Source organism: Acomys minous, assembly GCF_964271855.1.
Source record: "Acomys minous genome assembly, chromosome: 8".
Lineage (NCBI taxonomy): Eukaryota > Metazoa > Chordata > Mammalia > Rodentia > Muridae > Acomys > Acomys minous.
This window is the reverse complement of record NC_140489.1, coordinates 76,918,178-77,062,356: the sequence shown is the minus strand read 5'-3', so window position 1 is coordinate 77,062,356 and position 144,179 is coordinate 76,918,178. Positions and strand designations below refer to the sequence as shown.

Here is a 144,179-nt window from a genome sequence, read left to right as displayed (position 1 = left end):
ATGTGGTGACTCACAACCATTTATCATGAGATCTGGTGCCCTCTTCTGGCATGCAGGTGTTAAATGCATGTGCAATACTGTATACATAATAAATAAGTAAGTAAGTAAATAAATACATACATACATACATACATAAATAGCCCTTTTAAAAAGAGCATAAAATGAGATCTAGCCTCTTCAATCCTACACTGCATGATGTTGTGTGGTTGACTCTAGGCATTGTGCTGAACAGAAAATCTCTAGACTTTATTCACCAAACAGAGCTGAAACTTTATGCTCAGTGAACAACAACACACTCCTCTCTACCACTCCTGGCAATAGGCCCTGAAGCTTTTGCTTTATGAGTTTGCCTACTGGTGATCTCTCATAGGAACAGTCTGTTTGACTTAGCATAATACTCTACATCTTCACCCATGGTGTCCCAAGTAAAGGGTTTCTTTTTTTTTATTTTTAACTAACCACTAAATGTGGGACATCTTTATCCACTTGTTGGCCAGAAAACTCAAGTTTCTGTCTTGGGTGTTGTGGATGATTCTGTAGTAGGTATGTTTAGGCTGCTCTCAGTGTTTCTCATTAACATTCTTTTGGATATACACTAGCCAGAAGTAAGAAAAAATGCTTTTCTCCTATGGATAATGTAATGGTATAAGGATATTTGTATTGGTATTTTAAAGCTATACCTGCTTCTTAACTCCTGTCCCAAAATCAACTGTCCTCCTCATTACCCTCAAGAATCAGGGATACAGAGACAAACACATGAGCACACATGTGCACACACACACACACACAAGCACAGGTACACAAGTGCACACACGTACATATACATTTACACACATGAAAGCACAGGTACACATGTACACATACACACACACACACACACAGAGAGAAACCAGAAAAAAACAGGTAATACACAACTCAATCTCCAAGCTAATAATGAATGAGCAGAATACATAATTTATCTCCATATTGACCATATTTATATTAATATCTTTTGGGGGCAACTTCAAAAATTTAATATTTGATTTTCTAAAGCTTGAGAGTGAAACCATATGGCATAAGATGAGATATATCTGCAAAATTTGTATAGTGAACTGACACTTTAAACTGTGCACCTTTGCTCTGTTTTTATCCCATAGATTTTATGTCATTTCTGTAAATCTACCCTATGATTTCACTGAACACCTTGCTACACCCTCTTAGCATAACCTTCAGAATAGTTATCATGCATGTAAGTAATTAAAACAGCCACCATTTGTCTTTGTCCCGCATTGCAGAAAATGTGTAGCACGTGCTGTATAGATATCATGCTTATGGTTTGATTTGTGTTTTTCTTATTTGTGTGTGCATGTGCATGTGCACGTGTGCATGTGTGTGCATGCACGTTTGTGTGTGTGTGTGTGCATGAGAAGCCAGTACTGGGTATCATATCCCCAAATCTAAAGTATGAGTGGTTATGAATCATTCAACATGAGTGTTTGAAAACAAACTCAAGTCCTCTAAAAGAGCCTCAAGAGCTCTCAACTGCTGAGCTACCTTTCTAAGCCATCATCACACGTTAGAGAGAACTAAGACACCCTGTCCAAAGTCAAGGACAATTGTTAGAGCATCTGTGGAGCCCCAGGGGCTACAGTGGACCTGGAACTCCTGCCCTTGGATGCTGTGATCACGATGATGCCAGACATCAATGGGACATGAGTAAGAAGCATGGTTCTAATGCATTGTAAACTGAGAAGGGAAACATATTGGTACACAGAAAGTAAAGGAAAAAACTGTTAATATATGCAAAGCCAAAGCTTCTTATGTGGTTTGGACATTTGTTGTTGCAGATGAAAATGATTACATTTAGAAATCCCAATCAAGTGTTCACAAAATGACTTTTATTCTGGAATCAGTTTTCATACTACAACCACTTTTATGACTCTCTTAAGCAATACATTTGGCTTGACCACCCCTTGATTGAAACCATTTCACTAGGGTCATTTTTAGACTTTGCTTCCCTCAAAGCTACCCTCCCTGCTTCTGTGATTTCTGTTGGTTCTCCTTTGACTTTGAACACGGACCAGCTCCAACCTCCCATCCTTGTGCCCCACCTAGCCTATCAGCCAGGATTAGCCCCTGAAGACAAATATCTGATTTGCCTTTCATTACCTGGCAGGCAGTCCACTTACTATGGGTGGGAGACAAGCTGGTGGTTTCTAATTTCTTCCCATTCAAAGCCTCAGAGTATTTCCAGTTTTATTATTCAACGACGCAGTCTCGCTCATGGGCCACCAATTACTAGATGAGAGAAAGCAAGCTATTTACAGAAGCATTTGGGAGATCCCAGCTTGGCCGTGCTTTGGGATCTTGTCTGTATGCAGACTGCTACAACACCAAGGCCACTTTGTTTTGACAAAACCCAGGCTGATGTAGGTGTTCAAATGACAGCTGCAGATATGGTCTGCAAACCACATCAAAACAGACACCCAAAGTGCGCAGAGAAAAGCTGGGGGATCCACACCCACTCGGTGATAACCATCGCCTTGCCTTATTTCTGCAGGGCAGAAGCCTTAGCACTTGACTCACCAGGAAGAACAGTAGAGACCTGAGACTTATGATCAAAGCAAGCTGCGGTTCCCTGAAGGAATCAGGATATTTATCGGTGCACATACTTTGAGAATGAGGACACCCTCGGATCATGTATCTATAACCCCGAGATACTGCTGCCTGGCACCCTCATCTAGGCCCCACCCTCTGTGCTCCACAAGAATGCATCGAAATAAGTCAGGCATTGCCAACTCACTTGTTTATGGTTTTAAGGTTGGAAACCTTGAAATTCCTCAGATTTCTTCCAAATCAGGATATTTAGATCTCAAAACCTTTTCATCTCACTTTAAAGTTTGGAATGCCTGAGTGCCCATCCAGGTTTTCAATTAGGACTGTGGACTGAGGAATTTTCTGGCATCTGTCACTAAGGGACTAAACTGAAAGTAGATAAAATAAACTTTTAAGAAATACAGTGCATTTTAATTAACTTCCGGTGAGATTTTAAAGACAGTCTAAACCACAAAGCACCAGTTTCCGAAACATCACTCGTTTTCATTTTTGCCAGACAGGGTGACTCCACCACCACTAGCCAATAAATGTCAATTTTAAACATTTTATAGTTGTTTTACAAAAGTGATGGATTCATAAACAGGAATAGGACTGTGAAAAAAAAAAGAAATGATTCTCAGAAGCAGTAAATCTTGGCAGCTCGGAATTGTTTTGAATTCATTGGTGAAAATTAAAATATGAACATGCTATACTATGGGGTATCTTTAAAAACTAGGTCAAGGCTCTAGTATATCTGTTTCCCTAAACAGTTGGTGGATATCCACTGGCCCTTTCAAGAAGGGGTAATTTGTCTGTAACACTTCTGTCCCTATTTGCCTCAGCCATGCCTCCATCTTTACCCTTGCACAACATGTCAATACACCAATAACAGAGAGCCTGATAGAACAAATGACACTGCTGGGATCTGGAGAAAATCTGCCTTTATATCCTTACCCATCACTTTAACTTTTTTCTTATATTTTCATTTACTTTTACTATCAATATCATTTAGACCTTAATTATACTAAACTCTTTCCACACTATAAAAGACAGAATTGTACATTGGAGATATTTTATTTATGCTGAAATCTTGCCTAGAAAATGTCTTATTCACATAAAAAAATCGATTCTTCACAAATAAAAGCAGTTCAATGAAATGACAAAGAGTTAGAGCATGTTAATTTAGAGCTTATATTTAGCAAAGTTGCCAAAAATGAGACTCACAAATGTTTTGGCAAAAGAAAATTGACTCAATCTGCCAATTAACTCAGTTTCTTAAATCCACCTTGAACTATTACCTTAGCCAAACATACGCCATCATTTTGAAGATGATATCACACTTTCACTACTTTACTATCTGAAGAATTAGCAAGGGCCATTATATTTTGTTTGCTATACGATGAAGAGTTTGCCCAATACAGTTGTTATATTAGTTTACTTTTCACTGCTATAATAAATTTTCTGGGGTGCATTAACATAGTAAAGAAAAATGATTTATTTAGCTCACAGTTCTGGAGAGTCTAGGGTAGTATGTCAGGATCAACTTGACTCACTCTGGAGAGGACCTCATGACAAAATAGTGTGAATCATGTAAGAGGGAAAGGACACTTCACACAGCAACCAGAGAGCGGTTCTGAGTCAGCTTTATTCTTTTAACAGTGGTCTCTGAGAGCTCAGGTGCCATGTGAGACTGGCTCTGGTCTCTTCCAAAGGCAGGCATCTCTAGTAGCCTTAGGACATCCATCTAAGGCTCAACCTTCACCCTGCCTCGGTGACGATCCAGTCTGCAACACACAGCAAGCCATAGCAATTGTCATATACGAGTGAGACTCTAGCAACTTTAAAAGGAGTGTGTTTGAGAATGAGGCACCATACAATCTGAAGCCATTTCAGGGAACAAGTAGCTCTGGGTCTGATGCATCCCGTGGGAACCTAGTGATGCGGTTCTTTACCTACTGCAATTGTCTGTGATTCTCTGAAATGCTTCACATACCTCTAAGGGGTCATACTAGAGGCAAGCAACAGACACTGGGATTTCCCACTCATTCTTTCTGAAACTTGAGATACTATTCTTTCCCTAGGGCGTAGCACATCTTCAGAAGTTCTATATTTTTGTGCGCTTTGGAAAAACTGACAAGACTAATTACTTTTGACGAGTGAAACTTCCCTTCCTACATGACAATTAAGATCAGTAATCGCCTCTACTCTTTTCTCTCCTTCAGTCATCATGACTGGATGGGTATGAGGTGGACACAATACATCAGCCCTCCAGACTGGCCTCCTGTGCTGCCTTAGATGGAGTCTCTCTTCAAAATTGTTCAGCCCAAGGACACGTCAGTGTGAATATAACCTCCCTGGGACCCATGCCTCTTCTTCTACAGAGTCAGGCAGAATGAGAACTGACTTCCACAGAGCATCCCTTGCCATCTGACAGGCATACAGGGGTAGAAGGTGACTTACCCTGTTGATATACAGGACATGGGTGGAATGAGACAAAGAAGAAAGCAGGATAAAAGACCCAAAATGAAAAATGAATCCCCTTAATTTTGCCCCTATTACTGGAAAACTAGAAATCTAGTAGCAGAAGTCATCATCGTCATTGTCATCATCATAGTAAATAATATAACCTGTCTCCTACTTAGCTCCAGCTATCAACTTGATGTAGCTCAGAATTACCTGAGGGCGTATCAGTTAGAAGGTTGCCTCCATCAGCCTGGCCTATGAACATGTCTGTAGAATGCTTTTTAATTGCTTGTTGTTCAGGATGGTCCAGTCCACTGAGGTGGTACCATCCCTATCCTGTTGCTTCTAGGCTGGTAACTGAGCCAAAGCTAAGGGAGCAAGCCAGAAAGCAGCCTTTCTCCATGGTTCCTGCCTCTAGATTCTTGCTTGAATTCCTTCCCTGAAATCTCTTGGTGGTGGAATGTGACCTGGAAGTCAATTAAACCTTATCCTCACCAAGTTGCATTTGGCCATAGTATTTAACGCAGCAACCAAAAAGCAAACAGGAACAACCTCCTACGAAAAGATAGGCCTAACACAAATGTGGCCAAACCCAAACGCTGGGTGCTCCACTCAGAACTGCTCCCCAGGCAACGCCTCAGAGGAACTGTCCTCTTTCTTCCTCACCTACTCCAATGTCTTCTGTTGATGGACTCAAGCTCACCATTAACCTCCGTGGCCACCTTGACTGGGCTGCCTGTTACCTAGGGGATTAGTAAGGTAAATCTGTGAGTGTGTCTGTGAGAGTGCTTCTGAAGACAGCAAATGGAGAAGACACTCACCCTAACCCTATTGGATAGTAGCATCCAATAGACAGGGGCCCCTGGTGGAATAAAAAGTGGGGAAGAAAAGTTACACACGAATGCAGGCATAGTCCTCTTTGCCTCCTGGCTGCCAGGATGCAGCTACTTTGATCCTCCTCACCCTCAGCACCATGGTGATATGAAACCTCTGATATTGTAAGCCTGAAAAAAAAATCTCCCCTCCCTTAACTCTTTTCTCAGGAGTTCTCATGGGGACAAAAATAAAACATACTTTCCCCTTCTTCTAGCCAGCTACGTCACGTCCTTTCTGCCTTCCCTGGCCTACATCATGAAGCAACAGCAGCGAGCCATCTGTGGTTCCCTTGGCATGTCTATAGGCCTTCTCTTCGGCTTCACCAATTTAGAGTTCTCCACTTCTCCATTTTACTAAGAACTTTTTAAAGGTAAAGAACAGAAACTTGGGCTAGGGTTATTTGTCTCCAGTAGAAAAGCTGGGAAGAAAATTCCATCCTGCTATGTTTGTTATACCTACTTTGAATTGTGAAAAAAAAATATTGAGCTCTTCTTAGCAGCAATGGTAGTACATAGCTGTGAAGGGCAAAGACAAAGAAATTGAGGAAGTGCTGCAGAACCATAAAACACCAATGAGTAAAATGAGTGGCTACCTTACAAATATGCACAGAAATACTAAAAACTAACACATACTTCAAAGCCTTGAAAACTACCATATCAGCAAGAATAGTGAGCAACAAAAGGTCTCTCTGCACTTCCATTGCGAGCATGAATCAAGACTATATTATTTTAGAAGCTGAAATGTATTACAATATAGGAGAATAAAATGAGGATATTTGAAAGAAAGTCAGTCTGATTTCTTCATCTGCACGGAGCATACAGATGAAAAGAAAAGCACCACATTTTAAATATGTCACCATAGCTCCATTATGCTAATGTTGTGTCTCATAATACTGAAATGTGCATAAATCTTTCATGTGGTGTGAACCAACTGAAAATACACTCTAAAGACTTCAAAGCAATATCAGAACACTGATACTAAATTGACACTAAAAAATAATTCAAACTCACAAAACCCTTTTATATTCTCACTTGATAATCATAATCTAACCTTTCCTCTCTTGTGAATTCCATTCACTTTTTAACTTTTACTGACTTTGTTCTTCTACAACATGTATAAAGTAGATTCTCATTGCTTTAATCCTTACCCTTCTTAACATTTCTCCTACTCCTATTATTCCCCACACAAGTCTGGTGTGTGTGTGTGTGTGTGTGTGTGTGTGTGTGTGTGTGTGTGTGTGTCTGGAGACATGGTGTTTAGCCAGGATCATCTATGTTACTCTGGGTTGGAGGGTTGGAAATGTCCTCTGGGCCATGTTAGATTCCTCAGTAGCTCCACACCAAAGACAATAGATAACGACTGTCCCTCCAGCTAAGTATATCAGTACCTAATATTTAATAAGTATGGAGAGAAGGTCTTATGAGATCCTCTCAGATCCATGGTTGACCATTGATAGGCACAGTCTTGTGCAGGTCTGTTACAGGCAGCCACACTACTATACAGTCGTGACTGCACTAGCTGTGCCATTCTCAAATGACTGCATTTCACAGCTCTTCTCCCTATGATCTACAGCTCATGCTCTTTCCATTCTTTCTAGTTGATCCCTGAGCCTTAGAGGGGATGGCATAAATATTATGTTATGGCTAAGCCATTTGCGATCTCTTTTCTTCAATATTTTGAGCAGTTAGAATCTTTACATTCACTGTCTTGCAAAGAGAGGCCTTTCTTATTAATCCTGAGCAATAGCTTTGGTCTGTGGGTGAAAATTCTAGCTCTGCCAGTCCCACTCCACTCCTAGCCCTGCACTCAAACATGTTCCAGCCTTGATACCCATACGTCATTCCCAGTTCCATCCTTGGACATAGGTGGGATCCAATTTAAACTTCAAAGCACTTGTTTGCCCTTTCCTCATAATGGAACAATTCATGAGTAGGGGAAAATAAACTGGGGATGTAAACAAGTTTCCAGAGACAGGATACTTTCCTCATTTTTCTCTTTCTGGAAAAATAAGTAGGGAAACTAGAATATAATGAAGTCCACAGCAGCAGCAGCCCGCAGCTCACGAGACACCCACCACAAGTCAACAATGACCATACTCAAATGTAGGAAGCCATACTAAAGATATTGATGTGTCTGCCCTGTTTCTACCTGCTCTCTGATAAATAAATTATTTATTATAATTATAAATTAAATAACTTAATCAAATAAATGAAGTTCTTTATGCCCTTCCCCCCTCATACACACACACACACACACACACACACACACACACACACACACAAATCCTTCTTATTCTTAGCCTAACCCATTGTTCAAAGGAGGAAGCATGGTGCCTCTAACGGCCTGAAAGGACAAACTGCAAAGAGAAGTTGTTATTCTTTTTCAAACTTATTATTATTTTCCTGGCCAAGCCAAAAACAAGAATCAAAATTTGGTCCTGGGAACTGAACTCATAGCTTCACACATGCTAGACTAGTGATCCACCACTAACTCTCCAAGACGCCAAGGGGACAAAGGAAATTTTCATTAAAACAATTTAACATAAAATAAATCACAAGTAATTAAATTTATAAAATTAAATGAAAATGTGGTATATTTACACAGTGGAAGATTGCTCAGCCATTAAGAACAATGAGATTATGAGATTTACAGGTTAATGGATGGAGCTGGAAGCAATCATGCTGAGTGAGGTAACCCAGACCCAAAAAGATAGATATCATGTTTTATCTCATCTGTGGGTGTGAACTTTGAATCTTCACATGTGTATTTTTCATTTGGAATATCCATAGAGGTCAGGAGATTACTAAGAAGCTATGCAGGAGGCAGGGGAGCATTCAAGGAAGGAAAGAGAAGATGCAGTGGTATAAAGGGTTAAAGGTGGATAGTGGGACAGGAACACTTTAACTAGAGTGCTGGAGTGGAAGACTGGAAGGGGTAAATGATACTAAAGACTATTCAAAAATCCTCCTGTAGAAGCTTTACATATATGTTTAGAAATACAAACACACACATATATTTTTTTAAAAAAAACTAAACAGGAGTTATCTTATAACACAGCAATAATGCCTCTATCTCACACTAGGGGCATGTTATTAGATTAACAAAGAAAACCCCAGTTGTCAGGAATGGCTTACTTCTTTTGAGGTTGTTGCCCACTAAGTTCCCGTAGACTTGACCGTGATCCAGTGGAAGGCCGCACAACACAAACTGGTCTTGAAGAGGTTTACAAGTATATGCCAAGTTTGTTTTGTAGGCAAAGGGTGGGTGTGGATCTAGGAAGACGTGGGGAGGGGAGACTAATATGACCAAATGAACATCTGAATGTCTAAGTTAGAATATAAACAAAAAGGCCATGTTTTCTACCCAGATGCTCACAAGGTCTCAAGGTTAATCACACTTCAGGTATGTTACAGAAAAGTCTTTGTGGTTTCAATACCTTTCCATACATGCGTATAACTAATACACTGTGATCATGTCCCCTATATCTTACTCTTTCTTCTCTTCTCTTCTCTTCTCTTCTCTTCTCTTCTCTTCTCTTCTTTTCTCTTCTCTTCTCTTTTCCCCTTTTGTGTATCTAATAGGGGCCTTTTAGTTTCATGTCTTTCCTTTTCTCTTAGGTTTCATTAAAGTCTTCACTAAAAGTCCTATTATAAAGAATGAAGTCATCTGAAATGAGTAATGACTATTTCTACAAAGCTTTAGTAAACACTTAGGTAAGTCAAAACTGGACTTTAGAGATGCAATTTAAGTTCCCTTAGACCAATATTATAACTGTATTTTCCTATTTTCCATCCCTGTATCTTCTATTTTGAAATTCTATTGTATTTTTTTACTCTCCTATTTCCAAATGGTCAGCACATTAAGGTGGAAAGCTGCACTGAAGGGCAGGAGGCAGTTTTATGCACTCTTTTGGGATTTCAGAAATGAATGCTGCTACTGGTGACTATATTCCAGACTTGACTTAATTCATACAATGCTAGAACAAAGCACTACCTGCCTCTATTCATTTTTGCTTATTCTATTCAGTCAGACATCTACAAAATATGAGTTATGAAATATTTTTATTTGATACGGCTTTAGAGAAGTATTTCCCCCTTTTTAGTTTCAGGATACTGGTCTTGGATAACTTAAGACTGTGCTCCCAAATGTACCAGCTAATCTGCCAGGCACTGGGGACTTCAAAATAGATTATAATCTCCATTCTGTGTGATCTTATCCTGTGAGTGCTTTTGATACAGGAAGTCATTCAAAGCAGTGAAAATAGCACCCCAGCTGTTCAAGTATCAATTTAACAAACATGTACTGAGGGCTTTGTGTAATTTTTTATATGAAAGTAAAAGAATGGTTCTCTGTTTAACTAATAGCAAACTTTCTGCATCTGCTATAAATCAATTTCCTTAGCTCCCTCCTTAAGGACGGTTGCAGGGGGGCACAGTACAGGGAAAGGAGCTCATCTGTCTGCTCAGTGCCTGGTAGAGGACAAATCCTTGTGAGTGTTCTTCTGAAAGTCCAGATGAGTAGATTGGTCATATTTGTGTGGTTTCATGCTAAAAACAAGTAACGAAGATCATATCTTCCTTATTTTGTAGAAAAGAAAATAGTCAATATTTTAAATCCCATCTTCATTATTTATCCAGCTTTCAATTTTCCTCAGATAGATACCATTAATAAAGGCTCCCACCAATGAAGTTTAAAGCATAGTTTGAGTTTAATTTCCATTTAGACTATTGCATATGTTCACACAATAAATACTGTAAAGGAACACACACACACACACACACATGCTTCCTTTCACTGTATTTAGCCTGAAATAGAGAAGTGGAGACCTGTCCACACAAGTTTCCAGACCAGTCAGAAGTAACAGAAGAAACATCAGGGGGGAAGTACTAGTAATTCCTCTTTAGTAAACTGAGGTGAATTACAGAGAGATGGGACTTACAGGTAAAAGAGCAGCATATGGATATTATGTGCTCCAGAAAACAGGAAGAATGCATCATTACATGTGGGGAAGGTGTAAAGAGAAAGAGGAAAGACTATATTCCTTAGTATTGTGCAGTAAAAAGAGGAAGTCCAATTATCCAATTATGCCATGCAAACCTTAAGGAAGAACGAAAATACACAGGAAAAGTTTCATGTCCTTTGGAAAAAATGCATTATAACACCAAAAACACAATCCACAAAATAAATGATAAGTAGGTTCTAGTTTATCAAAATGAAGACTTTGGGTGCCTGGCACATTCTAGAAAGAAAAGGAGGGGAGACAAAAGATTTACAAACCATATAGAGAGAGGACTTTTATTCAGAACATATGAAAATTTTCCAATATTCGTGAATTCATCAACAGAGAAGTCCATTCATTAGGAATGATGTAACAGGTAGGCAGTGACCAAACTGTAACTAGAAATGCCACCACAGAAACATGTAGAGGAATGCTTTGCTAATTCCCAGCCATTTTTTTTTCATCCAAAGAATTTGACAATCAAAATCAGTAATTATAAAACCTAATAGTGAACAACAGCTCTTGGCAATTCCTGAATCTGGAATGGACACTATACACTGATACTGTTGCTCCTGCTATTATTGTACTGACAAGAACAAAAGGCATTTTGGTAGAACTTTCTATGTGTACCTCATAGTCACTGTTCTTTAATATGTAAGCAGCACTATGGTTTTGTTGTAAATTATTCTCAGAGGTTGGCGATGTATGCTGAGATATTTAGATATACATTTTGCCATGTGAACTAGTTGACTTCATTTGGCACATCAGAAATGCACAAATATGTGCAGATCTGTGTGTAGCCCTGGTGAGGATAGACAACTAGAAACTCCTCATTTCACTGTCTTTGTACACTTTTACACTTGAACATTTTTAAGGGGAAAATCTTAGGGGGGTAAATTACCATTTTGAGAGAGAACAGAAAAGCCTCCTTATAGTAGAAGCATACGTGATGCGTTTCTGATTTTTTTTTTTTTAACTTCTGGATGCCTTTGTGATTTTGTGTTTATGTTTACAAAGATGGCCGACCATGTCAGATGAGGCATCTGCTCTTTTGTAGGGAGGCATACATTGATGAAGAGCATGCACTAAGGAGAGCACCCAGCATTAGAAGACATGGATCCAGGAAGCACAGATCTCCAGGGTGATGGTGAACGAATGCGCACCTCAGGAAGACACACCATTACGACACATGCACAGCTCGGTGGGGACGGGGGGGGGGGGGGCGGGGAGGTTGGAGTTGGGCTAGTGTCTACACTGGGAAGCCATTTGTACCATTGACGGGGATCTAAATCAGTGACAGTGATTGACAGGCAAGGGAAAAATCAGCCGGCCAGGGATGGAATGGAAAAGTTGAGAAGCGCGATGTAAGGACTTGGACTAGTCATGGGGGAGAACACCGAAGCAGCACAAAAGAGCAGGAGTTGTCATTGGCACTGGATAGGTCTGACCGATGGGCTTTTACGTACATGAGAAACTTAATTAAAATAATTTTAAGTGATGCTTTGCGGCTGTTGATGTAGCTTGATGGTAGAGTGCTTACCTGGCCTTGGGTTTGAGCGATGGCAAAGAGATCGAAACTTTCTGAGGCTATGATTTCCCATTTAAAATAAAGACACTTCTGGGGATTATGCAGATAGATTTAGTTCACCACTCTGTCTTGTGCCTGGGGAGTTCTTTCGCTAAAGAATTAGAATCGAACATATTTCCCAAGCTCTTCATAGACTTGGGCCATGTGAGCCCTAGAAATGTAAGGTGTGCTCGAGACCATCAGCTCCACTTCTGTGGATTCCCCGCAGGCAGAAATGACCCACCGAAAGTTAGCGTCACTTGTGGAAAAGCTCCACAGCAGGAAGCCTAGCTCACAGACATGTACGGATGAAGCAACTGTGCTCCTCAAGTGGAAAGGAGATGTGAGGAAAGCCTGCTTGCCACCGCTGCTTCCTCTCCAGCACAGTGTGAGTAAGAGGAAATAATTGATGCACTTGCATTGTCTAGCTGGGTCACACTCATTTCTAGGAATCCCCCTGCCTCACAAGCTGAGTTGACTTTTGTGGTTAGGTAGTTAAATGAAAGCAAACACACTGAGGAGGAAGGAAATGGTGGCAGACATCACACGTCTCAGCAAACACCAGTGTTTCCACAGTAACTGGGTCCTGTGGACCAGGGTACGCACTTGGGTGAACTTTTCATTCAGTTTCCCTTCTGAGATATGTGATGGTATCGTCTATGCAACCAGTTCTCTTACCAGCCAGTTCAGAGAAGACAAACATAAATAAGATAAAACAAACACCTCAAACAGCTGAACTTCCTCTGGTTTCACAGAATGCAGATGCAGTCATCAGATGAGAAAATCTCTCTCTCTCTCTCTCTCTCTCTCTCTCTCTCTCTCTCTCTCTCTCTTTCCTTTCTCCTAATACTATGACTTTAAAACAGTTTTATGGGGGTTTTATTGTTGCTGTTTGTTTGTTTGCTTGCTTTATTTTATTTTTTTTGTTTTGTTTTGTTTTGTTTTTTACCCATAGTGCTACCCAGTAAGACTGATGCAAAGGTAATGATTTACAGAAAGTGCTTAAAATTCTCACCGTTTGGTAATCTAAGAGCTGCTAGCTGCTGTTGTTACTGGACTGAGAAAAAGCGCGTGAGCCAAATGAGATGGCTCTAACTCTATTAACAGCATCAGTGCTGGAGGAGAGGAGAGGGGAGACTCATTGTCCCTGGGCCTCCATAGGGCCTGGCCCAGCTTTCCTGAAACCTTCCCTAATTAGACTTGACACCTGGAGACAGAGCGGGAGTGTGTTACAATGAAATGGCAGTCACCTCTTGCTGAACCCCTCCTATCGGCCAGGTGTTTTTTCAAGATTTTCTTGCATACATGATTCCTTACTTCTGACAGTCATGAGTTTGTTTTTGGAAAAACTCTCTTTGCACATTTGAAACAACAGGCAAACCACTCAGCTAAGCTGTCTCCAGCCACACTCATGGGAAGTAGTGAAGGTGGCTCAGTGCCCTAGCCCTACATCCAGAAAACCCGCGTTCAAGTCTGCCTCCATTCCTAGGAATGAAGGGGGTGCGGGCCAGTCATCTTCCCATTGCTATTCTGAAGAGTCCCATTGGTGTCTCTAAAGACTGTCCCTAGTGTCCCCTCACACCAGATCCAGATCCAAGATATTTCCTGGGCTCTTGCGTGATTTGGCTCTTCGGCTACCAGCTTCATTACCAGTAGTCGTGCTAATGTTACCTGTTTGCCTTTGTACTGTCCCAGAACCACTTATCACTCATGGAGAGTGAATGAAAAGCTCAAAATTATGAGAATTGTTGCAACCTCATAAGTAAGAATGTAGACACTGCAAGGTCAAACCATCCAGACCAAATCTTCAGCTCTGCCACTCAATAGAAAGCCTCTAAGCTTCGTTGATCTTGTCTATAGAGTGGGAGTAAATACGGCAGATGTGATGATACCAGTAATATATATAAAGTGTTTATGAATCACGTTAAAATAATAGATTATTTCCCTCATTAAAATTCTCGTTTCCTTGTAGGTTCTTGCTAGAGTGGCCCCTTCTAACATCTACCTTTACTGTAACTATCTACTATCTTGTTTATATATAACAAGTCCCCTGAACTAAACCTTTTCCAATACTAAATAATACTCAATTGATTTAGAATTAAGTATATTAGCTTCCCAAAGAACTCAGCCTTACCTCACATATGGCAATAAGAACAGATTGCTTAACACTGGAGAGGCCGCAGCAGCAGGAGTTCAATAATCTCAGCCAAGGCGAGACTCTGCTGTTTTCTCCAACTCTGTGAGTCTCCTCTCTCCTTCTTGTCTACTTGGTAGCATCCTCGTCTGTCTTCTCCCTCTGTCTTCAGTCATCTGGGCTTCTGTTTATTCACGCATTCTGCCATTCTTCTGCATCCATCGCAGTCTGATTTTGACCATTTCTGCTGACCTAGTTAAGCTACCACTGCTAATTGATAACTATCTTGCTTCCTGAGTTCAAATTGTTCACGGAGGATGCTGAATGACCCAGATCCTCTTTTCATACCAGAACATGTCAATCACAGCCTGTATACTGATGGCACCTGGGTGCCTTTCCTACTTTTAGTTCAGTTAGTAGCCAAATAATTCAGCCTTCTATTGTTCTGTCATCAAGGTCCTCTATGGGACAATGATCCTGTCAGTCCCTGTGAATATGGTAAGGCTCAAAACCTACATGGACTTAAAGCATCAGAACTGTACTATCATACCAGATAGTTCATAGAAAATTAAGACTATTTATAATCCATTGTCAAGCTTTTTAATGAATGTTTTATTAAACTGTAAGAAGCCTCATCCTCACCATCCAAAATAGCAAGTAAATAGATGGTGCTAGAAAAAAAATCATTCTGTGTGAGACAGCAAAGGCCAAGAGAGAGAGAGAGAGAGAGAGAGAGAGAGAGAGAGAGAGAGAGGGACAGAGACAGAGACAGAGAGACAGAGAGATTTTGTGTGTTGTCTCTTATATATGGACATTAGCTTTTAAATTTTCAAAATGTGTACTACAGTCAAAATAACTACAGAGGTTAGGTAGCTAGTAACAGAACATGGGAGAGTATTCAATATCCTCATTGAATGGGGAATAGACTACAATGTTATCAAGAGACAAAGAGAGTAGTAAAATAGGAGAAATAAATAGGGAGGGAAGTGGGAAAGAATTATAAAGGAAGAAATATTGAAAAATTTACTAATATTAAAAACCATTTGAAAAAACTATATGAAAAACTCCTACTATATACACAAATATTACATGAATCCAAATGAAGTCACCAAATAATAGGGGAGACAATTCCCAAATTAGACACCTTATTCCACCAAGGGAAACCTCTAACGCCAGGAATGGGTTACATATTGTTATGCTGTTGACAAAAGAGGCCCATGGAAACCCCCAAATGTCATAGGCTATATCTGATCAGGGGCTCTAGGTTTACTGATGCACTGTCCTTGGTTGGTGCAACAGTTTGTGCAGGTCCCCTGGGTCCAGATCCACCAGTCTTGATGGTCCCCTTGTGGGTCTCCTGAACTCTCTGGGAACTTCCATCTCCCCATTCTTACCACTCTCAGCACTCCCCTCAAGGTTCTGCTGTGAGTCCCAGCATCTGTCCTGTTCCTTTGCTGGGTGGAGTCTCTCAGAGGACATGTATGTTGGGATAATACTCCAACTGTAAGTGAGTATACGCCATGTATATCTTTCTGAGTCTGTGTTACTTCACTCAGGATGATCATTTCTAGTTTGTTCCATTTTTCTTGTTTACAATAGCTGAGTACTATTCCATTGTGTAAATGTAATCCACCATATAAACAAACTGAAAGAAAAAAGAAAAACACAATCATCTCTTTAGATTCAAAAACAACAAAAAAAAAAAAATTTGACAAAATCCAACACCCAATCATGTTTAAAGTCTTGGACAGATCACGGATACAAGACACATACTTAAATGTAATAAAGACTATATACAACAGTTAGATAGCTGACATCAAACTAAATGGAGAGAAACTCAAAGAAATTCCACTAAAATCGGGGACTAGACAAAGCTGCCCACTCTCTCCATATCTCTTCAGTATGTTACTTGAAGTCCTAGCTAGAGCAATAGGACAACCAAAGAAGATCATGGGGATCCACATCTGAAAGGAGGAAAAATCAGTAGCTCTCCTGTATACAAACGACAACCAACCTGAGAAAGACACCCTTCACAATAGACACAAATAATATAAAGTATCTTGGTGTAACTCTAACAAAGCAAGTGAAAGACTTACATGAAAAAACTTCAAGTCTCTGTAGAAAGAAACTGAAGAACATATCAGAAGATGGAGAGATCTCCCATGCTCCTGGATCAGGAGGACCAACATAGTAAAACTGGCCACCTTACCAAAAGCAATCTACAGATTCAATGCAATCCCTATCAAAATACCTACACAATTCTCAACAGACCCGGAAAGATCAATTCTCAACTTCGTATGGAAAAAAACCAAAACAGAATAGCTAAAGAAACAGTGTACAATAAGAGATCTTCCGGAAGAATCTCCCTCTCTGGTCTCAAGCTGTACTATAGGGCAATGGTAATAAAATTGGCAAGGTATTGGCATAGAAATGGCCTGGTTCATCTGTGGAATTGAATCAAAGACCCATAAATAGCCCCACACACATATGGAGACTTGATTTTTGACAAAGATGCCTAATCCATACAATGGTTAAAAACTTTTTAGGATTCAGAGAGATGGATGGCTCCAAGGAAACAGTGTTGTCCAGATACAAGAGGACTGATGCCCATATGAATTCACAGAAACTATTACAACATGAATACAAGACTACACAGGTTCAAGCCATATGGGGTCTCAAAACTGAGAGGGGCAAGTAGGCATGGGTCCCCTCCGCCAAGAAGCAAAAAGCTGTCTATAATTGATACCTGCTGACAGAGGGAAAATCTATTTTCTCCAGTGGAGTCTCACTGGATAGATCAGCCACATGCCAAGGCAAGCCCTTTGGCTGGGAATAGTTGCCAACACAAAACAATCCCAATGGTAATTTTGTGAACTTTTTGCCTCCTTGTGCTTTGTTTGGGCATTTTTAAAAATCTTACTGGTCATTTGTTCATTTGGGTTTGGGTTTTTTGTTGTTGTTGTTGCTGTTGTTGTTGTTGTTGTTATTGTTGTTGGGAGTGCTTCTTGGTTTTATTTTTGTTTCCTGTTTATTTGTACAAGAGAAAAATGAACAGATTTGAGTGGGTAGGGAGGCTTGAGGCGACCTGTCATACATACACCACTCTTGTTTCTGGGAAAGTCTTGTCTCCTGGGAGGTTCCCCGTCTTCTCTATCATCACTAGGTCCAAGAGAGTACAACTGGGCATGGGATAGGAGACCTCTGCAGTCTGCGTCCAGCTAAGACTCGAGGACTGTTCCCAACACCTTTCCGCAAATATGTGTAGGCTTCTGATGCACTTGCCTCAGATTGACGAGGTAGATAAAAAAAAATCTAACTTAAAAACAAAAAGTCACAATAAATGAAAAGGAAGAAAAATGTCTATAAACAAATAAGTAAGAACTTGTCTACATTTTCAGCCTAGCAATCCTCATTTTTTTTTAAAAAGGAGAGAGATTTATATTAATTACTTTTAAATGATGTGTGCATGGATGTCTGTGTGTGGATACTGTATGTAAGCACAGGTGCCTGTGGCGTCCAGAGAATCACATTGTTTCTCCAGGAACTGGACTTCTTGGAAACCTCCCAGCATTAGAGATGGGAATCAAACTTGAGTCCTGAGTAGAGCAATACAGTCTTGACCACTGAGCTGTCTCTCTAGCCTCACACCTCTTACCTTTGGCTTATTGTCATTTTGTGTGTGTGCTTTCATTTCATATCAAATGATTTTTATTAATTAATTTATACAGATTACAACTCAATTGTTATCCCATCACTTGGATCCTCTCTTTCCTCCCTCCCTCCCTCCCACACCCACCCCATTCCCCTCCCCTAGGTCCATGACAGAGGGGAATCTCCTCCCCCACTTTATGGTCACAGGCTATCAAATCTCATCTTGGTAGCCTGCCTATTCTTTCTTTGAGTGCTCCCTGTGCTCCCCACCAAAGGAAGGTCATCAAATATGGGGCACCAGAGTTCATGTCAGAGTTAGTCCCTGCTCTCCAGAAAATGTTCCATCACACAACATGGACATATGCTCAACCATGTTCACAGCAGCCTTATTCATAATAGCCAGAACCTGGAAACAGCCTAGGTGTCCCTTAGTTGAAGAATGGATAAAGAAATTGTGGTACATTTACACTATGGAATACTACTCAGCTATAAACAAACAAACAAACAAACAAACCAAGGAAATCCAGAAATTTATGGAAAAATGGATGGAACTAGAAATGATTATATTGAGTGAGTTAACCCAGAAGCAGAAAGACTCACATGGTATATACTCACTTATAATTGGGCACTAGCACAAAAGGCATGTCCCATGAAAGTCTTCACTTACCAGGAGATTGGAATAGATGTAAGGACATCCTACTGGGCTTATTATCTTTTTTAAGTTGACATTGCTCTCAAATAAATGAGGAACACTTGGACACCACTTTATAAAATAGCCTTGTGTGTGAAAATGACCTCATATTCTTTGATCTGCTACCCTCTGTGTACACGGAGTGCTTACTCTGAGCTCTATACACAGTGCCATCACCAGCTAAAGGAGACCTCTCTGCCCCTGTCTGTGTCACTTGATATCACTTGAGCTGTCAGAAAAGAGTTCTTTCTCACACGTCAGTACCTCAAAGGCCAAAAGTCACAGACTTTGTACATCAGGCTGCTTATGTAAAGCAGAAAATAGGTGTTCCTGCGGATAGGTGGCCTACTGCCACCTGAGCTCATCTCCTGCCTCTGTGGCGTTTCATTGAACAATGCAGACAACAGCACCCACCATCATTCTGAAGATCCTCATTGTCTCCACTCTGTGGGTCTTCTTCCAAAGAGTTACAAACAACAAGGTTTCCACACATTTTCCTATCCCATAATAGGAGACAGCAATAGTTAAATCCTCATTACAAGAACACCCATGGCCTTGGAGATGACAATCTATTTTTAGTTCTATTTCTGCCTCCTATCTTTGGTACAGAACATCGCATGTATTAGAATTCCATTTGGTTATGCATCAGTGAAATGTCCTGATATAACACTCTTAAACAAGAAAAAGGGTTGTTTTTCTATCACATAAAAAATTAATCCAGGAGGCGACTATCCCCAGGAGACAGAGGAAGCAGAACAAAGCAAATCTCAGCCACACACTGAGGCTGCTGATTTGCAGTGCACGCGTGGGTGCTCTTATTTGCCTACAATTGAGCATTTTTAGCTACTTAACTGGAAGCGGATATCCACAACAACAGCTCACCACTCTAAGGGAAGTGACACAATAGAAAAGGATTTTTTTTAATGGATTTTGAGACATTAAACTGAAGAAACTTGTTTTCTCTTGCCTCTTTGTCTAATGTCCATTGGCAACTCTTCCAAGATACATTAAACTTTTTTATGAAACTGAGTGTGCATGCACATCTGTTTGTGTGTGTGTGATAACGGTGATGGGCGTGGATGTGTGAATGGCCAGGCAGCACGAATGAGACAAGCAAGCATAGGTAACTCTTCTAAGGGTTTTGAAAGAGAAGGACTCCTGCTTACATATGTCTAAATCTGCCCAAGGGAAGCCCTGAATTAATAGTAAGTAAATTTTTTTAAATGAAAGAAGTATGAGCTTACAGTGATATTAATACTTAAATTATTATTGTTTGATTTTCATCTGTCCAACATTAGGCCTTATAAAGCAGGCTACCATTTGAGAAGGAGAAAGTGAAGATATCTCCTTAACAATTTAGTGAGTTTTCAATTCATTCATTTGTTTTTAATTCTACAAGTGTCCAAATCACTATGCAGAATTAGCTCACATTCTGGCTAAACTTAATGTTGACCATGATAAGCTTGTTGGCACTCGCTCTCTATCTAGAATATATAACTATTTTTTTAAAAAACTACTTCTCTTTGTGAGTTGAAACATTTTTTTTCTTAATAGCAAACCCAATTTGAATTGTTTTACAGAATATGTGCCAAGTAAACCCAGTTAAAAAATGATATGGTATATTTAAATGCAGTCTTATAGCTAATGTTGCCCAATTATGCCTGTGAGTGGATATTCTTACTGTTTGTAGTCTTTAAGTGCTTGAGTGTTGTTATTTTCCAAAACATGGGCTCCTGCGATTGTCTCCTTTTGTGCTGATTTCTCTTCCTCTTGGCCTATTACTAAGTTGGAAATAAATGCTTGCTAAAGCCTTTGGTGTTTTAAAATTAATTCTAAGAATTTGAAAGTGAATACAACCTTCCTTCTTCCCTCTGAGTGCTACTAGCACAATCTATTTAATCCTTCGGGAAAGACAGGAAATAATTGCTTGTGGAGAAGGACCACACAAGAAGTTAGGTATGAAGTGAAAACCGAACCTCAGAGCTTCAAACTCAATCCTAAACTCAAAACAAAACGCCTTCTGGCCTCCTATGCAATTCGATTAAGAAATCATCCAGAAGAGCAGAGAGGCCCTTGTCTTAAGGAAAGTCTGTGTGAGTTTTTTGTAAAAAAATAAAATAAAAAAAATAAAAGGTCCCCAGGCTTGGGGACTGGGTACTGCAGTATAAACATCCCTGGAGGCGACCTGGACTTTGTAGTCTGGAGAGAAATCCTGTCTGCCATACCATGGACACGGGACTCCCGCCACTCTGCTGGGTGGGTTGTTCTGTTGTGTGTGGACAGCTGAGAGTCATTTCCTCATTTTGATTCTAAACGAAGCTGGACACTCCCTTTTCATTTCTGGAAACTAATCCCTGTGAGAAAGGTTGCTGGCATGTTTGCCCAGTGGGCTTGGAGCCAGTCAGACGACACCTACTTTGCTTGGTCCTTCCCCTCTCTGTTTCCCAGCCTCCCCTGCTCTAAGATGGCCAGATAGAAAAAGTTGCCAGTCAGGATGTCAGAACTTCAAAGGGCTGCCACGAGTGTACACAAAGGCTCATCTGTTCAGCTCTTGGATGGAGACACCAGTGGCTTCCAGACACAGAGGACCCACGCTTTCTTTCCCTCCTCTTAACTTTTCACTTGCACCATCTGGCTGAGTGGAGAGGAAGCCTTTATTTCGTTCCATAGTTTCTCCAAAGTAAGGCTGACTGACTAAAAGCACCATTTTGGCCTTATAATCTACCTCTGCCTTTAAATTGTCCCTGCCACTTTAAGGTCATGTCTGCTTTTGGAACTAATTAAGTGATGGGATTTCTCAAATAAGCTCTATTTGCCTTCCAATGTGCTGGACCCTAGATTTTAGAGATAAATATGGCAGGTAACTGCCTAATCTTGTACACTTCGTGTCATGAAGATATTTATCAGCATTCCATTAAACAGAGATGTTAAAGAAAGCGTAACGCACATTCAATTTTATTGTCTCAAGATCTATTTTAACCGGGAAATATTTTTTTTCTTCTAGACTATGGAATGTGAACCAAGACATATTTCTAACATTGTATGAGGTAAAACACAAGCCTAGAGTAAAGCGCTTGCTGTTATAGACACAGATTTTCTGATGAATATGTGTCCTAAAGGTCATCTCACAGGGAGGGATGTAGCTACTTAAAAACAAGAGATATAGACCTTGTGAAATGATGTCTGTCATTCCATCTTCAAATAAGATTGTATTGTATTTACATGAGAAGTCAAATTCAAGACAGAAGTATCTACATCATACTACGTCACCTGTAGCTAATTAATTCTACAGACCTCTGTAGTGCTACCAAAGAGCCATCTAGTACCGTCTGATGCTTCTCTTGATACTGTCCTTTCTTAATGCTGTAGATGGGAAACTAGCTCACTAGGATAAAAGCAATAAGAATTTTTTCTAACTTCAAAGTCAAGATAGGCCAACTGCTAGATTTATTTCCTCTCTTCCATGTAGTAACTTAAAGATAAGCAATATGTAGAAAACCATGACTTAGACAGCGCATGTCAAGTGACAGTGACTGAGAGAGGAGAAACAAAGAATTGACTGCTGTGGTAACCCCAGCTTGGCTCCATGGAGAGTTTTCAGGCAAACAGTAGTCAAGTAAAAACCTCGTGGGAACCCAGAAGGGCCCTGAATGGAGCTGACAGAGCTGGGTGTCCATGGAGGTCAGACAGTTAGAGCTAAGTGGCAAATCCTCAAAAGAAGACAGCTGGGAGGAAGAGCTACATGATGTCTCTGTAGCCTTTAGCTGAATCTAAACCAGCACATGAGTAGGGAAAAAATAACAAAAGTCTCGGGAAAAGAACCATCTGAGAAGTTGGTCCTGAGATCACATGAGAATGAAGTAGTTGGGGTACCCACCAGACGAGGTGGAGCATCGGGATAATTCATGGAACGTCAGACAGCATGCTAAGGATGCTGTGTCAGAGTGAGACTAAGGACTAGCTCAGGTCCACTAAGAACCCAGAACGTGTGTCATAGCAACCTGATGACTTCTTGCCTTTGGGAACAGTTGTTGGAGGAACATCTGATCTCTCCACAAATACTCATTTTTTTATTATTCTTTATGTGTGTAGAATCTTGACTAGAAATTATAACTTTGTCCTGACTGTAGCATCTGATTTCCCAGTTAAAAAAAAAAAGCGGGGGGGGACTCAAAAGGAAGCATGAAGTTGAAAACTCAGATAGCTATTGTATCTTACACCTTGACAGTTGCACTCAGCAAAGGATGAGTCCAATTCTCTGGGTAATATTGTGAAACTTGATGGTCCCATAAGCCAGTAACCTGTGAGGAACTTGTAATGGCAGCTGCAGAACCTGTCTCCTTCCTTATTGTGAACAGTGTGTTCATTGTTCAGCCACATTGCTGCAGCCTTGTTATGCAGTTACCCACACAATGCAATGAAACTGTGCACCTCCCAACATGATGCTCACCTGTGGCATGGCTCGCAGCTCACGTTTGCTGTTAACAGAACACTCACTCATGCCAGCTAGTAGAATTTATCCTTCTAAGGTTTGTCTTACAAGTCTTTTGCTGAAAAGAGAGTTTTCTTCTTCTTTGGTTTGTTTCTTTGCCTTGTAAGGTTGGAGAATCCCAACGATTAAAGAACCAAAGTTGTAGTTTCATTGCCTATTTCCAGGAGTCAAGATAAGAATCTCATGTTTTGGGGGATGGGGCAATATGACTCTGGACTAAGTAACTATGACTTGCCGTCTCAACTAGGGAAGAATCCAAGATTCCATTAGCACTTCGTGGTGTCCTGTGATTTCTTAACTCAGCTGCTGTGACCTGAAAGTGACTGCTGACTACTCTGATGGTTGATTCTATTTGGGGAAATTTGTCTGGGACTCAGGTGCCTGCAATATCTCTGAGGCTTCCAGAATCCTATCTGGGCCCAAGACTTTTCATCCCTGCCTTTATCCCTATTGGTGATTGTTTGTTGCTTTCTACGAGTCTACACAGATGAGACGGAAGCACATTTCTTTTAGCCAATATTTAACACACAGTTATCTTTTGATAAAAAGTCAACACATTAATATTATTTTATAGTGAGAAAAATTACATTTCTTGGCTCCTTCATGAATTTAGCCACACAAAGATAAGCTGTGTGGCATGGCCAAGTATATCACCCTTCTCTGGTTTTCACTCACTTCAGCCCTCACTGGCTGTCTACTATTTTGAGAGGCAACCAAGGAAAAGAAAAAAGAATCAGACTTTGTTGTCTCTTATCTACTAGGGGTAGGAAAATGGTGCCCATGCCTAGTCAGTGTAACACTGAGAGCTCTTCATCCCACTGTAGTGGTGAGAAAGTATAGGCCCTATATCTCATGGTGGTTTCATTAGCAAAGCATGAACGAAAAGGGCACCCTGAGACCATTTCTCATACTCAGGGCTTAAAATAAATTACCAACCTGATAGGATTTCTTCCAGGTTTTTTATTTTAATGTCTTAGAAAAACATGTCCAAGATTCATTAGAACCCAGTACAAACTCTCATGAGAAATGCAGCAGTTTTTACAGTCCTACTGTTTCAGTTTGTTTGTTAGGTTAAATTAATATAATGTAAACCTGTTATTTTAGAATTAAATTACCCTGTGATGTTATTTTTATAATGATGTCTCTATCCACTTACCAAGCCAGCATATGTGTCTATATATATTTTACAGAAAGAGAATCCAGGAGAGGGAGGAAGCAAGAGAAGGGAAAGGGGCTTGGGCCGAGGGAGGGGAAGGGAAGGGGAGGGGAGGGGAGGGGAGGGGAAGGGGAGGGGAAGGGGAGGGGAGGGGAGGGGAGGGGAGGGGAGGGGAGGGAAGGGGAGGGGAAGGGGAGGGGAGGGGAGGGGAGGGGAAGGGGAGGGGAGGGGAAGGGAAGGGGAGGGGAAGGGAAGGGGAGGGGAAGGGAAGGGGAGGGGAGGGGAGGGGAGGGAAGGGGAGGGGAAGGGGAGGGGAAGGGGAGGGGAGGGGAGGGGAAGGGAAGGGGAGGGGAGGGGAGGGGAAGGGAAGGGGAGGGGAGGGGAGGGGAGGGAAGAGGAAGGGAAGGGGAGGGGAAGGGGAGGGGAGGGGAGGGGAGGGGAAGGGGAGGGGAGGGGAGGGGAGGGGAAGGGAAGGGGAGGGGAGGGGAGGGGAGGGAAGGGGAGGGGAAGGGGAGGGGAAGGGAAGGGGAGGGGAGGGGAGGGGAGGGGAAGGGAAGGGGAGGGGAAGGGAAGGGGAGGGGAAGGGAAGGGGAGGGGAGGGGAGGGGAGGGAAGGGGAGGGGAAGGGGAGGGGAAGGGAAGGGGAGGGGAAGGGGAGGGGAGGGGAGGGGAAGGGAAGGGGAGGGGAGGGGAGGGGAAGGGAAGGGGAGGGGAGGGGAGGGGAGGGAAGAGGAAGGGAAGGGGAGGGGAAGGGGAGGGGAGGGGAGGGGAGGGGAAGGGGAGGGGAGGGGAGGGGAGGGGAAGGGAAGGGGAGGGGAGGGGAGGGGAGGGAAGGGGAGGGGAAGGGGAGGGGAAGGGAAGGGGAGGGGAGGGGAGGGGAGGGGAGGGAAGAGGAAGGGAAGGGGAGGGGAAGGGGAGGGGAGGGGAGGGAGGGGAGGGGAGGGGAGGGGAGGGGAGGGGAGGGGAGGGGAGGGGAGGGGAGGAGAGGACAGGAGAGAAAAGGAGAAATGTTTGCCTGGTGTAATAATGGTGGTTTGACAGTGGTGGGTTCTGGTGAACATCTTCATTTACTTACCTATATCCTATGTTTCCCAATGCCTCTTGAACAAGATGTGGATCATCTTTTGGTTTTATTATTCAGGATAATTGTTTACATCATAATATTTCACTGTTTCCAAACTTCTATTAGTAGTATAGCTGTTTGATTTGTGAAAAGAAAAAAAATAATTTTTAAAAAATTCTTACAAAGTCATTCAAGTCTTTGGGGACCCCTTGGAAAATGTGTCTCCAAATGTCTAGCTAAAGGATAAAGTATAAAATGTAGGTCTGTGAGAAGCAGCTGCCTTGCCTTCTGATGACCATGACATGCCAGGCTAAAATATGAGTGCTCTTAGGCCACACTCTCCAATAAACTCAAACAACATTTGGATGTACATCCTAGTCTGTGTCCCTCGCCTTCATTTTGCTCTTAAGGCAACCTCCAGAAACAGAAACAGAAAAGGCTTTGTCCATCAACTACTTCCTAATTTCTTTTTACTTGTTAAAAAAAAATTTGACACCCTACAGGTGTGATGACATAATCTCAAAGAAAACTGTTTATCTGCATCAAACCTATTGCTATGGCACCCAGAAGGCAAAGACTCTCGAGGCTGTGGTAGAAATAGATATGTTGGCTAATATAAATGTCTTTACTATTATACTGAGGCGTTGAGATAAGCAATAAAAAAAATCAAGCTAAGGGGCTGAAGAGACAGCTCAGCAGTTAAAAGAGCATATTGTCCTCGCAGAGGACCAAAGTTCGGTTCCCAGCACCTATCAGGTGGCTCACCACCCCCTATAATGCCAGTTCCAGGAAATCTTATGACTCTGGCCTCCCAGAGCACTTGTGTTTATGTGCATATAACCAGACAGAGACACGTATTCATACTCATAATTAAAAGTGATAAAAATAAGTCTTCTAAAAGAAAGAGAAAACTAGGGATTCAAGGAAAATAGAAATGGAAACCTGCATGAGGGAACAAAGGAAGATGCCCCAGGAGAAGTGGGAGGAAAGACAGCTGCTATAATTGCATGAGAGGATTTTAATAATCCTAGAATATATTTTATTAATGTCCCTAACGAAAAGGGGAACAGGGAAACTTAAGTTGAGATCTACATTTGATTAATTCTAAATATTTTAAATTTTGTGCAGCTTTCCAGAATTCAAAGAGAATAATAATGAGGAAAGTATACAAGTTGCAATGGAAAGTAGGGAAGAAAAACACACATGTGTACTTTATTAGTTAATATTATAAAGATTTGCAAAGAGAAGCAAACACCTGTCTTGATTCTGTGCTGATGAAATGACGTCTTCGGTTATGGTAGCATGGACCAAACTCTACACAGAGGAAACAGGAAACACCGGGTGAGATCTCAACAGAATCTTCTCTATCTCTCTTTGTGTCTGTCTATCTATCTATCTATCTATCTATCTATCTATCTATCTATCTATCTCTCTCTCCCTACCTCCTTCCCTCCCTCTCCCTCCCTCCCTCTCTCTCCCTACCTCCTTCCCTCCCTCTCCCTCCCTACCTCCTTCCCTCCCTCTCCCTCCCTCCCTCCCTCTCTCCACCTCTCCATCTCATCTGCTTTCAATAGTGTAAAGATTTAAATTGAAAATTACAATAATAATTGACCCTCTAAACAGCTCTTTAAGTGCTATAAAAGAATACTCAATGTATATGAATGAACTATTCCTTTCAGAAGAAACAGCTGCCAAATTCTGTTAGAGGCATGGCTCTCCACATATGCATGGGATCACATTTTAATTTTTTTAAAAGAAAATTTGGGTACCTGTCTACTTTGAGTTCACTACAAGAAAACCATGTGCTGACACAATTATTCTGCAGCAATGTCCAATTTGTTTTAGAGTGGTTGAGTAGGCTAGCGTGCATTTGTGCTGTTAAATTTTTAACTCCAGGTGATTCTGGAGTGTGTGAGGGTGCCTCTCTTTTCTCTGTTCTCAACAAGTAACTGGGATTTGGTTCTGTTTAGGAAAGGAGCTTCCTTTGCCCCTCATAAATTCCCAGAACTCTAACTTGGGAGCAGCAGGTCTCTAAGGAGAAGGTATCCATTTGTCAGGACCATGCTGCATGTGTGTCTCCAATAAAAAGCCAAATTGGCTCCATTTCTCATTGAATGTTTTGTTTATCACCTAATTGTCTTGGGAAAGCCAACATGTTTACCAAGTTAAGAATAAACAATTATACATACATTAGAACCTACCAGTAAAGCAGGCACAAGCCGAGAAGTCACAGCTCTGCTGCGGACTGAGTAGAATTTGTCTTCTTTTGGTAGAGTATCCTGTTCCGGAGTAGGGAGCTGAGGAAGTATTGCTTTTTACAGAGGAAAGGGGACCTCACTGACCAAGCTGTTAAAATGATTTGTTTTATGAGCCATGTGATCCTGTCAGGTTCGTGTAAATCACTGTAATTAAATTCCAGTAAGCACTCGTGTGTGTAACAACATTTATGAGCTCATTTTAATTTCTCTTTGAGCTCAATCACCACTTTGTCTTTTCAGGTGCTTGATAGCCAAACTTGCTGCAGCATAGTGCCCTCTTGTGGTCACTTTGAGATACTGCATTACAAGAAAAGACTAGCTGAAAAGGCAGAGGGGAAAGGAGGAAAATGAAGGTTAAAAAGTGAGAATGCATAAGTTTATCCGGAAGATAGGTTTGGCCACTGGCTTTGTCAAAGATTAGACCTAAAGTGAGATTTAGTAAACTGAGACTGTTGACTGTAAAACAAATTTTTTTTAAAGGTTTGAAACACTAACTGTATTCCTGAAATTATTCCATGGCATTTTAAGTTAATATAATTTTCAAAGAGAAGCAACTAGTCTTCCTCTCATCTCAAAGGAGCCAAAAGGGCCCTGAAGACAAAAGTCTCACGTTCTAGTGGAGATCAAGAGCACCCTTGGAAACATGACCTGAGCACCATGTTACGATTCTGATTCACTAGGATCCCAGATTTAAGAATCTCAAGTTTCAAATCTATCTTTGAGAACAATGATGCAGCTTTTCTATTCACTAAGTCAGGACACAATGGCCACTGGGCACCTGGACCAGCCACTGTGCATGCCTACCAGCCACTATGCACCCCTATCAGCCACTGTACACCCTACCTAGATACTGAATACCCAGACCAGCCACTGTACACCCCAAGTAGACACCTTCACCCTACTAGATACTGTGTACCATGACTAGTCACTGTGTATCCTGAACACTACAACTAGACACTGTGTATCCACACTACATACTGTGCAGGCCAACTAAGTGCTGGGTATGTAAAGCAGCCACTGTGTACCCAGACTAGACCCTGTGCACCCAGGCCCAGCCTCTCTGCTCTCTGACCAGCTACTATGCATCCAGACTAGACTCTGTGCACCCTGCCAAGCCATTGCACACACCCTGACGAGCCTCAGTCCTCTGCAAGTGCTTCCCTGAGCAGGCATGTGAACAGCATTATCAACAACAGCCACTGTTACTGTTTGTCCCTGACTATTTCTCATACAACGGGAACTTGGTTCCATTTTCCTTATATCTCCCTAGTTCTTAGAGAGTTGTTGCTTTGGAAATACACCTCTTCTTTCTTTATTACAAATTCTTTGTAAGGTAAAAACAGAACAGAACATATATATACACCTACCACATAGTTACCCATAACAAGTGGCAAGAGTAAAAGGTCTCTTTCTCCACTCCTGTGCCATGTAAATAAATTAAGAATTAATTGTAGACTAATTACATCAGGGCTGTTACTAATCTTGGAGAACTTGTTGCCTTCCGGAGTTGTTCAAAGATCAAGTTCTGTAGGATTGAGACATCACTAACTCATGTTAGCTTCCTTCCAAACACTATAAACATGACCATCCCTGACAATGCTCTGAGACTAATTCTCCTGTTCCCTCTCTCTGAACAGCAGTCACGTTCTGATCCATCATCTCTGTGTTGTTTACGGTCTGAGATAAGAAGAATGAGGAAAGAACGGTCGAGCTCAGCTCTCCTGGAGCCTAGTCCTTTCCTGTGATGTCCACTCAGGTGCCAGTCCTTTTCAACGGCAGCAGTAAGCAGACACTGACATGATTCGCTGGAGAATGGTTTCGCCCCACCTGCTACTTATAACTCATCTGCCACCTGTCACGTCATCCACCCCTATCCTCCCTCCTGCTGTATGTGGGGGGATGTGGGAGATAGCTCCTCAGAAAGATCCGTAACACTCCTGGTAACAGTCTCAGAAAAACAAAACAACAACACGAAAACCCTGGTTAGGTCATTTGCTGTCCTGGAAGGCACAGTGGAGAGGAGATGAAAACAGAAGAGGTGCACCGGAGTCACCTACACAACCCTTAGAGAAGAAAAGGGAAAGGCCCAGGCAAATCGCATGGCTTGGGAACAGGACAAGGATCTACAGGAAAGAAAACCGCTTCCTCAAAGCTCCCTCTTGAAAACTTACAGAAGAAGATTTTTTTCAAGAAGAAAAAGATTCATAACCGTATGACTCAACAATCTGGAAGTGAGTGTGACTCACCCAGGTTTCAAGCCAGAGAAAACGCTGTTCTGGTTGAGTAACTAGCAATCTCCAGAGAGGAACAGGGAGAGGAGGAAGCTGAAGAATCCACACTGTGGACACACAGACACAGGAACGAAAGATCCACAAACAGAAAAGCAGGCTGGCGAGGCTGATTTCCAGATGAAACGTCTCTACCCTTTTGTGGTCAGTGGAGGGGCCTCATTGATAATTTCTGCAGCAAAACCAAGGGTCAAAAACAGGAGCCTTGCTTCTTAGGGCAAACACAAGCCTGAAGGACATAAGGGAAGAACGCCTGTGGGCTGGGGCTGTAGCTCAGTGAGGAGAATGTTTGCCTGGAATGCACAACACCCTGGATTTGATCCTCTGTAATCCCAGCACTTGAGAGGCAAAGGCAAGAGGATCAAAAGTCCAAGATCATCTTTGGCAACATGAAAAGTTGAAGGCCAGTTTGAGCTATGTGAGACCTTCTCTTAAAAGAGAAAGAGGGAGATGAAAGGAAAGGAGGGGACAATGTGAGGACACATAAGGGGAGGACACGAGGAGAGGGGCGAATGCAAGAACTCCTACTACGCGTCTTTGGGGTCACAGCAGAGATGGGGTCTGTGTCACCAGGTGGCTGTTCGTAAATAATGGAAATTGACTTCCCTGAGGTGAAAGGGAAGCCGCTCAGATACAGTATGCTCTTTTCTCTCTTACGGCCGTCTGGTGAAGTTATAGACAAAGTGGATAAAGAAAGCTGTTTCCAGGGCAAATAAATGCTTTGTTCCTTCTTAGAAGATGGAATCTGTGGACACAGCCAACAGCTCCATGCACCTTGTTACTGGAAGCCAAATACTAAGATACTAAGGAACACAAAGACAGCCATTGACTCTTTCTACTCTGGAACTTGTTTGCCTCAGGTGGTAAAAAGATATGTTTCATGACATATAACCAATTTAACAGCATTGAGAAATGCTGAACTAACTTCAAATCAACTTATCTTGAACCATTTCTTCCATACAGGCAAATGTCTGTGCAGTAGGACTTGGCTGGGTCTGGGGTACAGAGCAGCCCCACCTTCAAGGGACTCTAATGATCACCAAATGGCTTCACATGAACCACATTTCCTCGTAGGGAAAGTCCACTTTGGGCAGCCAGGAGCTCTCAAAATGGGACATGATGATAGTTTGGTAGGGATGGAAAAGGAAAAGATGGGAGAATTGTGGTTTGGTGTTCTTTGGTTTGGTTTTCTTTTTTTTCTCAATGTCAGGATCTCCTTTAGAAATGGTGAGTTTGTGGGGCAGGACATGTGATTGGAGGGCGACTTCTAAAACTGGATAAATTTGGGGTAAGCAGCTGGGTGCCTTGGAGATTTTCAGTTATACAGAATTGTTTTCACTTTTTGCTTTAATAAAATAGGTTTTCTGTGGATTTTCCATAAAAAGTCTTATCAATATGGCTCATATACTCTTTTAAAATAAAAAAACAGGTACAATCAGTTTGGTGGTTTTATAACAAGGTAAAATGTAAGTGGTTGGGTAGCCATGAGACATTCCAGTTAAAAGGTAGACATTAAAAGTGTAATATCTAGGGGCAATTTGAAGGATCTCTCATTCATGTCTTTTTTGGCCATTTATGCTTTGATGAAGCTACAGAAGACCCGTTGACAAAGCATCAAGGTAGTGTAAAGTCAAAAGGAAGAGTGGATACATTATATACCCAGAAATTGCTCCTTTCAAGAAGATAGAATATAACATGGATAAGCACCATTTGTTGTCAAGACATCCAAAACACCTACCACGTAAATGTAAAATGGTCAGAAGGGAATTAGTACTTAAAACTTGAAAACTGTACATCACAATCTCGTTATGACATATCTTATGGCTGCACACACTCGAGTGAATTCGTTGTTTAGGTTCTAATTTCAAACAGAATAACAAGGAGAGCAGTGGTAAGACCTTAGATCTGAACAACTCACGTTATGGGAACTGGAGACAGAGTAGGATGAGAGAATAGATTCTCGAACCGGTAGTGAGAACATAGCAGTGGACCAGAAAGACATGGGCATGGACACCCTGCCCAGAGCTCTCCTGCAAAGGCTCAAAGTAGAAGTGCACATGGGCTGTCACAGATACTAGCCACAAAAGAAGAGAAAAATATTGGTTCAACAAGAAAAGGAATTTCTGTCAGACCTGTCTAAATGCAACAGGGGCTACCTCAGAAGCAGTGAGTCCCCTGGTCTAGGAGGATCCAAGCAGAGAACATCTGTGCATAGACAGAAGAAACAACTTTTTGCTCTTCCCTAACAGTGAGGGTCTATGCTACTTGGTTCTGTAATATTTATATTAAATACAATTTGAGTTTAAATTTATAAAAACCCTATTTCCATGAAACCATTAAACCCTGAGATGATACTGCAGTCCCTGATGAAGGCAGTCAGACTTATCTGAACGTCCTGCTTGTGTGACTAACCATCACCAATGCAGGGATGGAGCCTGCAGAATGGCTCTTCACACTCTTCAGAGACCTGCCTTGAAGTCTATGATGCCAAGAAATTTCATGGAAAGAAGCAAATGAAAACAGACAACCCCCGTGTGGCCAGCATGAGCTGAGTACACTGTGGAAAACTAGATGAACCTTAAAGCAACCAGGACTTTTAATGGTTCAGGGGCATAAGTAGCCACAGCCCAGGGAGTGATCACAAAATTAGAGGGACCCTCCAAAGCAATGGTAAGGTAACAGATGGTGGCAACAGCTAAGACTTATCGAGTGGGCAAATGGCAAGCACAGCCCAAGTGGCGTGGGAGGCTAGTGACGTAGGGCACTCAGTGCCAGTCAACCTTACTTAAATCCACGTGTACCGGCCTCCCTCCTTCCTCTTCTTTGAGTTTCTGAGAAGCTGACACAGTCACTACTCATTTATCCACACAATTCCATTTTGTGACCTCCTGAACCAACTTGTTCCTTTGGATTTTCTCCATAGCATGCAGTAGAGAGAGATAAGAAGAGGGGACAACATGGATGTCACTTGGTCCCTGGACTGACTCGGCTTTTTCCATGGAAAATAAAGATAATAATAATTTTGTAAGTAAGGAGACTCTGAGCTATAAAGTCAAGCAAGTCTACTTTCCACACTTTTATAAAAGAAAGAGAAGTTGAGATGAGCAGATGGTAAGGGAGAAATGCCCTCTTTCTGAGGCCCTGTAGTTCAGATCAAAGCTACCAGCCTTCTCGGCGTCATGAGAGCACACACCCCAGGCTCCAAAAGCAGCCAGAAAGCTGAGTCACTGCAGATTAAATAAACACACCAAGTTGGATCAAAAAGTAAATAGAAGGCCTCTTCTGAAAAAGTTTGTATTTACAGAAATCCTGTGACTAAAAGCAACTTAAATTTGGACCATTTTAGAAACAACACAAAACAAGTTTCCTGAGTTTACATTAATTGCACAACAGATCCAGGGGCCCAGAACTTCACTGGCCTTGTGGTGAAAGTCTTAAAAAGCGGTTGACTCATCAAAAGTATTTTTAGCAAAGGAAAACAATCTTTTAGACAGCAGTAAATCTATTCTCAGACTAATTCTGGCCGCTTATTGAAAAAATGTATATCCTTGTCCCCTGGTGCTGTTGATTGTGATAAGGTCAGTGGGAAGCCACGGATGCTGGCCACCGTGCCTCACAGTGCCATCCAAACATATGCGATTACTCTGGAATCAAAATATGTAGTAAAATTAAATAAGTTACACTTCTAAACAAAGTTAATCTGTGATATATCCCAATGTTTAAAGAACAAGGTGATCTGACTCAATCTTCAACTACCTTTTTTTTTTTCAGCCTCATTAAAACAATAATACAAAGGAAACGAAAGCACCAACAAGCCCCATCCAGAGTCACTGGCCTCCCAACTCAGTCAGCCTGCTTTTGACTCTGCAGCATCTCAGATCAGGCAGCCTGCCCTCGATGGGTCCTGGCGAAGACCTGCTGCACCTTATATGTGCAAATGTGGGGAACAAGGTGAGGTTTGGCCATGGAGATGGCTTACACTGGGTAAAGCGCTTGTCACACAAGCTTGATGACCCAGATTTGATCCCTGGGTCCTATCGTGGAAGGAGAGATCAGACTCCAAAAACATTGTCCTCCAACCTCCACATGCATGCTGTGGCATACACACACACACACACACACACACACACACACACACACACACACACACGTGCGCGCGCGCGCACACACAATCTCCCTATCATCTATCTATCTATCTATCTATCTATCTATCTATCTGTCATCTATCTATCTATTGTATATCTATCATCTACCTATCATCTATCTATCCGTTTATCATCTACCTATCTCTTTTTATAGTGAGGTTGATTCTGAAGTAGACAATTAGAAGTCAGTTCTGAGTGCAACCAAGAGGCCAGCGGAGCTGTGGAAACACAGGAAACCTATCATACCCAGTCGGGGACTGGAGGGAGTCTAGGAGATGCTTTCTAGAAACTTTCTGTCTTAGCTCATCCATGTGTGGATCTCACAGAAATCTTGAACAGATCTGTAACAGTGGGTTCCAGGGACACTGTGGGAAGAGAAGTGTGGTCTGTAGGGAGCAGATGAAGTCCTGGGCGAATGTGTATTGTTAGCATGGGCACGGCCACATCAAGGACCTCAGTGCCTCAGTGCCATGAGACTGGCAAAGCCTTCCCCAGGTGAGGCTCAGAGGGACAGCAAAGGCTTCCTCAGGTCTGAGTGCAAATTCTGACAGTGTGTGCAGAAATACCCACCTTTGCTTTTTCCCCCCAGGATGTTTACCTCCTGCAGACAGCTCCCCACAGAGCCTGCTCCTACTGAGATTAACTCCACCTTCCTCCTTGCTTATCTGTGTAGTAACCTCACTGCCCTTTTCAACCAGCCCTTTTCAACATGCTGAGTGCCAGGGTACTGCAGCTTCTCCATCTAAGAACCCAGGCTGCCGAATCTCAGGTTTGTTTATACATTCCCCTGTCTTTGTACATTCTCTGATAACCCTTAGTCAAGGCTCAGAAAGTCAATCTGTACAAAGATGTAGCATGAGCCAGTGAGAGAACAGCAGGAGTTCTGCTCTGGGTACCACTGCACTGTGGGGTGCTGGTCTCAAAGTGCTGGAAGAAAGGACTGTGACTGTTCTCACCATAAAAATGTGTGCTAACACATTAGAGAAGACGGACTTAACCTGATTTCACGGTGCCGCCGTAAACGGAAGCAGCATACGGCTCCTCATCACTACATACAATACTTGTGATTATATAAATCCATTAAAAATAATAAAACAAGGTAAGAAAATGTTTTTTAGAGAAAAAAAAGATAAGTTTCAAAAGTACCGGAAGTTACCAAACATAGAAGCAAAACATGATAAGCGAAAGGGAATGTCAGCTGACAGCACAGTCCTGGGACAGGACACGTAAGCAGGACACAGTCTTCTGAGGCTCTCTGGTAATTCAGGGCCATGGGCAGCAGCTGGGGGGCAGGGGAGGCAGAAAATCAGGCAGAGCCAGGTCTCCCGGTACTCACAGTACCACAGGAAGAAGTATGACCCCTCCTCCAGATGCTGGGAACTGCCAGAGGGAGGTGTGTGTCACTGTGGTTTCCCTTCAGAAGCAGCATCTAGACTGGGTGTCCTAAGGCCATTGCAACAAATGTGGTGGTAAAACAGAGTGGAATCAGGAAGACTGGGCCTAAGAGATTGTTGATAATAATGCAAGTGTCCAATGTCGAGAGCCTGGTACGTGCAGTGCAAGTATGTAGAGAAAGAAGAAAGGTGGAAACGAAACTTTAAAAAATTGTGGTCCACCAGGTTGCTGCAGTGCAGAGAGTGGGAGAGGGCATCTCTACTGACATAGTCCTCTGCACCTCAGAATCCGGAGGGCAACGTCTCCTAGAGTGTAGCTGGATAGGAACTCACTGATGCTTTATCTTGGGCAAGTGACTGTGTCGGCCGTGTTAGATATGATACAGGGAGACAACATGAAGCATATAAGGAAAGGACAGTAGACATAGAAAAAGAAGAAATAAATTCAGGAGAAACACATGGAAGAGTCCAGATTGTGGCTTTGGTGCTGTAATAGACCAGAAACAATCAGACTAGCTGTCTCTTCATTTCCTCAGAGTACCTGTATCAAGCCACTCACTCAGTCCTTAGAAGTATCAACGCAGATGTTTATTTTTTTGTCAGTCTCCAGTACTGACAATTGTCCCAGAAGCACAATAAGGAGAAGGTGAATATTTACACATATGTCTGCACACAAACACTGGGTAAAAATAGCATTAACACTAAACTGAATGCATTCATATGTAATTGCGTGTGCTTGCTAGTCTACACACTAATTCTGAAAGCTGTGAAGACTGCAAGCCTCTGGCACAATTAGAAGACCGAGTGTAAATGCTAGAGAAAATGTTTTAATTTTATTATCTTTGAAGATTTGTTTTATGTCGTGTGTATGAGTCTTTTGCCTGCATGTATCAAGCATTGTGTGTGTGTGTGTGTGTGTGTGTGTTGTGTTGTGTGTGTGTGTGTGTGTGTGTGTGCAGTGCCTGCAGAGTCCAGAAAGGGGCACTGGATTCCCTGAAGCTGGAGGTGCAGATGCTTGTCATCCATTAGTTGGTTTCTAGGAACCAAACCCAGGCCCTCGGCAAGAACAGCCTGTACTCTTAAACACTGAGCCATATCTCTAGCTCCACAGCCATGTTTTCTAATTAAAACAATTTAGACAATAATAATGGCAAAACCTTTTAACTTACATATAACTGTAAGGAGTATTTTATGTCCACAGGATAAGTAAATGAAATTTTCATAAGCAGCATTCCAGAATAGTTCTTAAGTTCTTTACTTGTTTGACACTGTGGAAATCAAGCATTTAAGATGATCAATTACAGGTAGAGAACAGTTAGAAAGGGTACTTTTTTTTTTTTTTGGTGTGTAGGCTTAAGACTGCCTAATGGTTATTATTTTTATGAAATGGAGCATCCACTGCTATTGGTACTGTTGGGGACAACTGATAAAGTTGTAAGCAGCCTAGAAAAGAAGGGAAGTCTTCCTTTAATCCTCCTTTTAGGATAGACAGCCCTTCCCCTGAGCCTGAAGAAAAGGAGCCCCTTCACACTCCCTTTATTCTTTTAGGAGTAACAGTTGGCCTGTAGACTGCTTTACTTCATGGATATTCCACAGCTGTCTTGTTAAATATAGTTACTCACTATTTGTCCACACTTGAGCAGAAAGTTTTCTGCCTTCTCTTTCTGGAAGCTTAGCACTAGTAAATAAAGTCCACTTATTTTTGCATATTTGTATGATAGCATATACCTCATCAAACTCTTACATTAACACTATAAAGTTTTAAAACAGAATATCTTGGATTTTTTAAAATTTCCACAAGAGAGCTTTTTATTAATTTCTTATCCTTGTTTTGTTTTTCTAATATTTTAAACTAATAAAGAAACTTTGCACTTTTATCACTTAAAAAAGTCAAGTAATATGAAAAAAAATTTTTTAACTTAACAAAAGAATTCAGAGGTAAGACTTTCTGGCCATGGTAGAACTTTAAACAATATATTTAGTCCTCTTTCCTCATCTTCTAGTAATTGCTTTAAGATTTGTATCCTTTTCTTGAATAAAATTTTTGATAACTTGTATTTTTATAGAAATTATCTGTTAAATTCAACCTTTCAAAGTTGTGCCTACTAAACTTGAATGTTGTAGAAGGAATCTCTTGTGTCTGTATGGAAGCATCACCTGTCAATAAAAAGCTAGTGGCCTCTTAGCTGAGGAGTAAATAAGAAGGTGGCAGTTCCAGAGAAAGAAAGAAATTTGGCCACAAAGAGGAAAGAGAAAAGGACACCAAGATGGGGCAGCTGGACCATAGAAGAAATAAATGCGGGTATTATGGGGACTTTAGCTGGGATTTGGCTAGCTAGATTAGCTTAGAATAATAATGTCCGGTTATTGTGCATTTAAGCTAATTAAATAAATAATAGTCTCTCTGTGTCAATTATTTGGGAATTAATTAGCTGAGTTAAAGAAAAACTGCTGCTTTATTAATTACATGTTACAGAATGCATTCCCTTAGGCTATTTAGACTATTTCACCCATATCAAATTATTTACAAGATGAACATAGATTTATTAGCTGCCAAAAGTGATAAAAATGGTCAGAATAGATGAACCACAGAGGACTCCATGCTCCTGGTGAAACTAACCAAAGCCAGTTACTCTTTTTCTATATTTTCAATTGTTTTTAGAAATGCCTATATAGTAAAACAGAGACATGGAGATGAGCTCTGCTGCCTGTGGTACTCGGCCACCACCTGAACTTCTGCATGTCATGTCCAATATTCTTAAGCTACCGTCAGTATAGAAACCACAAGTAAATGCTCTGCTGGTGGCCTTCCATTACGAAGGCTGAGACCATCAGGAGACGTAGACAGCCTAGTGTGCACAAACCCCGGGGCTCAATTCCCAGCTCTGCACACACAGGGCCTGGCATCACATATCTAGAGTCCCAGCACTCGGCAGATGAGAGCAGGAGAACTAAACATTTGAGGTCCTCATTAGCTATGTAGTGAGTATGAAGCCAGCCTGGGCCGTAGGAGACCCTGTCCTGAGGAGCAGGAGGAGGAGGAGGGAAAACAGGGAGGAAGTGGAAGGAGGAGAAGAAAACTCTGAATACTCCCTCTCAAAGAATTCTCTTTGCTTTCAGATTTAGAATTTAAAGGAGACACTCTCTTTTCCCAAACGTAGACACTTGGATATTACCCCACCCTACTCACACCCACAAAAAGATCATCTGTTTGCTCTTCCAGGATTTTATTTGTCTTCTATACATTTCACCAATCTTCAAGGGGGTTAAGCTGATTTGGCTTTGTTAAATCAAAAGGGAGAGTTTGAATGTCTCCTTTATCAAACAAAGAAGGCATCAGGATATCAAGTTGAGATGACTGGCATCTGTTGGCTTCCCAGTAGCAACATTTGAGCAGTGTTTCTCGGGAATGGTGGGGACTATGAGGCTGTCCACAGTGTGCTCTTTTACAACTCTGGGTAAGAGATCACCTGCACAGGGCAAGTGTGCTGTTCTATACTCAATGGTCCATATCTTTCTTTTTTAGGACCAAATTGTGCCTTGGAACTTGTCGCAGGTTAATAATAAGCTTGCTCAGTGTCTTTTTTTTTTTTCTGATACAAACTATACCTTTGGGTGGCCCAATTATAATTTTTAACCATACACGTTTGTGTTCTGAGTATAAATAAAACAGTTTCTCTTTCAGAGGTTGGGGGAAGGGAAAATCAGAATGATCCAGCGATTCCAGAAGCAAGCCTGCTCTGATACATAGAAATGATTCAGGTTCTGTCCCTTGCTCAGAGGGAACAGTGGTAATGGACCATTCATCCATCCTGTTTAGGGATGCAAATACAAGAACGTCCTGCCTTGTACGAAATGAGCATGGTCAGTCCTACATAACTGAAATGAGAGGGGTTAGAGAGCAGATGCCAAGACATCAACTGCAAATGGAGATGGATGCTTTAATATTGAAATAACCTCAGAAAAGATCATGCTAGACCTTAAATTTGTCATATGTTTTCTATAGAAAATATTATGCTTTCAATAGATAAATTTCAAAAACAATACTAGTTAAATCTAATGCTTATTTTTCTTTAATTCTTAATTTTATTTTATGTGTATGGATGTTTTGCCTGTATGTATATCTGCATACCACCACATACACATGCCTGGTGCCAACAAAGGTGAGGAGAGGGCATCAGGTCCCCCTGGAACTGGAGTTAGCCAGATGTGAGTGCTGGAAATTGAGCCATGTCCTCTTGGAAAAGCAAGGAACATTCTTAATCACTGAGCCATCTTTCCAGGCCCAGCTTCAGTTTTGCTAGTGAGAGTCATTTATGTGAGCTTCTTGTGTGTTATTCACAATGACTCAAAACACTATTAACGTTAGGACAGCATTGAGTCTAATCTTCCACTAATCTCTGTTTGCCCTTGTTCCTCTACAGTATAACAAGTGTCTCTGTTAAAGCACTAGGTCAAGCTTACTTGGTCATCCTACATGAGATACTTGGTTTTCCAATTCCTCCAGCTTTGTTCCTTCTCTGCTCTCTGTTTCTTTCCCATCCCTGCTGGCTCTTCTTCAAGGTTCGGCCTCCCCAACTCTGACCACCTATCCCCTCAGGTGAATTACACACCCTTATGATTAGGAGGCAGAGTGAGACCAAAAGGATAGCATGCAAAGCACGAACAGAAAGAAAACTACGTGCTGACAGTAACATCAGACAAAGTAGATTTAAGTATAAGAAATGATGCTAACGAGAAATTCATTACATGGTGGGAAAATCTCATTTAATGGGATAACACAACAAATTTATCTATCAGTACCTATTAAGAAAGTTTCCAGTCTATAAGGAGATAGAGAAAGCAAGAGAGAATTAGCAGAACTAAAGAACTTGAAATCAGTGGTAGGCACAGCATACTCTCTGATGACTAAGTAACTGAAAGAAGCATCAGAGAGAACTTGTCTGAACAACACGAGGAGCAAATCACCTGACTGACACTTACGGAGCACTGCACTTGACTTTCAAAATACATATTCTTTTCCACTGTAATGGAACATTTACCAAAATAGAAAATACTCTAGGCCATAAAGCAAGTCTCAGCAAATTTCAAAGGACTGAAGTAATACCAAGAATGTTCTCTGGCTTCAGCGGGATTAAGTTAAATCAATAACAGAAAGAAAGCTAGAAGACTTCAAAATTTGTTAAAATTAAGTAATACATTCTGAAAGACGCATGGGTCAAATTACAAAAGATATGTTTCACAGCCATACTACTGAGAGAAGGAGCCAGGCATGCCAGGATACAGCCTGGTGATTCCAATTATGGAGCGTTCCTATGTGCTTTGGCTCCATCACTCTACCTTGTTTTCTATTGGATAAGTCGTTTGTAATCCTGGTGGTAACTGCTTTAAATTTCATTTCTGGTCCAACTAGTATTCTGCCTTCCCAAAGCTCTCCACGTGCCCAGTTACACAGCCTCACCATAATATACCATATCTAAAGTCTCTTTATGTGCTTATGTCATATCATGAAGAGCTGAAGATTTTCTTTTTAATTTATGTATTTATTCACTTTAAGTCCTAATCGTAGCCCACTCCCTCCTCACCTCCCAATCCCACCATCCCTCCCTTTCCCCCCCATCCTCCCTCTCCTGTCCCTCAGAAAAGGGGACTCCCTCCAACCCACCTCCAGAACATCAAGTCACATCAAGACTGAGTGCGTCCTCTTCCTCGGTGGCCTGGCAAGGCAGCCCTACCAAGGGAAGTGATCGGAAAAGCAGGCATCAGAGTCCCTTGTCAGAGACAGTACCCACTCCCCTTACTAGAGGACCCACATGAAAACCAAGCTGCCCGTTGAGTACGTATGTGTAGGCAGCTAGGTCCAGTCCATGAAGATTTCCTTTTAAATGATCTCTCGCCTGCCTCCTTCACTACCATCACCCCGATCTGATGGAGGACCCATGTCCATGGATGGAGAGCTCCAGTCATCTGAGGCCACGTGTCTGTGAACTCCTGCTACTCCTCCTTCTAAACCACCGTTTCATCATGCTACCTGAGGGTTCTTAAAAACACACTGTGGCGCATATGTTGAGCTGGAGAGATGGCTCAGTGGCTAAGAGTGTGTGGTGCCCTTGCGGAGGATCTAAAGTTACTTCCCAGAACTCATATTAAGCAGTTTACAACCACATGTAACCCCAGCTCCAGGGACCTCTAGTGTCCACAGATACCTGTACTCACATGCACACACGCGCGCACACGCGCACACACACACACACACACACACACACACACACACACACATTTATAAAAGCAAAAAACAAGGTAAAATTTTTAAATCCTTGATTACTTTTTATCAAGAAAATACTAGTGAAGTCCTAAGACTATTATAGTTTAGCATATGGGTCCCACATGGTTTCTTTAGATTTTCTTTATCACTACACAGCTAAGGCACCCTCCTGTTTATCCCTCTGTGAGCTTCCTCACGCTCACTCTCCTGTTGACCTATGCTTGTCAGTTTTCTTCAAACATGTGGCTCCTGTAGAGCATTGTAACACAAGAGACTCGAAGCTGGGCAAGTACAAAGACAGAAATACATAACCTTGGAATCGTGGTACTTTAGTTAGTTTTTAATTTTTAATACATTTATTTATTTATTTATTTATTTATTTATTTATTTGTGTGTGTGTGCATGTGTGTGTACATGCATGCATAGCATTCATATGGAGATCAGAAGGTAATTTGTAGAAATTGGCTCTCCTTCTGCCATGTGGGGCCTACAGCTCAAACTCAGGTCATTAGACCTAGACGCAAGCTCCTTTGTCCCTTGAGCCATTTCTTTAGCCCTTCTGTGTCTCAATTCTAATCCACAAATAATTATTAGTAATTTCAAGATGCTAAACTCTGTCAAGAAAAAAGTAACAAAAGAAAAAGAAAAACTGATGCCATTCCCATAGATTTTTCTAGGCTAGCAAATGATAAACACTAATAAATTGTATGATACTAACTCCACAGGATCACAAACTAGAAGCCACGGCCATGTGCCCTGAAATTTTTGTTGTTGCTGCTGCTGTTGTTGTTGTTTTGTTTGTTTGTTTGTTGAGATAGTTTCTCTGTGTAGTCCTGGCTGTACTAGAACTTCCTATGCAGACCAGGCTGATCTTGAACTCAGAGAGATCCTTCTGCCTCTGCCTCTGCCTCTGCCTCTGCCTCTGCCTCTGCCTCTCTGCCTCTGCCTCTGCCTCTGCCTCTGCCTCTGCCTCTCTGCCTCTGCCTCTGCCTCTGCCTCTGCCTTTGCCTCTGCCTCTGCCTCTCTGCCTCTGCCTCTGCCTCTGCCTCTGCCTCTGCCTCTCTGCCTCTGCCTCTGCCTCTCTGCCTCTGCCTCTGCCTCTGCCTCTGCCTCTGCCTCTGCCTCTGCCTCTGCCTCTGCCTCTGCCTCTGCCTCTGCCTCTGCCTCTGCCTCCTAAGTACCGGGATTAAAGGTGAGCACCACCACTGCTCAGCTGAGAATCTTAATTATAGAAAAAAATAATAATAACTCAATTGCTGAAGGAAAAGGAACTTTGTAAATACACAAAGAGGGAGAACGGGTACCCTGAAAGTGCAGAGAAAGACAGGCAATTCTTCTGTAGGAAGCAAGCTGAACTCAGGCTTCTCACAGAGCTCTCTGGCAGGATTCAGGGGCTGGCGTGGGCAAAAGCTGCTTTCAAAGCATGAGCACAATGAAAGACAGGAGGTAACCTGAAGGAATCCCACAGCCTTCTCGAGCCTGGATACCTCCAGTGGATGGGCCAGACGTGGGGCAAACTATCTCACCATGCTATACTACACAACGGCCAGTGGGTATGTGCCAATTAGAGGAAGTCCATTGTTAAAAACTGAGCTGTTGTGGAGCCTTGTCAGGTCACAGGGGCTCAATTTGGTCTGTGGCAGGTCTTTCATAAAGGAAATGTGGCAGTGGTGAAGTTCAGAAGGGTCAAGGCACTGATGAGCAGAAGGCTGCAGGCAGATGACGGTTTCACTCAGTCATATCCCCACCCTTAGTGTAGGAGGACTTCATCAGTTGAGAATAACCACGGGGTTTTGACATTTCAAAGCCTGAATGCATTAGGGAGCTCAAACTCTGAAGCCACTCTGCCATTTCCTGCTGTAGAACACAAGGGTTGTCAAGTTCTGGCTATGTGGTTGGTTCCATAGTGGCATCTCTCTGGCAGAACAGTGACTACTCAGGAGCTCTTGGAAGTATGATACAGTTCTTCCGCCTGTACAGATCTCAGTGCTGTGGTGTTCCTTGCACTACAAACACATCTAGGTGGCTCCTGCCAGCTGAAACATAAGCCACTCCAGGGACCAATCTGGGGAGTCTTGGGAGAGAAAGTCTCCAACCCACAGACTGAAGATGCAAGGTGCCTGAAAAGGGCCCTGTGTGTGAAGACAGGAAACCACCAAAGCATAACCACTGTGTTAGACAAAAGACATGTGCCCAATTATCTTAGGGTTTCTGACCAATAGCAATTTGTGGATGAAAGGGCTTATTTTGTTTACATTTCTGTATCACAGCCCATCATCCAAGATATTCAGAGCAGGAACCTTGACATAGGGACTGAAGCAGAAGATAGATAGATAGATAAATAGATAGATAGATAGATAGACAGACAGATGGATGATAGCATCTGCATAGCAAATGAAATAATCACCAGAGTAAAGAGACACCCAAAGAATGGGGGAAAACTTTACCAACTGCACATCAGACAGAGGATTGATACCTAGACTACGTCAAGAACTAAAAATAAGCAAATAAGTAAATAAACTCCAAAAATAAATCATCCATCATCAGATAAGCAAGGGAGCTGAAAAGACTTCCCAAATGAAGAAATATAAATGGCCAACAGACATTGAAAAAGAGTCAATGTCCCTAGCAGTCAGGGACATGAAAATTAAACATTCTTTGAGAATCCATCCCATTCCAGGCTGATTAACTATCATCAAGAGTGCACATGCAACAAATGTTGGTAAGGACATAGAAAAAGAAGGACTGCTGTACCCTGTTGATGAGATAGAGCTTGGTACATCCACTGTGGGGGGTTTGTGTGGAAGTTAAAAAAAACAACAAAAACAATAAATGCAGCCAGACCACTCCTGAAGCACCCTCAGTCAATGACGTAGCACAGAAAGGCTTACACATCATGCTTATCATTACACTGTTCACAATAACTATGAAAATGAAGCAGCAGAGACATCTGTCCATAGATGGATAGACAGACAGGCAGGCAGATAGGATAAGTGTGTTTACACAATGGTATTTTATACAGATGTAAAGGAAAATGAAATCATGTCATTTGCAGAGAAGTGGGTAGAACTAGCACTCATCATGCTAAGCAAAATTAGCCAGCCTCAAAAAGATAGATGCCATGTTTTTTTTTCATATTCAAAAGGTAGATTTCATCTTTATCATATGTATTTTTAAATCGTATGGTACCCACTTTTCCCAGAGTTGGACTTAAAGTAAATATTGCATTGCACGTAACACAATGTTGAGGATACCGTGGTCAGACAAATCACAATAGTTATTATTGCCAGGAACAGTGGCACTTCCCTATAATCCTAGTACTCAGGGGGCTGAGACAGGTGTGCGTGAAGTTCAAGATCAGACTGGGCTACACAATACACACACACACACACACACACACACACACACACACACACACACACATTTCCATTGATAGTATTGTCATAATATTCATGATGTAGTCAAATATCCACTGAGTGTGGTACATCCCTACTTACTTCTGAGAAGTCTCAAAGTGTATCTTCCTTGTGAGGCTCCCACAAAACTCTCTTTTTCTCAAAACTCTCCTCATACATCCGAGAACTAACTGTTGAACTTTAGAGTTATTTTTATATGTAATACCACCAATAGCCACTGTAAGTGTTGTGTCTCCAAGGCTGAATCAAGCATATAAAGAGTACAGCTTGTGCTATTAAAGTTCTCCATAGACCATGTCTCCAGCACGTGCGACATATTTGCTGATTTAATGTACCCAACCCCTGAGTCCAGTTCTTTGAATTTCTGTGGAGTGTTTGAAACAATTCCAGCATATTCTCCTCCCACACAGAAAACAGATCTGGCCAAGAATATGGGGAAATGGAAACATCATTTCTCACTTACCCTTTTTGTGAGTTTCTCCCACCCATTTTCCTCTTAAGCTTGCCAAAATCTTTCAAGTCCTTAGGAGCCCAGGAAAAAGCTGGCTTGGGATGCTGACAAGAAAGGAATGTAACATTTATTGAAAAGGGGCGGCGAAGGGGTGAGGGGCGCAGTTTGAGAACTGGAGCCAGAATCCCTAAAAAAAAAATTATTTAAAATTGAATTTCTAAAAAGGAGCCTTGATTCTTGGAGTATGTTTATTTCCCTTGAAGCTTGGGAGATTTTCCAAAAGACGCCAAAGCCAAAATACTTCCAATTAGGAGCGGTATACCTCTGCCAGCCAAGAATCTGATAACTCACTTGGAAACAGCCACAAAGAATACTGTCACCCCCTTCCCTTGGGAGATCACTTCCATTTCCAAAGCCTTAAAGTGTTTTATGATGTTTTCTCAAGTAATAACTTATAAGTGCTAATATTAATGAGTAAAGACACAAGAGTTTTATATTCTGTCAATAAGATTATTTGCTAAGAATTTTACATCCTGTCAAAGAAAAAAGAGGATGTGACATTAAATTTGGTTTATTTAAAGTTCATGTATGTGTTATGATGTATGTATGTGTGTATTGTGCATGTGCCACGGAGCACGAGTAGAGGGTCTTTCCTTCCATTGTGTCATTTCCAGGGATTGACCTCAAGTTGTCACTCTTGATGGCAAACCTCTTCACCCCACCGAGCCATCTCTGTAGCTCACGGCATTAAATTTTAAAACTTCAAACCAGTGCTACACGCAGTAGTATTTTTAGTGAGCTGCTCGTCTATGGTCCTCCTAAAAATATTTGAAACCAACGTTGTAAGTATAGTTTTAAAATAGTCTATTATACCTAACATTCTAACCATATGGTGAACGTCTGTAATAATAACCATCATTTTTGACTGATTAAGAGGTAGGCATGGTAGCATATACTTATAATTCAAACATTTGAAAGACAGAGGCCAAACACTTGCCAGTTCAAGAAAAAACAATACAAACAAAAATAGTGGTTGAAATTAATAAATGGGACCTCATGAGGCTGAGAAGCTTCTGTAAGGCAGGAGACACTGTCAAGAGAACAAAGCGACAGCCTACAGACTGGGAAAAGATCTTCACCAACCCTACATCTGACAAAGGTCTAATATCCAAAATATATAAAGAACTCAAGAAATTAAACGCCACCAAACCAAATAACCCATTTGAGAAATGGGGCTTGGAACTAAACAGAGAATTCTCAACAGAGGAATATCAAATGGCTGAGAAACGCTTAAAGAAATGCTCAACCTCCTTAATCATCAGGGAAACGCAAATCAAAACAATTCTGAGATTCCATCTTACACCCATCAGAATGGCTAAGATCAAAAATTCAAGCGACACCACACGCTGGCGAGGATGTGGGGAGAGAGGAACACTCCTTCATTGCTGGTGGGAATGCAAACTAGTACAGCCACTTTGGAAATCTATCTGGTGCTATCTCAGAAAACTGGGAATAGGGCTTCCTCAAGACCCAGCTATTCCACTCCTTGGAATATACCCAGAAGATGCTCTAGCACACAACAAGAAAATTTGCTCAACCATGTTCATAGCAGCCTTATTCATAATAGCCAGAACATGGAAACAGCCTAAGTGTCCATCAATAGAAGAATGGATAAAGAAACTGTGGTACATATACACTATGGAATACTATTCAGTTATTAAAAACAAGGAGTTCCTGAAATTTGTGGATAAATGGATTGAGCTAGAAATGATCATAATGAGTGAGTTAACCCAGAAGCAGAAAGACTCAAATGGTATATACTCACTTATATCTGCATATTAGCCCAAGGGGCATGTCCCATGAAAGCCTTCACTTACCAGGAAACTGGGACAGAGGGGAGGACATCCTATTGGGACTCTAGATGAGAGAAGCATGGGAGAATAGCAAAGTAGAAGGATCCAGAGGGTCCTAGAAACCTACAAGTAGAACATTATGATAGGCAGATTTGGGCCCAGGGGTCCCGCTCAAACTAAGGCACCAGCCAAGGACAATACAGGCAGTAAACTTTAAACCCCTACCCAGATCTAGCCAATGGTCAGAACATTCTCCACAGTAGAGTGGAGAGTGGGATATGACTTTCTCACGTACTCTGGTGCCTCACATTTGACCATGTCCCCTGGAGGGGGAGACATGGTGGCACTCAGAGGAAGGACAGCAGGTTACCAAGAAGAGACTTCATACCCTATCAGCATATTCAGGGGGAGGTAATGCCCCTCAGGAACAGTCATAGGGGAGGGGAATAAGGGGAAAATGGGAGGGAGGGAAGAATGGGAGGATACAAGGGATGGGATAACCATTGAGATGTAACAAGAATAAATTAATAAAAAAAATAGTGGTTGATTTGCCATATCTTATTGCCAGTTTCTTTTAAATCCAGAGACTTGCAAGGGCCTAGGTTAGGTTCTTTGAGAATACACAAGGGAGCAAGAGAGCCCTAGTCCTTCAGAACCGGAACTTGGTGTAGTCAGACACCTGCAGCCACTAATAGCAAAGAGAATATAGCACAAAGCAACATTTCCAAACCGTGGGACTAGAGGTCTATGCACTATTCTGAGAGCAAGTGAGTAGAAGGGAAACACAAAGGTTGAAATTCATCTGAAGGAATTACAGGAGGTTCCATGCAGAAAGAATTTGAAAAAAACAAAACAAAAAACATGGGCAGGGCTAGAGATGATTCAGCCACTAAAAGCACAGACTGCTTTTGCAGAGGCCAGGCAGCTCACAGTCACCTGTAACTCCATTTCCAGGGAAGCTCTCGCCTTCTTCCAGCCTCCATGGGCACTGGCACATATGTGCACACACATATACACTTAGATAATAAATAATGTTTTTTTAAGTTTGAAGTTTTTTAATGTGTCCATCTGCAGGTTGTTGGTGCTGGGACACAGAGGAGCATGTGGGAGAAGCCTGCTTGTCCGAAGAGTGTGGTGATCAAGAGCTCCACATCAGGGCCATCTATGTGCCTGTGGACTCAGGCTTAATGTGGTTCTAATTACAGAATCTCAGAAGGCAAGCACAGACTTGCTCAAGGAAGTCAGCGGTGAAAGTTACCATACTATTCTGGGTTTTTTGTTTTTCCATATGAAGTTCAGAATTGAACTTTCAATGTCTTTAAAAAATTGTGTAGACCTGGTGGCAATCAAAGGAAGGACAGCAGGTTACCAAGAAGAGACTTCATACCCTATGAGCATATACAGGGGGAGGTAATCCCCCTCAGGAACAGTCATAGGGGAGGGGAATAAGGGGAAATTGGGAGGGAGGGAAGAATGGGAGGATACAAGGGATGGGATAACCATTGAGATGTAACAAGAATAAATTAATAAAGGAGAAAAAAAAAAGAAGGAAATCTTAAAATTTGCAGGAAAAAAAAAAAAGAAAGTTACCATACTAGGCAGACAATGCTACAGGAAACAGGGAAGAAGAACCTCAGAACCCAGGGGACCAGAGACAAGTGTGGCAGCCAGCCAGCCAATATCAAACCTATGGCCCTGAAGCCTCCAACAGTAGCCGTGACTCCTGCAGCAGGTGACTGTGGGGTAAGAGAGCTGACATAGTGACCACGGAGCCAAAATGCAAAAGCCTCAGTTACAAAAGCTGATTTGGGGCAACCATTTGATTATCATTATCTACTCAATGCAAAGTAACTGGCCGCCTTAATTTGGGGGCTTTGTGTGATTAATTCTCTCAAAAATGTATCGAGCCAGTCTTCTTTTCAGGGACACTTGGGAATGGCACAAGGCGTGTCATCGCAGACGTAGTCTTGATGGAACAGAATGCTTTCCTCATAGTGATGCTTCCAAACGTCTCCCTTGCAAGTCATATCTGAAGCATTTTTATGTTTACAGTAGGAAAACAAGGAATACAGCCCATAAATACTATTGTTAAGAAGCCATTTGATGGGGCTGGAGAGATGGTTCAGCAGTTAAGATAACTGGCTGCTTCTTCAGAGGGATTCTTGGGTTTAATTGCCAGCATGCACGTGGTAGCTCACAACTGTCTGTAACTGCAGATGCAGGGGAATCTGGCACTTTCACAGACGTGTATGCAGGCAAAGCACCAATCCACATAAAATAAAAATAAATCTTTTAAAGGAAAAAAAAGAAGCCACTTAATTATCATTTTATGTACTCAAAAGAAATTAGATATCTTAAATATATTAGGAAACTAAAAGTAGAAAAAAAAGGAAAAATAACATGTTGACCTTGATCAATCCAATCTCCTTCTAAATCTATTCTGTACATTTGTGTGTGTGTGAGCTATGTGGAGTGCACATATAAGTACATACATGCTCGTGTGTGTGTGTGTGTGTATGTGTGTGTGTGTGTGTATGTGTGTGTATGTGTGTGTGTGTGTGTGTGTGTGTGTGTGTGTGTAGGCTAGAGAACAAATTTGAGGGTATCTCTGGTGGTATCCACTTTATTTATTTATCTACATATTTATTTATTATCTATTTATAATTTTACATATTTATTTTTTTGGAGGCAGGGTCTGTCACTGGCCTGACACTTATCGTGTAGTCTAGGCTAGCTGCCCAGTGAGCCCCAAGGATCATCTTGTCTGTTTCCCCAGCACTAAAGTCACAAACACATGTAGAAATTTGTTTTTAACATGGGCTCTAGGCAGGAACTTCAGTGTTTCGTGCTTGCAAGGCAGGCACCTTACCAGCCGAGTTATTGTCTCAGCTCTTATATCTATCTTCTTTTCTTTGGTAGCTCATTCAAGAATCATTGACGCAAACTTTGGACTATGAACCTAACTTCCTAGCATTTTTGTGCCCACATTCTAGCTGTCTTTTTTCTTTTATTTATTCATATCACATCTCAATGGTTATCCGATCCCTTGTATCCTCCCATTCTTCCCTCCCTCCCATTTTCCCCTTATTCCCCTCCCCTATGACTGTTCCTGAGGGGGATTACCTCCCCCTGTATATGCTGATAGGGTATGAAGTCTCTTCTTGGTAACCTGCTGTCCTTCCTCTGAGTGCCACCATGTCTCCCCCTCCAGGGGACATGGTCAAATGTGAGGCACCAGGGTACGTGAGAAAGTCATATCCCACTCTCCACTCTACTGTGGAGAATGTTCTGACCATTGGCTAGATCTGGGTAGGGGTTTAAAGTTTACTGCCTGTATTGTCCTTGGCTGGTGCCTTAGTTTGAGCGGGACCCCTGGGCCCAAATCTGCCTATCATAATGTTCTACTTGTAGGTTTCTAGGACCCTCTGGATCCTTCTACTTTGCTATTCTCCCATGCTTCTCTCATCTAGAGTCCCCAAGGGGCATGTCCCACGAAAGCCTTCTAGCTGTCTTTCACCCTGCTCAACCCTTTAATTTATATCCCCTTTCTTTTTTATTCTTATGCATCATTTCACAATGTAATGGCAATGTAACTACTGCATACAGGCAAGTGCCTGAATCGACTTTCCAGTGGAGAAAAGTGGCAAGGCTATTTTTGGAAGGGTGGTCTACTTTCCTCTAAAATCAGCTCCAAACTCACATTTTATTTCCTCTACAAGTGTTTGTTCTCTGATGAGGAAGGAAAAATACTTTCAAGAGTTGAGAAAAATCAGAAAGACCAACAATTATGCTTCAGAAAGTCCAGCTACAAAGCATAGCCTGTTGACAGAACATACATGCAATAAGATAAACCCAAGGAACGGCAACATATGTGAGTGTCTGGACCTAAGACCATGTCTGCAGAGTGGGGAGCACTGAGACTAGCATTAAATGAGCGATGGTTATCAGCATACGCAGTTTGGCTATTAGTCCTGCAAAAATATTATACTAGGGGGTAAGAAACCCGGTAGACTTCAAGCAAGCCTTTGCTTCGGACTTAAGTTATGGGAAAGAAGCACCTGAAAGATCATGATGTGAGGAACTGAACTGGGTGTGGCAAGGTAAACAAAATTGCCAAGTGAAATATGGGGAGAGTGTGAAAAAGTGTTTTCCATCCCTAGATTCAAATTCGGGTTGTGTTTTCATAATCCCCCACCATGGGGTTTACCTCTCAGCAGGAAGCGTGGCCTTTATTTCATAATGCTGCTTCATTTGGTTTGGTTTGGTTATTTACTAATTAAGACCATAATAACTAGCACTTTTGAAAATTTTAAATGTGCCACTTACTCTGTGCCAGGCATCTTACATTCATGTAGTCTTCTAGATGGAGCAAATGAACGAGGTTATACTTATCCCCTCCCTTTTTAAGGAACATAAAAGATGAATAATTTTGCCAAAGGACTGGACGGGAGGCTTAGTAGGTAAGAATGCGTACTGCACTAACATCAGGACCTGAGTTTGAATCCCAGAAGGCACATACAAAGTCAAGAGATGGCTAGGCTGTAGAGGGCAGAGACAGAAGGATCACTTGAGCTTGCTGGCTGCCAACCTAGCTCCAGATTCAGGGAGACTGTGTCTTAATAAGATGGAGACTGATGCAGCAGGACACCCAACATCCTCCTTTGGCCTCCACTCACACATACACGCATATAAACTATACACACGCGCGCGCGCACACACACACACACACACACACACACACACACAAAATAAAGATATTTTTTATTATTTTCAATTAAATACATGTGGAGCCTGGGGGGTACCTGCACATGAAAGCAAATATCTCCAGAAACCAGAGGTGTTGGATCTGCTGGAGCTGGGCAGGTGGCTGTGAGCCACCCAACATGGGCACTGGGAGCCACATTCAAGTCCTCTACACGAGCAGTAGAGGTCCTGTGCTGAGCCATCTTCCCAGCACCAATATAAATTTTGGGGGTTTTGTTTGTTTGTTTGTTTGTTTTTTGTTTGTTTTTGGGTTTTGGAGACAGGGTTTCTCTGTGTAACAAAAGTTTCTCTGCTAACAGCTCTGGCTGTCCTGGAACTAGCTCTATAGTCCAGGCTGGCCTCAAACTCACGGAGATCTGCCTGCCTCTGCCTCGCAAGGGTTGGGCTTAAAGGCGTGTGCCACCACTGCCTGACAATATTATTATTTTTTAAAGACCTTTTATAAGAGAAGGATTCAAGGTTGTGGCAGTTGCCACCACCCACCAGGCCTGGTGCATTCTCCAAGACGCCCGAGAGACACACTGAAGCTTCAAAGAGAGACACAGCTGCGGAGAATGAGCCTACAGAGCTTGCAGTATCCCCAGAACAACTTAAAAAGCAGGTCTGATGGGAAGATGCTTTGAAAAGGTGATTTCATGGAATTGGAATAAAAGAAGGCAGAGCTAAGAGGCAGTGGGAGGTGGAACTCCCACTTGGCCTGCCTTGCCCTTTCATAGCCTGCTGCTGTCAATCAACCGACAGGCCCAGCTGGAGGCATAGGGAAGGGGGAGGAGGGGCTGCTGCTGAGGCTGCTGAGGCTGCTGCTGCTGCTGCTGCTGCTGCTGCTGCTGCCACTGATCAACCTGATGTTTCATAATGATGCCTCCAGAACAGCTCTGGACAGCAGCCAGGGGCTCATGCAGGTCCTGCCACCAGGACATGCTGCCCAGCTAGCCTATCACCCTGAGCAACAACAAAATATCTGAGATAAAGAAATGTTCATTTTCCAGATTAAGCCTCCTTGGAGAGACCTCCTTGGTCTGTGCTGCCAGAGAGGCAATGTCGACAGCTGTGGTCCATGGTGCTGCTGGAAGCCATGTTGCGGTCCTCAGTCCAAGCTGCCACAGGGAATCATGTGGAAGTCTATAATCCGGGGTGCAAGCAGCTATTGTGGGCAAAGAAGCTTCTTTTGCAGTGGTATCGATGGATGCAGATTCATAACTGAGGATGAGAGACATTGAAGGCTTCTGTGACAACCGTCCTCCCCTGCTGCCCCCTCGCAAGAAGAAACAGTCCAGACAGGAAGCTATTGATGAGAGTCCTTCAAAACTGTAATAAAGATGCTGGACTGTAGCACTTCAAAGTTGATGGCTTCCGGTGGGAGTAGAGGGGTGTGGGAAAAGGGAGGGGAAGGGCTCGGTTATGTTTAAGGGGCCACCCACTGAGAATATAAGCAACACAAATTGAAGTCGGTGTAGTAGCAGTTGTGGGGACAAGCATGTGAGGATGGACCTGGGAAGAATGGGAAGTGAGTGTTATCAGGGTGCATTGTGTGTAATTCCCAAATAATTAATAAAAATACTATGTAGGGAGGAAGGAAAGGATAATGATAAAGCCGATCAAACTGAAAAATGACAGATTTGACCTGAAGCAAATCTAATTTCCCCGCCCTCGGCCTTACCCTCTTTGCTCTGAGAAGCTTCCAGCTATCATCCGGAATATGATGTCCAAAGGCAACATACACCGCCACTACCATTAACAATGTTTCAGTCAATAATAAACCACATATACCATGTTGGCCCTTTAGGACTGAACCACCTAATGATATCCTTCACTTCTTAACCTCCCAGGTGCACTCTATGATGTTCACACAATGACAAGATCCCGCAATGATGCATTTCCTGAGTATTTCCTCTTCGTTATGCAATGCATGACCGTACATGGTGTTTGCCTTCTCTTGACCTATCCTTTACACCTTCAGATCACCATGCTCTGTGCATTCGATTATGTAATAACTCTAGAGAGTTGAGCACCAAGTTGTAGCCAGCTGCGTGTTGGCTGTCTGAATGAAGTCAATGCATAGGAATCCAGGTGTTCTGCATCTTTCTGTACATTTCCACCTCTGTGCAGAAGAGGTTCCGTGACTTACCAGAAGAAAGAGCTTGAATTTCAGACAAAGCTCTATCATACACAAATGAGCCTGGGATTCTGGAAGCAGAATTCTCAAAAGTGGAAAGGAAGAGGGGTTATTCTGTGAAGGGTGGTCTGGTTTCTTTCTACTACCACCCCCCCACCCTCACCCCCGGACAGACAGAGGAATTAGGCTAGAATCTTTATGGCCTCCAACTCCCCATGTCTTGCATCTGATATTGTTCACATTGCTTTAATTCTGATAAAATATCTTTATATGATAGAATGAATTCTACTGAAGCACTTTGGATGGTCAAGTTTAAAAAATCCACACATTAAAACCCCCTTACTCAAGAAAGAGTAAGACCCAATATCCCATTAAGTCCCTATTGCTCTAAGAAAATGAAAAATAAATAAATAAATAAATAAGTCCGAGATGGTCCATCTAATACTCATTGGAAATTCCAAGTCTCTGACTGAAGCCGCCTTTATTGGCTATCCAAAAGCTTATGATTCAGTGCATAGTTTAGCACTGACTTTGCAGACACAAAGTAGAATGCTGCCAGGCCCCTTTCCACAGCTTTCATGTGTCTTCAATCCAGCACATCCCCAGGATAGCTGTTAACATGGCCATCAGTTTATTGAGTGCCAATGCACCCCCTGTGCCATATCTCCAGAATGAGAAAAACATGTCAAAAGACAGAAACAACTGCATACAGCTCACTTTAAAGCATGACCTGCAAATGCTTTTTATCACAGTTGGTGGCCTGCTTCAAAATATTCTTTCTTCACTGTGATTGTAAGATTGCTGTATGTTTTTCTAACTCCTCACTCCTTATATGAGTATATTCTGTAAATTCACAATTTAGGATGCTCTAAACCCTTCATACCAAACAGAAGATTGGTTCTGAATCTTATATTCTTAACATTAAAAATAAAAAGGCAGGCAGGGATGAGGAAATGGCTCAGGGTGTAAGAGCCATGTCCATATGCAAATAGGAGGGGCTGAGTTCTGGTCCCCAGTACTGATACAGAAGCCTGGTATGGCTGCCTAGACACCTGTTACACCCACATTGGATGTGTAGAAAGGCAGATCCTGAAAGCTTACTGTCCAGGCAGTCAAAGTAACAAGCCTCCTGTGCTGTGAGAGACCCTGTTTTCAAGGCAATAAGGAAGAAATCAATAGAGAAAGAAACCTGACATCCTGTTCTGGCTTCCACACACACAAGTGTGAAAACACATAATCAAATATGCATGCATGCAACACACACATAGCAACAAATTTTTATGAAAATGTTATAGCAAGACAATCTCAGTCACATAGTTCTATTCAGTTTTAAATATTCCAAGTGATTTTTTTCTTATATATTTTCATAAATTAAAAGTACCCAGTTCTCAAAATTTTACACCTGAATTAAGAGTCTGCCAATGCCATCCTGTTATCTCAGCTTACAGATGAGGCGCATAATAAGATACCACAAAATCCTAAGAATATAGAGGCAATTTCCAGGATGCAAAAGGAATTAGAGACGGAGAAGAATACAGCAGAAACAGAAGACCATGCTTGCTCCTCCCACTGATGAGAAGCGAGAGCAACCTAGAGGTAGGACAAGGCTGTAAACTCTCATCGCCCACCCCAATGACATACTGTCTTCAGCAAACTTCCATGTATGCAAATTTTCATAACCTGTGCAGGCATCACCACCACCCAAGGACCATGTGTTCACATGCATCATCCTGGGGGAACATTTCTTTCTTTCTTTCTTTTTTAAATAACATTTACTTCAGAATGTCAACAAAACAGCTGCAATTTTTTTCCAATTACAGAGTGGTCTTCAGTTAACAGAACAACAATTATCTTCATGGAAGCCTCATCACAGACAGCTGAAGTTGAGGGGGCAAAAACCAAAAAGAGAAAACAAAACCAAAAAAGAAAAGAAAACAAACAAACAAACTACTATCCCCATATATAACTAATTTGTACTTTGCACCAACAAGAACTTGCTTTAAATTCCCATGCCAATTTACAACCTCTAGACTGTACCAATCAAGGTCAGTGACCATTGAAAATACTACCAGGACTCTCTGGAGAAGACCATCAAGACAGGCAGATCTGGACCAAGGGAGGCCCACACAAACTACTGTACCAACCAAAGACAAGGCATGCGGTAAACCTAGACCCCCTATTCAGATCTAGCCAATGGACAGCACATTCTCCACAGTTGTGTGGAGAGCAGGGACTGACTCTGACATGAACTCTGGTGCTCCCGATTTGACCACTTCCTCTTGGTGAGGAGGCCTGGTGGCACTCAGAGGAAGGGGAAGCAGGCTACCAGGATAACACCCGACAGGCTGTGACCATATGGTGGGGGAGGAGGTCCCCTTCTGTCACAGGCCTGGGGGACGGGAATAGGATGAAACAGAGAGGGAGGGGGGAAATGGGAAGATACAAGTGAGGGGATAACAATCGGGATGTAATCTGAATAAATTATTTAAATAAAAATTTAAAAGTTAATAAAAAAAAAAGAAGAAGAAAGAAAATGCCACACTATACAGTTTAAAAACAAATCTTACACAACCTTACATTTCAATTTTTTTCTTTAAAAGGAGTGAGTTGTGTACAGGGGGGTTAAATGCTTTATAGACAAGGAAAAAAACCTTCGCTAGGACCAACTTATTTATCATCATCTCCTTCCTCATATTCATCGTCCTCTTCTTCCTCCTCTTCCTCATCCTCTTCATCCTCATCTTCTTCTTCCTTCTTTTTCTTGCTCTGTTCAGCCTAGGCCACGCCCCTTTTCGCTACATCAGGCTTTCCTTTACCGCTGTAGGCAGCAGTACCCTTGTCATACTTCTCCTTCAGCTTGGCAGCCTTCTTCTCACAGGGCTGCTTGTCACCCGCAGTGGTGTTGTTCCACATCTCTCCCGGTTTCTTTGCAACATCACCAGTGGATAACCAGGATGTTCGCCCTTGATTTGGGGGCGGTACTCAGAACAGAACAGGAAGGCCGAAGGAGGCCTCTTGGGTACACTGGGGTCCTTAAACTTCTTTTGGGTCTCTCCTTTGGGGAGAATGTAGATTTTCATTTCTTTTTCATAACGAGCCTTGTCAGCCTTTGCCATGTTTTCAAATTTCCCCTTCTCTTTAGCAGACATGGTCTTCCACCTCTCTGAGCACTTCTTGGAGAACTCTGAGAAGCTGACAGAAGCATCCGGGTGCTTCTTCTTGTGCTCCTCCCGGCAGGTTTGCACAAAGAATGCGTATGAAGACGTTTTGCCTCTCGGCTTCTTAGGATCTCCTTTGCCCATATTTAGTTGATTTTCGTCCGCGAGGCTCGAAGTCGCCCGGTGCCCGTCTGGCTCGCGCTTGCCCGGGCGCTGTCTCTACGGAGCTCAATGTACTGCAATGGCTGTCTCGGGAAAGATTAGAAAACAGGACGATTCATTAGCACATCTTACTGTGACTGACACAATATATCTTTGAGAAAGTTATTCATTCCAGCAATTAAAATCTATTATTCAGAATGTTTTAAGAGGTCAGAAATTGGTGTTTAACTATATTTTTAGTGATGCAGTTAAAGTTTACTCTAGTCCAGTCTGTTTATATTAAGGGAACGTATATTAAGGGAATGTATTAATTTTTTTTGTTGTTTTGGTTTTGGTTTTTTGACATAGGCTGTCCTGGGCTTGCTTTATAGACCAGGCTGGCCTTGAACTCACAGTGAGCCGCCTGCCTCTGTCTCCCAAGTGCTGAGATTAAAGGCATACGCCACCACTGCTGGGCTGAGGGAACTAAGTTTTGTGACGAATTAAAATGTGGTTATAGTTACAAACATAAATGTATCATAACACATATGAAAGACAACTTAGCTCCAATGGAAACTCAGTCCTCATTTTTAAAAAGAATGCTTTGTTGTTTTCCAGCTTTATTCCAAAATCAAAAGATATACTTATGAATAAAAACAAATTTTAGCTGGGCAGTTGTGGTACATGCCCTTTATTCCAGTACTCAGGGCAGAGGCAGGTGGATCTTTGTGAGTTCAAAGCCAGCCTGGTCTACAGAGCAAATTCTAGTAGCCAAGATTGCACAGAGAAACCCTGCCTTGAATAATCTAAACAAACAAACAAATACATAAATTTTTTATTTTTATTTTTTATTAATTTATTCTTGTTACATCTCACTGGTTATCCCATCCCTTGTATCCTCCCATTCTTCCCTCCCTCCCATTTTCCCCTTATTCCCCTCCCCTATGACTTTCTGAGGGGGATTACCTCCCCTTGTATATGCTCATAGAGTATCAAGTCTCTTCTTGGTAACCTGCTGTCCTTCCTCTGAGTGCCACCAGGTCTCCCCCTCCAGGGGACATGGTCAAATGTGAGGCACCAGAGTAAAATACATAAATTTTAAAATATATTTAATTGCAGAAATGTCTTTATCTAATGACTTGTTATCATAACTCTTTTTTCAAAACAAATGACTGCATTTAGGCATATCAAGTTTAATTAAAATAAGAGAGTTCATGTAAGAAATATTGTTGATCTGTATAAAAATGAGGCATATTTCTTTAATTTATTAACATATCTAATTTTTAAATAATAGAAATTTTATGCCAGTAGTTTTCAGGACACCAAGCTAGTATCTATAGATATCCACCAAAATTAAAATGCATGCAAGAGAAAAAGAAGAGTCAAGGTGTTATATACCATAAACAAAGCTTTATCAGAGAAAGTTATGCACCTTACACACACACATACACACGCACACACACACACATATACATATACATATATATATACATACATACATACATACATACATACATACATACATAGAAAGGAGTCTGGAACTCAATATGCAGGTCTGGAGTCATGATCTTCCCATCTGAGGCCCCTGAGTGCTGGTATTACACAGTATAGCACTCTACCCAGCTAGTTACACAATATTGACATTATGTCTGAGAATGAGAGTCCTGCCAAGGATTCTACTAATGATTACTATTTATGGCCTGACCCATCCCAGTGTGTCTCTCATGTCTTCTAATTGTGTATGTAAAGAAAAGCACACTTAAAATCCAAAGGAGAGGCTGTGTGTGTGTGTGTGTGTGTGTGTGTGTGTGTGTGTGTGTGTGTTTGATACTGTGTGTGTTACTGTGTGTTTATGGACAACTTTCATGTTCTTCCTCAGGTACTGTTGGCATTTTTCTTTTTTGGCACAGTGTTTCTCATTGGCCTGCAGGTCACTGAGTAGCAGGGTAAGCTGGCTGGCCAGAGCATCCCAGCACTGGGGTTATAAGCATGTGCCATCATGCTCAGCTTGCTTCCTGTGGGTTAGCATTCACCTCAGTTCCTTATGTTTGCATGGCAAATACTTTACCTACTTGACTGAGCCATCTCTGGAGACCCAAAGGGCAGGCTTTCACCCCAATACATATGAAACTTCTCTCAATGGAGGATATTTATCCCAAGAGCTCTCTTAAGCTAAGAGAGAACTCAAGTCCTTCACTCTATTGCCCAGGAAGAGCCCAAAGGACTCTCTTAACTTATTTCCTCAGCCACATACTGAGACCCACTGGAAAAGAAGGACCCACAAAACACAAGCTTAAGCAAAAAAAAAAAAAAAAAAAAAAAAAAAAACACTGAAAAGAGAACGTCATCTCCCAGGCCATGGACAGTAGTCTACAGTACTGCAGCCACCTACAGTTCCATACAAATAGAAGCGGATCCTACAGTTCTCTCCAGCTATGTAGGAGAAAAGTAAAAAGTGTATCTCAAAGACCCAAAATGCCAAAAAGATTCTAATTTTCAAGCCACATACAAGCAGTTAAAATATCAGTGCCTCTTGCTATTGTCCCAAAATGCCTTTTGTCTCTAATTAGGTTCACTAGGACACCTTTCTTTCTTCTGTACAGGTGAGGCAAAACACAGGTGAGGAGAGCCTTGCTTTCCCGCTTCAGGCACTCAGTGGGCACTAGCTCCTGCTAGAATCCTGCTAGACATACGCTTGTGTCCTCTTGAACGTTGGGATAAGAAATCAGAAGGGAAACCCCTAAGTGCTGTCAGTGTTTCTGGCCTGATTCAGACTCTTACCTACAATTTAATTTTATGTATTTCTCATTCTAATTCACACATAGAGAGACACATATCTTGATGCCCACAAACACACATACACGTAGACACAGAAACACACACATACACAGAGACAGACACCATTATTTTCCCAGTGCAGGAGCATATCAATCTCAACATCCAGTGGCCTTGACAGGCTCAGAGAAACCTCAGTGTACTTCCTGTGTAGACTTGTTGCATTCTGTACATGACAAAATAAGGCCAGATAATTTTTATTATACTCATGACAGTGCTGTTTTATTATGATGTCAGCTCTTGGCTTTATGTTACAGACCAAGAGACAGTTTTCAAGATCAATGGAAGTTTTCCTATGTGTTATTGTCTAAAACATAGTAGGAGGGCAGCTAAGCAAAAGCCTGGGACTTGGGATTGTCATGACCCAGTCCCTTAATCCCAGCACTCAGAAGGTGGAAGCAGGTGGGTCCCTGTGAGTTCAAGGCCCACCGGTTCCACATACCAAGTTATAGATTATGCAGAGCTACACAAGTGGGACCTTATACTACAAACAAAAGCGACATCAAATACGTTACCTGGGACTTGACCATCTTCACATAGCATTCTGCCCTATATAACAAGGACAACATTTTTTCACAATCACAAGAATTGCTGAAAAGGTGGCACATCTGGAAAAGAGTTCCAGGGGATATCTAAAACATGTTTCCTAGCTATAAAAATATGCCACATAAGATACACTTGCCAGGAAAGCAGAATGGGGTTTTTCATAGTTATCAGCCAGACCAGACAACTGGACTTTATGTTTACTTCAGGCAACAACTTGAGTCAGGATAATTTACCTTAGCGATGGAATATAGAACCATAAAGACTCCATTGTGGCTTTGATCTTACTACACATATTTTACCTGTTACTGGCACTTTGAAAGGGAGACTGAGGAAAACCTTCTTAGTGGCCAGGCTTCTGTTTCAGCTAGGGAAAGTCTCCTTACACTTATCAGTGGGAGCAAGCAGGATGTGTGCGGGAACAGGAAATCCAGAGCTTCCAGAAGCCCACCTTAGCTTGCACTAGCTAGATAATCAAGTTACCCAATGGAACTGTGCACACATGAACTCACTTTATTTAAGTGGAGAGTTTGATACTATGCTTAATGAAAACATTTTGTTTTTAAGAGGATAATTCATGTTAATGTATTCTACAACTTAATAAGAATTGCACACACAGCAACATGCTGTCAGTAAAAATAATATTCACTGTCACCTAAAGTCAAGAGTGAACTTTTTAACCCATTCATCTCTCTAAAAAGATAAATCTCTGCATTTATCAAATTACATTTAATTGGAATCCAGAATGCCCTTCATTTTATCAAAGTATGCTTGAATTCATTCAGTAACATTGGCATTGAGTTTCAGAATGCTGTTTGCCTTATCCAAATAAACAATACCAAGAAAAAATACCACTTACATGACTTGAAGGGAAACTTGTAATAACCCTTCACAATAAGTCAACTTCTTAAGTCAATGATGTCATAATCTATAATGTGGACATGTACAAAGGAGGAATTAAATATGGATGTGACAGCCAGGTACTGGTGGTGCAGCACTTGGGAGACAGAGGAAGATGGATCTCTATGAGTTTGTATCCAGCCCAGTCTACAGAGCAAGTTCTAGGACAGCCAGGACTGCACAGAGAAACCCTGTCTCAAACAAACAGTCAAATATATGGCTGTGGAAGCAGCTGTCACTTAGTCCCTTAAATATAAACCTATACATTTAGCAATCTTTAGGAATATGTCCACTCCAGCTAACCACTCATAAATTATTCACCCTCCTTGTGGGAATTTTTATACTTTTTTATTTTTAAAATTGTATTATATATATATATATGAATGTATGCAAGTATGCATGTGCATCCTGTGTGAGACTTTAAATGTCTGCTTTAGTAGAGTATAGTGCAGTTTTTATCTCCACTTGGGCCAGAGGCATGCATTCAAGTCTGGGCTACACTTCTTAAGACTGTGTGATCCAGCTCTGTGCATTGTTCGTGTTCCATCTTCTTGCATGGTCACAAGAGAAAATTGAAAAAATTAAACTATAAAGACTTTTCTGGCAAACAAATCAAGCTGACAAAGTTTTCCCTTTTATCTAAGATACTAACTCTACAGTCGATCCAGGCCTCAGCCTATCTTACCTCCTTTGAATCTTCCTGTTTATAAACAAATTCATATGTTCAGAATGCTAAGGACTTCACTTTAATCTTCGCTAAAGAACTAACACTAGATAAACAGGAAGACTGAAAATTTTTGATTTATTAACTAGACCCAGATGGGATACAGCAATAAATCAAGCCTTAGATTTAAAAAATGCCATAATTAATCTTTGGATAGCTATTTATATTCTTTTGATCTTTTATCTTTATAGATTGTTTAAAACTAATACAGATAATCAAACCATGTTTTTTAATAAGCAGAGTGAACTGTTGTATTTACTTATTTTTATGTGTATGAGTGCTTCACCTGCGTGTGTGTATGCACATACCTGGTGACCAAGGAAGTCAGAAGAGGGTGTTGCTTCTCCTGGCACTGGAGTAACAGACAGTGGTGAGCTGCCACGTGGGTGCTGGGAATTAAGCTCAGCTCCACCAAAACAGCAGCCAATGCTCTTAGCGCCTGAACCATTGGTACAGCCCTAATTGAATCATGTTTGTGTGCAGGGGTAGAGTGACTTCTGAATATAATAATGCACATAAGAAAAGCCTAAGGGGTTTGAGAGTTGGCTCTCCTGCCACCTCCAGAGGATCTGGATTCAGTTCTCAGTACCTATACTGAACAACTCACAAATACCGATAACTCCAGATAAGGGCACCTCACACCCTCTTGTAACCTCCTTGAGCACTAGGCATGCACGTGGTGAACAGAAATGCATACAGGCAAAAAACCTATATGCACAAACATTGATGAATACAAAATAAAATCTAAGTATTATATCATTAAAAAACAAACAAGCAATTTTTTTCATCTTAACAAAACTACAAAGATTCCAATCTACTCTATTTATTCTAGGTGACTAATTTATCTTAAGTACCAACAAATTCACTCGGAAACATGGAAAGAGATTTTTAAAATACAACTTCATTCAGACAGTCCTCTGACTTTTGTTGGTGTCACAGTTATTCATTTTTTTATAGTGTCTAGTATACTCCCTGATGATGGCAAAGCTCAAATATTTTTAAACCAATAGAAAGTCTTTATTAGCTGGCCAGTGACTACACTGGGTATTTAAGATTGCAGTGTAGCCATGAGCATTTCTCAGGGTGAGCTTTTCAGCACAAAATCCATGCCCTGCCCTTGGGTGGAAATATTTCATTTAACAAGAACAGTTAGCCAGAAGTGGAACTACAGAAGCCAAAAAGCAAGATTAGTACATTTAGAGATTTTCTCAGAACTATTGACTGATGGATTAGGCCTTTGTTATAGTTTTGGCTGATGGTGCTGCCTACCTCCTGAGTTTTAAAGCTTGAATGGCACATCCATCATGGAGTCAGTTGTGCTAAGGTCTGTGGTCCTGTTATAGTTCTGTTGTGCTGCAGCAAATGCAAGAGGCAGAAAGTAGTTTAATGACTAAAGAAATCTGAAAGTACTAACTCAGTGAAGGATATAGTACAGGAGGAATCTTGGAATTTAAGCAACAAAACAAAAAGTTTTGAAGATAATAAACAGAACCAATGTCATGGTTTTCATTTCATTTTAAGATTTCACTCTGTAGGATGTCCTCACATCTATCCCAATCTCCTGGTAAGTGAAGACTTTCATGGGACACACCTTTTGGGCTAGTGCCCAATTATAAGTGAGTATATACCATGTGAGTCTTTCTGGAGAAACTAAAATATTATTTGAGGATATTCCAATAGCACAGTCAGTTAGCATGTGGTGCTATATGGGCATTCTCTGATATATTTGTGACAACTGGAGTCTACCAGATCATTCTGATTAACAAGTTCCAGGAATCCCAGAACATGGACGGAAGTCACTCACATCATGACATGTCTTTATAATGATATTAGGGTGAGATTAGTTCAAATCCAGGTGATGCCCGTGATTACTGGAGTACAGATATCTCAATTGTGAATCTCGTCTGTCTGATTATACCTACTCTTGAGCACTTTTTAATCTGACTGTTTCTGTTCAACTAATTTTTACAAAACTTTGTGTAGTTTCTTGTCTTTTCCATTTTTAAGTGGAGGTCCATCGAGCAATGAAATGGTAGAGAGGCCAACAGTGATGATAGAATCACCCCTGTCTCAGTTTCCTGTTGTGTTGCTGTGAAGAGACACCATGACCAAGGCACCATTTAATTGGGGGCCTGCTCACCGTTTTAAAAGCTTAGTCTGTCATGGTGGGAAGCATGGTGGCAAGCAGGCAGGCATGGGGCTGGAAGCTTACATCCTGATCTCCAAGCAGAAAGAGGTGGGGTGGGGGGGTGGGCAGGCAGACAGAGAGACAGACACCCACACTCCTAATGACACACCTCTTGCAACAAGGCCACATACCCTTATCCTTCCTAGTTCATTACAATTCACCAACTGGGGACCAAGTTCCTCATTCAAACACATGAGCCATCACAGCTCCCTTGCAAAGTTGCCCCCACATACATGAACTTACTTGAGTGTATTATTAGAAAAAGAACACATCAAATTTATAGAAAGTTCTTCATAAGCAAGAAAAGTAAACACAGAAATTAGGAGTTTATAAAATAATCTTAGTTAAATACATCCATTTATGATATAGACAACCTCTCATCAATTTCGGTTAGAGAGTAAAATAACTTAGTGGATGGGTATAGCTCAGGCTCTCAAGGGCTTACAATTACAAGCACCTAAATCTGATCTCTAAAATCCATGTAAAAAGCAGGGGTATGATGGAACGTGCTTAAAATCTCTTGCTAGTGAGGCTTGCCTAGGTGGGCTGCTCCAGAACAGTGAGAGACCCACTGTAAAAACACTGGATAAACATTCTGTGATAAATGCACACACCCATGCACACATGCACGCACAGAGAGAGAGAGAGAGAGAGAGAGAGAGAGAGAGAGAGAGAGAATAGATTTACACAGAGAGAACACACTTCTAAACACACAGAGATACTTACATAGACATACACACACTTAGAGTAACAGCACTACTTCAGGTTAAGTGACTGAGGTACTGGTACTTATCGATATTTGTATAGATGTATTATACTATAAAAAACTGGGCTTCACTTGATAATAAAAATGACAAAAGACAGACACTTTTCCTGTTTTACAGATGAGTAATTGTGAACTTAAGGACTTGGTAAGCCTAAGTAACTTCCCTCAGGTCTCATACTGTCTATTTTTTTTTCTCCAGCCAGTCAGAAATATATTGTAAATTAAATATATTTTCACAAGTTTTAGGTATTGCCATTACGATGCATGCACTATTGGTTAAATTTATATGTCTTTAGTTACTTGACTCTAGTAAGCAAGTTATAAAACAAGTAAATCTACAAAATGTTTCCCCTCCTTTCTTATAGGAATGAGATGCCCCATAGAACCTATTTTTTTTTCTATGAAACAGTATGTGACAGCAGAAAAAGCAAAAGGAAAGATGGAAAGGGGCCACTAACTGTAGGCCAAAGCCTGCTGTCAGAGGTTTGCAGCTCCCCTCCTATCCAGGCACACCTAAGTGTGGGCCCATCTCTGTGATTTCCACAACTAGAACCCAGGCCCCTTCTGTGGACCACAGATTCCTCTGCCCCATCCCCTCTACACTGGTGCAGAACCCATAAACAAAGACCAGTGAGGTAGCCTCATAGCGGCTAATACAATACAGCGAAGTTATCTCGGGCGAAAGAAGACAGACTGTTCCTCCTGTTACAAATCCGTCCTGACTGCTGCAGAGGAAAAAAAAAAAAAGGCAGAACTAAATTCTCAGTCAATTTTCCAAGGGGAGCAATGGAAGAGACAGATCAATGGAGGAGATTATATATAATAGTCTGTTGCAAGTAACAAGTAATACTACATTTGTTGCTAAAGAGAAATATCACAACAGATACATGTTAAAAGCTACAAGTAAGATTTTGCTTAAGTGCATTATAATAGGAGCCAAAACAATTGGGAAGATAAACTGATCTCTCTCCAGAGATTTAAGCCCTGGGTTTCCTGTGGAACTAGGGGAAACAGGGCAACTGCAGCACCTGTGCTGTCCAGTCAGAGACTAGAGAGCTAGACTCCTGCTGTCACACAGAGACTAGGTCTTTCGCAACCACATTGCACATGGGAGGCTCGTAGGTCCAAGAAAAAGATGCTCCTGGCCTGTGGAAGATTCACATACAGCAAATCCAAGGTAAATCTTCTAAGAGGCCACAGTCTGCAGTTATGAGGAAACCTGCTAAGTTTATTTCACTTCAGGAGAATGTAAAAGCCCCTAAGGGACCTCAACCTTCAGTCCGCTTTAGGACTCCATTGACTTCCACGACACAAGCTGCCCTGGCTCCTCACTCGTAGTACCACAGTTTCCTTACCAGTCCTTCATGGCGCCCTTCACTGATCTTGGAGTGGGGGGGGGGGTGGGGGAGTGGGGGTGGGAGGATGGAGGTGGGGGGGGTACACAGGTTTTGGAAACCACTAGGAAGATCTTTCTTCCTGATCATCCTTATGACCCTACTAGCAGAAATACAAGAAATCAAAGTATCAGAAATAACTATAAAGGGCACATTTTATCAGAGGGTCGTTTGCCTTGTCTACCTCAACCTACATTTTCCCATGTTGCCTTTTCATGTATGTATTAATGACAATGGCCTAAAGTTCAAATTTTGTGCTTTCTTCTCTTTTTATTTTCCCAATAATTAACAAAATATGAACTTCTTGTAAATAATTACCAAAACTTAAGAATATCATTTTTAAAAGTAAAGAAAGTGTCATATTATTTATTTTAGCACTTTGGTGAAATATGTTTAAATTTTTTATTTTTATTATTTTTCACTACATGTATATGTGTAAATCTGCCTGTATGTGCACATGGGTACAGATACCCATGGGATCCAGAAGAGGGCACTGGATTTCATGGAGCTGAGGTGATCCTGCAGCACCATGTGGGTGCTAGAAAACAAACTCAGGTCCCCTACAGAAACAGTACAGGTTCTTAACCACTGAGCCATCTCTCCAACCCAGTAATTATTTTTTTCTAGTTAATCCTTAGAATTCTAAGCTAAAGTGAACTTTATGACGACAAACCCACCAGGAAGTGGTGGCATACTTTCAGTCTCAGCACTTAGGAAGCAGAGGCAGGGGGAATCTCTGAGTTTGAGGCCAGCCTGGTCTACAGAGTGAGTTCCAGGACAGCCAAGTCTACACATAGAAACCCTGTCTCAAAAATTTTTTTCTTCCCTAAAATAAATTTATGTACAATTGCTTTACGGTGAAATATCATCCGGATTTCACTAGAAGCTTAAGCACATACTAGGGCATGCTAGGACTCAGTCCCACCCAATGTTGGCCTTATGTCACTAGTAGAACGTCGGCTATCAGCAGGCTTCTGTCCTCTTAAACAATACAGAGCCTCACTGTGTCTCTTCCACGTAAACACTCCAGTGGGTATCAGCTCACTGTGCTCTGCCTTTGCTTTAAGGCTGTGCATCAGTTGGTAAGCTCTACATTCTATGGGGTCTGTCAGAGAAAAGCAGCTGCTTAGAGGACAAAGCTGAGGCTACACCGTGAAGAACTCTCACTTCATATTTGCAGTGTGTTCTCTCCAAGCGCTCACTCCTGAGTTCCTGCCAGAGCAGCTTCCAAAGAACAAAAAGGAAGTCTTGTCTGGACCAGATAACATCAGGCTTTTCTTGTCTACAGGACAATGCTGCTGTTTAGCACTGGGTAACTTTGTAGATAGACACACCTACATTCCAAGGAGAATGTTAGTAATATTCTTGTGCCTAAATTCAGGAAGAAAGAAAGGCTCCTTCACAGTAATTGATCTTACATCATTACTTTAAAAAACAATTACCTGGAAATTTGGTTTTTAAATTACATTCAGTTAACTAGATGACATGTCAGGCTAAAATCTACCCTAAGGTGTTAGTACACTATGAAAGAAAAATAAATAAATAACACAATGTTGTGATATACAAATAAAAGATAGGGTAGATTAGAGGGGTAGATAGATGAAAATGGAAAAATAAAGAGAAACTAGAGTATTTCCCAACATTAAAATTATTATTATTATTATTATCTTTTTCTTCCTCCTTCTCTCCCTCCTCCTTCCTCCCTCCCTCTCTCTCTCTCTCTCTCTGTCTCTCTCTCTCTAAGCAAGCATGCAAAAGAAAACATTCAACCTCCTACTCTATCACTCTGTTGTTCTTTCAATACAAGGTCTCTCACTTAACTTAGAACTAGGCTGGTGGCCAGCAAGCCCCAGGGTCCTCTTGTCCCTATGCCCACTGGTGATATAAGAACCCACATAGCTATGTCTGGCTTTTTCACATGAGTTCTGAAGATCTGAACTCTGGTCTTCATCTGTTCTCACCTCCTGAATCATCTACATCACCACTACTCTGAAACAGAAATTCATGTGGCAATATAAAAGTTGTTTAAATAAAAAGCCAGAGTAGTGTAAACTAAAATTCAACTAATAGAGTATGCATGAACTTCCTAATGTTGTTAAGTTTAAAACAGTAGAAAATTATTTCCCCATCTGTTGTTCAAAGGGAAAATGTCAATTTCTGAAGGTAAAATACATATGTACATGTTTGCATGTGTGCTTATGATGAAATGTGAACTATCACAATGCATAGAAGTTGGCCATGGCGTCCCCAGCCCCAGTCGATGCATTTACGGTACAACCACTACACCTAAGGCTGGGGAGCATCATGTGGACAGAAAGATTGTAAGAGCCACAGGACCAGAATGCCTGTGGTGAGACTCTGTCTTTATATATGAAGCAAATCTCAACAATAGGGTTGCCTAAGCAAGGCCTGCATAGTGACAAGCCACTCGAATGGGGGAAATCTCAAGTCTCACACTAGAAAAAGAGCCATGGGCAACCAATGACTACTGAAAGGGAGAGCATTAGTCTTCCCCAGGAATGAACCCCCTAATTGGTTACCCAATTGCAAGAGATCAACCTCCAAAACACATGAATATGAGCAACACTCAATAGAGCCAGCAGGTTGTATTTATATATTATGTATATTTATGTAAGTAAAGAAAAAGAGGCCGTAAACTTGCGAGGGAGGAGGGGGACACAGGAGTGTAGGCATCAACCTTTTCCAAACCTACTTTATTTGGGGTTCTTTAATGCTTATACCTCCCTTCCAATCACCTACCCTAAATAGGAGAGAAAGGAGGTTTATGGGAACAGGAGAAGTAGACCTTTTTGGACTCAGTTCCTGGGAGGGATTCCCCTGGTGTAGTCAGCAGGATTTCAGCAGACCAGCAATTCCACCAAAGCTGCTGATGGAACCTGGAACAGCAGCTGGAACCCGGAGTAGCAGCCGGAACCTGAAGCCCCAAAGCATTCTCTGGAGCAGTCTCTCTAGCACCGTCTCGAAGTGGAGCAATGAACAGCCAAACAGTACCAAGATCCAAAACGCCCCACCTCCTGTTTTTGGCCTCATATATGTATCTCCTCTTAGAGTCTGTACTAAGATGTGTTTCAGCTGGCAAAAAACAGGCCTCCACATGAGGTGGTTCGTCTTCTAGTGGATAAACATCACCTGATCTCTCACAAGTCTGTTCCCCATCCCACACTTGGGATCAAAACAAAAACATGTTTACATCCATTACATATCCCGTACTCAGGATCAAAACAAAAGCATATTTACATCCAGGAGGATGTGTGTGTGTGTGTGTGTGTGTGTGTGTGTGTGTGTGTGTGTGTGTGTGTGTGTAGATAGATAGATAGATAGATAGATAGATAGATAGATAGATAGATGACATATATATTTATATACGGGAAGAGTTGAAACAAGGAGAAGAGATGGGTAAATGATATACAGTATCCATATATGAAATTCCCAAATGAGTGGATGAAATGTTTTAAGAATAAATGAGACATATGCGTATTTGATGTCAACATTTTCATTTGATCTCCTTATGAAAACACTTGTTTCGCATTTGTGAAACATAAATACAATTTCAATTCAAATAATATAACTGGCGGCCTCTTACACAAAGAGGAAATAGTTCAGTTTTATGTTGTTTAAAGGATTAGGTTCAGTTTGTCTCCTTATTTCATGTTTTGCTTTCTAAAGTCTCAATTAGCCATTCTTAGCCATGGTCCAAGAACTCTCCATGGAAAAGTCTAGAATGAAACAATTTATAAGTTCAAAAGCTGTGTGTGGTGGCACATGTCTGCAATCCCAGCACTTAGGAGAGTTCCTGGCCAACCTGGGCTGCAGATAAAGACCCTGTCCAAAAGTGAGAACAAACAAACAAATAAATAAAGCTATGTATTTTCAACAGCACAGCCCTCTAAGTGGTGGCAAAGCTCACATCTGTCTAGTCTGTTCCATAACAAAGAGAATCATCCCTTTGTGCGGTGCATCCACGCTATACTCCATCCATCCATCAGTCCCTGAACAGTTGTGTTTCCCACAGACTGTCAATGGAATTGAAGGTTCAAGAAGCCATGAATTTTCTTAACAATGGCTCCAAGGATAAAGAGTACTGTTGCTGGCAATTAAGTTTGCCCAAGTACTTCCTGTAAGCAAAATGTTGAAAATGCTGGATTCACCAAGCAAAGAGGAAACCACTGTCCAAGTTCCTAATAATAAACTTTGTATCACGAACTGTAACAGAAGAAAGAAATTGCTTTGTAATAGCACCACAAACTGTTCAAGTTACAGCTGAAGCTTGTTGAATCTCTGTTCTAGGATTCAATGTTATCTGAAGTTGCAAGCAGCCACTGGGACTGCAGGGTCTATCCCAAGGAGAAGTAGCCCTGTGCTTGCTTTTACTCTCAAGAGGAAGTGTTGGTCTCTACAACCTGTTGTACTTTCTCTGGTTGCTGAGGCTTGCACAGGATTGCACAAGCATTTACACCTCCCCAGAGCTACCTTTGGGGTCCTTAGTCACTGGGTGGTCACTTCCTCCAGGCATCCTGAGTCCTTCCTGTTATATGTGGCTGACTTTACTTTAAGCAAATTATTTTCATTTTCAGTTATCTTACCCAAATACTGACTCTTCTGCCTAAATGTCACAGACCCTCATTACTAATTCTTTAGTTTCTTATAACTGCACTAGTTTTCTTCCCAAATTTCCAGAACATATTTCACAGAATTTTCGTTCCTCAAATCCCTACTGAAATAAGGATGCCATATTTTGTCTTTGATATTCACACTTTGTTCAAAGTATGAAGAGGCATTCAGTTTTTTTTTTTAAAGGAACAGTTTTAGTGTTTAAATAAAAGGCTTTTCCTAATCTTGTTTGGCCTTGTACTTCTCCATTAGTGTAGAATGAGAAAGATAGTACTTTCTAATTCATAGATACGCCTTATAAAGCAATGTGTGTGCCTGGATTGCTTTATAAGGCGTATCTATGAATTAGAACACTCCTACTAACATTCCCTCACTAAGCCCCCTTTCTCTCACACCCGCATACCTGCAGATAACATCTGACCTAACTGGTTATGCTTGGTTGTTGGTCCTAGCCCCTCCTTGTGACACAGTCTGTTTGTCTTACCATCAGCTGGGGACACGTGGGGAACGGTTAAAGGGCCAAAGACAGTGACACAAATGGAAGAGAGACATGTTTAATACCACTAAGGAACTAAGCCTTGGGATCTTTGATCCAAATGGATCCAAACAATTTTAATAATTTATCTATTTTTATTTTATTTATGTTGATATTTTGCCTGCATGTATGTCTATTTGAGGGTGCTGGAGTTACAGACAATTATGATTCATGATGTGGTTGCTGGGAATTGAACCCAGGTCCTCTGGAAGAGCAGCCAGTGCTCTTAACCACTGAGGCATCTATCCTGCCCCCTTTCAAAAAGGGTTTTCTTTTTTTATGTTTGGTTGTTTTGCCTGTGTGTATGCATGTGTACCCTGTGTTTGCCTGGTGCCCACAGAGGCCACAAGAGGGTTATGGATCCCCTGGAACTGGAGTTACAGATGTTTGTAAACCACTGCCAAACAACTTTAAAAACCCATCTGAGCAGTAGTTATGGTTAAAGGCGTCCAGCTCTTATTCATACATTCTTTAAAAGTATTTTGAGTGATATTGTTAAAGGCTGTAGTAAAAGAACAACCTTGTTAGAATTTTTAAGATAAAATGTGTATATTATTTTTAAAACAAAACACTATTAAAAGGCCCTTAAAATGGAAGGCAATCGCCTGGGCCTCCACACACCCCATTCCCGCTCCCTATCTACCGCTTCCTACTTTTATTTCTGTTTTTATTTCGTGTAGTGGTTCCCTTTCCCCCTCAAAGTAATATGCATATAACACATCCTTTTTTCTAACTAAAATAATTATATAATTTGCCCTCTCCCTTTTCTTCCCTCCAACCTCTCCCTCCCTTCTTCCCTCTCAAATTCATCACCTCTTTTCTTTACTTGTTATAGTTGCATATGTATTATAAATGTATAAATACAGCCTGCTCAGTCCATTTAGGTCAATTGTATGTATATGTTGTCAGGTCTGACCCTTGACATTAGATAACCAGTGAGGGGGCTCTTCTCTGGGAGAGACTATTGCTCCAGCTCTCAGCATGCCTCAATTGTCTGTAGCCCCATGACATTTCCCCTTTTGTGTTAGTGTGTCTGTTATTGTTGTCTCTGGCTTATAATACATACTTGGTAAAGTACTTAAACATTTGCTGTTGTTCAGAAAAATAGGAGTTTGGGTTTTTTGTGTGTGGTTTTGTTTTTTTTAGCTAATAGGGGTTTAGTTGTATTTTAATCTGTCAATAGTTTGTAATAATCTATTATTATACTAAGTCTAAACCTGTAAAATTTATAACCTTGATATTTTTTAATCTTTGATGTCCTTCCCATTGGAAAGAAATTTACTGACATTACCCCTGGTAAAATTCTCACTGGTAATATAAGTTTATTCTATCAGTACAAAGTTCTGCCTGTCACTGCCAAGGAGAATACTTCAAACCACATTTCCAGACTCAACAGCTCAGCACACTTTTCTCAAAAAGCTATGGTAGTCTAGCTGCTTTAAGCATGCACTGTAGTAGTGCAGGTAGAAAGCTCTGGAATCAATTTAATGACCATCCAATGAGCTCACTCATGCTAGGAGCTGGAAAGTGGAAGGAACTGTGTCATACACACACACACACACACACACACACACACACACACACACACACACCACTCCACTGGGCATAGAAGGTGAGTATGGCTTCTGTGATGATTTCATACACTGTTCATACATCCCCTCCCTAACCAGGGACAATTATGATTTCCCAACCTCCGGGTCCAACTTGGAAAGCTGAGAACAAAGACCTGAGTGACAGTGCCTTGGTTTTCAGCCTCCAGTCTTTTTCATGTACTTTGGAGCCATTCTCCTAAAAGGATTTTTCTATTGCCTTTTCCACCATGAAACCTGCCTGGTGCATGGATATAACCACTTCGTTCATAGGCAGGCCAAATAATATGCTGGAAATGCAAGCCTTCCCACTAAGGCCAACAGCATACCTCTATGCTACATGAAAGAGAACCCTTTATCCGTGCCATTTGCCCCACACCATGCCTTATCATGGTGGAGCACACTTGGATTATGACTCTTCTTCAGTGGAGCTGGGCTCTTTGCTCTGTTGTTGAGGAAGCTACCTACACTTTCGTTCCTGTCTTACATATCCTCCGGCATCACAACCCTAACCACGTCACTGTTCTTCTTTAAAACAATCTTCCTGGGGGCTGGAGAGAGGGCACAGCAATTAAGAGAGCGTGTTGCTCTAATTAGAGTTGACTTCCCAGTACCCACATCAGACACCTGCAACTCCAGCTTCAGGGGAGCTGATGCCCTCTTCTGGCTACCGTGGGCATTGGCACAAATGTGCACATCGCCTACCGACACACACGCATATGTATAATTTTGAAAAAGTATTACAATTAGATAAATATTAAAACAATACTACCAAGTCTTTGACACTAAATTTTCCAGGATTGTTCACATTTCTGCTACCCCAGTTAACCAGACCCCCTCCTGAACCAGTACTGCTAACTGTATCCTTTTAACTCATCTTTAATTTTTTTTCCCTTCTTTTTTTTTTTTTTCTTAGCATGCAAAAATACTAAATACTCGGCAAGACTTTTTCTCTTGGGTGATGTGGAGGTATCCAGGGGTGAAGGGTACTTGCCGCATAACCGAGAGAAGCTGAGTTCGGATCCCAGCACCATGCAACAAGCTGGGTGTGGTCTCATATGCAGCTGCAGCTCCAGGGCTGTGGGGGACAGAGGCAGTAGGAGTCACCGGAACTTGCTGGCTGCTAGTCTAGCTGAAATACACGAGTCCTAGATTCAGGAAGAGATCCTGTGTCAAAAGAATTAGCCTGAGAGCGATAGAAGACAGCACCTAATGACATCCTCTGGCCTGTGTATGTACACAGGGCGGGGGTGGGGGGGGGAAGAGAGTATTAGAAAAACAGTCTCAAAATCTCAGAAGGGCTTTCATGCTTTATCATTCTGAATTAAGGTATGTGGGGACAACATTCTTTTAGTCGCCATGTTTGGGATACATTTTATTTACTTCGCCACTCGATTAGCAATAGAAGAATTTAAAGTTCTAGGTACAATTCATTTTTCAGATCTTTTATAACATTGGCCTACTCCTTACTAACTCAGAGTGTGTATTCTGTTCTGAGTCTCCCTAACACTGGTGGGGGCGTCCTCCCCAGCTCTCGAGCAGCATGAAACACTTGCTTTCTCCTAAGCGATTTCTCTTCCTTCATCCCCAAGTCACTCTTCACTCCAAAGCCTCTTTTGTAGCTATGAGAAACATTGTTTGTATACTTCGAATTTTCCACCCACCCACACTTTTCTTTGTTTTCTACTTATGGACGTCTTATGTTACAACTCTCAGGGTGCTGGCTTGGTTTTGTTCTTCTTTCTCCCTTATTTTTGTCACTGCTCTAATTTCCAGGCAGTTTTCTCAGGACAGCTCCCAAGCTCTCTGGTGGAGGAGAGCACTTTGGTAAGGTGTATTGTTAACAGTTTCTTCTGATTATCTAACCTTCCTGGTGCCTGTGTGTTACCGTCACTGTTATTGTAACATTGGTCTCTGCTTACCAAATGGTCTCCTCTATTACAATCTACCCCAGTTTGCTTTCCCTTTTCTCTTGTGCTGTTGGCTTTCTCCAACTCTCACAAATGAGCTCCAGTTTTGTGAATGAAGATATAGACTGTATTCTCCAAATAGATATAAAGGTTTCCTCTGCCTTTCAGTTTGATTCCTTTCACTTGAGTGTACAAACACATGCATAATTTGCCAGTGTTTTGGTTATGATCTGAGGTGAGAAACTTACATTTGTGAGGACATATGACTGACTGGCTTTGTGTCTTCAGCAGGAAAACACTCTTTGGGTGAGTAAGGCCTCTAAATGGCAGTATTAGAGAAGATGGACCAGCAACAGAGACTCTGAACAGAAATCTTAACTTTTCACTGGGTGCGGTGGTGCACGCCTTTAATCTCAGCACTCTGGGAGGCAGAGACAGGTGGATGTCTGTGAGTTTGAGGCCAGCCTGGTCTACAAAGCAAGTCCAGGACAGCCATTGTTACACAAAGAAACCCTGTTTCAAAAAAACAAAAACAAACAAACAAAAATCCTAACTTTCAAAAAGTTTTTATTATATATAATACTGGACTTCGCTGTGATCTTTTCACACATCTATATAATGGACTTTGGTCATATTCATCCCTGGTGCTCTCTCTTTTTGGCTATCACTCTCACTGATCCCTTTCCTAGTCCTAAATAATCCCTTCTTTTTTCACGTTTGTTTAAATTTTTTCTTTTGTTGTGTGACCTGGTGGACTTACAAAATAGCCTTTCTCCCTTTCTTCCTTCCTTCCTTCCTTCCTTCCTTTGTTGTGGAGGAGGGGGACATTCTTTGAACACAACAGGAAAAAGAAATGGAGAATATGAAAAGCACACTGTCACGTCACGGGGCACATGAACTTCTACCCATGAATAGCGCTCAAGGGGTTAAATGAAAGAGAAAAACACTACAGGAGAACCCAAGGCAAGCATTGGGCACCCTAAGCAGATGGGAGGAAAAAACAGAAGGTACCTCCCCTGAAGAACAGAACACAAATGCTCAGTTGTTTTCCACATCCCGCAGACAATATTGGTGCCTCCCTCTGTCAAGCCATGTGCAACTGTAGGGCATTGTTTAATACTGTTAATTAGCTCGTGTCTATTGTACAATTCAGTTGTCTCTTGCAATGCTGTAATGCTGTAATGCAAGTTCTACATCCTCTCGTATCAGTCTGTTTGTCTTCCATATTCCTACCCCTCAGAAAACTACAGCACAGGATAGCATGGTGTGAACATTCAGTACTTGTGGGCATGACCCTGGCAGAGGCAAATCTTGGCACAGGTAGTGTGTGCAGCACCTTAGCCGAGCTCTGTAGGAAGTTCCACAAATCAGAGCCCCCGGAGGACTGGTTTGTATCACATGAAAAGTTTGCATGATCTTGTTTGTCATTGTTGTGACTTACATAGAAATTTATTACTTGACTTATATAAACTGTAACATATGCATTAATATGTGTGTGCTCTACTGTTATTATAAGTGCATGTCTTTATTACTTTGTTTACTCTTGGATCCCTGGGAAATCTGATGGTTTTTTTTTTCTTTACTAAGTCAAAGTTTCACAAAATGTAACCAATGAGTCATTCAACCAGGGGCATGTACTAATCATCTTCTGGGCCCCTTTTCAAATCCTAACTATTGAAAATGAGCCTCCTAGGCATCCACACCTGAGCCCCATGTGATAAGCTAGTTCTTTGTCTGTAGTTAAGTACTATGGGCAAAGGAAAAGAAATGGCCTGAACCATCCATGTGCCATGGGAAGAGGAGCACACAACACTGTAACAGGTCATCAGGGTCCCTAATAAGCATTCTTCTGTGGGTGAAATGAGCTAATTCAAGCCAGGCTAGAGTTCATAAATGGAGAGTTTTGGGAGGCAGCTCTTAGTGGATTTGCTGGTCCCAAGGAATGGGGACAGGAAAGTCACCATGCAGGGGTAGAAAGAAAAATGGGGTGGGGGAAGTGCATCCTCAAGGGGGAGAAAGGGGAGGAGGAAGGGAGGGAAGGAGGGAGGGAGGGAAGATGTTAACACAGAAAAAAAAGGGGGGGAAACCAAAATGTCTAGATTATATAGTAAAGATCCTCTGGGGGAGGGGAAGCCCCTGCCCTTAGGCTGGAAAATTTGGGGTAGAGGGTGGGATATGCCGACCATGCCCTGACACAAGTAGGGACTAGGGGATGCTGGGAGAGCTTGGAAGCCTGGGCTGCCTTGGTTAAAAAAGCACCTCAGCTGCTTGTCTTGGTCTGAAGTCCAACAACCCACTGGAAAGGGTTGTCACTGCGGGAATCTCGGGGTAAAGGAGCTGGTGGGAGCTGAGAAAGCGTGAGGTCCACGTTTTGTCCAGTACTCACCAGGAGAGGAATGAGAAATGTGTTGGTCAGCAGTCATCTTAGTAGTTTCTTAAGGAAGAGCTATTGTTGGCATTTATAATTTGACCTTCATACAAACAAAAGACAAAAAAAAAAAAAGTAATCATCCCTATTTTTACTTTCCCTCAGACAAGGTGTCACTATGTAGCCTTGTTAGCCTGGAGTTTGTTATATAGACCAACTCTTAGAGATCAGCCTGCTTCTGCCTCCCAAGTGCTGAGATTAAAGGTGCAATGACACCCAGCAAATTGATCCCTCTTTAGATCTTACAAACATTTTGGAAGGGGTGTGGGAGGGTTGGGTCTGTAAGCCCTCATCCGAGGAACAATCACTAGCTCTGCACAAGCTGGGGAAACACTTCAGGGAACTGACAAACATTGGGAATTTTGAGTTCTTCCCTAAAGAGCAAAAGGGCTCTGCTTTGATTAAGACCAGACTAGTATTAGAATGCATGGTCAGTAAGCACACAGCGCCACCTTGTGAGGCCAGGGTGCCCTGTGGAGCGTCTCCTGTGCAGGAAAAGTGAGCGCAGAAGAGGAGGTTGTCTCACAGTGGAAAGCTAATGCAAACAAGCAGGCTTTTAGTCTCCAGACACAACCGAACAAACAACTTGTGTTCTTTGCAAAGCAATGGGACCCACGGGAAAACAAATAGTTTCCAAGCTGAGCAGGGGATGAGTCTGTTACTAGGAAACAGACCAAAAAAAAAAAAAAAAAAAAAAAAAAAAAAAGTAAGGTTGGGGGAGGGGAGAAGTAACAAAGAGGAAGCCGGGTCTTAAAAAGGGAAGCGGCTTGAAAAGGGTACAAAAGGTGTAGGAAGAGGGAATGGCACGGAGGAAGTAACTGCGGACCACCAAACCACAGCAACTAAGACACGTGTACATAACCCCACCCGCAGCCCTCCTTTTGGGTGTTTTACAGTGGAGCGTGATTTCCATGTTGTGGCCTCCAGCCTATGAACCGTCCAGGGTGCCCACTCAGCTGTGCACTTCGGAAGAACGGCACAGCGAAGTCACCGCAGTTTTAACAAACTCTGTGACCTCAGATGAAAAACCTAGAAAACCACTCAAGAAAACCTGGTAGGCATTGGTTGTTGTTTGTTTTATTCTTGTTGTGAGCAAAGCAAAAAACACTCGCACTCCGCGCATGCGATATGCTTCACCTGGTCGCACCAGGATGTAGCCGAGAGCAGCATTGGAGGAGAAGTCAGTAAAAGTCCAGTGGTTCCCGGTGCTCAGAACCATTATCCTCATCCTTTCCCCTCATTCCCCTCAACAACACTGAAGTTATGTTTCAATTAACTTTAAAAACTTAATATGACCCTTCCTGGGATGATGCTCACAGCTGCTTCTTCTTATTCTGAGGCAGAAACCGTCTCCCCTCCCTCTTTCCTCTTTGCTTAGAGAGAATCCAACGGGCCCTGTGCTCTCGGAGGAAACAACACTCATTTTGACTCCTTTGAAGAGTTAGTAATGAGTGACCATTATCTTTAGTTATTATATAGTTATTGAATTAGTTGTCTCATTTATTCTAGTGAAGAACAAGCTATTTTTAATCCCAAAGTCTAAGATAAGACAGGATTGTTGGTAGAAACAAGCAAAATCATATGAGGCCTGGTAAGAGCCCTTGCTACTCTTTCTGAAAACCTGAATTCAGTTACCACCACCCAAGTTATAAAGCTCACAACTATATGTAACTCTATCTCCAGGGGATCACACCTACTTTCATATACAGGCCATACACACTCTGAGACAAATGCATACACATAAATGAAAATAAATCTTTTTTTTTAATTAACCCTGAGAAAATTTTTTGTTGCAGCCTTTTCCTATCATTCTAGACCCTTGTCCCCCTGGACAGGCACCACTCTTGCCTCCAAGTAATAACGGAAGAAGAGCTTTGTACACACTAATAAAAGTGAAGCAATTTCAAGGATCCAGGAATGCAAAGTTCTCTTAAAAGTCAGCACACATAAGCCCTAGAAGTGGTACTTAAAGGAAGTTATTCACCATGTTTTTCCTCAACATTTATAATCATAAATAACTCATGAAACCAGAAATACCCATGACTTCTGGTATTTAAAAAAAAAAAAAAAAAAAGCAAAGTCATGGCTGGAGATGGCTTAGCCGTCTACTCTTCCAGAAGCCCCGGGTTCAGTTTTCAGCTCCTGTGTGGTGGTTCACAACTGTCCATCACTCTAGTCCCAGAGGATACTGTACCTTCTTCTGCTGTTGAGCACCATGTATGTATGTAGTGCACAGACATACACAACATACAAGTAAAACATCCACACACAAAAAATAAATGATAACAACAGATAACTTTTCTAAGACAAGGTTTCTCTGTGTAGCCTTGTCTGTCTTAGACTTACTTTGTAGACCAGACCCACCTTGAACTCACAGAGACCTGCCTGTTTCTGCCTCCTGAGTGCTGGAATTACAGGTGTGTGCCACCTTGCCCAGCTCAATAGATAATTTTTTTAAAGTAAAGCCAGCAAAGCATGCTGTCATCTCAGCACCAGGGCAAAAAGAGCAGAAAGATCACCAAATATCTGAGGTCAGCCTGAGCCGCTATGGAAAAAGCCTTTCTCAAAAAAAAAAAAAAAAAAAAAAAAACTCAACTAAAAACAAAGCAACTATAATCTTCTCAGCTTACACCTAAAAATATTATATAAACTTTACGTCTTCATATAAATTCAGTAAATGTTTTAAAACATTTTCATTTTATGTGTTAAAAAATTTGTTGACTTCATAGCAATAGATTTTATTACATTTTATTTTCAGGAAGATAGATAGATAGATAGGTAGATAGATAGATAGATAGATAGATAGATAGATAGATAGATAGAGTCCTAAATCTTATGTCAAGGTCAGAATACAAAGAGAAAAAAAATAAGGAGAAAGAAGAGGAAAAAATAGAGAAAGAGGTAGAGGAAGGAGGCCTTGCCTACCCTGTAACTATGGTCTCTACCTTTCTCAGGATGTAGCAGAGACTTGCAAGCCAATGTTCTTCATCATCTAATACACACACACACACACACACACCACACCCCACACCACCCACCCCTGCCGCCAAGCAAATGACTCGGATGCCTTTGAGTTAATGGCAAACCACAATAGACATTACAAACTTTTGTAAGAAGACCGATGTTGTGAATGAAACAAAGGCCTGAAATATAGACAAACTAGTTGAGGGTTGTCAGAGAGGGCTGCTCCGTGGGACCTTTGCACACCTAAAAGGTGATGACTAGAAAGAACTCAGCTGAAGTGGAAGTTTCTATTTTCTTTAAAAACTCAATTGTGGCATGTGATGGTTTTCTGGAAACTGTCTTTTGAGAGAGCACATGATGTTTTTTCTGGAAGCTGTCTTGTGAGAGGGCACATGATATTTAGAGAGAATATAAATAGAGCCCCACAGACAGACAGTGCTTTTGCATTGCCACATTGTGCAATGCTTCACTGGCTTTCGCTGGTCTTCTCTTTGTAGAGAAAAATGTGCCAGAGAATTTCTCGTGGTATTCTGGCTGATTCTGGCAGCTTCTCCTGACTCCTGACTCATGCCAAATTGGCAGAGCCCTGTTGTTTCTGCTAGATCTTGCTGCAGCTACTGATTCGTGTTGCTGTTTGGTGTTTGCTATTGAACTGCACTGCTGGTATCTGGACAACACAGAGTAGAATTGGCCCAAGGAACTATGTCTAAACAAGTCCACAACCACCTTTTCCTATTAACCTTCTTTGCCCCCTACCTCTGGTTGTGGGTTAGAAGGGAGGTAGAAATGTTTAAGAACCTTAAATAAGGTAGGTTTTGAAAAATCTAAGTGTATAGTCAGTAGTGAAAAAACTTGGGGTGGAACATTCCAGAAAATGAAGAACAAGTGCTTTTGTGCTATGGCCAGGGAGACAGGCAGACTGCAGGAGTTTAGGAGAAAAGCACCAATCCTGGAGTGCACAGAACATGAGCAGTTCCATGAGAATCAGGAGTGTTGAATTGAGAAAGGACAGAAACATACTCGTGTTAGCCTGTATGGAGTTTGGACAATATTGTCAGCCATTAGGAAATCAACTATTCAGTGGGTTTTATCTGATTTTCTTTTTGTAAAAAAAAAAAAATCACCTTTCCTTCTGTATTTTGAAGGAATTGGATTCTTCGTGGGTAATTTGTAGAAATGCTGTGAGGGACTCTTATAGCTCATTGGTTTTCTTTTTTTTTTTTTTAATATGAACAAAAGACATATAAGGAACAGTAGGAAAACATCTGAGCATGAGAAATGCCTGCACAACATAGTCTCATAACCAACATCCTTTTATAAATAAATCCAAGTAATTTGAGACAACTTTCCTTCTCGTGTTGTTTCTGCTATGTTAAGCAGGATGTATGCAAGAAAGAAGGCTGTTCTGTGTCCCCAAGCCTTCATCACTTGCACTCCTGCATGAGGCAGGAAATAAGTTCCTGGTCCCCCCTGAACTTCATTCTAAGCTTGTCTGATCATGTCTCTTAACTATAGAATGCCATTTCCCTACTAGTGATGGATTTTCTGGACTTTAATTAAAATACCTTTCTGTCACAAGTTAAATTTATAGTTCATTGTGAGAAGCAGCTGCTGACAGAAGAACATTCTAGAACTACACAAAGGAAAACCCATCGTCATTTTTCATCCTTTTATAGTACACCATCGTTTTGATTTAGGATCTTATTTGTGTTGGGTAAAGCAGAACTGACTGCCAACTATGAGGTTTTGTCTTTTTTCATGAGTTCCATCAAGTGGCCTGTGCAGACTACATAAGTGCCCAGGACATTATGGGTTGGTAGGCTCCAGTTAAAAAAAAATTACCCTGTTGTGTGTATTGAGAGCTGGGGTTGCTAAGCACAACATTGGAGAATTGAAGTCAGTGACTCACAGAATCCCTCTGTTAGACTTCCCCAAAATGTAAGCAAAAACTAAAGTGTGCTGCTGGGGCATGGAGTCACACATGTGGCACCAAAGAAGCACTGACGCTCTTGGTGTATGGCACAGGTGGGTGCAGAACCACAGAGACCTAAAGCATCTCTCTCCAGGGATGCAGGCTTGGCCCACGGGTGTGCAGCTGGATCTCTGTCTGTACCAGGGTGGAACTGAGCTGAACACTTGGGTCTAACAATAGGAAGATGAGCAGCTACTGCTCTCAGTTTCACACAGAACATTCCTCATTCTATTTATGGATTCCTGCAAAGTTTAATGGTTTTTAACATTGACAGCCTATCTGGTTTTCTTTTTTAAATTTTTTATAATTTATGCACATTACGTCCTGATTGTTATCCCCTCGCTCTTATCTTCCTTTTCCTGCCCTGGCTCCCTCTTCCACCCTAGTCTCCTCCCCTAGACCTCTGGTGGAAGGGGACCCCCTTTCTCACCTTCTGACCACAGCCTATCAGGTCTCATCCGGGTAGCCCTCCAATCCAAACACTAGGCTCAGCAGGGCACAGAAATGTGGACTCTGCCCTTGAAAGGATAAGAAACAAGATAGAGCTACCTTCCTCCCCTTCTCTGCCTGCAAGTACAGAATAGGTGCTGTGGGGCGGGGAGAGCTGCCGAGCAGCCTCAGAGTTTAATTAAAGCAATCCTGCAACACAAGTCTTCCTGGAGCCTCCTTCTCCAACCAGCCCATTGCGCATGTGCCACAACTCAAAACTTACCAACAAAAGTCAAAGCAATTTTAATTGATGTGGCTTTGTTCTATATCTTAGGAAGTTAAATGTACCTTAAGGTAAAGTGCTGTCCGGGAACCGTCCCTATGAGTTAGAGCAAGGGGTGCAGACTTCAGGTAACAATTGGCAACAAAGCCTGCATTACATAATGTGATCGCACAGTACCCACATGAGAAGACATGCATGCCTGTGTCAGGACAGATTTTTAAATATTGACTAGAAATTCTGGCAGGCTCCATGTTAAGAAACTGATTGGAGGCCTGACACAATGCTGGATTTGCCTGTCCACAATGTCAAGAAGCAGAGCCCTCTCTGCTATATGCCACACCCAGGCAGGATGCTCTTTCCTCTGCAAGAATTTGCAGCACTGTAGTGCTACATTTACTTCTCCAAAGAATGCTACCGAGATATCACAGACAACACAGTGCATGTGCAGGTTCATTTTGTCACACACTCAGCCCACATGAAGATAGTAAAGGATTTGTGTGGGGAGTAATAGGAGTGGGAGAAATGTTAGGAGTTAGAAAAGTAAGGGTTACAGCAATGAGAATGTACTTTATACATGTTGAAGCACACATACTTACTTGTCTCTGCCTCTCTCTGTGTCTGTCTTTCTCTTTCTCTGTCTATGTCTCTCTGTCTGTCTCTCTGTCTCTCTGTCTCACTGTCTCTCTGTCTCACTGTCTCTCTGTCTCTCTCTCTCTCTCTCTCTCTCTCTCTCTCTCTCTCTCTCTCTCTCAAACATTAGGCCTTGCCTACCCTGTAACTATGGTCTCTACCTCCCACAAGAAGAAGCAAAGACTTACAAACCCATGTTCTTTATCATCTGTCCCACCCACAAGCAAATGACTGATGCCTTTGAGTTAAGGGCAGGCTCCCCACATCCTGGGGAAAACTCATAAAAGTGAAGGATCTCTCGAACGCAGCTCTCTCCCTCTCCCCCTCTCCCTTTCTCTCTTCCTCTTGCTTCCTCCCTCCTCATCCTCCCCTTCCTGTTCCCCTCTCTCTGCCTTTTCCTCCGTTCAGCCCCACCATGTCATCCACGGCAGCTATCTCTCAACTCCTTTATGTTAAACTATCTCTCTCCGTGAAGCTTCTCTCTGGGTTTTAAGGCAAGCCTCTCTTTCTCCTTAAGGCCCCATCATCTTTCTCTGGAGAGAGGCTGTAGCCTCCTAAATGCCTTCCTACCTCAAGGACTGATCATGGCCCCCAAAGCGAATAGGCTCTGTCTCCTAATAAAGCTCATTCAGGAGAGTACTTGGCCTCAGATTCCTTGTGCATATGCCAACTGAATCTTCAGCTCACTGTGTCCTATAACAGCCACAAAATAAAAAGCAGCATCTTTCCTAAGTGACAAGTGTGCTGGCCACAAAGGGAAGTAATCTGACAGACTTCACCAGTGCTGGAGCAAGGGGGTCAAGTCTCCTGAACTCCACCCAAGTTGCCATCCTGCTACAGTCTGCTGCCACCTTCTGCATCCTCAAAGTCACCTCCTAAAAAATGCAAGGCCAAAGTTCCTTGGGGGTCTGAAGCAGAAGAAGACATAGCAAAAGTAATTCTTCTCAGGAAGAAATGGGCTCAGGAAAGATATTCTACATTTAGTCTTTGCATCTAATCATTAGGAGGAAATCAAACATAAAAGGCATAATATTCACAGAAGTCATACTTTAAAATCAGACTCTAAAGAAAATAACATCTGTAAGGGATCATGCATTGGAAGGCAATAAAGCAAGAAGTGAGGGTCTCTGAAGCCAAAATCAATCAAACCAATTTATTAGAATCAGGCATTGCATTTTCTTTTCTTTATTTCCTTTCTCCTCGTCCTCCTCCTCCTCCTCCTCTTTCTCTCTCTTTCTCTCTCTCTCTCCTCTCTTCCCCTCTCTTTCTCTCCCTCTCTCTCTCTCAATTGTGAACTAAAGACATGTTATGAACACAAAGGTGACTTTGCTTAAAGACTTTATATTTGGTAGCAAATGTACTTAAAAGAGATGGTGGCAATTCCAAACTAATTGTTACAGACTGCTAGATGGCCAGGTCTGAGAGTGGGATTTGCATTTAGTTGGAGGCCAAACTTCAGACGTTCAGAGCTAAAGCCCATGGATACGTACAGGCAGGCTAGTAGGCCATGTTCCAGCAGACATTCATCAGCCATCAACATGCTGCCATCACCTCTTACAGATGATGGGGAAAAGCAGATGGGACATAGAGCCAAGACATCACACAGCCCCTGAAAGGAGAAGTCAGACTGTGAACTTGGCTTACAACTGAACACTGAGATCCACCCCCCCCCCCACACACACACACACAAGGTAGAAAGCTAGGAAAGAAATGGCTTGTTCTTTAGAAATGGAAATTTGAATTTTTCTTCAGGACAGATATCTACTACCATGCAGTATTCTCTGAAAAGCAGCTGTAACAGCCTTGGGCAAAATGAGGAATGAGGTGAGGATGTGCTCAAGAGGATTGGGCTGCTTGGAGAAATAAGTCACAGCTGAGGAAGCAGGGGTAGTGGAAGGGGGAGAGTGGTGATTTTACAGTAAAGTGACAGACTTTGCCAGGAAAGCTGGCTGCATCTTTGTCTCATAGGTGAGCATCAGGGAGCAAAACATGACCCCAGCCATTTCTTCAGTTAAAACCCATTGAAGGCAACTCCATGTCTTATGCTTTGGGTTAGGTGTCTGGAGACAGAGCAGGGATAAACACAACCTGGAAGGAGAATAGAAGTAGTGTGATGTATGTGTTTGTATGTGCTGTGAGTGTGTGCTTTTGTGTTTGTATGTGTATGTGGTATGTGTGTATGTGTGTATGATGTGTGTACATGCACACACATGTGAACATTTTCTACTGGGCCTGAGTCTAGTAGGTTCCAGCAGAGGAACTAGAACAGTATTTGAGCAGAAATGAAAATCAATTTTTTCACCAGAGAAATAATTTGAACTTATAAAACATTTCAAATAAGCCTTACTTCCAGTCTACTCCCTAGACAAATATTTTTAAAAATGTGTTTTAATCTCTATGTAAAGGTAACACCTCACCCCATTCTTTAAAATGTGAGTTGGCTCTAGAAAGAGTCTAACCAGCTGAACACCTCTGGACTGGTGCATAGTTTGAGCCTGTCTCCAGTGTCTCTGGTGTCTAGGGGACGTGACCCATGATGGGAAGTGATTTGATTGAGAAACAGAATCCAGCACTAAGGTAACTTCTGAGAGCCAGGGCCCAGCAGCTCCTTAGCAAGAAGTGGGCTGTCCACTTATCTCTTATCTAGAAGAACATAGGACATTGCAATCTCTTAAATATGAATGAACCCACCAGCTGTAGAGACCCCCAGGGTAGCCTAACTACCTTTAGAACTCTGTAATCTCTGTAAGACATCTACTTCAATAATTTTGCCCCCCCCCCCAAAAAAATACTCAGGCTGTGTTAGGCTCTTTGTGGCTTCTTTCCAATATGTTAGAAATTAAAGCAACAGAGCTGTATATAAACTACAGACCAGCAAATAAAATGGTGGAAAGGACACTAGAAAGTTCCTCTTTTAGTGGACAAACACCACATGTTCTCTCACAAGTCTGTTTCCGGCAAACAAACACCACACACCGTCACACAAATCTGCTTCACATCCCACACTTGGGGTCAAAACAAAGACATGTTTACATCCACTACAAGGAGGTCTAGGTCCTCACCATCCGTGGTCCTTGGTTGGTGCATCAGTCTCTGCAGCTCACCCCTCCCCCACCCAGATTTGTTGGCTCCCTTGGTCTCTTTGTGGAGCTCCTGTCCCCTCCAGGTCCTTCCATCCCCCAACTCTGCCCTAAGACTCCCTGAGATCCACCCCAAAGTTTAGCTGTGAGGTTCAGCATCTGCTCCAATCCCCTGTTGGGTAGAGTCTTTCAGAGCTTTGTAGGTTCTTAATTGTGGGGACCTCGTGGTGAACTGATGAATAACTCTCCTCAAAAATGTCCACAGATGCAGTCCTCAGAAGTCAGAACCATGGCGCTGCCTCACAGAGCAGCAGAATATTGCAGTACGGGGTAGGATCCCAGAACAGGAGACATTCCTAGATATCCAGGTGGGGCCCATGTTACCACAAGGGCCCACTTGAAAGGAACAAAGAAAGTGCAAGAAATAGAGATGGTCACACAGTGGTGGAAGCAGGGGGAAGTGACACAACTACATAAAAAGGAAGACAGTGGCCTCTGCAAGCAGGGAAAATGGACAACATCCTCCCCGGAGTCTCCTGAAGAAAATAGTGGCCAATTACTTTGTATAAAGTAGGATTCATGTCAGACTGCTGACCTTTAAAATTGTAAGATAACTATGCTGGGTTTATCTGGTGAACCACAGACCATGTGTTACAATACAAAAGAGATGTATGTGTAAATTATGGGTGTTTGGAACATTGCGGTAAGTCACTCATAAAACACCCTCCACGCCTGCTTCACCCTTGGCAGTTCCTTTAACTCAGAGCTCTTGTTAGCTCCTCACAGGTAAGCCTTGGATTGGCCTGGCTTCCTCTGATTGGAACACCTGTAACCACACAAAGGCCGAGAGAATATGTAGTGCAAAAGGCCAGGGTTAGACAGTGCCCAACCAAAGAGATCATTTCCTCTCCCTGAGTGTGTGACTCCACGACGGTTGCAAAGATGCAGGGAACAGAGAGCCCTGGGTAGAGACGGAGAGGGGCAGGGGTCGGGTCATGGAGACAAATGAGACAGGAGAGAACGGAGCAGCGACCCCACATTGCCCTCTGGTTTCCATAGCAACAGTGACCCTACCCAGGCCTCAAATGACCCCTGAATGGATGAACAATAGTAAGCTGCATTCCAGCTCTCACGAGACTCAGGGCAGCTGGCCAGATGGACCCCTCCTTCTCTTATTTACTGAGAAGGTTCTGTTCTTCGACAACATCATGGAGCCCAGTCAGGGTTTTTCAGTCCTAATCCCATCCTTTTTATCCTTTTAGAAAGTCAGTGAGGGCAAAGGACTGAAGTGGAAACACCAATAAAGAAGTATGTGAGTAGCCAATAAGCTCATGAAAGTATGTGTAGTGTCATTAGATATTAAGGTACTAAAAACCAAAGGGTACAGTGAAAGACCTCCCTCACACACGCCCAGGAGAGCTATACTAAAAAAAAAACCATTAGACTTGAAGGCAGGTAGATATTGGATATGCATACAATACTGGTAGTAATACTGAGAAAAGCTTGGCAATTTTTAGTAATTTAGACTTTGGCAGAACGGCGTAGTTAGAATAGGGCAGCATACAGCGCAGTCTGCTCCTAAGTGTATAGCCAAAAAGGTTACAGAAGAGATATTCAAATGGAGCCTGAGTTCAAATGTAGTCATACATTTGAATACAGAAGAGGAATTTAAATGAAACAGTACTCATAGTGTTGCTAGTCACGGTCCCACAGATGTGCAAACAACAAAGCCGCCATGAGTAGTTCATAGACAAGTTTTGGCATCGTCATGCAACGCAATATGACTCAACTATGAAAAGACTGAACACTGATACACACTGCCAAACGAGTGGCCCTTGAAAACACTGCTATAGGAAAGAGAGCAGCCACAGAAGGCTGTACAGTGTGTAAATCCACTTCCAAGAAACATCAGTAATAGGCACATCCACGGAGACACAAAGCTGAAGACCAGCATTTGCCAATGGCTTGACAGAAAGAGGAAGCAACTGTCTTGGGTCTATAGGTTTCTTTTGTGGTCACAGATCCAGCTGCACAACACTCAGGAAACACTAAATGCACCATTGCCCTCTTCTGGGTGGTTAGAATGATGCGTTGTTATGGAAGGAGGGAAGGGAAGGGGAGAAGAAAAGAAAGGAAACAGCAAGATAGAAAATGATTAGGCTTGATTTTAGTGAGCATTTCAGAGAAGTAGATGCTCATCTGTTGGCATGGGGACATAGATGCATATGTTATAGCCATGCCCATAATTTCTAATATATTACATAATCTTTACTTTAGAAGACTTATATAGTCATGGTTATAATAACCATTTCAACTTACAGTTTTGCTATGGACACAGGAAACACTTGGTATCTTGGCTGTGCTCATGGTACCTTTGCGATCTGGGATGTTCTTGTCCCATAGAGGTCCAGTCTGGGCTAATCAACACTCAGATTCTCTGAGCAGTCTCTCAGAGGCAGACCTCCAACTTCACAGAAGCGCTACAGTCAGCCTGGAGCTTGGCGTATGTTTCTACAATGTGGTAAAAGCCTTCAATTGGCATGTGTCTGGTTAATTTGGCTGGTCTAGTCTCAGAGCGGAAAGCAATACTCAGTGCAGATCACCTGACCTTTTATGTCACTACTTAAATTTGATAGTGATCATTTAAATTGATTCAAAGATGGGGGCCAGTAAATAGAAAGATCAATATGCTGATATTTGATACTTCAAAAGAACATTACAGAGCTTTGCAAAAATGATGTACATTTCTCACACAAATGACAGAGTGGCCATCTGGACTAAAAAAGACACTAAAGGAAACACCCTTGCATTTTATTTATTTTGCTTATCAAAATAGTCCAGAAGTGGTTTTCCCTATTGATCAGCAGGTGGCGCTGTGAACATATCTTTGAAATGGAAAGGGAAAAAAAAAAAAAAAAAGCAAAGGCCTTGTTCTTTAAATTCTTAACTATGTGAGTGAGTTAAGCCAGAAGCAGAAAGACTCAAATGGTATATACTCACTTATAACTGGACACTAGTCCAAGGGGCATGTCCCATGAAAGTCTTCACTTACCAGGAAAGTAGGATAGAGGTAAGGACAAACTATTGGGACTCTAGGTGAGAGAAATATGGGAGAATGGGAAAACAGAAGGATCCAGAGGGTCATAGAAACCTACAAGAACACTATGACGGGTGGATCTGGGCCAAGGAGTTCTGCTCAAACTATGGCACCAACCAAGGACAATACGTGCAGGGAGCATCAAACCCCTACCCAGATCTAGCCAAGGGACAGGACATTCTCCACAGTTAAGTGGAGAGTGGAGACTGACTTTCACAGAATTCTGGTGCCCCATATTTAACCATGTCCCCTTGATGAGGAGGTCCGGTAGCACTCAGAGGAAGAATAGCAGACCACCAAGAAGAAACTTGATACCCTAGGACCATATTGAGGGGGAGGAGTTCCCCCTCAGTCACAGTCATAGGGGAGGGAAAATAGGGTGAAAGCAGAAGAGAGGGAGGAATGGGAGGAAACAAGGGAGGGGATAACAATTTAGATGTAAAAAAAAAACAATTTAGATGTAATATGAATGAATTGAATAAAAAATTATAATGCAAAAAATAATAATAAATTCTCAGTTATGGAGGACAATTGAAAAGTCCTATTAAGTGACAAATAAATGCTACTATTAGTGATACCAGATGCTCATAAAATCCCCTCCCCATTGTTAATTCAATTATTTCATAGAAACATCTTCTCCAATATATCTGAAAGTTTAATGAACACGACTGGGTTGTTTTGTAGATCTCTCTTGATCACAGCTCACACAGAAGTATCGTATACTTAATCCTGGAGAACCCAGATATTGTTATACCTAATTTACAAAGAAAAAACTGGATCTCACATAGGTTACATACTTTACCCAAGTCACACATGCCAATGAGGAAGCAAATCAAGGGTCAGAATCAGGTCTGGCTCCTGGGTGCTTAAGCATGGCCATGCCACGGTACTGGAGCGTTTCAGAAGCAGGGAAAAGTTGGTGAATGTATAAATAGATTGCCCTAAGGACTGAACACGCTGCTAGGCCTAATTCAGGGCATTGAAAAATGCAAATTTCATTCAACCCTAAGTGAATGCCATTTGTAGCCAAATCCCAGAGACTGTTTAAAACTAAAACAAGCCGGACCATTTTTTTTTTCCTCTGTGGGGAAAGTTTAGGATGAACAGTGCCAGGAGCCAGGCTGTGCTGCGCAATGACCTGGCACCACACTCCCACACTCCTGTAGGCTGAGACCATTCCCTGTGGAAAGGGGGGTGAGCTGTGTAGGATGTGTAGGGGAAAAAATGTAGCTAGCGCAAGCAACTAAATATTCAAAAAATGTGTCCTACATGACTTCGTTTAGAGCTAAGCCTAATATATAAACACAGAAAATATGGGAACTGCTTGGCACAAAAGAAGTTTGAAAGTTGGTGGATACTTTGTATGTAACTGTTACCAGTTACATGGAAACTTACTTTCTTAAAGGTCATTGGGTATGATTTTTAAGTGTTAAGTGAAATACATTTCACCATATTCAAATTAAACATTAATACAGATGTAAAAATATCGTTTTTCCTGTATTCAAATCATGGCAGCTCCAGTAACATCAGTCTCCCATGGATGATGTGCATTCTGGTCCCTCATATTTTCTAATGCATTGAGATGGAAGCCATTGCTGTTGAACAACGGCCATTATTCAGGCACTTTGCCTTGTGTCTATCACATTCATCAAGTTGACTTCAGGCCCCTTCTTTGTACTGAGCCCCACTCTTCCCTTTCAGCTTTGGTCAGTGTACACCTACCATCAGCAGAAAAGGGTAGGACACACAGCAACCATGCAACAACATTTGCAGTCCTGTGTCTCCCTTTGCAAGCCTTTGCTTCCCTCCCTTTGCTTCTTCCTACATCTGAATTCAATAAAATATATGATGTAACTATCCTAATTTGGTTTGTCAAGCTTGAATAGTTAATAATAACATACTTGGAAGCCACCATAGCATCAACGTAATGTCTCATCATGACAAGAATACAATCTAGCTATACTGTGAAATCCCTAGCTGGGCAATGGGATCAACCTTAACAATCACATTATCAGCCATGAGTGATGGCACACACTTTTAATCCTAGCACTCAGGAGGCAGAGGTAAGCAGATATCTGAGTTCAGGGCTTGTTGTATCATCTTTTAAGAAAAGGAAAACACCAGGTGTGGTGGTACACACCTTAATCCCAGCACTCAGGAGGTAGAGGCAAATGGACTTATGTGAGTTTGGGGCCAGCCTGTTCTACATAGTAAGTTCCAAGGAAGGAAGGAAGGAAGGAAGGAAGGAAGGAAGGAAGGACGGTAGGACAGATGGAAGGAGAGAAGGGAAGGGGAGAAGAAAAGAAAGGAAACAGCAAGATAGAAAATGGTTAGGTTTAATTTTATTGAGCATTTCAGAGAAATAGCTGCTATCTGTTGGCATGGGAACATAGATGTGTAGATTTACGCACATCTCTTTCCTTGCCAGATCCAAGTTAAATGTCACTGTCTACTTGTTGTCTCAGCTGTTCTTTGTTGTAGAGCTATCAGATGTCAGAATCCAAGATTATATTCTGCTCTGGTTCCCAAGCTTATGGGCTCTTGGGTTATAAGAACAACTTCTCTAGGGACAGGCATTCTCTGGGATAATTTGCTGAGAGAGAAGAAAGATGAACATTCCCTTCCCCACTTCCTTTCTCCACCCTCTCATCACCAATCTCTCACTCCCTGTGGCTTTCTCTCATCATACACTACCTCTCTCCATCCACCTCATGATCTCTCACTCCATCACTCCCTGTTTACCCATTCATTCTTCCCTCCCTCCAGCTTTCCTCTGTTTTGTCTCAATAAAAAAACAAGGCAGACATCTGATGACTAGGGAAAGAGGATGGACTAGAGAACAGAATGTGGAACAAAATTAAATGTAACTGGGTATAAACATAAGTAAGGAAAAGCCCTTTCTCCATTCTGTTGTATGAGAAGTATTCTAGTTTGCTATATGGAGCCCATGGAATTGTCCAGAAACTGGATAGCCATACTTGAAAATGGACTCTAAACTAATATGGTGCTAAAAATCATAAAGCAGGCAACTATTTTTTCGGAGGCATCAGTGACCACAGACACTTCTGAGACTGTATGGTGCTCCTCTTTCACTGGCAAATCTAGAAAGGGTAGGGGTGGGGGAGGGGGGAGGTCAAATTTGTTATTATTAAAACATATCACATTATAAATCTCAACCTAGCTACTTCTCATCCTCCGAGTAATAGTGCCTTTACAAAATCATGTGATGTGGGAAAATACCTACTGTGATACCATCCAACTGCCCCTTAGTTTCTAGACTGAGTGGCCTCCCCTTAGCACTTGTCATAAGACAACAAGAAGCACTGGTGAGTAATGTGACTTTATTATCAGCTGTCCTCTGTACAGTCATTCATTTTCTTTTTCTTTTACACAAAGAAGCACAACTTGGCACACAATAATCAAAACACTAAACATAGAGAACAAAGGAAGAATATTAAAAGCTGAAAGAGAAAAACAGTCAAGTAACACATAAAAGTAGACCTTTTAGAAATACAGATGACTTTTCAATTGAGAGACTAAAAACTAAAAGGGCCTGGACAAATGTGCTGCTGACTATAAGAGACCATACAAGGTTCCAGATCTTACTTAGTAGGCTCTCAGATCTTAGCACAACTGACTCCATGATGGAAGTACCATTCAGGCTGTAAAACTCAATACAGAACCACCTCACAAAACTAAAACAAAAGCCTAATCCATCAAAGTCCATATCTCAGAACCATATGTGAAAGCCTGATGGGCCGCCCACCCTCCCCCCCTGGGGATTCTCTATCTGCTTCCAGTGACTTTTTGTTTCTCTCTTTAGTCCCTAACCATTCTGCATAGTGTGAATATCTCTGTTTAAAACAGTTGTTGTCTGGGGTCACATCAGTAACCAAGATTAGGACTTAAACTCAAAAATCCTGGTCCTGGAACAGAACAGCAGGCATAAGACTGCATGCCCTTTGCTCGGTCTGTTTCTCACAGCCACACACTGCTATGGACCCACTAAGACAGTGACAACGATGGCAGCAAAGGGTTAAAACCTATGCACTGCTGTGTGTGAAGGCTAGGAAATCTCTTCTATCTTGCTCTTGCTTCTCCCCCAGTAGGTACTGAAGAATCTGTTCCCCATGATGGCCCAGCAGGAGCTACATACAGAAGTTGACTGCTCTGTTTCACAAGGGTATTCACGCCATGCTGCTATGTGTGTACACTCCCTTCCACAGTGGAAGTGTGGACTATCTAGACTTATAGACCAGCCTCTCTATTTGTTGTGGACTTGAGCAAGTCGCCCAACCCTAGTACTAGGCTCACAGAAATGAGGTAAAAGCTAGCTTCCAGAGAGATAGCCATCTGCTCACATTCTTCTAAGATTTCCTTTGCTGTTTGTACTGCCTAGTGCTATGCCAATTTGACACAAACCAGAGTCACCCGAGAGGACAGAACTTTGAGGGAATGCCTCCATAAAATTGAACTGTAGTCAATGCTGTAGGGAAATTTCTTTTTCAGTGATTGATGTTGTAGGACCCATCCACTGTGGGTGGGGCCACCCATGGGCTGGTGGTCCTGGGGTCTATAAGAAAGAAAGGTGAACAAGCCGTGAGAAACAAGCCAGTAAGCAGCACCTCCTCATGGTCTCCGCACCAGCTCCTGCCTCCAGGTTGCTACCCTGACTTCTTTCAGTGATGGACTGTTAAATGCAAGGATAAGTGAAGTAAACCTTTACTTCACCAATTTGCCTTTGGTCATGGTGTTTCGGCAAAATTATAAAAGAAAATTTTCCTAACCTAAAGAAGGGCATGCTTAGACAGCTACAAGAAGCTTACAGAACACCAAAGTAGATTGTACCAGAAAAAGAAAATTTCCTTGCCACACAATAATCAAAACACTAAACATAGAGAACAAAGGAAGGATATTAAAAGCTGAAAGAGAAAAACAGTCAAGTAACACATAAAAGTAGACCTTTTAATTGAGAGACTAAAAACTAAAAGGGCCTGGACAAATGTGCTGCTGACTATAAGAGACCATACAAGGTTCCAGACCTTACTTAGTAGGCTCTCAGATCTTAGCACAACTGACTCCATGATGGAAGTACCATTCAGGCTGTAAAACTCAGTACAGAACCACCTCACAAAACTAAAACAAAAGCCTAATCCATCAAAGTCTGTATAGTTCTGGGAAAGTCTCAAAATGTACTAACCTTGCTTTTTAGCTTCTGTAGTTCCACTTCCGGCTAACAATTCTCATTAACTGAAGTATGTCGATCCAGAATATGGCTTTTGTGCTTGAAAGCTCACCCTAAGAAAGGCTCGGTGCTACACTGGGATCCCTAACACCCAGTGTAGTTGCCAACTGGCTAATAAAGACTTTCCATTGGCTTAAACCCATGTCTGAGCACTGGTGGAAACCTTGCAACATTTCCGGAGGCTCCAGTGAGAGCTTATGACCAGAACTGGAGACACAGGCTGTGGTGTGGTCTCAGAGCCCCTAGGAATGAGAAAAAGTGCTGCGGTCAGGGGCCTTCTAGGGGGTGTGCAACCTGAGATGTTCCAGGTCCCAAGAGCTCCCTTTGATTAGTCACTGCCTAATGCTTCAGAGGGGTCTGAGACCTCCATCCCCAAAATGAAACAAATTAGAAAGCCAACTGGTTTTTCACCTCTGGAGGTAAGTCTGGTTAAGGCACCTTCTGTTGGGATACACAGGGAAGGTACGGGACAGCTACTGATCCAGTGTCTGGGATCCATGTGAGACGTCACTGGATTCTTCTGTCTGTTCAGGTATATGAATGTCTCTTAGCCACCTGTGGTAGTCTTTACTGTGTTTCACTGTGTGTTTGTGCTGCTGCCCTGGCTGCACGACAAATGGCCCTAAGACCAGTGGGACCTATTGATATTCTGATGACATACCGTGACCTGGTCCTGCCCGAAACTCCATGGTAAAAAAGAAATGGATGGCTCAAACTCACAGGTTGATGGACGACATGAGAGAGAAAGATCATTCTCCCAGAAGCAACTGATAGGACCATTAGTAACTGACCTTCACCATATAGCACATCTGGGGTCCACAAAATTTTCTGACTTGCTCAGACCAAGGTACATTATACCTAGATTGTATGCCTAGTGTCAGATGCAACAGCCAGATGGCAAGTTTGTGCTTAAGTAAATTCAAAACGGAGAGCCCATACCCAGGAGACCAGCACCCCAACCACCTCTGGAAAAGTTGCCTTTACCAACGTCTGGCCTGCTGAGGGAGGATAAAAGTACTTTATATGTTTTTAAAAATAATTTATTCAGACTACATCCTGGTTGTTATCCCCTCACTTGTTTCTTCCCATTCCCCCCTCCCTCCCTCTCTCTTCCTATTTCCCTCCCCTAGACCTCCTCCTCCACTGTATAACCACAGCCTATCAGGTCTCATCCAAGTAGCCTGCTTTCCCTTGCTCTATGTGCCTCTGTGCCTCCCCTCCAAGGGGAAGTGGTCAAATTGGGAGCACCAGAGTTCACATCAAAGGCAGTTCCTGCTCTCCCCAAAACCATGGAGAATGACCTGTCCATTGGCTAGATCTGAACAGGGACTCAAGATTTACTGCATGTATTATCCTTGCTTGGTGCAACAGTCTGTGCAGGCCCCCCTGGGTCCAGATCTGCCAGTCTTGATGGTCTCCTTATGGGGCTCCTGGAACCCATTCTTTCATACCACTCTCACCTGGAGTCCAGCAGCAAGTCCCAGCAGCCATCTGTCCCGATCCCCACCTGAGTGGAGACTCTCAGAGGACATCTATGTTGGGTTAATATCCACTTATAAGTGAGTATGTAGATACCTTTTCAGGGTAGGTAGAATCATTCCTACTGGAGCTGAAACTGCTCAAATAGTAGCTAAGAAGCTCCTCCAAGAACTGGTCCCCTGATTTAACCTCGCCCCCCCCCAACAATGAGGTCTGATAACAGCCTAGTTTTTATAGCCGAAACCTCTAATAATAAAAGCTTTAGTCATTGATTGAAAACTTCATTGTACATATAGACCTTAGAGTTCTGGACAGATAAAAAGAATAAAAAGGACATTAAACTTTAACAAAAAAAAATCTCATTAGAGTCTACCAAAGGATGATAGGTTAGTCTCCTGCCTTTGCTTTGCTTTGGCTTGATGCATAGGGAATGATTCAGTCTCCTGTAAGATTATGTTTGGAAGACCTCCCTGTAAAGGAATTTTACTTCAGAACATGGCTGCTCTGGAAAAGAGATTACATCCAAAGGCAGTACTGTGTGATCTGGCTGGAATACAGATATATCCTTAGTATAACTTTTAGTCCCAAACAACAAAGGTCAAATTACTTGGTAGAAAGAAACAGCCAAGTTTGAAAGTGATGTCTAACTGAGAGATAGACAAAGTGAAAAATCAGAAAAAAGATTTGATAAAACAGGCTCTCATAAGAACAGAAAGGAAGGAGAGTTAATTCAAAAGGGAATTGTGGAGAGAGAGAGAGAGAGAGAGAGAGAGAGAGAGAGAGAGAGAGAGAGAGAAAAGAAGAAGAAGAAGAAGAAGAAGAAGAAGAAGAAGAAGAAGAAGAAGAAGAAGAAAGGAGGAGGAGGAAGAGGTGGCGGAGGAGAAGGAGGTAGTTTTTACCAGGACAGTTGTACAAAGAGAGAACAAGTTAGACACAGGTGAAGACATAACAAGCAAGAGAATAAAAAGGGGCCATAAGATTAGAACATATTGCCAAAGTTAGTATGAGTTCAAGCAGAGAAATTCAGTCAGAAGCAGAGAGAAATCTGTTTAAATCCATCAACATGGAGAGGAATTTGAGCCAGAACAGCTGAATTGAATCAGCCAGCCAGAGCTCAGAAAGAACTAGAAAAGATGAGCTTATTTGTCAGTAAGTATCAAAGGCTGGAAACACTCTGGACCTATATTATACAGAATCTAGAAGCTTCCAAGACTAGGCCTAGGTTAGCAGACAAACACAGTTAGCCTTGGAGATGACAATTAAATCAAGTAAATAAAAGGAACTCTAACACCTCCCCAACTGTTTCTCAGGGCCAGAGACCAGCAGTTGGCAAAACTCTCTAACCATTTCTTTCTTAAGTCACTGCAGGCACACCAGTCCTCCATAAAGGCTAATCATTGACCTACTCGAGAGACCCAGCCACCATCCGTTATCTCTTGTTCCAGTCCAGTGGCACCGTCTGAATCAGGCAGGTAGCCAAAGGGGCACTGAAACCAACTTGGAAATGACTCCACGCTGTGATTCTCTCCAGCCTATTGACTGTGAAAACAGCTGCCATTACACCAGAGACTCACCCTACCCAGGTAAAGAAAGTGGAAGCCAATGATGATGCTGCCAAATGGACTGTCTCCAGACTACAGAACCAGGAAAATTAAGCTTTCATTGGTTCCTGGGCTCTTCCACCATCTGCCTCTCTACCTCCTCCTAATACTTGCAGTGGGTATCAATACAGGGATATGGTCCAACCCTTATGGCCCTGAGAACTGAGGAAGACAGATACAGAGAAGATATTGGCTAGGGTGACTACAGACCAGCAACCTACATTCCATCTTGACCTTTACTTGCCGATACCTACTTCAAGTGTCTGGTTATATGAAGAAAAGGAAAGATATGGGAATCTGTCTTTTGAGATCAGAACACAGAGTTTATAATTCTATATATATGCCTTGGGGTTGGGCCCCCTGGTTGCTAAAACCAAGGGAGTTTCCAGTGGGGAGAAAATGGGACTTAAAACTGAGGCTTCCTAAAGAAAATTCTTTAAAAGATTCTGGCCTTTGGAAAATAGAAGAAAAAAAAACCTGGGGAATCAGACTCTGCTACAGGAAGCATTGCTGGGGATGGAGTTAATCATTCCCAGCCAGAAATCAGCCAAGATTGCTCGTTCTGCTTAGACACCCAGCCCCTGTACTACATTGGCCCTAACCAGGCTGTCAGTCCATTGATTGACAAAATTCAATGTGACTTGGGGAAGCCCGAATTAACATTAAAGAGTTAGAGGGGCTAAACTTATCTAATACCCAAAACCTTTCATCTGAGCACTTCCTCTTATTCTCATGCCGGCCATCCTGCCTTAAGGGTTAGTTCATATGGATGACAACAATATTACTGGGTCTCTAAGATGACTTTGTGGACATGTACTAATGGCTTGACTAAGCTTGCCTCTTCTGATGCTTTACAAACTAAGCTGATAGGTAGATCAGGACCTAGAGGTATTAAAAGTTTCAGTTTCTGAATTAAAACAATAGTTAGACTCCCTTGCAGAAATGGTCTACAAAATTGGAGAGGCTTAGACTTCTCAGAGATAAAAGAAACAATGTCTGGATTTGGAAGAAACCTGTTGTTTCAGGTTGTAATTAGAGAAAGATCTGACCACGGCTGTGGAAATAATTGATATCAGTCTCTGTTCTGTTAGTCCCGCTGGCTAATTACTCTGCTACCAGCACTAGCTGGGCCTTTTAATTTTCATTCTGATTAGATTAACAGTGAAATGCTGCATCTTAAGCTAAAACAGGAAGGAGTCCATGATTTGACTCATTCACTAAAACCAGCGGGACATGTAACAGGGCCTCAGACCTTAGCACAACTGACTCCATAGTGGAAATACCATTCAGGTGGTAAAACTCAGCACGAAGGCAGCACCACCAGCCAACACTAAAACAAAGGCCTAATGCATCTGCCTTAGTTAGAGTTTCTATTGCTGTCACCACAGCAACTCTTATAAAGGAAAACATTTCATTGGAGCTGGCTAACATTTCAGAGGTTTAGTCCATTATCATCATGGTGGGGAACATGCTGGCATACAGGAAGACACGGTGCTAGAGAAGGAGCTGAGAGCTCTACAGGCAACAGGAAAAGACAGTAACACACTGGCTGGGCTGGAGCTCTTGAAATCTCAAAGCCCAACCCTTAGTGATCACTTCCTCCAACAAAATGCTAGCTACCCTAACAAGGCAACATCTCCAAATAGTGACACTTCCTATGAGCCTGTGGGCACCATTTTCTTTCAAACAACCACATTATCAAAGTCCTTATAGTTGTAGGAAAGTCTAAAAATACACTAAGCGGGGTTTTTAGCTTCTGTAGTTTCACTTCTACTGTTCTTGTTAACTGAAGTATGTCAACCCAGAATATGGGTTTTATGGGTAAAAGCTCACCCTGAAAAAAGCTCAGTGCTACACTTGAGTCTCACCAAACACCCAGTATAGTCATTGGCTGGCTAGTAAAGTCTTTCTATTGGCTTAAATTATTGTTCAAGCAGTCACTGGTGAATAATAACCCACAACAAGATGACAGCTCAGACTACTATACCCAGCAAAATTTTTAAATATCATAGATGGAGAAAAGATAGTCCATAATAAATTAAAACTTAAACAAAATCGATTTACAAATCCAGCTTTATAGACTGTGCTAGAAAAAAAATCCAACCCAAGGAGGTTAACTACACTCATGGAAACACAGGAAATAAATAATCTCACAGCAGCAAAATTAAAAGAAGGGGAAGTGCGCACACATGCGTGCACAGACACACACACACACACACACACACACCAACACCAACACCAACACCACCACCACCACCACTACCATCACCACTGCCAAAGACCACCAAAAACAATGACAAAAGAACCATCAGCCATTGGTCATTGATATATCTCACTATCAATTCCCCAGCAAAAAGACAGAAAATAATAGAATGGGTGCAAAAACAGGATCCATTCTTCTGCTGCATCCAAGAAGCATAACTTAATATAAAGGATAGATAGATATTGCCTCAGGGTAGAAGTTGAAAAATAATATTCCAAGGAAATGTACCTAAGAAGAAAGCTGGTGTAGCTATTTTAATATCTAACAAAACAAGCTTCAAACCAAAAGAGATGAGGAAGGACACTATATACTCAAGGAAAAAATCCACCAAGAATACATTGCAATTCTTAACATCTGTGTCCCAAACACAAGGGCATCTATTTTTTAAAAGAAGCACTGCTACATTTCAAATCACATACTAATCCCCATACACTGAGAGTGGGAAATGTCAATACTCCAATCTCACCAATAGTCAGGACATCCAAACAAAAGCTAAACAATACTGAAGCTAGTAGGCATTATAAGCCAAATGGATCTAACAGGTAATTACAGAACATTTCACCCAAACCCAAAAGAATATACCTTCTTCTCAACACTTCATAGACCTTTCTCCAAAATTGACTACATATTTAGTCACAAAGCAAGTCTCAATAAATACAAGAAAATTGAACTAACTCTCTGCATCCTACCCAACCACCATGTATTAAAGCTGGACATCAACAACAACAGAAGAAAGAGAAAGTCTACAAATTCATGTCACCTAGACAACTCTACAATGAGTGAAAAAAATTGGTCAAGAGAGAAGTAAAACAATTAAAGAATTTCTAGAATTCATTTAAAATGAATACACAGCATACACAAATTTATGGGACACAATGAAAGAGATGCTAAATTTAAAAATTTGTAGCATTAAGTGCCTGCATAAAGAAATTGGAGAGATCCCATACTAACAACTTAACAGCACACCTGAAAACTCTAGAACAAAAAGAAGGAAGCACATCTAAGAGGAATAGATGGCAAAAATTTAAAAATTAAAAAAAATCAAATTGATAACTGAAACTAAAATAGAAACAAAGGAAACAATACAAAGAATCATCAATCAAACAAAGAATTGGTTCTTTGGGGAAAAAAAGATAGACAAACTCTTATCCAAATTAACCAAGAAATGGAGAAAGAATATCCAAATTAACTATATAAATGAAAACAGGGACATAATGACAGAAACTGAGGCAATCCAGAGTATCATATGGACATACTTTCAAAACCTGTACTCTGCCAAATTGGCAAATCTAAAAGAAATAGATAATTTTCTCTATAGGTACCACTTACCAATGTTAAATCATAACCAGATAAACAATTTAAATAGACTGTTAACCTCTAGTGTAAGTAAAAGCAATCATGAACAGTGTCCCAACTAAAAAAGCCCAGGCAGGGATAGATGGTTTTAACTCAGAATTCTACCACACTTTCAAAGAAAAGCTGATACCAATACTCCGCAAATTATTCCACAAAATAGAAACAGAAGGAACATTGCCAAATTCATTTTATAAGGTCACAATTACTCTGACACTGAAACCACATAAAGACTCAACACAGAATGAGAATTACAGATCAATTTCACTTACATGGGTGCAAAAACACTTAATAAAAACTTGCAATCCGAATCCAAGAATACATGAAAGTGATCATCCACCATGATCAAGCAGGCTTCTTCCTAGAGATTCAGGGATGGTTCAGTATACAAAAATCAGTCAATGTAAACTAGATAAACAAACTCAAAGAAAAAATACACAATCACATCATTAAATGCATGAAAGGCCTTTGACAAAATCCAACATCCCTTCATGATAAAAGTTCTGGAGAGATTAGGAATACAAGGCCCATACCTAAACATAATAAAGGTAATTTACAGCAAGCCAATAACCAAAATCAAATTAAATGGAGAGAAACTCAAAGCAGTTACAGTAAAATCAGAAATAAGACGAAGTTGTTCACTCTGTCCATATCTACTCAATTTAGTACTTGAAGTTCTAGCTAAAACAATAAGACAAGTGAAAGAGATCAAGGGGACACAAGTTGGACACAAGAAAAAAGTCAAAATATCATTATTTGTAGATGATATAATAGTATACAAAAGTGATCCTAAAAACTTCACCAGGGAACTTGACAACTGATAAACACTTTCAGAGAAGTGGCTGAATAAAAGATTTACTCAAAAAGATCAGGAACTCTCCTATATACAAATGACAAATAAATAAGAAAGAAACCAGGGAAACAACACATTTTAAAATAGCCTCAAATAATATAAAATATCTTGGGGTAAATCTAACCAAGCAAGTTGTATGATTAAAAACTTTAAGTCTTTGAAAAAAAGAAATCAAAGAAGATATCAGAAAATAAAAAAAGACAGTTCATGCCCATACAACATCATTAGGATGAACAGTTAAAAATGGCTATTCTACCAAAACCAATCTACACATTCAATGCAGTCCCCATTAATATCCCAACAAAATTCTTTACAGTCCTTTAAAAGGCAATTCTCAACTTAATACAGAAAAACAATCAAACAAATAAAAACCCCAGGATAGCTAAAATAACTGAACAATAAAAGAACAAAAAGTAAATAAATAAGAACTACCACCACCCCTGATTTCAAGTTTTATTTCAGAATATAGTAACAATAGCCACATGGTTATTGCCATAAATGTAGATACATTGATCAATGGAATTGAATCATAGATGCAGATATAAATCTACATGCCTAAATTTTAATAAAGAAGCCAGAAATACATATTGGGAAGATGACATCATCTTCAACAAATGAAGCTGACCAAACTGCATGTAGAAGAATGCAGCAGATCCATTATTTCTCACCCTGCACAAAATGCTAGTCCAAGTGAATCAATGCCCTCAACATAAAGACAGATACATTAAACCTCACAGAAGAGAAAGTGGGGAATAACCTTGAACTCATCAGCGTAGGAGACAACTTCCTAAACAGAACACCAATAGTGTAGGCACCAAGATCAACAATAAAAGCCTCTGTAAGGCAAAGGATGCCTTCAGTAGGACAAAGCAACAGTTTATAGAATGGAAAAAGATTTTCCTTAACTCTACATCTAATAGAGCACTAATATCCAAAACATATAAAGAACTCAAAACACTAGATATGAAAAGAAAAACAGATCTAAACAGAGTTCTCAATAGAGGAATCTCAATAGGTGAAAAACACCTAAAGAAATGTTCAGCATTCTTAGTCATCAGGGAAATGCAAATCAAAACTACTTTGAGATTTCATCTTATATGTGTTAGAATGGCTAAGATAAAAAACATGAGTGACAGCTCATGCTAGAGAGGATATGGAACATTCACCATTGCTGCTGGGAGTACTAACATGTATAGCTACTATTGAAATAAATATGGTGATTCCTCAAAGAATTAGGAATTCATATACCTCAAGACTCGGCTATACCACTCTTGGTCATATACCCAAAGAATGATCTATCATACAAGGACACTCCCTCAACTATGTTCATTGTGGCTTTTTTCATAATAGCCAGAAACTGGGAAATAACCTAGATTTCCCTCAACAGAAGAATGGCTAAAGAAAATGTGGTACATATACACAATGGAATATTGCTCAGTTGTTTTTTAAAATGACATTGTGAAATTTGCAGGCAAATAGATAGAACTAGAAAAAAATCATCCTGAGTGAGGTAATCCAAAGCCAGAAAGACAAAATTCACTTCTAAGTGGATATTAATCATTAAGTAAATGATCAAGCTACAATCTGTGGACCCAGAGAGGTTAGGTAAAGAAGAGGGCTCTAAAGGGCATGCATGGATCTCCCTGTGAAGGAGAAATAGAAGAGAGTTTTAAGGTGGACTGGAAGGGGCAGGTGGATATTGGAGAGGGAGGGATCCAGTGGGGGACAATGAGATGGAAGGAGACAGTAAGGAGAAAGATGGCTAAAATTTGGGGGAGATTTGAGGAGCAGTGTAGAAACCTATTACAGTTGAGACTTCCTGAAATTTATGAGGGTGATCCTAGTGAGGACACCTAATAATAGGAGATATGGAGTCTCAACTTGCCATCTTTTTAGCCAGGCTAGGCTTCAAGTGGTGCTGCTGGATGGCATTCAGTTGAGTTCTTGGCCAAGGGGATTCTATAGAGATCCTTAGACGACACAGGCTGATGCTAGAACAGAAGGTTGCTCTCTGCAAACTGACGGCAGGGCCCCATTGTCAACGACAACATCTGTATAGCTCATTGAATGTAGAAAGGTTGAGCTGGTGCCTACAGGGAGCCTTCACCTCTATGTTCTGCTCTCTTTGATGTGGAAAGGTATTTTGCAGGCTACCAAAAATGAAACCTGGACACCAACACAACCACAAATCTCTTGATCTACAATTTGGCTTCCCTCAGATTCGTGCTAGGGCAATGGTGGCTCAGAACGTATGACAGTGGCCAACCAACATCTGGTTTAATTAGACATCCATGCCATAAGAGAGAGCCCTGCTAGACACTGCTTGGAGATGGCCAGAAACTGGAGACTAGAGAGTCCAGAGGCCTAGGATAGAACCAAACAGGCTAGCCTTAAAAAAATAATAATTAATTAAATGATTCCTAAGGATGGGTGCCTTGTCCAGTCATCATCAGAGAGGTTTCCTCTGGCAGCAGATAGGAGTGGGTACAGAGACCCACAGCCAGACATTATGCAGAGGGGATCTAATTGGAGGTCTCCAACGGGTCCCTCCCCTCAGAGCAAGGGAAATCAAAAATAAATAAATAAGGAAATAGGTTCTCCTCTCATACAATACATCCCTTCCCTCTTCCCCTCCTCCTAGGCTCCCCCCACCTCCCCTTTCCCCTGGATCCACTCCCCCTCCATTTCCCTTTAGAAAAGAGCAGGCCTCCCAGGGTATCAAATGAATATAGCGTAACAAGTTTCAATGAGACCAAACATAAACCCTCTTATCAAGGGTGGATGAGACAAACCAGTATGAGGAAAAAAGTGCCAAGAGCAGGCAAAAAAAAAAAAAAAAAAATCAAAGACACCCCTATTCCTGCTGTTAGGAGTCCCACAAAAACCCCAAGCTATACAACCATAATGTTTATGCAGAGGACCTAGCTCAGACTAATACAGAGTTCCTGATTGTTGCCTTAATCTCTATGAGGCCCTGTGACCTGTTTAGTTGATTCTCTGTCCATGTTCTCATGATGTCCTCAACCCCTCTGGGTCCTACAATCCTTCTTCCCCCTCTTCTGAGGTCTTCCCCCAAGCTCTGCCTAGTGTTTGCTTATGGGTCTCTTCATCTGTTCCCATGAGATGCCGGATGATGCCTCTCTGGTGACAATTGGGCTAGTCACCGATCTATGAGTATAGCAGAATATCATTAGGAATCATTTCACTGACTTTTTTCTCAGTGGTTCTCAGTTCTATTCTAGGTCTCTGGGCTATCCAGCCTCTGGATCCTGGCCCTCCAGGCAGTGACATTGGTGGGCTCCATTTCTTGGTGTGGTCCTCGCCTTGGACTTCAGTCATTGGTAGCCATTCCTACAAGCTCTGTACCACCATTACCTCAGCACAGCACATCCTACAGGAAGGAAAAATGGCAGGTCAAAGGTTTTATAACTAGGTTGATGTCTCCCACCGCTAGAAACCTTGCCTGGTTACAGAAGACAGCCAATTTGGTGTCTTCACCATGGTCACTCTTGCCAATTCCAGGGAATTCCCCGAGCACTAGGTTTCTACACTGGCTCCCAAATGCCCCCCAATTCAAGTTGTCTCTCCTAGTACTCTCTCCCTCCATCCCTTGCCCCACCCCACTTCAGCTCTTTCCGACTTTTCCTGATACCTCTCTGTTACAGGATGTCCTCATCAAGCTAGAACCGAGCTGGAAATGTCTAAACCACATATTCTAGAAGAAACTTCCACGACTTAATGTCTCCAGTTGGTCAGTGTTAGAAAAAGGACAATGCCAGCAACTAAAGGCTAGAGGGGCAGATGTCTTTGGGGAGCCGACTTGCTGCCACACCTGTGGTCCCATTGTTCAACTTTCAGGAACTTCACTGCAAGTCAATTAAACACAGCCATTCTCTAAAATTAAATGAGATAAAGCCACAGTACGTAACAATATCCAAAATAAGCAAAAAGGATCGCAGAGGACAACCAAATGCTAAACAAACAAACAAACAAATAAAGCCTCTCTCTTCCTCCCTACCTTTCTGTCCCTCCCTAACCCCCCTCTTTCTCCTGCGCATGTGCACCCTTTCACAAAGAAAAAAGGAGGAAAGAAAGAAAGCCTGATCTCTTTAGCTCTGTATTATATTCCTGTAATCCGAGGCGACCTGAGGAATTCCTATTTGCTTCGTATCTAATTCCCAAAGCTCGCTGAACTCCCACTGGGAACAATGGAGTACACACAGTTTCTACCTTCACTGCCCGCTACTTCCGCCTTTCCCCTCTGTTTTCTTTTCTTTTACTCACAACGTTGAAATCCAGCCAAATGTCCAATTACCTTGGAAAGTAAAAGGTAGAGGAGAAAGAAACACAAGTAAGCCTTTGGCGTCGTTTTATGAAGACATGTGATCTTAATTCAGAGTGAGGAGCGCTTTTTTTGCTGCACGGCGTGAGAACTGGAAAGAAATCAAGTTCTTTCGACAAGCCAGTGTTTGTGACTGCCCAGGTGACAGCGCCCTTGTTGCCATGCAAGTGCAGTTGTAGGTCGGGTGTGTGTGTCTATAAATCCACACCCCTTCGCCATGAATACATGAATGCACCCATGCATCCAGAATACATTTCTAACAAGAGCAGTGAGCAGCTCAGGTAAGCAAGCAAAACGTACAGACTACAATTTCTCAACCTCTGTTTTTGATTGATATTTTGCTATTTAAAAGTGAGGCTTGTGGTCAAAAGTGGAGAATATGAAATGAAACTATATTCTGTTGCTTCTGCTGCCTTGGTTTTCTGTGCTGGCTTCATAGGTTTACTCTCGATTCATTTTAATGATAGAACACACTAGACAAATTTAAATTATTTCTTTAAAATTTTTAAGCTTTTTTTTACATTAATTTTATGTGATAATTTAAATATTTTTAACTTTTTAATTTATTTGATTTTATGTCATGTGCACTGGTATTTTGTTTGCATATATGTCTGGGTGAAGGTGTTGGGTTTCCCAGAACTGACAGGTCTGAGCTGCCTTGTGGGTGGTAGAAATTGAACCCAGGTCCTCTGGAAGGGCAGTTAATCCTCTTAACCAGTGAGTCGTTTCTACTGCCCCAACCTTTTGTTTTAAAATGTAGAATTTTTCAATATTGAAGTAAATGCTTCAATTAAATTACTTTTCAAAAGTACAGAAACAAGGGCTGGTGTTTCCCAAGAACATCATCAGGTGCTGCTGTAATGTAAGAGTCATCTGAGTTCCTCCCAATACCTGTCCCTGCAGCTGGGACTCTTAGCAAGACACACGGGGAAGCATCACTGATCCCAAAACAACAAGAGACAAGCTACATTGCTTTGAATACACTCACTCCTTTCTTTTTTTTTCAACATCTAACAAAGGTTTTTGATTTTGAATATAGAAAGGTGCTTGATAATAGTACATAGTATAATTCTTTGACAATTGGGAATTATTAGGTTCCTCCTCAACTTTGAACATGGCCGGAAAAGAGCACAAATGATGAAATGGCATGTTCCCTCTTTCTTGATGTAGATTCCACCTGTGCATCTCTGTTTCTAACGTCGAGAACTTTCCAAATACTTTCTCCAGACTAGCTTTTCTTAGCTCTCCCTTCTAAGATCCTAAAAAGAATCTGAAGCATTTTTGGACGTTTTTAAGGAAGCTGAATAGATAATCTTTTGGATTTTTAAAATTAATTTGCCACCTGTAGCTAGCTCATCTGTGTAGCCCTTCTAGAAGCTGATAGGACTCTATTTTAGGTGGTTTTTTTCAACATCTCTACTGCAACTTTCAGCCTGATGGAAAACGAACTTCCCGAGTCCTGCTTGTTAGACCAGGCTGTTCGTGCTCCCTGCTAAGACCAGCCACTGCTTTCATTTCATCTTCCAGGTACAAGATGGCCTCTTTAAGGGAACATTCTGAAATGTTTTATGACTTAATGAGCTATAAGAACTGAAATGGATAGTGTTATCAGACGCAGTTACTGCTTAACAGGATTTTTTTAGGGCCTGGACACAAAGAAGGCAATAAATGGTTCTACTGGCAATTATGGATGGAAGTAATTCCAATATGACTAACGTGGGGTGGCAAACATCACCAATTCAGAGATGAGACAAGAAAGGTATCATTAAGAATGGAAACATACTGGAATAAGAGGGATAAGAAAGCATCTAGAGGGGTCTGTAGACATGGCCCAGTGGTTAAAAGTACTGTCTACTCTTCCAAAGGACCCAGGTTCAATTCCTAGCACCCATATTCCTAGCTCACAACTGTCTGTAACTCCGGTTCCAGGTGATCAGACACATAAAAAAATTAAATAAATTTTTAAAGTTTTTTTTAAAAGAACGCATCTAGAGAAACCAGGGTTTATATACTTCCACTGACCTCTTGTCCCAGATCTCAGATGCTATTTTACATTCACCATCACAGTGACCACCTGTTTCGCTGGGACTAAATTATTGCGTCTTACTAATCTTCTCATTTCCCACAATTCTTAATAGAGCTAAATATAGGCACAGTCCAGCAGAATCAATTAGTGGCCATTCGTTGCATTTGAGCTAGGAAATTTCATTATTATGGTGGTGTTCATTGCCAAATAACACAACTCCTCAGCAAAAAAAAAAAAGTGTTAAGAAAATTTAAACAAACACGAAGGCTATCTGTACACTTATTTCTACTCTGCTATCGGTGTTTCGTTTTTTAGCAATGTGACGATACTCGTCGTTTTCTAAACAGAGCACTTGTAAATTGAGTGTAAACGGCTCCATGGCCGTTGGAAAGCACAGGGGAGTGGAGGGACTACAGAGCACTGAGAACGAGGCGTGTCCACGTTCTACTTTGCTTCCTGCTTGAAGCTGAAAGAATGTTATATTTTTTTTTCCATATCTAGTCTCACGTTGCTATAGAGTTAAGGATATTGTTTTCAACTATTAGGCCCAGAAAGGGAAAACACAAAGAATCTTGGTCAACTTGGCTCTGCACAATGCAGCTTGACAGTGATTAACGAGCAGGATTGTGTTTGAGTTTCGCTGCAGAACTACACACACCACAGTGACCTCAGGTGCAGCTGGGCATCCTCAGCCTGTTTGGAAATGTCACCTTGAGTCAGGATTTCCAGAACCTTCAAGAACTTAATGTCTACTAAGATGGTTCAATGTTTTTAAAATGATACTCAGAGATTATCCGTGTGAAATTTTTAAAAAATGAACTTGTCATCATGGGGTTTGTCCAAATACCTTTGAGTAACAGACTGTTGAAAAAATGACCTGATTCTGAAAATGATTTTCTACGTCTAGCTGCCTCTGGGTGACCATCTAGGAGACGCGATGCTACAGTCCGCTCTGGCTCTCTGCCTCTTCCTGTTCACAGTTTCTTCCAACCTTGCCATTGCTATCAAAAAAGAAAAGAGACCTCCTCAGACGCTCTCTAGAGGTACCGTAATTTCACTGTAATTTCTATACTCAGTCATTTCAGCTGTTCTGAAAATATCTAGTGTATCCATCTATAGTTTTTTATCTTTTTTTATTAATTTATTCTTGTTACATAGCAGCCTTATTCATAATAGCCAGAACATGGAAACAGCCTAAGTGTCCATTAATAGAAGAATGGATAAAGAAACTGTGGTACATATACACTATGGAATACTATTCAGCTATTAAAAACAAGGAATTCCCAAAATTTGTGGATAAATGGATTGAGCTAGAAATGATCATAATGAGTGAGTTAACCCAGAAGCAGAAAGACTCAAATGATATATACTCACTTATATCTGCATGCCCAAGGGGCATGTCCTACAAAAGCCTTCACTTACCAGGAAACTGGGACAGAGGGGAGGACATCCTATTGGGACTCTAGATGAGAGAAGCATGGGAGAATGACAAAGTAGAAGGATCCAGAGGGTCCATCTATAGTTTGATAGAAGCAAAGGAAAAACTAGATTTTTTTCAGTATATGACTTTAAAACAAACTTCTCTAAAGGATGATCATTGATTTCAGATAGTAAATAATGAAATTTCAAATAAATATTAACACTTTGGGTTTGGGGAGTTGTTATTGTTTTGTTTTATTTTTGAAACAGGGTCTCTCCACGTAGCCTTGGCTGGCTTGGAACTCATTGTGTACACTAGGCTGACCTCAGACTCCTAGAGATCTGCTGTCCTCTGTCTCCCAAGCACTCAGCTTGGAGCACAGTACTAGGCCTGTCTCAGTATAAAAATGTATGAATCTTTTGTAGATGTGGTAAAGAACTGCCTTAATGTATATAGCTCTGACTATCAGAATCTTAGAAATCATTCATTGATGTCATAATGTTGTCCTGAGGGTACTTCAAGAGTCTTCGAAGCTTATTCAAATTTCTAGGCCTCTGCTGAGCTGTTTGTATGAAGATTCTGTGGTTCTGGTTAGAATCAGCCGTATGTCCATAATTGTTTACCTAAATGAATTCATCCAGCTTTAGCTCAGCAATCATAATCTATATGTCTAGAAAGCCAATCTATACTGCAAAACAAATAAAGAGCAAAAATACTTCCCTGGATAAAATGTATCACAGTGGAGCTGAGCGGCATTGCAGTAGAGCTGAGAGGCATTGCAGTGGAGCTGAGTGACATTGCAGTGGAGCTGAGAGGCATTGCAGTGGAGCTGAGCGGCATTGCAGTGGAGCTGAGAGGCATTGCAGTGGAGCTGAGCGGCATTGCAGTAGAGCTGAGAGGCATTGCAGTGGAGCTGAGAGGCATTGCAGTGGAGCTGAGAGGCATTGCAGTGGAGCTGAGCGGCATTGCAGTGGAGCTGAGAGGCATTGCAGTGGAGCTGAGAGGCATTGCAGTGGAGCTGAGCGGCATTGCAGTGGCTGCACTGTAAGACACTGGTATTCTGTGAGGCTGTTTAGATGGTCTAAAATTCTGCAGCAAAGTCTTACTCCATTTATTTACTTAATGTGTTAATGTCAGAAGACAACTTGCTGAGCTTGCTAAACTCTATTCTCTCCTTCTACCATTTGGGGTACAGGGGTCCAAGTACTCAGGTCTCCAGTTTTGGTTGTAGGTCCCTTTACATGCTGAGCCATCTTTCTGGCCCCGCTCTTGGCAAACCTTATGAAAACAAACTGGAGTATATATGGCTTCCTTTGAAGATCTTGGTTCTACCACGTCAGCTATGAAGACACTGTTTTAGTAGAGAGGATGACAACTAAATCAGAGAGTCACTGTGCTGCGAGCTGGTTTGTATCTGCTGATCCTTTTGCTATCTATTTCTATGTCGGAAATAGCTGAGAGGTAAGGGTGGAAGGCAGGAGCAGGTGGAAGGAGCATACTGCAGACCCTTAAAGCAAAGAACAGTGATAAAGAGTTAAGGACAGAGACAAGTTGAGAGAAAACAAATGATTAGTGAGAAAAGGAATAGATGGTTTTTTTTAAATAGACACACATACTGTGATCAAACCTATCTTTTCCCAAAAGAAATAAAGCCCAGCATGGCGGTGCTTGCCTTTAATCCTAGGCAGAGATTGGAGGATCTTTGTGAGTTCAAAGCCCAGCTGGTCTCAAAAACAAAGCAACTGCCCTAGACCTGGAACAAGTGCTTAGCATATAGCAGATACTCAATAAATGGATAACTGGTGAATTAATAAAATCATAGAAAACCGAAAAGCACAGGCAAAGCTAGAAACAAAAGTATAGCCATGAATCCAGACCTGGGAAAGAATTTAAATTCTGTCACATTTTGGTCCACCATGATTATAGCCTAGACTGTATAAAAATAGCAATGACACAATATGCCCCCCACAGAACTATGGGCATTTGGGAATTTATATTATTTTCTCTTTGTATTCCTAGGAACTAGTGGGTTAAAACAGGAAGATGACCCTTTAATGTCTATGGAACTAGGTTGAGTAGAAAAGGAGAATTAGGATATTATTGCTAAAGTTCTAGTAATTGAGTGACATTTACAACATATGAGGGGAGCTGGAAATATGGCTCAGCAGTTAAGAGCACTTGCTGCTCTTCCAGGGAACTTAGGCTCAAGCCTTGGCACCAGATGGCAATTCAAAACCATCTATAAGTTCAATTGCAGGGAATCTAATCCTGACCTTCGTGTGCACCAGGCATACATGTGGTGAAAATAGACATACATGCCAGCAAAACACCCATAGACAAAATATTTTAAAATATAAATAAACCTTTTAAAAATACAAGCAAAGAAAAAAAGACAATCAAGAGGTTGCTCTCATATTTCTAGAGTAAGTGCTAAATGTGCTAAAGCAAAGCCAGATCATCTTTCAGCATCTTTACAGAGAAGACGACTCTGGCTAGGGTGAGGCACCAAAACGACAAAGATGTCTTCCAATGCTAAGATGTTATATCTAGCACAAACATAGCTATTATTTTGCTGTTATTGTAAATTGGCACAATTATTTTGTAGAACAAACTAACATCCTTCAGAAACACTCAGAAAATTAAAATGCAAGCCAGTTGTGGTGGTGCTCACCTTTAACTCAGACCTTGGGAGTTCAAGGCTACCCTGACTCCAAGACAGCAAAAACTACATACTGAGAGCCTGTCTTTAAAAAAGAGTTGAAATGAAGTTACCGTTTAATTCAGAAACTTCACTTCTTCCTATACTCCCCAAGAAAATGAAAGTACATACTCATTCACAAACTTGTTCTTATATGTTCACAAGCAGCATTATTCATCAAAGTCAAAATTCCATCAGCTGATGAGGGTATAAAAAGTAGTTGTCTTAGTTACTGTTGCCATGATGAAACACCGTGACCAAAGAAACTTGGCAAGAAAAGGGTTTATTCAGCTTATGTTTCCACAGTACTGTTCATCACTGAAGGAAGTCAGCACTGGAACTCAAACAGGGCAAGATCCTGGAGGCAAGAGTTGATACAAAGGCCACAGAAGGGTGCCACTTACTGGCTCACTTCTCATGTCTTGCTTAGCTTGCTTTCTTGTAGAAGCCAGGACCACCAGAGCAGGGATGGCACCACCCACCATCAGATGGGCCCTCCCCTATCTATCTTTAAATAAGAAAATGTCTTACAGCTGGATCTTAAGGAGGCATTTTTCTCAATTGAGGTTCCCTTCTTTTCGAAGATTCTAGTGTATGTCAAGTTGGCCTGAAACTAGGCAGGATAATTGACCCCTTGGCAACTTGACACTCAAACATATCACTGTTAAAACCATAACCTTTCCTTTCTTGCTCATTCTCAATCAAGATCACACATTAATATCAATATCACAACATAAAATATTTCACATTTTAGCCCAGCATGGTAGCGCACACCTGTAATCCCAGCACTCAGGAGGTAGAGGCAGATGGATCTCTGTAAATTCAATCCCTGCCTAGTCTACAAAACAAGTCCAAGACTGCCAAGGCTACACAGAGAAACCCTGTCTCAAAAAAAAACCAACCAAACAAACAAACAAACATCCCACAGTCTTTACAAATTCAAACACTTTAAAATCCAGTCTCTTTTTTTAAAAAAAGCACTCTTTTTAAAACCTAAATGTCTCTTTACAATTTTACTCTGTCAATTGGGGGCTCCTGTAAAATAAAAAACAAACTGACTCACAGAGATAGGAAAATGTTTTCTTTAAGGTTGCCAAATACAATCAGTCAAAACACTATGAACGTAACATGAATGTCATTCCTGAATGTTCTGTGGTTCTTTTTGCTGTATGTAGTTTTTTTTTAATATAGGTGTAATAATACAAATGTATATGTAAAATTTTTAAATTAATTTTTAAAAGAACTTTAAAAAAATTAAACACTTTCTTACTTCAAGAGGGAAGAACAATCTGAACAAAGCAAAATCAAACTTGAAAAGTGTAAGTAACTTGCCCAATTGTCTCAGATTCACTCACAACTACGTCTATCTCCTTTCTAAAGCTAATGGATTCTCTCATCACAGCTCTCTCTTTCCCACTATTGCACACTTTGGTTGTTTTCAGAATGTGTATGTGTGTGTGTGTGTGTGTGTGTGTGTGTGTATGTGTGTGTTTCCAAACATAATATTTTCTTCCTTAAATAAAATGAAAAAGTAAAGTAGAGTTTGGAATTCCTTTTCTCTAATGTGCACTACGTAGAAGCAGTCAGCATCCTCTGGCACTCAAGATACAAAGAGCACTTTGTAGTGCAGTGCAAAAGACTCGTGCAAGTTTTCTTAGAACTATGTGATGATAACTATTGTTTCATGTCCATTCTGAAAGCTGGAGCTTCTGCATGACCAGAGATGTCTTCTGAGGCACCACCATCCAGCGCTGATCAGCACTGATCAGGTTCAAGGTTGGGTCATGAGCTTTGATGCACACTCCCAAATCCTCCAAAGGGCACCACTTCTCTGTATCCAGATAGAATTTACTATCTTTTACACTGTCAGTCAACAGCTTTGGAGCTATTATACGTCTGGAGATTGCCATCTGCTCATCAGACAGAACCCTATGGCCCTGGGATAATGCTTCTATTTATCTCTTCCTCAGGGTGGGGAGATGACATCACCTGGGTACAAACTTATGAAGAAGGTCTCTTTCATGCTCACAAAAGGTAAAATCCTTCTTAGTTACTGTTCCCATGCCATCTTTCATGCCTCATGGAAGAGCCAGAACCAGTCTTATTAGCTTATGAAAGAATGCCGCTGTTCTCGTCCTGTTACTGGATGCTGCGTGAAGTCACGCTTGCTACTGTTTTAGTACTGTTTTAGCTACGCTTCTCATACTGTAACCAGACACCTAGCCAGAAGATTTGTAAAGGGGGAAGGATTTATCCTGAGTCAGGACTTGCACATAGAATCCATCATTGTGAGGAAGGCATGGCTGCAAAGGCAGCAGGTCCATCACACTAGCAGTCAGCAAACAGAGGGTGGGGCCAGAACCGGGGCCAGACGTAACCTTTGAGGAGGTTGCACAAGCCCTCACTCTCTCCATTTTTTTTAACTTTATTTTTTTATTAATTAATTTATATTACATCTCAGTTGTTATCCCATCCCTTGTATCCTCCCATTCCTCCCTCCCTCCCACCTTCACCCTATTCCTCTCCTTCTGTGACTGTGACTGAGGGGGACCTCCTCCCCCTGTATATGCTCATAGGGTATCAAGTCTCTTCTTGGTAGCCTGCTCTCTTTCCTCTGAGGGCCACCAGGTTCTCCCCATCCAAGGGACGTGGTCAAATATGGGGCACCAGAGATCATGTCAAAGTCAGTCCCCACTCTCCACTCAAACTGTGGAGAATGTCCTGTCCATTAGCCAATGGACAAGGACTGGCTAGGGACAGGTAGGGATTCGATGTTTACTGCATGTATTGTCCATGGCTGGTGCCATAGTTTGAGCAGGATCCCTGGGCCCAGATTCACCCATCAAAATGTTCTTCTTGTAGGTTTCTAGGACTCTGTGTATCTTTCTATTTCCCCATTCTCTCATAATTCTCTCACCTAGAGTCCCAATAGGATGTCCTCCCATCTGTCCCACTTTCCTGGTAAGCGAAGACTTTCATGGGATACAGAGGTTAAGAGCACTGACTGCTCTTCCGAAGGTCCTGAGTTCAATTTCCAGCAACCACATGGTGGCTCACAACCATCTGTAATGAGACCTGGTGCCCTCTTCTGGCATGCAGATGTATATGCAGGCAGAGCACTGTATACATAATAATAAATAAATAAATCTCTCCACCTTCTAAAGGTTCCACAACTTCGAAAAACGACACCAGTAGCTGGAGACCAATTGTTCAAACAAACAAGCCTATAGGAAACATCTCACATTCAAACCTTAACAAGTGAGATTCTTCATTTGTAAAAGCTCTAAATCTCTCTGAATTTCTTTATGGCAGAGGAAAGCTTTAAGTGTAAGCTGTATGAGCAAGGTGGGGCCACTCACTAGGCACTATGCAAGCTTGCTAGGAAAGCAGTTTAAGGCAACCGTCTTCTACAGGTCTGGCCAGCCAGACACCTCAGGGAGCTTTATTTCACACTCATATTCATAATCAGCCAAGTAGTAGTTGATTGTCTTCTGCTGTGTGCCTGGCACTAGCCCAGGCTCACCAAATGTAACATAATTTTTATTTTTAAAGATCTACTAAATCTCCTGGAGAAAATTTTGAATATCTAAAGAACATTCATTTTCAATTCTCCCATTTAAAAATTTAGCTAAATGCTCTCAGAACTGAATAAACAATGATTTAAGACTAAGAGTTAGTCTGTTTAATAAGCCAATATTTAGGGCAGGTGATGTAGGTCAGCCGACAGATTTTTAGCAGAGCAGCCAAAAGCCCCGAGTTCCATCCCCACTGTCACCTAAAATGGAATCTGGAAGTAGGTGTAAGAGGATCCGAAGTTCAAGGTCATGCCAGCTCTGTAGTAGGTTTAAGGCTTGCCTGGCATTCTGGAGGCTTGTGGAGTCAGATGGGTTCCCGGAGCTCACTGGGTAGCCTAGATGAAATGGTTCACATCTACTTCAGTGAAAGCCTGTCTAAGAAAGTAAGGTAGAGCACTGATGTAGGCTGTCAGTGACCTCCTGCCGTGGTCTCAGGTGTTTACAACCACACTTTCATGTGCATGTGCTACCTACAGATACCACACAGACACTCATGTGCATGCACTGCATACACATACCACACAGACACTCATATGCATTCACCACATACACATACCACACACAGCACTCATGTGCATGCACCGCATACACATACCACACACAACACACACACACAAATTGATGTGTCAAATTAGTCAAAGAGGATATTAAGAGGAAATGTTTTTTATTGTTTTGAGGCAAATCAAAGTGGAAAGTCAACATACTAAAAATTATGCAATGTACTATAAACAATCAAAGAGGAAATTTTTCTGAATCAGTACCTTCATTGACATAGTTTTCCAACAAGGATCTTTACCTTATCTTTTACTTGAAAGAAGAAAGTTACAAATAATGTAATAATGTGCCTTAAAGACCCATTCCATTCTCCCAAAAAGAAAGAAACTAAGTTCAAAATTAGTATTAGGAAGGAAATAATAAAAACCAGAGCGAACACGAGAAAACGGTAGATAGGACCATACAAAGAAAAGCTGCTCTTTTTCTCTTATGGAAGAGGTAAAACCAACATAGCAGTAAATGCACCAATAAAGAAAAAGAGTAATCTAATAAAATGAAAAGTGAAAAGGAGAAATTACAAATCGTATTACATGGGGTGGAGAGGGGCAGGTAAGAGCTCTTACTGTTCTTCCAGAGGACCAAAGTTCAATTTCCAGTACCCATGTGCCTGTAACTGCAGCTCTATGGAATCCAAAACCCTCTTTGGAGGTTGACAATGACATCCTGCTCTGAATCCAGGTGTTTACAACTACATATTCATGTGCATCCATTACGTACACATACCACACACCACACTCATGTGCATGCAGTACACACACACACACACACACACACACACACACACACACACACACACAAAAGTAAAAACCAACCAATGGGGAAAAAACCAAAATGGATTACAAAAATAGTCATCAGAGACTATTTTGAATAACTTTTAAGTCAATAAAATAAATATACTCGCAGAAACATCAATTCCTATACACATAAAACCATTATGATTATATCATGAACGAATAATTTGAGCAGACTATTAAAGAAATTGTATTCAGAATTTTGAAAGTTTGGGTGTGAGTCCCAGCTTCTGTCCTGTTCCCCTGCTGGGTGGAGTCTCTCAGAGGACATCTATGCTGGGCTAGTATCCACTTATAAGTGAGTATATACCATGTGTGTCTTTCTGAGCCTGGGTTACCTCACTCAGGATGATCGGTTCTACTTCTATCCATTTGCCTGCAAATTTCAAGATTTCCTTGTTTTTAATACCCGAGTAGTATTCCATAGTGTAAATGTACCACAGATTCTTTATCTATTCTTTGCTCGAGGGACATCTCGGTTATTTCCAGATTCTGGGAATCAGGACAGGTGCTGGGTCTTGCTGCTGAACTCCATGTGAGAGTGGTATAGAAGGACCCAGAGGGTTCAGCAGCCCCACAAGAAGTCCATCAAGGCTGGCGAATCTGGACCTAGTGATGCCTACACAAACTGTTGCAGCAGCCAAGGACAATGCATACAGTGAACAGAGACCCCCCTGTTCAGACATAGCAAATGGACAGCTCATTCTGCAAGGTTCTGGGGGAGTGCAGACTGCCTCTGACATGAACTCTGGTGCCACCAATTTGATCACTTCCCCTTGGTGGGGAAATCCTGTGGGCACACAGAAGAAGGGGATGCAGGCTGTCTGGATGAGACCTGATAGTCTGTGGTCATATGGTAGGGGAGGAGGTCCCCTCTGTCTGAGGTCTAGGGGAGAGGAAGATATTAAGTGAGGGGATAACAACTGGGATATAATCTGAATAAACTATAATGAATTAAAATTTAAAGACCAATTCATAATCTCCTAAGAAGAAAGAAGAAAAAAAGAAGTTTTCCATCAATGGGTAGCAGCAGTGCACACCCTTCATCCTAGCACTTGAGAGGCAGAGAGAACTCTGTGACTTCAAAGATGATCTGGTCTACAGTGCAAGTTCCAGGACAGCCAAGGCTACACAGAGAATTCCTGTCTTGGAGAGAAAAAAAAATGTCTTCCATTAAAGTAAATACCAGGAGCTAATGGATTAACTTGTAGGAGCTAGTAACCAGTATCTAATGGTTTAACTTTACCAAACTTCTAAACTTTGTGTTTGTTTTTGAAACAGTTCTTCTACATGGCAACTGGCCTCAAATTATGTTCCTGCCTCAGCTCCCCATGTGCTGGCTTTACAGCTGTGTGCCAACACTCCCTGCCGCCTACTAAACTATTAAAGAACCAATACTAATCCTCCTGAAACTCACTTAAAAATGGAAAGGAAATACCACATTTAAATTCTCTTAAAAAGGCTATCATTACCCTGGTAACAAAATCAGGTGAACGCTACAAGAAAAGAAAACTGTAGGTCATACCTTTGCAGTGGTTTGAGTGAAAATGCCCGCCATAGGCTCATAGGTAGTGGCACTATTTGGAAGAATAAGGACATGTGATCTTGTTGGAGTGGGTGTGGTCTTGTTAGAGAAGTTATCTCACTTGGGCTTTGAGGTTTTTAAATGCTCCAGCCCTCCCCCTCCCTCTCTCTCTCTCTCTCTCTCTCTGCTTGCTATCTGTGGGTCCAGATGTAAAGCTCTCAGCTACCTCTCCAGCACCGTGTCTGCCTGCATGCCACCATAAATGATAATGGACTAAAGCTCTGAAACTGTATGCAAGCCTCAGTTAAATGCTTTCTGTTAAAAAAGAGTTGCTGTGGTTATAGTGTCTCCTCACAGCAATAGAACACAGACTAAGACACCTTTGCTGAACACCAATGTCAAATAGAATCTAACAGTACATTTAAAACATCCTTGGCTACGGTTGAGTAGGATTTAACCCTAGAATGTAGAATCAATTAATATATGCAAAAAAGCATATGCAAATACCCTATATTAACAGAATGAAGAATCATATGATCTCTCAGTACATACTGATAAGCATCTGACAGAACTTAGCATCCACTCACAGCAAACTAGCTGGGGCTATCCCTCCCCATGATAAGAAACACATGACCTTAGGTCATATGCCCAGTGGAGAACAGTTGGAAGTCTTCCTCTAAGGTAAAAAAGACAACAGTGCCCACTCGCACTACTCTTCCACATGGCATCTCCAGACGGCCTGACCAACCTAACTAAAAATGTAAAAGGCATCCAAATGACAAAGGAAAAAAATAAACCAGGTGCACAGGACATAACTGTATACACAGAAAACTCCAAAGGTTGTTGGATCTAATAAAAGACTTCAAGTCTTGTGGGTTCAATGATGAAAAAGTAACTAAACACAAGAAACTAATAGTTATGATTATATGACTTTTCTGTATAGCCAAAAACCATACGCAATGGAAGAAGAGAAGAAAAGAGGAGGGGAAAGGAAGGACTATATATCACAAGAATGAATTTCTCTAATAGAGTCTTCTTTAAAGGAAAAGAAAACCTTGTCAATACAGTGAGTGAAGGACATGACAGTTCACAGAACAAATAGCACACACCTGGAGCACATGAAAGTAATGTAGCAATGATCTTTTTTCTTTTCATATATTAGGTAAAATAATTTAAAACTGATGCCCATTTTAAAAGAGGAGCTTCTAGAAATTTATTCACAAACATGTATACACAGGTGTGAATTCATACACAAATAACCAGTGCATGTTTACAGAATAAGTGTTTATTCAAATGTCCTAATCTCCCAATGGGAAACTGAGGAGGATTTAAATATCCATTTTTAAGAAGACTAATTAGAGAAGTTCAAGTATATTTAGTGAGATGATATATTTAGAAAAAATCTATGTAATAACATTTAAGATATAAATTACATTGGCAAAAGGAAAATGTATATGTGACAGTGTTTGTAGGTTCTCTTTTATTTTTAGAGAGTGAGTCTCCCTAAAATGCCTTCCTTGGCTTGCCTTTGAGTTCTCCATCCTCCTGGCCGAGTCTCCCAAGCAGCTCCTGTTCAGATGCCTGCTCAACACCTGTCCTGTGCTTTTAGGAGTACACACACACATGCACACACGTAGAGGACATGTCTGCCAGACAACACACATCTACATTTGAGAAACTGGCCCCAAAAATGTGTGGAAGAAAACAGGAATGATAATACAGCTTATTTATGGAAGACGGATCTGGAAGAAAGAACTTCAATCTTTCCAAGTTTTCAGTCAGCTAAATTTAAAATCAATTTTAAAAGAAAAACGTGTACAAATTGAAAGGGCTAGCTACCAGTGATGACAATCAGTGAGGCCATGGACAACCGCTACATTTTAAAGCCTCAAAAGTTCAGATCCCCCCTCCCTCAATGCTTCTCACAACTGGACATACAGTTTTAGATCAGGGAATCACACATTCATACAGTATATTAACTCAAAACTGACTTTTTTTTTTACTTTAAATTTTTGGGAAAATAAATATATAGTATTTTGTAATGTGAAAATGACACTAAACTCACATTTTAGTGTTCACAAATGCAGTCTTTATTTGGAACACAACCATCCTCTTTTTTCCCCACATACCATATTTAGCTACTTCTGTGTGATAATGCCAAAGTCAAGTCCTGGAAATGAAAATGTGGCCACAAACCCTTAGGTATTTACTCTTTTCAGCTGAAAAGACACAACAGAAGCTGAAATCTTGATTTAGACTGTGGCCACTTCAATTCCCACTATAGAGTCTCAGTGCTTTTCTTTAAATGGACTAACAGCTCATTTGCGAACTGTTAAGAGTGAGTCGTCCATGCAATTGATAAGGTTTTCCTTGGATTCTAATTGCCATGATCTGATGCTGAAGTTAATTCTGCAAGACTTTTTTCCATAAGCACAGTTGACCCCTTTCAAGATGTCTTGTAGATGCTAGGAAGAAGCAGTGGTCAGTCAGAAAAGCAGGGTGGCCAGCACCCCAGATGGCTGTCTCAGGATGCCTACTGAGCTCAGTTAGAAGAGCTATGTAACAGAAAGCTGATGTTTACAGGCTGAGTATAGACCTACCTGTGGGAGCATCATTAAGCACCTTAGGCTCAGGAGGGCTCAACCTAGTTTGACCTGTCTGTGAAAGCCTCACTGAATAGCTATAAGTTTAGCATGCTGCTCATAAGAACTGGGTGTGGCATTTCATTCATCACAGCTCAAGTCTGCAGCTTTACCAATGTCTGATGCAGGTGAATGGATGCTTTCGAGCTATCCTATAAATCCTGAAGGTAATTTGGACGAGTCTTATCCAAAATGTACTGTTGTTGTTGTTGTTGTTGTTGTTGTTGTTGTTGTTTTGCTTTGTTTTCGAGACAGGGTTTCTTTGTGTAGCCTGGACTGTCCTGGAGCTTACTCTGTAGACCAGGCTGGCCTCAAAATCAGAGATCTGCCTGCCTCTGCCTCCCAAGTGCTGGTATTAAAAGTGTGCACCACCACCACCACCTCTCCTCAAAATGTACTTCTAATCTAAGTTTGATAAGTAAATGAAATTATTCACTCAAAGTTTGTGTTTAACATTTACTGGGACTAAGAAAATGCTGGATACAGCACAGACTTATGCAACCACTGAATTTATATAATTATATTTTGTAATTGGTTTTGAAAAGATTTATGCTGGCCTGGGAATGTAGCCAACTAGTAGAGTGCTTGCCTAGCATGTCCAAAGATTGATTACCAGGATTGTCAAATAACCTAATTAATTAATACATAAAATTTTTGATGAATAAGTATATCCCAAAATCTCTCTTCTGATGCATATCATTATCTTAGTAGTAAAACCCATATTTGAAAAATATCATTATATATACATATATATATATGTCTTAGTCAGTTTTATGTTGTTATAATCAAATATATAAAGTTGAATAATTTGTAAAGAAAGAGGTTTACTTAGCTCCAGAAGTTTAAGAGCATGGACATCAATATTTACCTGGCTCTGATGAGGCCTCATGGCAGATGGCATCACAGGATATGATTGTGTACAAAGGGGATTAAAAGCTCCCAGCCTCCCAGTAATGTGTCCATGTGGGACCTAATCCAGCCAGGAGCTCAGACCCTCTCCCAGGAGACACAGTAACATCTTGAGGGCAGAGCCGTTATCTAACCACCTCCACGTTTCCACCACCTCACCACCCACTGGGGACCAGGCTCGCACCACGAGAGCCTTTGGGGGAAAGATAGAATCTAAACCGTGAAAATATCCACATCATAATCGTGTAGTCCCTTCAGTAATTACTATTCTCATTTTGCTTAGAGTTAGGACGTAAATTAGTTAGTATAACACTTTTGTTCAGAAAAATATATTAATAGGGGACTCTCTTGAATTATTTGTAAATTTAGGTTGACACATGAATGAGAGGATATGAAAATGATCAAATATGAGTATGTTGTAAAATCTTAAAGGACAAATTGAGAATGTTTTACGTTGACTTTCCTGAAATCATATAGCATGTTTTCATTAGAAAGAAGTGTTGTTTATAGCGGCTCTTGACTCCTGGAGATAGCATTGTTTTCTAATTATCAACACATACAATAGTGTGCCTAAGGGCCACCTGCCACTTTAAGCTACAGTTTCTGTAACCCACACCAACAATTCTCACTTCAGTAAGCTGTGCAGCCTGTGAGCTAACACTTTTAATAATGTACATGGTTAGTTCTGTGGCCACATACGGGATGACAGTACCTACTATAGGCTACATTGCCATGACGTAGGAGTCTGAGATTCTTATTTAAGTCTAGTCAATTGCACCAACTTCAAGTCTAATTCCATTTTATAATTTAATTCATCATTAATTACTTAATCATATTAACTTTATTTATTAAAATAAATTAATTAATTAACGTTATGCTTCCTCTGTTTAGTAACAAGCCATTGATGGTGATTCACCACCTGGAGGACTGTCAATACTGTCAAGGTAAGTTTAGCACCTTGGACCTTACTGTACATCCAAACCTAAGGCGGAGTGAGCTGGTAAGAATAGTTAAGAAGGCACCCAGACAAAATTTAACTCCCAGAGTACCAATCCTACCAAGATGCTTAAAGACCAAAAGAGAGCCACCTAGGGGCGTCCTCTGGTAACTACAGCAGAAGGATTGTGAGTCAGAGGGAAATCTGGACTAAGAAGTGAGGCACAGTCCAGACAAAAGATTATAATGATTGTTTATATCTGCTGAGTGTGAAACTATGATGTGCTTTTAAAAATGTGACGCCCACATCTTAAAAGTCAAAATGAGAGGGGAAACTTGCTGACAGAAATGTTTCTAACTAATGAGTTCCTAAGCAGTGTAAATGATAAAACTACCGTCCTCATTAATGTAATTTGTCCCTTGGCATCTCCGTGTTCAGATTTTACTTCATTGATTTCCAACCATGGGCTAAGTGGTAAAAGGGCAACAAACTATTTACACCCATGTCAGTGACACAAATGATATAAAAAAAAAACATACGAACTTTGATATTTCATCGACGATATCTTGACCCCTTAAGCAAATTGACATTTTGTTCTCCCTCACAGCACTTAAAAAGGAATTTTCCAAAAATGAAGAAATACAAGAAATGGCTCAGAATGACTTCATCATGCTGAATCTCATGGTACGTGATCTTGGCACTGTTTCCTTAATATTAGAACATCATGAAGATTTTGAACTTTTTTTCCCCCTCCAAATATGCAGGGTCAAGTATTTTAAAAGACCTTAATGTATAATTTCCTGAAATTTTAAATTTCAAGAAGGATGCTACACAGTCCAATAACTTCATTTATCTCATCTTCTGCTAGCATGAAACCACGGACAAGAACTTGTCACCTGATGGGCAGTACGTGCCGAGGATCATGTTTGTTGGTATGTGTGTAACTTCATGTCAGGTGTGCAAAGTTAGTAGGAACCTCTGCATTCTTGCTTTTATTTGCTTTGAGACTTGAACTTAAGCATTGTTTTTTTTTAAAGAGGGGCCATTTCTAACCCAAACAATAACATTATGTTCTTGTTTGATCTATGCCAAATTTTTAATTTTTTTATTTTTTATTACTACTAATAAAATTTATCTTTATTATTACTAACAAATTTTATACATTTATGCTACTAAATCAAAGTATGCATGAACTGTTAGTACAATACCCCAAAATAGACTAACAGAAAGCCATAGCTCTCTAAGAGGAAACTGTAGCCTAATCCATGGATTTGTTTGTAAGTTTGCCTGACCGTGGTTTGAGAGGAGGGTGAAGAAATAACTTTCAGAACATGTTAAGTAGTGTTTGAGTGATTTTGTTTTGTTCTTTTTTGGCAGACCCTTCCTTGACGGTCAGGGCTGATATAACTGGAAGATACTCCAACAGACTATACACATATGAACCCCAGGATTTACCCATGTGTGAGTGTTCATAAATTACACCGGATAGTAGTAGCACATGACCCTGACACACTAAAAAGATGCAAACATTAAGAGAGATACTGCTTTCTCCTAGTGTCAAAGACTCAACGTCATGTTCTCAGATGACAATAATGGCAATTTTGCCCTTCTTAAATGTCTATAAATAATGAAGTATGAATTTACTTAGGACTTTAACCATTTTTAATAACAGTCACTATAAGCCTTATTTAATTGGTCACAATCCAGCAATACTGGATTAATTCAATAGCTAATTAAAAGGAAAACTCTCAATGCTCTCTTAATAAAATTGCTTATTGTAAGTGAACCTGATGAGCTACCTCTCATTGGTGTAATCCATAAGTTTGCAACTATTCATTTTGTTTATTAATATAGTATGCTAATGAGCCAATTAACATAAAAGTGTAAACAACCCAACTTTATTTACTATAAGCTAGATTCTAACATTCACTACTTTCATTTACTAACAGAACAACATGTCTTTACTCTCATTTCAGTAATAGACAACATGAAGAGAGCACTAAGACTTATCCAATCAGAGTTGTAAGGAATGATGGAAAGATGCTTCAAGGCTAAAAGGTCGAATGTGTGACATAAACATCTGGCTCACTAACAAACACCAAATGTGCAAGTTCATGGATGTGTTAACATCATTATTTAGACTTATGACATGTCTATGATAATTTATGACACTAAAATTATATTTTAATAAATGTTTAACTGCATGGTGATGCTAGAGTCCAATGTTTACCTATATCTCTAGCAAAGATGGTTTGCCATGAGCTCAGAGTTGCTATGCTTTGCATATGAAATGTCCTCACTGCCTCATGTCTTGAAGGGTTGGTTCTCAGAAAGTAAAGTTCTGGAGACTTTAGAAGGCAGGACCTAGCTAGAGGTTATATGTCATGATGGGTAGCTCACTGAGGGCATCTGGTCTCTGCTACCTTCTTATTTTACTCTTTACTTCCTGTGGACCAATAAGAGGAACCTCTGCCACACACTGCCCACAAAAATTGGTCGCCCAAGTACATGGACCCAGTTGACCATGGACCAGACCCTCTAAACCATAAACCAAAGTAGAACCTGCTTTCCTGCCTTATGTGGTTGATGTCAGGCACCTTGGTCATAGCCAAAAAAGTATCTAATACAGTTCTAGTGGAGGAATGCCTTGAATAAGAAGTCACTGGTTACTTTCACTTCCTCAACTCTCATTCACTATGTCCGTTAATCTAAGTTTACATCTATCTTCTCCAACATATCAAATCTGCTGGCGTAGACAACAAATGAAGTCCTTGTTATGTATTTGAACACTTAGCAGAATATTTCAGAGTTAATCACTTACTTATTTTCCCTTTTAAGTTAAGATATGCATTTGAAAACTAATCCAAATAAACAGAATATATTTTAAAATTCAACTACATGTTTTCCTTGGTTATTAGTAGATACTTTAAATTTTTAATATTCTAAGAAAATTGAAGCTGTATCAGTAATATTAAAGAATGTCTCCAAATAATTGTCTGAAAAAGATGATATACCCTCCTCCTAAAATGATCAGATGACCAGTTCCTACTTCAGTTCTTCACAGAAAGATACCAAAAGGTTAACAAAATGTTGCATGTCTTTTTAAATAACAAGAAAATTTCTGCCAAAAGGGACCCCACAGTCAGTCAGGAAGAAACAATTGTCAGAAGGCAGGACACCTCTGGATAGTTAGTGTTCCTAACTCAAAATCTGACTGCATTTCTGAGGTGAATTGAATAAGAAACTGTATACTTGAGCTAGACACACACCGTCTGATACTCATGCCTCACTGACTCCAAGAATGGATGAGAGAAACATTGCTCCAGGTGTCATTTGACCACCATCCTGATGGTTTTAAATAATACTTTTAGTAAACTGATCTATGTTATAAGACCTTGGGTGGCCCTTCGTGAATAAAAATAAAGACACCAAGACGTTTTAATATTTCAAAGCTTTGGCCTTAGCTGGGCAGACGTTCAACTAGCTTATCTAAGCTGACCCTACTGTCTAGCCCCATCCAGCCTCGTGGCTGGCTATGCCTTCCAGGCATGAAGTCAGATCCATTTCTTCCCATGTCTCCTGGGGAAAAGCCTTTCCTCTTTATTCTTCCCAGAGTTCCTTTCTCCCTACCAGGAAGTCCCTCCTTCCACATCCATTACCCAAGAGAACAACAAAACCTACCACCCCAACCTAAGGGGATGGGATGTTGTTCTTATTTAGATTGTTTCCTGTTGATTTGGGGTGTAGCATTTGGGGGGACAGGGAAATTGGAAAAATGGTTAGGTCTTAAAAGGTTGGCTGTAACATTTGTTGTTCATTCTCTGGGTGTTGTGAAAGTTCAGGCTTAAGTGTAGTCTTTACTAGATGAGTCTGTAAGGCTGGATGAATTGAGGTCACCTGGGGTCAGTAGCTTTCTTTGAAACTACCCTGGAAGCTAGCCTTGATGAAACAGCATTTGAGGCAGTCTTTAAGGCTGAATCACATGGACTATTTATCTTGTCTTTTTTGGTGTTTGGTCCTTTTGCTCTGTCAATATATCAATTTTCACAAGTATTTAAATCTCAATTCATGTTATATGAAAGGATGGATGTAATATAAAGTCAATGGGATTCTGGAGCCAACAAGACTTATTGGCTATGCATAGACATTTATGCCTTAGATAGTCTCAGAGATGTACCCATGTAGCAGGACCAGCAATACAAGTTACTTGCTTGTTCTGTTGTCTACAGCCAAGATCTTCAATCTTCAGGATGCCTTCTTCAGTCAAATCTGAGTCTATTCTGAATATATACATACACACACACACACACACACACACACACACACACACACACACATATGATTATGTATACCCAATATAAGAACTATCTAATGGTGCACATTTGTATAGTAATACAGTTAATAATTGATTCCATTTCTGAGTACATGGGAAAGAAGGAGAAAAATGTCAGTAGTCATTCAGTGTGACCTACAGAAGAGATTCATTGACAACTTAGTTTCTAAAAATAAAAAAGAATAATCATTTCTTTTTATTTAGAGTGAATGGTAAATGTGTCACTGGATAAAAATTGACTTTTGTTTGTAATACAATGTATATTTTGTTATACATTTATATATAGTTGTATTAATCATAAATTTAATATAATTCATTTTAAAGGGTAAATTTGTAATAATTAATATTATTAAATAATTTTGGAATCTTTTATTTCCTCTAAACTTTTTTAATTTTTAAGTTCTATAGCCTACTTGATGTTTCTAATTAATAGCATCATTTCACAAAATGACTTGCTTAGAACCAACCACTTCTAGATTTGCTCTTACAAGTTGTGTTTAAGAATACGCATCAGCATTTGTGGGAGGTTCTGGGGTATAAATGTTTTTATTTCCTCAGATGAGGTGATGAGAGGAAAGCCATTCTAAAGCCTTTCTAGTTCTTTCTGAACTCTCCCTCGTTGATTCAACTCAGCTATTCTGGCCTACACTCCTCTCCAAGCTGACTGATTCCAACTGGCATCTCTTGACTTCTGACTGAGTTGCTCTGCCTGGCCTCAAACTAATTCTGGCAATATGTTTTGATCTCTGTCTCATTGCATTCTCTGGCTAGTTCTGTCTTCACCTGTTTTCAGCTTGTTCTCTCTGCAACCTGTCTCTATAAAACTGTCCTGGTAAGTAACTTTCAGTAAAAACTTTTGCTCTCTCCCTGTGCTGCTCTTATGAAGTCTCTCTTTCCTGTCCTGTTCTCATGAGAGTTGGGTGTATCCTAACTCTGACTCATTCTGTCAAACTTTTCTCTGGTTCATCACTTTCTCTGTCCCTCAATTAGACAGTACTTTCAACCATGGCTGCTTCCTTCTATAAACTCACCTTAACTTCATTGAGAGTAAAGGTGTGTTCTAAGGGCATGTCCGTATTCCAGAAGCTCATACTGTAATCCAGAGCATGTCTGCATCCCAGCTAGATCACATATACCAGAAGGTCTTTGGATGTGATCCCTTGCCAAAGCAGCCATGTTGCTCAATTAAAATTCCTCTATACTAGGAGAAGGTTCAAGCATAACCTCTTTCTAATTATTTATGCATATAACTTCCAAAAATTATTTCTCCCCTGATATACTCAATATTTAGAAAATATTACTAATATCAGCTCTCCAAAACTGTATGTACAATTCTGTGTGAACGGAGTTTGTATAGAGGGATTTATTTGCATTGCAAAGAGATATAGTAGTCAAAAAGTTAAATATTCAATACTAAAATATAGGGCACCAAGTTAATCTTAAATAAGCTGCTGTTCCAATGGATATATCTACAAAGCTACTACTATACGTAAAGCTCAGGAATAATTACAGAAGAGGGAGTAGAAAGATTTTAAGAGCCAAAGGATCAGAGAGTTTGCTGTGAGAGTGTGTCTCCTAGTAACATCAGAAGCTACACCCATAAAATCTCACCAACATGACTGCTGAAACAGGGCCTAGCCAAGAACAAAGACATGTCAAACTTGATGGAGAAAGCTCATGAGGCCTCAATCCTCCACAAAGTACAGACATCTAAGGAAATCTGAGAGTGGGAGAAATAGTCTTCTAAACAGAAGAACACATCAACTAGTTAACCAATACCAAATGCTCATCCTGGAAGACATAAATAGAACAATATTCTGTATATTATGTATACTGAGCAGGCTATATTTAGGAGTGTGTGAGTGTGTGTGTGTGTGTGAGAGAGAGAGAGAGAGAGAGAGAGAGAGAGAGAGAGAGAGAGAGAGAGAGAGAACCATGAAAAATAGAGGCCATGAATTTTAAAGAGAAGAAAGAGGAGTATAAGGTATATAAGAAGGTTTGGAGAGAAGGAAGAGAATGGGAAATTGTGTGATTATATTATAATCTCAAAAACTAAGAGACATAACTTTTTTCTTATATTGAAAATAAATTTTTCAAACAATATATTCTGATTACAATTTGCCCTCCCCTTAGTCCTCCCAGTCTCTTTCCACTTCTCTTTCCATCTGGACCCACAACTTTTCTGTCTATCCCTAAAAAAAAAAAAAAAAAAAAAAAAAAAAAGCAACAGGCATCCAAGAATTAATAATAAGATAAAATAAGATTAAAAAAAACAAATAAACAAGAAAAAGAGCTAAAGAAAAAGTACAAGAAGCACATATCGTTGCAGAGACACACACATTCACACACACAAGAATTCCACTCTAGTGGATATAAACATGTTTTTGTTTTTTTTCCCAAATGTGGGATATGAAACCTACTTGTGTGAGGGTGTGTGGTGTTTGTTCGATGGAAACAGACTTGTGGGAGGACACGTGGTGTTTGTCTACTAGAAGAGGAACTGCCTCTTGTGGGGGCATGGTCTTTGTCAGCTGATAAGCATCCAATACAGACTCTGAGAGGAGATATATACGCCCAAAACAAGAGGCTTGGTTTTTGTTCTTGGCGTTGTTTCCTATCGTTTGGCTGTCCATTGCTTCACTTCGAGATGCTCCTAGAGAGAAACGCTCCAGAGAAGGCTTTGAGGTTCCAGGTGCCGGCTGCTGCTCCAGACTCTGGCTGCTGCACTTGCAGTCACCTTTGCTGAATTGCTGGCTTGCCATTTAACAGGTCTGCTGAAATCCTGACTGCAAAGAGTGGAAATGCTCCAAAGAAATGAGTCTAAAAAGGTCTACTTCTCCTGTTCCCATTAGCCTCTTTTCTCTCCTGTCTAGGGTAGTGGGTTGGAAGGGAAGTATAAGCATTAAAGAACCCCAACTAAAGTATTTTTGAAAAAATTCAAAGCCTAAATTCCATTAAAACACAAAATGGGAAGCCATAATATATACACAAAGGACAATTATGATTTAAAAAACAACATCAATAACAACAGAGCCCTGGCTTAACTATGCAACAAAGAACCTCCAAAGATGTCATTAAACTCTTTTTGTGTTGGCAGTCTACTGCTGGGAATGAGGCCTACCCTCACTCCCAGTGAGACTCCATTGGCGAAAACTAAGATCTCATTTGCAAGTGGTTATCATTGGAGATAGCTTCTGGGTCAAAGGTGAGGTCATTTTTTTTCCAACTCTACTTTCAGTTCTTGGATCCCATTCGGTCCCCTGCAGGCCCTGTGCCTGCCCCCTCAGTGTCTGAGTTTATATGTGCACCAGCCCTATTATGTCTAGAAGGCCTTGGTTCCATGGTATCCTCTATTCCCTCTGGTTCTTACACTTTTTTTGTCTCTTCTTTCAGAGTTCCATGAACCCTAAGGAGAGAGATTTAATGGAGACATACCTGTTGAGGCTAAGTGTTCCAAGATCTCTTACTTTCTTCTATTATCTGGCTGTGGGTCTCTATATTTGTTCCCATCTTCTGCAATAGAAGGCTTCCCCTATGGTGGCTGAACAAGGCACTGATCTAGGAGTGTAGAAGAATATAATTAGGAGTCACTTTATTGCTACTTTGCTTTAGCAGAACAGTAGTATTTGGCTTGCTCCTAGGTACACGGTCAGTCTAGTCTCAGGTACTTGGAACACCCAAGCAGCATTTGGTATGGGTTCCATCTCGTGGAATGAGACTTAATGGAAATCAGATACTGGTTGGCTGTTCCCACAAGCTTTGTGCCACTATTGCACCAGTGTGCTTTTTGCAGGCAGAATACCATTGTAGAGCAAAGAGTTTGTAGCTGGGTTGGTGTTTACCTTTCTCCTTTGGCAGCATGAAGAGCACCTTCCAAAACTATGAATACTGTCCATAGGGTAAAGGCTCAATGTAGGCACCAGATTGAGTTCTTCATATTTAATAAGTTGTGTATGTGTTGTTTTCAGCAACAGGGACTTACTGTCACTTTGTGTAGAGCCATTCATAGCTTTGGCAGTAGCCTGGGTTGGTTGGGGATTCCCATGGTACCTTCTTGGTGAAGAACTCTATTAGATGTAACCCATTCCTGGTACTGGGACTGCATTTGGTGAGAAGAAATGTTTACTTGGAGCTCTGTCTCCTCCACTATTTTACAATTTCATTTATATCACTTTCATATATGTATATATTTCAGGAGTTTTCTACTACATTGGGTTTCCATATGGCCCCTCACATGCTCTTTTGTTCTAGCTGTCTATCTCTGCATTCCTTCACTCACCCCCCTTTCCCTTCCCCATCCCTGTTTGATCCTCCCATTCCAGGGCCCCTTGTTCATTATGAACTGAAGAGAGGGCCCCATTGGTAAATTGCTTCCCTTGCAAGCCTGAAGACTTAAATCAAATCCAAGAACTCATATAAATAAATCCAGGCATGGTGTTACCCTCTAGTAATCGCAGTACGTGGTGGAGACACGTAGATCCCTGGGGCTCACTGGTCAGCCAGTGTAGCTCCACTCCAGGCCAGTAAGAGATTCTGTCTTAAAGCAAGCAAGCAGACAAAACAAAACAACATGCATTCACGTGCTCTAGCATACACACAAAGACCATATTTTAAAATCTGTAATCTTTCCTAATTAACCAACATCTATTTTCTATTTTGTATCAGATAGGGCATTTGTTACCATGTATGTAAAGACAGACTGGAAAAAATTAAAGCAACCTCCCTCTTCCACAGTAATGGTAATGGTAAGAAGTGCATATGCATCAACAGTAGGAAACAATCTCTTTCTGCTGCATCTTTGACATCATGGGGCCAGTAGGGGGAGACCAGCTCTCTCACTGTGCTGTCAAGTTGCGTATAAGCTGTAGTGCCCACGAATCTTGAGTAGAATGAGAATGTGTTCTATCTGCCAATTTGATAAAACAGAAAGTATATTGGGGGGAAGAGGTTCCAAGATTCATTGATTTAGCCCTAAAACACAAAAGTATACACAAGCTCATTTTCTATCTCAGGGTTTTATAATTAACAACAATGTGCCAAGCTTCAGGAAAACTTATCTTTCTAGAAAATTGTATGTACACATACACATTAAAATTTACTAAAGACTTTACATGACACTTATTAAAACATAATTATATACAATTTACATATTCTGGATCAGTCTTGCTGAGTAAAGAAAAATGAGAATTTTCTTTTCTGCCTTTTAAATGTGTTTCTTCCCCATGTATTTTTCATTAAGTAGAAAACTCCTAGAAACAGAGTCTTTCCTTGTGACCCATTGCCTCTCTTACACATCTACATACATAATGTCACAAAATTGTTTGAGTGTTGTGCAGGCAATGGGATTGTGGAGCCTGTCTGCAGCCAGAGGCCACTAAACACTGGACTGGACTATTAATTGCCCAGATTTGTTTTAGGACTACTGAACACACTTTGTCTACTATAGATCTACTGGAATGTGACTGGGTTCACACTAGCCACTGGTGACTGCCACTTGTGGAAATATACTACAGTGATTTTTTTTCAAAGAGAATATTCCATCACACTGAGCTATATTCATTTCTATTGCTGTGATCAAACACCCTGACCAAAACACACACACACACACACACACACACACACACACACACACACACACACACCAAAACAAAACAACAAAAACCCAGATTAAATAGAAAGGGTGTACTTTAGCTAACAGTTGCAGCTTACAGTCCATAATACAGGGAAATCGAAGTTGAAGCAACGGGACACATCACATCTCCAGTCAAGATCAGAGATAAATAAATGCATGTGTGCTAGCCCTCAGCTTGCTTTCTCTACTCTCATGCAGCCCATGACCCAAACCTGGGAATGGAGCTGTCCACAGTAGCTGTGTCTTCCTACCTTAATTAAGGCAATCAAGGTGATCTCCCACAGACATGCCTACAGGCAAACAGAAACTCGACAATTCCTTACTGAGAGTCTCTTCCCAGTTGGTAATTAAAACTAGTCATCACATACAGGTTGAACACACACAGGTAAACTCTTTACATGCTGAAGCCTTTGTTCTTGTTACTTCAGACGGTATCTTTCTTAGAAATAGGGGCCTTGAGGGAAGACATGGTTACAACACAGACATACTGGACTAGAGTGTGTCCCAACTCCAGTGTGATGATGGCATCTTTACAAAAAGGAAAACTGATTCCCTGGGAACCTACTGGCTGCTCGGGCCAGGGAAGCAGGAAAGCAGAGCAGATCTTCACCTCTCTCTCTCTCTCTCTCTCTCTCTCTCTCTCTCTCTCTCCTCAAAACAAGTCCCCCAGTCATATCCCAAGCTCTGTAGCAGACTACGTGCCCAGCTCCCTTCCCCTCCCTGGCCCAGTCTCCACTGAATCACACAGATCTTCCCCCTTGAAACTACTTTCCCTTTACTCACCTCATTTCCCCAGGCCTCCCTCCCCAGCAGGCATGCCCTGGGAACCTCCAGGCCACATCAGCCAGGGAAGCAAATAGGCCAAGTGCAGATCTTCACCTCTCTTTCCACTCCTTCAACTCCAACCCCCCTGTCTCATGATCAGTGCTGTAGTAGACAACATACCTCAGACTTCCCTTCCTCTCTGCCCCAATTCCCAGTGGATCACACAGCTCTTCTTCTTCTACCGCCTTCCTTTCCCCCAACTCACCCCTTTATTCCAGCTCCGGCTTCAGCAGACATTCTGGGAGAACCCGCAGGCCATAGCCAGGGAAGCAGGTATCCTAACTGATGGTCTTCCTCTTTCCTTCTCCAAATCTAAACCCTCAGGCTCAGCCCCAGCTCTGTAGCAGACTCTCCTGTGTCCTCTCCTTACTCTCTGCCCCTATTCTCAGGGGAGCTAAGAATCCTGGTGGAACACCTTGTTTTCATCTCTCCTGTGAAGCACTGTCAGGCCCCCAGCTCATCCCCATTCTAAAGGGTCAGTTCCCAGTACCTAGAAACACATTTACCTGGAACACCTCTCCCACAATGACCACAGTTATCAAGATCCCAGAAGAGTTTCTTACCAGGCAACACACAGCAATCGACTCTCCTAAGAATCAGTGAGAGCAACAGAAACCAAGAAACGAAATATAGAACAAAGACAGGACTAGATCTCGTCACCTAGAATTACAATCTCCCAAAACCCAGAGCTTACCGTCCAGCATAAAAACAGCATCTATGACAGCTAGGACAATATGTTTCCACTATAGCCTAGCAATCCTACCACAGTAGGCCAGGAGAATTACAAAATAGCTTAAGCTCAAACAAGGACCTTAAAATAGCTATTATTAATATGATAGAGGGTTTTTAAAGCAAATTAATAACCCCTTAAAGGAATCTATGAAACCACAAATAAACAGTGGAAAGAGGAATAGAATCAATAAAGCAAGCCTCAACAGATACAAGAAAATTGAGAGACCTCCTTGCATCCTATATGACCATGACAGGTTAATGCTACATATCAACAACAGAAGCAACAGAAAACTTACAAACTCATGGAAACTGAAGAACTCTCTACTGAATGGGAAAGCAGTCAGAAATAAAAATAAATAAATAAATTCTAGAACTGAAGGAAAATGAAGATATAGCCTATCCAAACTTATGGGACACTATGAAGGCAGTACAAAGAGACAAGTTCAGAGCACTAAGTTCCTACATTTTAAAAAAATGGAAAGATTTCATGCTAATCACTTAACAGCACACCTGAAAGCTCTAGAACAAAAAGAAATAAGCACACATAAGAAGGGTATGGCAAGAAATAATCAAACTCTGGGCTGAAATCAATAAAATAGACATAAACAAAAACACAAAGAATCAATGAAACAAAGAGTTGGTTCTTAGAGAAAATCAATAAGATTAACAAACCCTTGTCCAAATGAATGAAATTAGAGACAAAGGGGGAACAGAAGGGGAGACACCCAAAAAATCCAGAGAATCATAAAATGATAAGAATCTGAACTGATGCTCAAAATGTTATAGAGAGGGTTGGGTGACTGTTCAGGCAGCAAACTGTCTCTGTTGGGTTTTTGTTGTTGTTGTTTTGTTTTGTTTGTTTGTCTTTTCATTTTGGAAGCTGCTAACCTGCACTTCTGGTTCACTCAGGTGTTTAAGTTTTATTCCTTCTCAAGTCTCTGATGAGGTTGAAGACCACATAGTTTAGTCTAACAATTAAGCTTAGTTGGTCAGGGGTTGGTTAAGATGTTTTTAGATCTAGATAGATGCTTTAAGTTAATAGAGATGAGATATGATAGATATTGATTTTCATTCTGAATTTTAGATTCACCAAGATAGGAAAGATGTTTACTTCAAGTTTGTAAAATACAAATAGCCAAATCACTATGAATGTAAAATTTTATAATTCCTTATTATTCCATGGTTCTTCCTGCTGTATGTAGTTTATTTTATTTATGTGTAATAATATAAATATATATGTTAAAAAGAAATATAATTTAAAAAGAATCTTTCTCCATCAAATTGAAAAATTTTAAGGGCATGTATAATTTTCTCAATACATATCACCTACCAAAGCTAAATAAAGTGTAGATAAGACATTTAAACAGACATATGACCCTCAGTGAAATAGAATCAGTCATTGAAAGTCTACCAACCAAAAAGCCCAAGGCCAGATAGTTTTAGTGTAGAAGTCTCAGAGACTTTCAAAGAATTAATGCCAATACTCTTCAAATTGTTCCACAAAATAAAAACACAAAATAGAAGGAGCATTGCCCAGTTTGTTTTATGAGGTCACAGTCACCACGTAAAGACCTAACAAAGAAAGAGAATTACAGATCAATTTCTCTTATGAACATAAATGCAAAAATTCTCAAGTAAATTCTTGCAAACAGAATCCAAGACACATCAAAAATATCACCCACCATGATTAAGTAGGCTTCATCCTAGAGATTCAGGGATGGTTCAACATATAAAACAAAATATGAACAAACTGAAAGACAAAAACCACATGATCATCACATTAGATGCAGAAAAAGCCTTTGACAAGATCTAACACCCCTTCATGATAAAAAGTCTTAGAGATATTAGGGATAGAAGGGACATACTTAACATAATAAAGGCAGTTTGCAGCAAGCTCATAGCCAACATCAACTTAAATGGAGACAAACTCAAAGCAATGACACTAAAATCAGGAAAAGGACAAGGTGGCCCACTCCCTCATACCTAGTCTCTAACATGCTTGAAATGTTAGCCAGAGCAACAAGTCAACTGAAGGAGATCAAGAGGATACAAACTGGAATGAAAGAACTCAAATTGTCTATATTTGACAATATATATATATATATATATATATATATATATATATATATATATATGACTCTAAAATTTTTACCAGGAACTCCTACAGCTGACAAATGATTTCAGCAAATTAGCTGGATAAAAAATTGGCTAATGAAAATCAGTAGCCCTCCTGCATATAAATGACAAATGTAGGCCCTGAGAAAGAAATCAGGGAAACAACACCTTTCAAAAGTTATAGCCTCAAGTAATATGAAATATCTTGGGGGTAGTTCAAACCAAGCAAGTGAAAGACTTGTATGATAAAAACTTTAAGACACTGAAGAAAGAAACTGAAGAAGATATCAGCAGATGGAAAGATGTCCCATGTTCTCCACAAACTGAGTAAGTCCCTGTTGCTGAAGACAACACCTACACAACTCACTCAACATGGAAAAGTTGAGCTGGTGCCTACATAGAGCCTTCACCTCTACATGCTAGAATCTTTGGAACAAGAATGTACTCTGCAAGGTACCAAAGGAGAAATGTGAACAACAACACACCTTCATATCCTTTGATCTACCTATAAGATATGCTAGTGCAGTGGTGACACAAAGCTTGTGAGAATAACAACCAACATCTGTTTTGACATAAGGCCCACCCCAGGAGATGTCATTCCTGAGACTGCCTGGTTAATAAGGAATCTGAGTCTAGATGGGCCAGGAACATAGAGTAAAACCAAATACTACTGTTCTAAAACAACAAAGGTAGCAATGAAATGATCTCTAATGATATTCTGCTATACTCATTGCTCAGCCATAATCAGAGAAGGTTCCTCCTGCAGCGGATGAGAATAAATACAGATACCCAGAACTGGACAATGTGCAGAAAGTGAGAGACCTTGAAAGCATCAGTGCTAAATGGGATGTCTCCATCAAGTCCCTCCTCTCAGGGCTCAGGAAACCTTGCAGAAGAGAAGGCAGAAAGAGTGTAAAAGCCAGAACAGATAAAGGACACTATGGAATCAAGGCCTTTTAGACACAGCAGGCCTGACACACAGATGAACTCACAAAGACTGAGGCAGCATGCTAAGGGCCTACATGGGTTTGCACCAGATGGGTTTCTAGAGCTGAAAAGGGAAGTGGACACATACCCCATCCCTATCCCAGAACCTATTTCCAATTCATAGCCACTTACAAGTGAAAATTTAGTTTTCTCAAAGGAGTCTCACTGCAGAAACAAACTGCTCTTAAGGGTAGACTGCATGCCCAGCAGTAGATGGCTAACACAAAATGAACTCAACAGCATCTTTGGAGGTAACTTGTCTCATAATGTTATGTCAAGGCTTCAAATTATTTATTATTATTATTATTATTATTATTATTATTATTATTATTATTATATTCATATTTTCTTCTCTCTTTTTATCCTATAGGTACGTTGCATATTTATTATGGTTTCCAGCTTAGTGGATTTTGGGGGAGTTTTTTGTTTTCTGGTTTGGAGTTGTTTGTTTGTTTGTTTTGTGTTTTGTTTTATTTCATTGTTTTGGTTTTGTTTTGTTTTTTTGAGACAAGATTTCGCTTGTGTAGCGTTGACTGTCCTCAACTCACTTCGCAGCCCATATTGGCCTTGAACTCATGGAGATTCACCTGCCTCTCCCTCCCTGGGTGCTGGGATTACAGGCATGCACCACTGAGCCCAGCCAGCTTAGTGTTTTGATGGGATTCCTGAGTGTGCAAATGATTGGATGTCTGTTTCTTGTGCCTTCTATTTGGCTCCTTTCCTTCTATTTGTTCATTTTGTCCTATTCCAGTATGTTAGTTTTTGTTTATCTTATTTTATTTTAGTACTATTCTTCAGAAGCCTGTTCGTTTTCTAATAAGAGACAGAAAATAGGTGGATGAGGAAAAGCTGGGAGGAGTAGAGGGAGGGGAAATCATAGTCAGAATATATTATGTGAAAAAAAATCTATTTTCAATAAAACGGAGAAATTTTGACACAGCGACATTCACACATAGAGAAAACACCAATATCTTGATCCAAGATCTCCAGTCTCCAGCACTGTGAGCCAACAATTTTTAAAGCCACACAGTGTGTGGCACTTTGCTATGACAGCCCTAGAAAGTTAAGATAGTTGCATATCCCTCCCATGTCTAACTTGTAGAATTTCCACCATGGGTAAGTAAATGCCAAACCTTCCCATGACACACTGTAAAAGAAGCCTTGATACTATGAGGCAGCCATGTCTCACAATTAGCCCTTCAGGCTCCATGTCTGTTCTCCACACACATTTCTGCTCAGTTTTGCATTATTGCTGGACTCCAAGTTAATAAAGTTCATGAAATACATAAAGCCAATGCTGCGGTTTCAACTCAGAAGCAAAAGTCATTCCTGGGGAGGAGCTGCTTACTCCAGTTGATGTGTTTAGATGTGACATCGACTCTTTCTATGTTCCAGGCCCAGTGGTGACATCTTCCCTTGGATTTACGAATTAATATGCTTACACCTCTGGGAAATTCTGTTACCCTCTCTTAACTTGGGAGTTAATGGGGGACCTGACAATGTTCCATCCCTTGGTTAAAAGGTCACTGATAAGCACGTTAACGGATTCAGGACTCAAATCCAGCAAATCTAGATACTGTGTCCATGTACTCCACGTCATAGTATTCTGCTTTTTATTTCTATATGAAGAACATAAGATAGACTGGTGTTGTGTGTATGTGTGTGTGTGTGTGTGTGTGTGCATATACATGCACATATATATGCACGGGTGTGGAGTTGCCTGTCGAGGCCAGTAGAAGGCATTGTATCCACTGGGATTACAGATGGTTGTGACTCACCTGATATTGGGAGGGCCTTAGGAATACTCTTAACCTGGAGAGGTGTCTCTCCAGCCCCACTTGTTACTTTCACATAGATCTTTCCCAAGTCCAGAACTATCCTCTTTTAGTGTCAGCCGCTGCCCAGAGCCTCTCCCCTCCACAGACCTGCTCTCCTTACTTTGGAGGTGACTGCTCTCCTCAGTCCCTCCGCTCTCCTCAGTCTTTCAAAGCCATCTGTCCCTTGGCCACCATTGCTTAAAAAGGTTACTGCAGCTAGCTAGGATGGCCTTCCTCCAGGTATTGAGATCAGCATTGTTTCTTTTATAATTCCCTGCTTGCTTCTGGCTTGTTGGTGCTGTTGTTTGTTTGTTTTTAAGACAGGGTTTCGTGAACCTTATGCTGGTCTTCAACGTACTCTGTAGCTAGGGATGAGTTTACATTCCTAATCTTCCTGTGTCTGCTCCCAGAGTGCTGAAGTTACAGGTGCCCACCCAGTTCGTGCAGCAGTAGGGCTCAAACTCAAGGCTTCATGTGTGTCAGGCAAATATGCTATCAAGTGAGCTGTATCAACAGACTCCATGTTTGGCATAGCAAGCCAAGGGTGCCAAAGTTCTTGAGGTTTGGGATATCAATAAAATAGCAGAATTAAGTTAGGTCCTTTGACTACCTCTCAGACTCTACTATCTACCTTTGCCTGGATCTGTTACCATGTTAAAATTATATTTTCTTGAATCTATTAGGCCTATGAAATTTATACTTACCATATACTTATTTGGTGTGTTTTTCAAAAATGTTTTATGCAGGGTATGGTGGTGCACGCCTTTAATCCCAGCACTTGGGAGGCAGAGGCAGGCAGATGTCTGTGAGTTTGAGGCCAGCCTGGTCTACAAAGTGGGTCCAGGACAACCAAAGCTACGCAGAGAAACCCTGTCTTGAAAAACCAAAAACCAAAAAACAAAAACAACAACAAAAAAACTTTTATACTAATTTACCCCAAATAGTCAAGTTAAGCTTGCTGTGTTTTCATCCTTGGATTTGACAAAGAAATGTACAAACTTAGAGAAACCATCAGGGAGTCTGGGAAATAATTTTGTTTTTTAGTTCAGGGATCTTGCTATAATACTAATTTAAAAATCTCTTTATAGTTGGTCTCAAAACTTTCAAGCTCTAAAATCGAGAAGCCAGTCAATTTTCTGTCTTCATCTTGTATATGGATTTTCTAAAAGAAAAACCATGCCAGAGGCAAGCCTTCAGGGTGACCCTGTGTGAAAGGAGAGAGCTAAAGGGTGTGGCCCCTAGAGGCTTCTGTTTCAAGGAACAACTCTCCAATCCAAGCTCACTTTCCAGTTCCTGTAAACTCACTCTTAAGTGCCCAGAGCAAACACTTGAGGGAGACCGCTAAGGTTCAGTTAAGTTAAACATCTCCCGTTTAAAACAAGGCTTGGTGATCTTTTGAAAGACACACACCCACACCGCTGTGAACTGAGTGTCTTTTTGTCCTTTTGCCCGCTCTGTCCTTGCTAGGAATGGAGCAGTGAGGCTTCTCCTTCCATAGTACCTAGCCCTTCTAACATCTACAAGGGCAGCACGCCAAGTGGTTTCTTATTTACCCCCAAACGTCAGAACAAGAATCTACTAAAGCATCCATTTACCTAAAGCTGATGATAATGCAGCCTCTTTCTTGCTCCATTACTGTAAAAAAAAAAAAGTGTGTGAAATAACCTGAAAGCAATCTTTATGGGCTACCACAAATACAACACACCCTTTCCGACATTGTATCAGGCAATCTTAGCATGGGGCAGCTCAAACAAAGCAGGGCCCCATAGCGTCAATTGCCTGCTCCTCAGGGCTAGAGAAACCGGATACTAGCCTGGATCCGTCTCTTTACAGGTGGGTGTTGGCTCATTGTAACCAGATGGTGGGTCTGTGATTCCAGGGTGCTGTCTATTTCTTAATAGATAAATATTTGCATTGGACCAGAGTAAGTAATGTGGGGGGGGGGGGGGGGGAGGGTGCCTGAGCTAAACTTTCAAAGAATGCTTGAAGTTTAGGACACCTCAGCATTCAGAAGACTGGAGGAAGTGAGCAAATGAGTCCCAAAGCCTGCCCTTCCCGTCGCTTAGACGTAAAACCTGCCCTAGCAGATAAAAGAAAACATTTGTAAGGCACAAACACAGTAAGGCGTGTTTGAAAATCAAAATGTTTCCTCCCTTCAAAGAGATCTGGAAAAATCGATCGTACAAGCATCATGGTTCTAGTAAGAAATGACACTCCCTGCACATTACATGTGTTAAGGTACATTACATGTACCTGCAATGTAGCCTGTTGCGCTGCTTTCGCCCACACTTTTCGCTGTTTCTTCCCATGGTCCAACAGTGTTCACTTTTCCCCTGGACAGGACTGCACCGCTCAGGAAACTTGAGTACAATGTTTAGCTGCTTTACGAGAATTCCAGTTTCCCCTTACACCTTTAGAGCGAGGGCGTGCGGGCCTGTCTTTTCTAGGTCGTTTTTCTCGTTTTTTGTTCTTTGTGCACCTGTAAAAGAGGGTGGGTGTTAGCATTTGACCTAGCTTCCCTGCTGAACTTAAGAGGCTTGTACTCTACTGCAGGCCTATGAGATCTGGATTTCAGTGGGGGGGGGAGTGTGTTGGGGGAGGGGGTGACAGCATGGAAAACACGGGATCTTACTAAACCAGCAGTCAAATCCAGCCACTAGAAACCAAACCTATTTCATAGACTCAGGGGTGATCTATTTTATTTATTTGTT

General features: G+C 41.3%; 2 protein-coding genes and 1 long non-coding RNA gene across 4 annotated transcripts; 1 reads left to right on the top strand and 2 right to left on the bottom strand.

Annotated features, from left to right (window-relative positions):
* Positions 1–57,272: 57,272 nt before the first annotated feature.
* LOC311604068 (high mobility group protein B1-like) lies at positions 57,273–110,919 on the bottom strand. The gene is given in 3 exon segments (XM_084793589.1): positions 57,273–57,563; positions 57,566–58,018; positions 110,823–110,919. Coding segments are annotated over 2 exon segments (525 nt in total). The 5' UTR covers positions 57,918–58,018; positions 110,823–110,919; the 3' UTR covers positions 57,273–57,390.
* On the top strand, positions 107,882–129,730 carry AGR3 (anterior gradient 3, protein disulphide isomerase family member). Its single transcript, XM_084793590.1, has 8 exons — positions 107,882–108,230; positions 110,883–111,018; positions 116,064–116,127; positions 124,982–125,034; positions 125,635–125,711; positions 125,896–125,959; positions 126,405–126,488; positions 127,004–129,730. Exons 2-8 carry the CDS (start codon positions 110,913–110,915, stop codon positions 127,051–127,053), a joined length of 498 nt encoding a protein of 165 aa, XP_084649716.1. The 5' UTR covers positions 107,882–108,230; positions 110,883–110,912; the 3' UTR covers positions 127,054–129,730.
* LOC311604071 lies at positions 111,671–143,940 on the bottom strand. 2 transcript variants are annotated; one of them, XR_014781367.1, is made up of 4 exons: positions 143,722–143,940; positions 143,064–143,103; positions 132,796–132,918; positions 111,671–112,902 (listed from the first exon to the last, which is right to left on the bottom strand). It is a non-coding gene; the product is annotated as an uncharacterized lncRNA (long non-coding RNA). The 2 variants fall into 2 exon arrangements; XR_014781368.1 differs by lacking the exon at positions 111,671–112,902 and adding an exon at positions 132,049–132,142.
* Positions 143,941–144,179: the final 239 nt, after the last annotated feature.

Excerpts from the sequence above, each read along its gene's own strand:
- AGR3 (XM_084793590.1), top strand. The coding sequence starts at position 110,913 with ATGCTACAGTCCGCTCTGGCTCTCTGCCTCTTCCTGTTCACAGTTTCT. Across the intron at positions 111,019-116,063 it reads TCCTCAGACGCTCTCTAGAG|GGTGGGGAGATGACATCACC; the intron begins GTACCGTAATTT and ends TCTCTTCCTCAG. Across the intron at positions 126,489-127,003 it reads ACCCCAGGATTTACCCATGT|TAATAGACAACATGAAGAGA; the intron begins GTGAGTGTTCAT and ends CTCTCATTTCAG.